Source organism: Schistocerca gregaria, chromosome 7, assembly GCF_023897955.1.
Source record: "Schistocerca gregaria isolate iqSchGreg1 chromosome 7, iqSchGreg1.2, whole genome shotgun sequence".
Lineage (NCBI taxonomy): Eukaryota > Metazoa > Arthropoda > Insecta > Orthoptera > Acrididae > Schistocerca > Schistocerca gregaria.
In genome coordinates, this window is record NC_064926.1 from 514,330,916 (window position 1) to 514,475,094 (window position 144,179).

General features: G+C 42.5%; 2 protein-coding genes and 1 pseudogene across 2 annotated transcripts in view; 1 reads left to right on the forward strand and 2 right to left on the reverse strand.

Moving 5' to 3' along the window:
• The first annotated feature begins 5,478 nt into the window (after window positions 1-5,478).
• LOC126282635 (5S ribosomal RNA) lies at window positions 5,479-5,596 on the forward strand (annotated as a pseudogene).
• A 28,214-nt stretch (window positions 5,597-33,810) lies between these two features.
• On the reverse strand, window positions 33,811-77,974 carry LOC126281914 (uncharacterized). The gene is made up of 6 exons (XM_049981241.1): window positions 77,952-77,974; window positions 63,642-63,752; window positions 51,547-51,683; window positions 46,116-46,180; window positions 43,846-43,929; window positions 33,811-33,995 (listed from the first exon to the last, which is right to left on the reverse strand). Exons 2-6 carry the CDS (start codon window positions 63,750-63,752, stop codon window positions 33,874-33,876), a joined length of 519 nt encoding a protein of 172 aa, XP_049837198.1. The 5' UTR covers window positions 77,952-77,974; the 3' UTR covers window positions 33,811-33,873.
• Window positions 77,975-135,554: 57,580 nt separating this feature from the next.
• Window positions 135,555-144,179, reverse strand: part of LOC126281915 (uncharacterized) — a 23,022-nt gene continuing 14,397 nt past the window's right edge. The window contains exons 5-6 of the mRNA XM_049981242.1: window positions 143,585-143,668; window positions 135,555-135,740 (exon numbers count right to left, since the gene is read on the reverse strand). Coding sequence (XP_049837199.1) covers window positions 135,619-135,740; window positions 143,585-143,668 — 206 coding nt within the window. The 3' untranslated portion in view covers window positions 135,555-135,618. The remainder of the gene's footprint in view (window positions 135,741-143,584; window positions 143,669-144,179) is intronic.

Sequence of the window (144,179 nt, forward strand, 5' to 3'; positions counted from 1 at the left end):
GTTCTAGAGGACTGATGACCTCGGAAGTTAAGTCCCACAGTTCTCAGAGCCATTTGAACCATTTTTGAACATGAGGTTGTGACACTGACACATGCGTGAATAAAACGGCAAAGAGTCATTTCAAGCCCTCCTTCCCTCACCCCCTCCTCCCAGTTCAGGAAAACACTCAGTTTCATGTGCCCACGATTACTGAGATTTAAAAAAATGAACTTCTAAAGAGACAACCTATATATTTTCCTTTAATTTACGTCTATGCTCACAAACTTTTTGTTAATAGATTACCGGTTTCGGTCTGTAATGACCATCATCAGATCTGTTTAATAAAAGAGCATTAAATAGATTCAGAAGGATGTAGGTAGCAATAGGTACTGGGAGATGAAGAAACTTGCACAGGGTAGAGTAGGGTGGAGAGCTGCATCAAACAAGTCTCAGGACTGAAGACCACAACAACAACAACAACAACAACATGCACGAGTCATGTTGTCAGTAGCACTGTAGCACTGACTTACTGACAACATGACTCGTGCATAGCACTGTAGCACTGACTGCTACTGACAACATGACTAGTGCAGATGATGTTATTTATATACATTTGACGATGCTGATGCTGATTCTGTATTTAACAATTGACTATCCCATTATGGCTGCAGTACATTAGGACTTTGGTTTTATAAAACAGATCCGATAATGGTCATTATAGACCGACACCGGTTATCCGTTAACAAGAAGTTTGTGACCATAGACGTAAAATAAACTTATTGTGCCGGGTGATCAAAAAGTCAGTATAAATTTGAAAACTGAATAAATCACGGAATAACGTAGATAGAGAGGTACAAACACACATGCTTGGAATGACATGGGGTTTTATTAGAAGCAAAAAAATACAAAGTTCAAAAAATGTCCGACAGATGGCGCCTCATCTGATCAGAATAGCAATAATTAGCATAGCAAAGTAAGACAAAGCAAAGATGATGTTCTTTACAGGAAATGCTCAATATGTCCACCATCATTCCTCAGCAATAGCTGTAGTCGAGGAATAATGTTGTGAACAGCACTGTAGAGCATGTCCGGAGTTATGGTGAGGCATTGGCGTCGGATGTTGTCTTTCAGCATCCCTAGAGATGTCGGTCGATCACGATACACTTGCGACTTCAGGTAACCCCAAAGTCAATAATCGCACGGACTGAGGTCTGGGGACCTGGGAGGCCAAGCATGACGAAAATGGCGGCTGAGCACACGATCATCACCAAACGACGCGCACCAGAGATCTTTCACGCGTCTAGCAATACTTTTTTTTGTTCTAATAAATCCCTATGTCATTCCAACAAGTGTGTCAATTTTTACGTCTCTATCTACATTATTCCGTGGTTTATTAAGTCTTCAAATTTATACTGACTTTTTGATCACCCGGTATACACGGGTTACTGTTTTATTCGCGACAATGTCGTAGCTTGTGAAACCTATCAAGTAGTCCTAGATGCCTGTAGACAGGTAACTGGAATCACAGTCGTGTCAAGGAGCTGCCTGCCTACAAGCGGCTAGGACTACTTCACAGTTGCCTATAAACAAGTTTATTTTTAAAATTTTTAATGATGGTGGGTTGGTGCTACCGACAGTTTTCCCGAACTGGGGCTTTTAAGGGGGCCTTTTTTATTCACGCATGTCACATCGCCCCCCCCCCCCCCCCCCCTGTGATCACACCTCAAGAGGACGTGAAACAAGAGAACTGAGAACGAATATACATCCGGTGCTGCAGTGGATCACCTTCACAATTCGATGAATGATTTTCAGTGGTCCACAGCGGTTCGAACCTGTACATGAGAACAAAAATTGCGGTCACGCTGTGCTCCAAAGGGATGAGATCACATTCAGCAGGGTTGCAGCTCCTCAATATCCGTTGAGAAGAGAAGAATCACTCAGGACGTGTCAGCAGAGTCCAAGGTTGTCAAGAAAAGTCGCTCATCGCTCTATGAAGTGTCTCATCGACCGCCAAATGTGTGTTGGGTTCAAATGGCTCTGAGCACTATGCGACTTAACTTCTGAGGTTATCCGTCGCCTAGAACTTAGAACTTATTAAACCTAACTAACTTACGGACATCACACACATCCATGCCCGAGGCAGGATTCGAATCTGCGACCGTAGAGGTCGCCCGGTTCCAGTCTGTAGCGCCTAGAACCGCACGGCCACTCTGGCCGGCTGTGTGTTGGGATCAGCGTCCCATAGGGAGGGGTGGCTTCATTGACGCCTTTTGTGCCACTCCCTTGGGTTTTCTCGCGTCGATTCTGAGCGGCGGTGTACCTGAAACGTTTTTCTTGGCCACTTATAAGAAAATGTGATTTCAGCGCTGGGCGTTGCGGTCCCGACCTCCGTCGCAGAGGCGTCAGAAAGAAGGCGCTAAAGGTAGCCAAGAGGAGCTGTGACGACCTTCCTATAGTATGACACGTACGCGGTGGCGCTGGTGAAAACTGTGGTGACATTTGGTGTGCAAATATGAAAGCATCAGTCCACCTTACACCTCATGCGAAATTTTGAGCTCTGGCCCACTTTTTCGCATTGGTAGACACCTTGCTGTTTGAAGCGTGGTCAAGCTCGAGGGTGGTGTCGCAGGACGCCATGCTTTTGCACCGTTACAGAGAATGGTTGTAGGCAGCTTTGGGTCAAATTTCATACTTCTGCGTCGCAGTGGGAGATAATTACGGGATTTGAAAGAAGTGATCCTTTTAAATCTATGGTACGTGTTTCACATTGATCGACCAAACCGTTACCGTCGCCTAGTTAACAGCTTCTCCGTTCACCTTACAATCGCTACAGTACCGATATTCCGGGGCATGAATTCGACACGTCGTTGACAGGTTTCCGGAGTAATATGGCATCAGCAGTCTATGAATGCCAGGCAATTAGGGACCGGTAGTTTGTTGGTGCAGAGCTGGCGCCTGATAACGCCCCATACGTATTCTACCGCGTTCATATCAGGCGGATTAGGAGGTCGAGAGGTCAACATGAGGTCACTACCAAGCTCCCCAGACTGCTGTAGCGCAATGCTAATTATGTGACTCTGATAATTATCCTGCTGGAAGATATCACAGTCGTCGGGGAAACATCAAGCATGAAGGGCTGCAGGTGGTCCGAAATAATGTTCATGTCGTCCACAGCCACCTTAGTGCCTTCGATTACTACGCTACTGGCTATTAAAATTGCTACACCAAGAATAAATGCAGAGGATAAACGAGTATTCATTGGACAAATATATTATACTAGAACTGACACGTGATTACATTTTCCCGCAATTTGGGTGCATAGATCCTGAGAAATCAGTACCCAAAACAAACACCTCTGCCCGTAATAACGACCTTGATACACGTGGGCATTGAGTCAAACAGAGCTTGGATGGTGTGTGCAGGTACAGCTGTCCATGCAACTTCAACACGATACCACAGTTCATCAAGAGTAGTGACTGGCGTATTGTGACAAGCCAGTTGCTGAGCCACTATTGACCAGACGTTTTCAGTTGGTGAGAGATTTGGAGAACGTGGTGGCCAGGGCAGCACTCGAACTTTTTCTGTATCCAGAAAGGCCGGTACAGGACCTGCAACATGCGGTCGTGCATTATCCTGCTGAAATGTAAGGTTTCACAGGGATCGAATGAACGGTAGAGCCATGAGTCGTAACACATCTGAAATGTTACGTCTACTGTTCACAGTGCCGTCAATGTGAACAAGAGGTGACCGAGACGTGTAACCAATGGCACCCCATACCATCACGCCGGGTGATTCGCAAGTATGGCAATGACGAATACACGCTCCCAATGTGCGTTCACCGCGATGTTGCCAAACACGGATGCGAACATCGTGATACTGTAGACAGAACCTGGATTCATCCGAAAAAATGGCGTTTTGCCATTCGTGCACCCAGGTTCGTCGTTGAGTACACCATCTCAGGCGCTCCTGTCTGTGATGCAGCGTCAAGGGTAACCGCAGTCATGGTCTCCGAGCTGATAGTCCATGCTGCTGCAAACGTTGTCGAACTGTTTGTGCAGATGGTTGTTGTCTTGCAAATGTCCCAATCTGTTGTCTCAGGGATCTAGACGTGGCTGCACGATCCGTTACAGCCATGCGGATAAGATACCTGTCATCTCAACTGCTAGTGATACGAGGCCATTGGGATCTAGCACGACGTTCCGTATTACCCTCCTTAACCCACCGATTCCATGTTCTGCTAACAGTCATTGGATCTCGACCAATGCGAGCAGCAATGTCGCGATATGATAAACCGCAATCGAGAAAGGCTACAATACGACGTTTATCAAAGTCGGAAACGTGATGGTACGCATTTCTCCTCTCTACACGAGGCATCACAAAAACGTTTCACCAGGCAACGCCGGTCAACTGCTGTTTCTGTATGCGACACCGGTTGGAAGGTATCGCCACCGGCGCTAACCTTGTGTGAATGCTCTGAAAAGCTAATTAGCCTGCGTGACGGCATATCAGGAGGTGACCATCGAAGTCGCTTATCAAGAAACGATTCTATTAATCCCCGGTCCACTCTCAATGTTCTCACGCTGACTTCGATCGTAATTTACGAAGTTATTTCCTAACATGGTAACACGTAGGGGTCACCTGTTGCAGAAATCCTGTTCAGCAACGCGCGCTGTACGGCGAGCTCCGAGAGCTTGTGCCTGCACCAGCATTGTTCCTATTGTCAGATATGCCAGGAATCGACGCTACATTACGGAGCGGGTAATCCTGCGACCTCTGTGTTCTACGGTCGTCAAATACTCAGTCGGTTCACTCATGATTTTGCCGTCTTTCAGTCCCAGGCTCTAGGCCACAGCAGTAATATGCCCTTTGGCAAACTCGCTTATGCCAGTGGATTTCCCCATTTGTGGCCCCTATCGTCTCTAGAATAATTTCCTATTGTTCTACGCTCCGCTAATCTTTTTTTTACGTTGCCACATGACCTTAGTGCCACAAAGCTCCATTCAGTGGTGCTGTGGGTAGTAATCAGAAATCTCTGGCTCGACAGTGTATAAAGACCATTTAACAGAGAGTTCTAAGGCACTCTCATCTGTTCCCACTGTAAGGAAACCCACTTCCAAAAGTAATACGCAGGTCTCAACAACTTCCCTCGGCCTTCCACAACACGTAATACATGTAATCAGTACCACCCTGACTTTTGCCACAAATGTGAATCAAAAATGCCCCCAGTAAAGGAATAAACCACTGTTCCCAGCCAACTAGTTCATATTCCTCTGCCTAAAAACTATCTTATCTCCTACACCTATGGCTGAAGACAAATCCCGATTCAAAACAACCATCCTCCAGAACATACATCCCTATAGATTATCATAAATAATCTCCAAATGATGTACATGTGTAGTCGCAAATATGGATACTGCTCCACGAGTTACATTTTGGGCATTCGTTCTATTTTCCAGTAAGATATAAGCTGCTTATTTTCACTGTAGTAAAGAACGCATGGGCAACGGCCTTGCCGCAGTGGATACACCGGTTCCTGTCAGATCACCAAAGTTAAGCGCTGTCGGACGTGGCCAGAACTTTGATGGGTGACCGTCCGGGACGCCATGCACTGTTGCCATATTTCGGGGTGCACTCAGCCTCGCGATGCCAACTGAGGAGCTACTTCACCGAACAGTAGCGGCTTCGGTCAAAGAAAACCATCATAAGGACCGGAAGAGCGGTGTGCTGACCACAAGCGCTTCCTATATGCATCCTCAACTGAGGATGACATGGCGGTCGGATGGCCCCGATTAGCCACTTGTGGCCAGACAACGGAGTGCGAAGAACTCATAACATAGATAGTGATGTGTCTAATTCCTACTTCACATCAATTGGATTCGCGACAAAATTATAATTGTCTCCATCAGGATTTATATCCATGGTAGACGAACGCCATTGCGACGGGGAACAGGTGCAAACATTTTATTTGCACTGGCAAAGTTACTTCCGTGAAGTTATAGTACTGCAGCATTTACCGAGTGAAAGCAGAGCGGCCTTACTGACATTTCGGTGCTAGCACTTGAAAGCTGTTGTTGCCGATGTAGTATTAAGCAGTACGAAATTCTGTGACATTTTAAGCTGTTGGAGAGCAGCCACATTTCCGCTTTCCACAGTACGACTTGCGACAAGTTTAGTACTAAGGAAAGAATTCTCAGATACAGTGACACATAAGGACCAGGAGAGCACTGGAGTGGTTTTTTAACCGTCACGATAATTTTTCGCCCAGAAATGGTTGATAAATAGAATATGATTGATGCTGAAGCAATCCTGATGCCAGAATTCTATGTTCACATAAGAACTTACATCTGCCCAAATGTGGTTATTGTGATAATTGGTGTTTACAGTACCACTGAGGTGGCATGTAACAAATGTCAAATTGGCAAAAAGTGTACTACGTACTTGGATATGTAAATGATTAGATTTCAGGGCAAGCGCTCAAACTAGGCATGGATAACATATACATCTAAACCTACATAGTTGCTCCGCAAGCGTGGCGGAGCGTATCCTGTACCACTACTCGTAATTTCCTTTCCTGTTACACATGCAAATAGAGCAATCGGAAAACGATTATCTATATGTCTCCGTATGAGCCTTAATTTCTTGTACCTTATCTTCGTGGTCGTTATGCCCAATACATATTGGCGGTAGTAGAATCGTTTGGCAGTCAGCTTCAGATACCTGTTCTCTAAATTTTCTCAATACCGCTCCTCGGCAAGAACGTAACTTTCCATCCAACGATTCGCATTTGAGTTCTCGTAGCATCTCCGTAACATTTACGCGTTGTTCGAACCTGCTGGTAACGAATCTGTCAACCCGCCTCTGAATTGTTTCGATTTCTTCTGTCAATCCGACCTGGTACGGCTCCAAAACACTCGAGCAGTCCTGAAGGATACGTCGCACTAACTCCCTATATACGGTCTCCTTTACAGGTGATCCACTCTTTCCTAAAATTCTCCCAATAAACCGAAGTCGACCATTCGCCTCCCGCACCACAGTTCTCAAAAGTTCGTTCCATTTCATATAGCTTTGCAACGCTACACCCAGACCTTTAAACGACTTAACTGTGTCAAGCAGGGCACTAGTAATACTGTATCCGAACGTTATAGGATTGTCCTTCCTACTCATCTGCATTAACGTACATTTTTCTACATTTAGAGCCAGCCGCCATTCATAACACCAACTGGAAATTTTGTGTAAGTAATCTTATATCTTCCTACAGTCACTCAACTTCGACACCTTCCCATTCACCAAAGCATAATCATCAAACAACCGCAGATTGCCACCCAACCTGTCCGCCAAATCATTAATGTGTGTGTAGAACAACAGCGGTCCTATCACACTTCCCTTGGAGACTACTGACGATGTTCTTGTCTCTGATGACCACTCGCCTTTGCGGACAAGACACTGGATTCCATTACTTAAGAAGTCTCCGAATTTCTCACTTATCTTTGAACTTATTCAATAAGCTCCTACCTTAGTTAACAGCCTGCAGTGGGGGACTATGTCAAATGCTTTACAGATGTCTATATATGTGGAATATGCCTGCTGCCCTTCATCCACAGCTCGCAGTATATCATCTGAGAACGGGGCAGCCTCTGCTTCGGAAGGGTGATTCTTTATAAAACCATAAGCGTCTCAGTCTCAAGGAATTTTATTATATTCGAACTGAGAATATGTTCAAGGATTCTGCAGCAGATCCAAGTTTGGGATATTGGTCTGTGACGCCCTACTTGCTGTACTAGTATATAAGGAAAATTAGTCAGTAAGTTTGTCATTCAGTAGTCGCGTTTGAATGTTGGTTGTTTATAGAAAAACATTGTAGGCCTCACGTAAGAAGGAGAAATGTCTATCAAGTAGTTGCAGGAATGTGGAAGTAGCAATTGCTGTCGGTCGAGACTAGTTTCTTGCTCCGTGGTACTGCTGCCGGCTTTTGTTGAAATATCATGACTCTCATCCGACCATGGAATCGATGAGTTCAGGAGGAACATACACAATGCAATGCAGGATCTCAATGGTGCCGTGCGACTGGCGCCTGAGAGGACACACACTTTGTTGGCTTGGCCGTTCACGCTCGCAGGCCCACATCGCATACCTTGAGTCAGGAGATGGGATAGTTTGCAGCAGGGAAGCTATCCACACTAACAGTACAACTGTCTGGTTCAAAAAGTGGTTCAATTGGCTCTGAGCACTATGGAACTTAACTTCTGAGGTCATCAGTCCTCTAGAACTTAGAACTACTTAAATCTAACTAACCTAAGGACATCACACACATCCATGCCCGAGACAGGATTCGAACCTGCGACCGTAGCGGTCGCGCGGTTCCAGACTGTAGCGCCTAGAACCGCTCAGCCACCCCGGCCGGCTTCACCGGTCTGGAGCCCCACGGATTGTCAACATGGCGACCACTGTTGCAGTCCCCTCTTGAGTGCTGTGGAGACAGTGGTGCGTCTAACGACAGCAATGAACACACGAGCGGCGCCACGTCGTCATCTCGAACAAGTCTGCTTCAACGTACAGCATGAGGGGGTTGGGTTGGGTTGGGTTGGGTAGCATGGGGAAGGAGACCAGACAGCGAGGTCATCGGTCTCATCGGATTAGGGAAGGAAAGGGTAGGATGTCGGCCGTACCCTTTCAAAGGAACCATCCCGGCATTTGCCTGGAGCGATTTAGGGAAAGCACGGGCAACCTAAATAAGGATAGCCGGACACGGGATTGAACCGTCGTCCTCCAGAATGCGAGTCCAGTGTCTAACCACTGCGCCACCTCGCTCGGTGTACATCATGAGGATGGAAGTATCAGTGTGTGGAGGCTCAGAGGAGAAAGGAATGTTGTCAGACTGAATTCGACATCATCAGAGGGACAGAGAACGTGTCGTGGTGATGAGGGGCTTCATTGGGCAAATAGCACCATCACTTCTGTTCACATAGTCGATAATTTACATAGCAGTCGTTACATATCTTGCATTATCTTTCGGTGCCCAACTGGATTAGAGGCAATGTTGCTGCAGAAGTGTCGGTTGTATGTATTACATTTCAAACCAGCAAATTACCTACAAATTTAATCACGAATTGTTCCTACCATACTACAGGGTGTCCAGCTCGAAAGAGGCTTCACAAAACTAACATTTGCTTAGATTACTCTAAAAGGTTTTGCATAAAAATCAGGAAATGAAATTAAATGAACCTGTCATATCTTGTTCATGGGGAAATAAAGGTAAATCACGAAAGGTACTGAAAGCGACCGATCTTGCCTTGTAAACAGGCTGCAGATTCTCGAATGTTGCTGCCAGAACATCTGGTGTCACTGCCTCGATTTCACGGATGATGTTTTCTCGTAAATTTTCCTAGTAGTATGGTTTGTTCCTGTAGACCTTGTCTTTTAGGGCACCCCAGCGAAAAAAGCTGTAACACCATGATAGGATGGCAAATAATTTCTTCTGATTCATTATATTTGACAGGGAGTGTGATCTCTGTAATATGTTCTCTGTGGTATGCTGTAATATGTTTTGTCTTTCTTACACAAACTCATTGGTTGCATTTAGAAATGAATAGTTTTGGTTAAATTCCCTACTGGCCATAAAAATTGATACATCACGAAGATTACGTGCTACAGACGCGAAATTTAACCGACAGGAAGAAGATGCTGTGATATGCAAATGATTAGGTTTTCAGAGCATTCACACAAGGTTTGCGCCGGTGGTGACACCTACAACGTGCTGACGTGAGGAAAGTTTCCAACCAATTTCTCATACACAAACAGCAGTTGACCGGCGTTGCCTGGTGAAACGTTGTTGTGATGCATCGTGTAAGGAGGAGGAATGAGTACCATCACGTTTCCAAGATTGTTAAAGGTTGGATTTTAGCCTATTGCGACTGCGGTTTATCGTATCGCGACATTGCTGCTCACGTTGGTCGAAATCCAATGACTGTTAGTAGAATATAGAATCGGTGTGTTCAGCAGGGTAATACGGAACGCCGTGCTGGATCCCAACGGCCTCGTATCACTAGCAGTCGAGATGTCAGGCACCTTACTCGCATGGCTATAACGGAATCTTTGCGGCACGTCTCGATCCCTGAGCCAACAGTTGGGGACGTTTGCAAGACAACAACCATCTGCACGAACAGTTCGCGACGTTTGGAGCAGCATGGACTATCAGCTCGGAGACCATGGCTGCGGTTACCCTTGACGTTGCATCATAGGCAGGAGCGCCTGCGATGGTGTACTGAACGACGAACCTGGTTGCACGAGTGGCAACACGTCATTTTTTCGGATGATTCCATGTTCTGTCTACAGCGTCATGATGGTCGCATCCGTGTTTGGCGACGTCACGGTGAACGCGCATTGGAAGCGTGTATTCGTCGTCGCCATACTGGGGTATCGGGGTATCACCCGGCGTGATGGTACGGGGTCCCATTGGTTATACGTCTCGGTCACCTCTTGTTCGCATTAACGGCACTTTGAACAGTGGACGTTACATTTCAAATGTGTTACGACCCGTGGCTCTACTCTTCATTCGATCCCTGCGAAACCCTACATTTCAGCAGGATAATGCACGACCGCATGTTGCAGGTCCTCTACGGGCCTTTCTGGATACAGAAAATGTTCGACTGCTGCCCTTGCCAGTACATACTCCAGATCTCTCACCAATTGAAAACGTCTGGTGAATGGTGGGCGAGCAACTGGCTCGTCACAGTACGTCAGTCACTACTCTTGATGAACTGCGCTATCGTGTTGAAGCTGCATGGGCAGCTGTACCTGTACACGCCATCTAAGCTTTGTTTGACTCAATGCCCAGGCGTATCAAGGCTACTATTACAGCCAGAGGTGATTGTTCTGGGTACTGATTTCTCAGGATCTATGCACCCAAATTGCGTGAAAATGTAATCACATGTCAGTTCTAGTATAATATATTTGTCCAATGAATACCCGTTTATCATCTGCATTTCGTCCTGGTGTAGTAATTGTAATGGCCAGTTATGTAATTTTGCGTTGAACTGTTGTGATGAGCAAAATATATGTTTTCTTTATTTGCTTGTTTGCTACTCTGTAATTTCTGATCCTCACTCAGGGTTCTTGGTTATTTGTGTATGAAATGGTGTTGTGGTTCCCCTCCGGAACGGAAACTAAGTACCTCGCGCAAAATGTGGTTGGTGCAGGTGGAAAGGTGGACTAGGTAGTAAGTCGGGGAATAGCTACCGAACAGTTGGCAGCTAATGAGAAGTGCATTGTGCCGGCTCCGAGGGAGGCTTTCAGTGCTTGTCTTCGCTGTGCCAAGGCGTCGAGTGGATTCATGGATTAATTATTATGCTCTGTTACTGCAAATTGTCTTAAAAATCTGAGGAAAGTCACTATGAAGAATATGACAGAGCATACTACTTCCAACAGCAAGTCCAGGTACCATGACGTACTTGTCACCACATTGAGCAATCACTGCAACGGATTGGAGAAATTATAGATTTGTAAAGTGTGGGATCAGCATCTTGTAATGTGTTATAAATACAAGGTAACTCGCAACAAAATTTATAAAAGTGCCTTGATTTGCTCCCAATCATAAAACCTTTTAGGGTCCTCTCCGTTTGAACTATGATTTCTGAGTGACCAGGTTGTGAAAAATGAAAGTCATAAAGTTATTAATTTAATTTTATTTGAAATTTAATGAAAAGGAGTATTTAAATTTGCTGTGGAATTTGGTAAGGTTGAGGGAGGTAGTAAGTGTAGCTTTGTGAAAGCCTCCCGGTATTTGAGGTTTATCAATTTAAAGTTTTTGTAGACTTTTAAAATCATTTGCTTGATTGACTTTAAAGTAAAAGACTGTGATGATAACGGAAAGGCAACATACCATTTTGAGGTTAGGTTCGAATAAAATGTGTTTAAAGATTGGCTTGAAATGTTTTTCCTGGTAAATAAAATTGTTGTGCAGCTTGTTGAAATAGAACCAAAGGTGAGTCAATGTTCATGAAAATGTACCAATTTGCCTTATAACTGTTGCAAAGATTAATGGTCCCACTGTTGGAAGTTGCTCAAAATATACAAAGTTTCTATATAAAAGAAAATGTTAACTAGTGTTGAAATTTATGCTGAATTTTATGCTCATTGTATGTGAGAAGAGATTTAATATCAGTTTTGTTCCTACTGAAGGTAAAGTTACAAGAAATAAGATTATCTATGAAATCAGCTACTTCATTCCTCTTAAAGAATAATGTTATTATCTATACAAGTGAATTTTATTTAAATAAGTATATGATCATACTAGCTCGCGGTTCTAGGCGCGCTGTCCGGAACCGTGCGACTTCTACGGTCGCAGGTTCGAATCCTGCCTCGGGCATGGATGTGTGTGATGTCCTTAGGTTAGTTAGGTTTAAGTAGTTCTAAGTTCTAGGGGACTGATGACCACAGCAGTTGAGTCCCATAGTGCTCAGAGCCATTTGAACCATCCCGGACACTCATTTTCTGCCGCCCTACTCATACACACGGTGAGTCATTGGTAGCTAGTATTTTTCGCGTCATAATTGTTAACACAACACTTTCAAAAGGGTGAACTTGTCATTTCGCACTCAAAGGGTTCCTTGTTAGTAAAAACGAAAATAATTCATATTGAAGTTTGATAAATATTGTGTGCTCATGAAAGCGCCAAGAACTGTGTTTTCTGTCAGTTTCTGATACTGTTGAGCGAAGATAAAACGTTTTCTTTCTTTTTTTTCTCCCGAAAATTATTTTAAAGGTAGAAACACAGTTGAGTTTGACCGTGCATTTTTTGGTACATGACCATGACCATTGTTTATTTTGAGGGAAGTATCTGGAATCTGATAAGAAAGTATACAACAAACTAATAATGAGTTAGGTTTCCTGATGAGATTTCTTGTGTTCTGTGTTTACTGGACGCCAAGGATTTTTCAAATGTCCAATTTATTTCTGACCTGTAAAGGAATCAGAAAAGAACAGGCTGTCACAAATCCTCCACCTATCGTATGTTACGTTTGAAGATTTTACTGTGTCACTTCAGTGGTTGTATGAAGATGAATATTTGCTTCAGATGGCGCAACAAGGGTAAAATGAAGTAATTCCCGAAATTATGTATAATCATTAATTTGAAGAATATGAAGTCTGACATCGAGGTCAGAAAAGTTAAATGTATCTGGGATGATACAAAAGAAAGGCACCTCATAGGAACGTAAAACTACAGGCACTGTAAGGCAAATTACACAGCCCCCTGTCCACTAAGAGATATTCATAAATTATGAGCGATTCAATAAGAGAAACGTAAATATTTAATGTATTTCCGTTTTAAACATATATTTTTCATTGTCTTTTTTAAATTTTTATTCAAGCACTTGAAAATAAAACATTATAAATTTTATAGCGGTATCAAACCGACCTCCAAGCTCTGAAGCTTGCCGACAGCTTAAATCTGCTTGCTGGTCCGAGAGTAGAACTGAGAGTAGTTGAGTAGTGTGTTAAGGTAAGCTTCTACGGAACTTGGGAAGCAGTAGAGAAGTTCTAACAGATGTAAGATTACAGCAGGGTGACGCAGTTTGTAAAAAAATTTCCGCGAAACGCAAGGATCGAAATCGGGTTCTAATCCGAGGCAAACTTTTAATATTTAAGAAAGTTTGCTAACAGAATGCACGAAGCCGCAGAGTAAAAGAACAATTCAGCAAATAAGAAAGCTCTTCTTTGTCCGCGCCTTTCAGCTTTAATAAGCGAGGTGACGTATTCATTCCTAAGGCAGGAGACCCCGACGTCTGCCACGGTGATATGTGTGTCCTACAGCCTTATTGAGTTCCGGATCGAAGATCTGAAGCAGCAGTAAATATGTATCACCACCTCAAGGTCGTTTGATGGAGCATGTTCCGTGCCTTAGAACCACTTAGAACGACTTAGATTCAGTAGGAGGGCGAGGCACTAATTCCGATGTGATGCGCTTCCTGCCATCTGCCGAGTAAACAGCAGCCTCCGGGCCGCTGACCCATCACTTATACGACGCCGCAGCACTTGCCGCGCTTCCAGTACACAACTAGCATGCGCCCGGCTCTCGCTACATGGCTTACTCCCACCTCTGTCGTCCAGACCACCAGTGCCCAAGGCTCGCCAGGCGAGCGCTTAAATCCGCCATTCACGTCTGGCATCTCTGACCACAGAACAATTTTTATTTGCCGCACTGATGTCAGAAATCGATGCGGTCGCATTTACGCATCACAGAAATACAAACCGAAAATCATACGACCGTATCAATTTCTTTACGTTATTACTAGGCGTGGGCCAGAGTTGATATAGCATCTGCCATCACCACGATCAATACTTATTATGTAAAAGGATTGAGTGTACGTGTTGAGAATCTGATGTTTCGATTTTCTAGCTCGAATCGAAATCCGTCAGGGATACTTTTATCATAGTCCTATTTCAGCATTTCAGAACCTTGATCTCCGTAAGTGTCATCCTTGGTTCGTATTGCAATGGCTTCCTGTCTCTTCCCTGATGACATGAACTCTGCATCACAAGGGAAGCTCTCCACCGCAACCCCTTCAAATTTAGTGGCGAGAGGACCCAGTTGATAGTCTGTCAAAAACTGAACACACATAAAGCACGGAAACAGGAAGGAGGTGTACTGAACTGTGAGAAAAAAGAAGCAAAATAGAAACAGTGAACGGTCTAATCACAACAAGTGCAACATAGAGCAATGTGCTAAAGCCAAGGCTTCGTGGTTAAGTGGTGACAGTATTCGACTTTGAATCGAGCGAGACGTGTACCAAGCTCCTTCGTCTCACCATTTTTCCCCGCTTTTCGCTTTATTCAAATTGGTGTCTGTGTCGTGGTATAACCGGTCTTGCTGCAGTGGTAACACCGGTTCCCGTCCGTTCACCGAAGTTAAGCGCTGTCGGGCTGGGCTAGCATATGGATGGGTGACCATCCGGTCTCTCGAGCACTGCTGGAAAGCGGGGTGCACTCAGCTCTTGTGAGGTAAACTGAGGAGCTACGTGATTGAGAGTAGCTGCTCTGGTCTCGTAAACTGATATACGGCCGGGAGAGCGGTGTGCTGACCACATATCCCTTCATATCCGCATCCACTGACGCCTGTGGGCTGAGGATGACACGGCGGCCGGTCGGTAACGTTGGGCCTTCCAAGACCTGTTCGGTCGGAGTTAAGTTTTAGTCCTGGTATAACGTCCGTTTGCAAAAGCTTGGTGTAAGGAAGGAATTGACAATGAAAGCTGATTCTGCACATCTACTCTGTTAGGAGCCGAAAGGAAGTGGCTTTTGAATGAGAACCGCTGCCGTTTGATGACAAGGCGACAAGTTGTAATATTCGTCCTTATTTTGTGTGTGTTATTTACTGTCCTGATATGTGGAACCAAATGTAATACCTGCGTGAATTTTGTATTCTCTGAACTGGTTTACAAAACATACTGTCATGCAAAGCCAGCTGTAATATTCTTATACTATGCTGTTAATAATAGCCGGCCGGACTGGCCGAGCGGTTCTAGGAACTCCAGTCTGCTACCGCGCGACCGCTACGATCGCAGGCTCGAACCCTGCCCCGGCATGGATGTGTGTGATGTCCTTAGGTTAGTTAGGTTTAAGTAGTTCTGAGTTCTAGGGGACTGATGACCACAGAAGTTAAGTCCCATAGTGCTCAGAGCCATTTGAACCATTTGTTAATAATAAGTTATGTAACAAACAGAAATACAGTTACCTATCCGGACAGTAAAACCACAAAAACAAGTGTAATAACTGTGTGTGTTAACGTAAGGAATAAGCATCAGACTTTAACTCGTTTCTTCAGACAAGTCATTAGTTCAGAGGTGTGGCAAATAACAGTAGTTAGACTACTATTCTGCATCGATAACAATATATGTGGTTGGTGGTACACTATTATTCACCAGTCTAATTAGGCACACGTAGTGAAGCTGAGTAGGACAGCAGAAAAGATTGCAACTTCCTACTTACCTAACAGACTTCAATTTAGATTTAGATAAAAGATGGTTCAGCAGTACAAGAAAAGTTTAGCCTCTCGAAACACATCTACAGTACCCAACTGCTTAATCAAGCAGATTTATTTCATAAAAATAAAAGTAAATTTGGACGGGGGGGGGGGTTTCTACATCAACATATTTGCTACTCAACATTTCATTGATTCACTATAAACTATTTAACGTTACTATTTGTCACTATTAACCATCAACTTAGTATTTCCTTTCATTAACACGTAATGTGAAAGCAGCAAACAATTTATCTAATGTGGTCTCTGAATCTGGCATAACCTTACGTAATCACTTTAACACAGAAAATAATAGCAATGTTAATTATGAAATTCTCAGTTATTCTTTCCATCAATTATTTCACCGATTAATCACTGATTTGCCAACAATATATTCAAGTTTTCACAGTCTTGGCTGAATACAGGTGACACGGAATTTTCATGTACCAGGTTAGGATCCTGCTTGGTTTATGAGCGGGATAAATTACTAGGTGGACACAATTGTTAATTTGGATGATGGTTATTATTCTTAAAGCACATTTCAACTTCCTGGCACACACTATAATACATAGCTAAAATGTCGTACCCTGTAAGCTGTGATCAGCAACGGTGGCGTTGGTGGCAACAACTGCATTAATATCAGAACGGCCAAGAGCAATTATCCATGTCGGCCATATTTCCTCTTCATAGCGATGATCCATCTTATAATCAACAGCCCGTTTTTCTCCCCATACCAGGCCGTGATAAACTGCAGTTTACAACCGAGGCAAGATGCAACAATACGGCGCACTCCACACTAGCTGGCGCTGTACGTGCGGCCTCTATGATCACTGGCCACCGACTGAGATTTTTTCGCGCCCGCCAAAGCGCGCCAAACGTTTCCGCTCCCACCTTTTCCTACGCTTACACAGCTTTCCGTTCCTGACGAAAGTACTCCATCTTTTATACTACACATATCTCATACAGCCCTAAGTGAGTGCCAGTGACTATCACAAACATAATTACATTATAGCACCTTTTTACATTTAATAATTGTAACAAATAGATTTATTTACAATATTTAAAAGTAAATATTACACCCCTTTTCTTAATATGTACAAACATTTTAATCTTATCAAAGAGCTTCAGTATCGATTTCGCTTCAAACAAGATGTCTCGAGTTCTTCTTTAACAGATTCAATAACACATTTACAAAAATCTTAAAAAAATATATGAACAATAATGTCACAAAGTCAGCCGATTCCTCCACCGGCAAACGCGTGTGGGGCGTCATACACGGCATTAGTGACAGTACGTGTGTCATATAATAGGAATCTCTTATCGTCGCAACTAACTTGAACGCCTGCTGAGTGAGTGAGATATGCCTCCTTGCCCGAGTTAGGTGCTCGTATGAATGTGAATAAGGTCACTCCCAAGGAAATGATGAAAACATAACAGTTTATAACATAAGCTGCAACAAATGAACGCAACAGTTTTAGAGTGACGCAGCTTTCCCTGTGCTCAGCCAAAACATATGTTTTTAACGTTTTTGTAGTTGCGTTCCGTTTTGGACGTTTTGACTCTTGAAATCCTTTGTTGTAGCATAGTTCACAACCGTGTATTTGTTAATTTCATTTCTGTGAAACGTCTATGTGGTATCTCACCTGCTCTTACTATTCGTCCCGTAATGTAACTTAGTAAATGACTCTGTTCTACAACCAATATATAGTCTGCCAAGACTGCAGAAAGAGAACAAACCTTTCAATGAGCGGCCGGACAGTTCATAATGCTGAAAAAAATTAATTTAAATAAAAATAAAGTGCACGCAAAACTTTTGAACGCGGGTCGTTCACGTAATAGCTTAACACCGTGGTTACTAAACAACGACGAGAATACTCTATCACCGTACTCGATGTTACACTTGTTGACCTTGGAACGTTCACTGTTCCTACGAGGGTCGTTCAATAAGTAATGTCCCACATTTTTTGCTCAGAACATATTTATTGTTAACAGTCAGAATTTGGTGACAATATACATCGACATGTCTCGTCCATGTCCTGTTTTTCTACGTAGTCTCCATCACGTTCTATGACCGTACGTGAACGTTGTGAAAGAGCATGTACGAGGGCTATTCGGAAAGTAAGCAACGATAGGTCGCGAAATGGAAACCACAGAGAAAATAAAAATTGGTTTGTTTGCTACAGTTATCTACAACTTTCAGCTACTTACCTCCATACTCGCCGATCCGACTTAGACGTTTGTCGTAGCGTTGTACCAACTTTCCAATACCCTCGTTATAGAAGGCAGCCGCCAGTGCTTTCTGCCAATTCTCTACGCTGCCCTACAGTTCGTTCTCTGTGCCAGAATGTTGTCTCCATATCCAGCGGTTCATGTGAGCAGAGATGAAACTCAGAGAGAGAAAATTATGGACTGTATTATGGGCAATCAAACAATTCCAATTGAAAACGATGCAGGAGCATCTTCATTGCCCCTGCAGAATGCGGCTGGAAATTGTCTTGAAGAAACCACACAACAGTTATGTAATGCTGGCTGCATAGCTTCAAGCGAAATTTCTCTCCAGGCCCTTGTACTTGGTGGGAGACACTATTTTTCTAGGTATCTTCATATGCTCCCAATGTGCTCAGAACCAAAAAGAACTACGTAAAGCGATCGACTGGCATACTAAACTTGTGCAAAACTTCATCGGATTTTCACTGTGGTTTCCATTTCACGACCCATCGTTCCTTACTTTCCGAATAACCCTCGTATTCCCTGCTGGTAAAAGCCTGCAGGCATGTTTTATCTGCATGGCTGACACTCTCGTCATCTTCAGAGTGTGTTCCCCTCAGAGAATCTTTAAGCGGCCCAAAGAGATGGAAGTCCGAGGGTGCCAAGACTTTACTGTAGGGTGGATGAAGCAATGATGTCCAACCCAATTTGGCGATGTGTTCCTGGGTTCTCAGACTTGTGTGTAGGCGTGCATTATCGTTTTGGAGCAGGATTTCTGCTGTATTTTTGTCCATTGTCCAATCGAACACGTCGGAAACGGGTCTTGACTCTATTTAGAACCCTCACATATACCTGTGTATTGATGGCTGCGACACGACATCCCGAGCGTGGCTGATCATGGAGCTCTGTTTCTGCATTTCCTGAGACTCTAACTTTATTTACCCATCGCCCAACTGTACTCATATCAACTGCAGCATCGCCATACCCTGGACACAACGTTTTCTTTTTCTGCACACAAGTATTAAATAACAGCACGCTGTATGTAACGTGAGTCGTATGTAGACGCCACTTTGACGCTGTACTACAGCTCTGCCATCTGCCAGAACGGTAAGAAACTTCAACGGCGAACAGAACAAACATTAAGTGTGAAGCACCAATAAGGACTTTTCTCTATGTATATTAATGGCTTTAAAAAATATGTGGGACATTACTTATTGAATGACCCTCGTATTTTGCTTTTCTTTCACAGTTCAGTACACCTTCTTCCTGTTTTCATGCTCTGTCTGAATTTTTGACGGCTTACCGACTGGGCCACCTCACCACTGAATCTGAAGGGGGAGCGATGTAGAGTTTCCCCAGTGAGAACTGCGCCTGAGGCCGGCCTGAGCGATGCTCCGTCCCGGCAGAAGGGAGTGGATACAGCGTCGGCCGTTCCACCGGTTTCTTGCCGCTGCTCCGTGTCGCCGTTCTTGTGTACGGTGCAGACAACTGTTTGCGCTTAACTCTCCGAGCCAGTTTATGCGACAGAGGCGCAGGTCTTACTGGTTCTTGTCGGGCGCAGTTAAGCGTCGGAGAGACGGAAGCGCCGTCTCCAAAAGCTTTTATCAGTTTGTGGATTTCAAGCTTTGGTGTTTTACGTGTGATTTCGTACTTCCCCGGCTGTAACACGCTGCCTGACGCCACAAGGAACTTAAAAATGCTATTCGGTGTGTCACAAAACGATCTTTTCTACCTTAAGTTAGTGTGCTCAGACGTCCCGTATCTTATGGGATCGTCCCTTGTTTAGCTGAAGTGTCCCGTTCTCGTGACAAAATATTTACAGGCCGTATATTGTACCGTTTCCAATTAGGCGTCTCGTATATTTTGAAATATCATGTTTCAAGCAAAGTATGCCATAACCAAATATAGGAGCGTTATGATCACACCTAAGAAATGAAGAAATACACACTCCGATTAAATTAAAATGAACGAGGCACGATTTCGAGGTTCCTTGACTGCGTTCATATCATATATGCTCTTCTTTAGAAGTGGGCTCAGCGAAGTCAAAACTTCGGCGGAGTTCGATGAAAATATTCTAAGGAAAATATGTGAAGATGATCTTTTTGAGGAAGTGAACCATGTAAAAAATGCCGAGTGAAGTGAATATATTAGTGAAAAACGGTCTATCATTTTTAACTTCTTTGCATCACAAGATACCTGCTGCAAAAATTTTCGCCTCGTTACTGCGTTTGTACCGGCTCTACGTGGTACTAACATTGCTTCAGGAAGAATGTTCTCTATCAGAAAAGCTTTATGCACTATTCCAAAGAACAAGATTAGTGCGAAAACTTTTAAATAAGTAATTATAACCAAGGCCCACTTTCATAATTATTGTGTTGAATACAATTCTATATGAAACTATCAAACTCTCTCTCTCTCTCTCTCTCTCTGTGTGTGTGTGTGTGTGTGTGTGTGTGTGTGTGTGTGTGTGTGTGCGTGTGCGCGAGTGTGTATAGTATTAACGAAAGTTTCCACAAAATGTCAATACATTTCAACAGCTTATTTTGGTCCTACATTTGGACTTTGGAAGTCTGGTCACCTTATCTTAAAAGTAACTGAATTTGCTGGCATTTGCTGCTCACATAACGAAGACTATGATCGTGAAAATATTACGCGAAAATGGCATGAAGTCATCACAATATTATACGAAAATTACTAATAGTGGTTTATCTGAAATTAACTACTTAATTAGAAACCAAAAACCTCCTTGATAAAGAAAGGACAAGGGCTCTGATAACTTCATGTCTGAGTGCCCATGAACCACGAAGGCACACAAGCTAGAAAGTAGAAAGTATGAGAAATACTCAAAAAACGGAGATGTTTGATATAATTTTAAAAGTAGAATTTACAGTATATGCATCTTGTGATCTAAACACGTTTTCTTTAAAATATTGGTTAAAATTAATATAATAAATGAAAATAATTTACTGCCCAACTCAGGTACTTGTCCTGTATTCTCGCTGATACAGCCAAAACATTTTGGCAACCATGAAAAGACAGAAGCAAAACATTATGAAATTTTTATTTAGTGACATTTAATTTAGTTGGCGATAGATGTTTAGCACAAATACTAATCGACAATACAGTTCATAAGTGTAATATTTTATTGCAACGAAACACTGATTTTATGAACATACATAACGCGCTTAAAATGTAAAAAAAAAAAACACCATAAGACGTTCACTACTCGTCAACTTTGAGTACTGCAGCTGCTCCAGCTCACAGCCAATGGTATCAAGCCACTCGTGCTGCCTAATGGCAGATAGAATATTTGCTCACTTGAAATGTAGAAACAGCCTAACAGTTTGTAACCTGCACTGAATATTGCATATGTGTGTGTGTGATTGTGTGTGTACATTCTTATAAGAATTTTCTAGCAAATTTCCAAAAACAAAAACAAAAAATGAACTAGAGACAATATTTGGTAATCTTTTGTTGATGTCATGCATAATTATAGTCTCGTTGACGACAGTGATCGTAATTGTGTCAGAGTGTTAACGGTTTTTATTTTTATTTATTTACTTAAGGATTTTGAAATTGATTACAAGTATTTAACTATTTGTACTATTGGTAGAATTACATTTACACAGTCACTAAATCAACGTTGATCAATTCCAGATTACAAAAGAATGTACTTTTAAAGAAAAATTGATGGAGTAAAATACTGCCTTGTATGATTCAATGCTGTTGGAACTGTAATCAACATGCTTGATTCTCCTTTTTTTTTTTTTTTTTTTGTAAGTCATGTGGAGTGTAACAGCGAGAAACAGCCAGAAGCCGTGGTCGAAAGCAACTTGTAGAGCCTACGCAGGATATGCTGGCCGATCTAAAGTGATCAGTTTTCGTCCAAAGCGCTGGGCGAGTTCATTCGTTTGTTGGGAAGGGGAGGCCGAAAGTGTGCGCCACCTTTCAACAGGTTGGCAATGACAGAATCGATCCGCACGCCCTGCTATTTTTCTTAAACGGTTTTATAGAAACTCTTGGGTAAAAAATTTCATTTTTTCCTTACTTGAAACATTATAAGTCAGGTTTTTGATTATGTGCCCATCATTTCGTTAATGGACATGCTTTTTGTGATATTTACATGGATGTAAGACACTGTGCTAATTTCGTAAAAGTTCGCTATGATCTTACGCTTGGTGCATATTACATAATATCTTGCTGCGTAAGAAATGTAGCTTACATATTGAATTTTTCTTCAGACTTGGGTGGGGGTGTCTATGTGTCACCAACTCAAGGAAATTGATCTGACGTAGAACACTCATTTGCGATCGCGCCGCGCCAGCGATAAAGCCAGGGTGAAATATCCACAACATTCCTCACACATCATAAACTGTTTCAGATAGCGAAATGAGATTTTGGCAAATGATAGCACAAAGAGAGGAGAGTATTTTGCCATATGGTTATAACTGAAGATTCATTAACTACCGTGTTATTCTACTAACTATAGGCGTCTTCGATGATAGAATCGTATTTTTAAGGGCCATCGATAACTGATGAAACGAGAAATTTTGTGGGTTTTGGAACAACATAAATGAGGACATTACACGCTTATTTTGTACTGAGGACGTGCTTTATCATAAGATAGTGACCTTACTTTATCCGCAGTTCCTCACTTAAATAACTTCATAAACCACTATTTCAGAGTTCTCTTGCAATTAAGTCTGCACAACATGCCAGTGAGGTGACACCGCCGTGCTTTGGCAAAAGAAGCAAATTTTAATATGGCAACAAGAGAATTCTGCCGGTTTCACTCAAAATTCGCCACTAATGACGCTGCTGTGAAACTAAAAGATGGTTAACAGGTAAGGTGAAAATAAATCGCCACATTTCCAGCGGAGATACTAACCAAAGCGGAGGTGATAGATCTTTTTGAATTGTCACCATGCAAGTGTGGTCGTAAAGGTGATCCACTTAAAATGTACATAAAATGTTGCCGTAGGCTTCAGTTTAGAATGGCAGTCACCCTCCAGCACTCGGCATTTCCCTTACAGCGCCTGCCGGTAATCCTCCCCCCCCCCCCCCCCCCCCCCCGCGCCGCCATCACCAATGCCGCTCTCCCACGGATACCTTACCGTCTACACATCTACCTGCACCGATATTCTACGTACGCAAAGCTCAACGTCAGCTACTTTGCAAGTGAGTCGAGATGAAATTCTCTGTGAGAGGTAGAATGGCCATCAGAGTTCATTAATGTTATTCCTGTTTAGTGTTCTCACCAGATGTGACAAGATGCTTGTATATAAGGAGCGTGAACAGTGTCACGAGTTGAGTCGTCACTGTGAAGGATGCACAGATGCCGCACGCTCGTCAACTTTATCAGCGCCTGTAAGAGTTTGGAAGTGGCATAGTTGTGGATCCCCATTTGACCAGCTGGACGAATCGTGTAATATACAGATTTGTAGAAGGCTGCTATTATCGTTACAATGCAAAAAGCTGCATTTGGAATGTTACCATGATTAGAAAACATGGAATGCTGATGAACGGCGTCACATTGTCTTCAGCCACGAATCGCACGTCTGCACCACCTCGGATAACCATCGTCGTCGAGTAAGGTGGCAACCTGGGAAGAGGTAGCATTCTTCCATTGTTTTGATGATGCACAGAAGTGTTACTCCTGGCATCATGGTATGGGGAGTTATCAGGTGTGACTTCATTTTTATGGCAGGTGGTGACTGAGGGAACTCTGTAAGTACAACGTTGTGTCACGGCCATCGTGCGTCCTCATGTGCTAATTAAGATATGACAGTATCATGGCGTCATTTTTCAACAGGGCAACGCTCGTCCAAAGATAACATATGTCTCTGTGAACTGTCTTCACTCCCATAGAAAGCAAGGTCACTAGATCTGTCTGTTGTAACACATCAACGCTACAGGCTCTGTATTTATGTTTACCCCAGTGATGTCCATGTCGTCAAGGGCCAGTTACAATAGTTGTTAGCCGGCGTGCCTAAGTAGAGTATACGATGCCTTCATGGCACTCCTTCAAACCGAATCAGTGCACACATCCAGGCTGGGCAAGGTGCTACATCATACTAAAGTTCCTTGCACTGGAACTTGTTGGGTTTTTTGTTGTAAATTAAATTGGTTTCCTATTCTTTAATTTTTGAGTATGTCTGTATTGAATGTGAACATGAACAACGCAAGTTGTGTGATCACATAAACGCTGTCTGATGAAATGAGTAGCCTAATCCAACTGAAACTATACAATTGTAACTAACTTTTACCAGAAATAATTATAAAACATAAAACTATACTAAATAAGCTATCATATGAAATTCTGTGTTGTGCAATGCAGTGAACAAGCTCTACAATGCGTAACGTCACAGTATGTGACTTGCAGTTCCAAGACACAGAAGTAACTAAATAAAAATGCTCCATGGAATCACAGAAGGAATTTTGAAGGAATAACTGTCCAAAATACTTATCTTCAAATGTCATGTAAATTTACGTTTGCAAATTGACTAAATAAAATTTCAAGCATAAAATTCTGGATACGCGATTGTAACATTGCGCTGTAGGAATGAGACTGTCTGACAAAGAAATGGAATCTGAACTGAATATTACCTAAACTGAATCCGATAATAATTCTGAAGTACAATCCTCAACTGTGAATGATTTAACTGTGCCCTGACGGTGATGTTTAACTGGCCGTAAGAAATTTTCATTGATTGCCTGTGCCACCGGAAACGCAGCAGTGCTCGAAAGTGGTGAAAAATAAAAATGCAGCGCAGCAGCACAATAGCAATCCCAGTGCAATACAATAATTAGAAAATAATATTTCGTGAGGAGACCGTGGAAAATGATGCATTTACTGAAAGATGCAGAAGAGACTAGCATTCAAAAACTATATCGCGAAATTCATTTCTTAACAATTAAAATCTCTTTATAAATATTGTTTATTATGAAAATATTACCCTGCCACGAAATTAGTTAACAGAGTGGTGCATTTATAACTCTGAGTGCAAGTCATGTGAACAGATACTTTTAATTGATCACGTCTGGCCAGTGAACCTAAACGCCTCGAACCATAAAACAGATAAAAAAAGCACTTATCTTCAGGCTACGAGTGGCCTACCGGGACCATCTGACCGCCGTGTCATCCTCAGTGGAGGATGCGGATAGGAGGGTCGTGGGGTCAGCACACCGCTCTCCCGTTCGTTATGATGGTATTCGTGACCGACGCCGCTACTATTCGGTCGAGTAGCTCCTCAATTGGCATCACGAGGCTGAGTGCACCCCGATAAATGGCAACAGCGCATGGCGGCTGGATGGTTACCCATCCAAGTGCCGGCCACGCCCAACAGCCCTTAACTTCGGTGATCTCACGGGAACCGATGTATCCACTGTGGTAAGGCCGTTGCCCATTACGGAGATAATCACCGACATTTTGCCTTCCACAAAATTGTCATAAATTACGCCGGCCAAACAATGAAACGACAACACTGACTGTAAATCTTCGCACTTCTCAAAAATCTCTTTACAGAATCATATTTCCAAAATTCAATGTCCTCTGCATTAGTATCCCTGTGCTCTATTAGCTACTTCCAGACCGCACAGTAATATAAGCAATACCTGAGTCAATCACTTTCTTCCTACTGAATGCTACTGGCAACGGCAGTACTAGAGACAATGAAATATCACATTTCCTGTACTAAGAACTTCTGTTCCAACTAACAGTGGGAGTTGATAGGGGAGGAAGAAAAAAATTTTTAAATACGAGGCCGACAATCTTCGGATACACCACTTTTGATTTCTTATTAAAGAAATATCTACCATTTCTGAATAGAGAGCAATTAATCCTAATTTGTACGTAAATTTGTACTAACAATCCGCCACAGAGGTCTTTAGGTTGCCTCCGCTTTAGCTCATTGCTGTATCCCAAAATTCCAGAAGACATCTACCCCATTCGGCGATCTTGTATTTGACGCCACAGATGTTTTAACGTTACCTCCGTTTTACCTCATGACTGTATCTCAAAGTTCCTGAAGATAACTACCTCACTCGGCTATATTGTACGTGAGGATTGCAGCTGCAGTCTTCCTCAGCTCCTCACTCGGCCATCTTGTACTTGAGGGTTGCAGCTGCAGTATTCCTCCGCTTCTTCCAGATAGTGTTTTGCCTATTGATCATCGCAACCTTGATTGTGCCTCTTGCCTGAATCTCAAGTTCTTGATATAATCCAACTCATTTAGCCACCCTGTAATTCATACTGGGGCAAGATAATCACAGACATTAATATCTATTTGCCTTACATGTATGACTCCGATCTATTAGTATTAATACCATTTCCATGATGTTTCAACTGCGAGAATATGATCGCTGTGTAAAGTACTCGTTAAACCGCCTTTTCCAGTTAGTTGAAAGTTGCAACTCAGTGTATTTACTTTCCTCCTGTCATCCTTAATAATCAAGTTCTCTCGCTACTTTCAACCGTTTTTGCAATCATAAGATATCAGAACCATTAGCCACAATCGATAGTTCATTGTCGACTAATGTACAAGCTCTCATGGCAAATATTACCAACTCGTGCATCGTAAATCTTTGATCTAACTCCTACATTTGCTCTTACCAAGAGACAATGGTACTAGCAACTAATCATTTTAAAATTTAAGAAAAATGTGTGAAGAGTGTGTATGTAGGTTCCGCACTACATGCCTACGAAATCTTTGTTTGGTGTAATCAGTGATGATGGCAGTGAGAGTAAATGTTCCGAAATTAATTAATTGTACTGTAATATTAATTCTTTATGAAATGAATGAGTGTAAATACGCAAATAAGCTTGCTTTCTGATAGTTCCATAGTGGAATTCCAGTAAAGGTACTGGACTTTGTTGTTTAATGTAGTCTGTAATACGTCGCTTCCAGTTCCAATTCCAGACTGTCAAACCGAAGAACATTTCAACATTTAGTCTGATTTGATCCACTATAAAGGATTTTTGATAGCCTGCGACTGCGAAAACAATGGGTTTGTTTATAAATAATTCTTCTGCTACCAGTCACGGTTTTATTTATTTACTTTTCTCACGAAGCATTTCGGGAAATGATTCCTATTTTCAAGTTCGTTTTTTGTGTGTATAATGCCATTTCTATGTGATGTTGTCGATGCGTGAGAGTCTGCTTCATTTCGGTGACTTTGTTGCAATGTAACACGCGATGTTTAGTTGGTTACGGATCTTTTTTGTGAAGTTAGCCATCGAATATATCTTAGATAAACAGAACAGTTACAAAGATGTTCCAAACTACTGAGGTCATCGGTCCCTAGACTTACATACTACTGAAACTAATTTATGCTAAGAGCAAAACGTACACACACACACACACACAAACACACACACACACACACACACACACACACACATGCCCGAGGGAGGACTCGAACCTCCGGGGCGGGGGGTGGGGGGACTGCGCAGTCCGAGACATTGCACCTCAAACCGCGCGGTCACTAGGTCTTCCACAGAGTATGATACGCTTTTCTAGAGAGGTTATTTATATTATCAATTTGGATCTGAATTTACTTATATCAGTTTTACAATTGTGCTTATTTCTATGTGTTACTATTTTTATTTAAGTATACTATCGAAACATCTGAAGAGATTCACTGATCCACTTTCAGGTTTTTCGTTTAATATTTTATATTCATATTTTCTTTAATGTGAATATATTTCCAGTTCTTCTAACAAATCCATTTTTGTCCTTTAACATATTGCTCTAATTTTTTCAAATGGGTGTGCGGTATTATATATGTGTGTTGCTATGGCTGATGTGGTGTTTCTGTTGTGTGTGTCGGCTTTAATGTGCTCTGAGAACCTGATGTTGAAATTTCGACCTGTTTGTCACCGGTAGAACATGGGGCACTGAGTTGTAGACAGGCACTACGAAAAGAATCTTGCACATTTACCTTTCGACCAAAGCCTTGAGAAAAAGTAAACACACACACACACACACATTCATTAACAAGGACGTAGCCGAGAGGGAAAGGGTCCGAGAGGTGCAGCATCCCCCGCCCCCTCTCCCCCCATCTACCCCACTCCCAGCCATCACCTCAACGAAAAGAATGTTACAAAATTATTTCGAACAAAGCCTTCTGCAGAAAAAAAGATATACACCCACGTTTGTTCACAAGGACGTAGACGATAGGGTAGGGGCGTCCGGGAGGTACGGAATCCCCCTATCACCTAAATGAAATTGCACACCACCCACCTACCCTGCAGGGAAATTAAAAGACACAGGGAAAGGTAAAGAAGTATCCGTTTGAGAGTGTCACTAGAGAGATTATGCAACGCAGTGCGACTCCAGTGTCAGTATACAATCACTTACAAGTGGGCAAGGGATTAAAGTGGTATTCGTGTCCTCCCTACGTGGATACGGAAACACAGACCATGGCGACATCGTTACCAAACGCATCAAAACAGGACCAACGTGCTGTTATTCTTGTCTTGGCCGCCGAAGAAAAAACACTGGTAATTACCCATCGGAAAATGAAGAATACGTATGGAGCAACAGGTCTGTCGAAAAGTACCATAGTGGAACGGTGAGTCAAAGAGTGCGGCTCCTTCATGATAGCGCGCGTCACCACACTGCAAAATGTCCTAAAGCAGAATATTCGCCAAATCACGCCTGAGACACACTAGCACTCGCCCTATAGTCCTGGTCTCTCCCCATGCCATTATCTCGTCTTGGGTTTCTACATCTACATCTACATCTACATCCATACTCCGCAAGCCACCTGACGGTGTGTGGCGGAGGGTACCTTGAGTACCTCTATCGGTTTTCCCTTCTATCCCAGTCGCGTATTGCTCGTGGAAAGAAGGGTTGTCGGTATGCCTCTGTGTGGGCTCTAATCTCTCCATGGTCTCTCTTCGCGGGATATACGTAGGAGGGAGCAATATACTGCTTGACTATTCGGTAAAGGTATGTTCTCGAAAATTCAACAAAAGCCCGTATCGAGCTACTGAGCGTCTCTCCTGCAGAGTCTTCCACTGGAGTTTATGTATCATCTCCGTAACACTTTCGCGATTACTAAATGATACCTGTAACGAAGAGCGCTGCTCTCTGTTGGATCTTCCATCTCTTCTATTAACCCTATCTGATACGGATCCCACACTGCTGAGCAGTATTCAAGCAGTGGGCGATGCCCTGAAGGGTCGACGATTCCTGTAGGATGAGGATGTGCAGCAGGCAGTCTTCACTCAGCAGGTCAAAGTGTTTTACCAAACAGGTGTATTCAGCCTGGTGCATCGCTGGGGTGATGTATTCCCACGTTGATTTGAGACGCATACCAGTTCTGGACTGTACTGCCTTGGAACAGAAACTTTTTGATAGCTCATTATATTTTGATTTTCAGTCATACGTCGAAAAAGGGATAGGCGCTATCGATAGTCAGTAAGGTCATCGATATAAATTATTCAAATACGTATATCGCAACCACCATAGACTATCGCCTATCCCTACTGTAGCCAAGGCCAGTTACTGTAGGTCTACATTATTGACCTTATTTAAGCTCAGTTGCTGTTTTGTTAAGCAGTTCAATTCGTACTTACAGTTAAATTTACAAAAAAATCGTACAGCGGGACCAAGAGATGAGTACAGTGAGCAGATTCAGATGGTTCAAATGAGCACTATGGGACTTAACTTCTGAGGTCATCAGTCCCCTAGAACTACTTAAACCTAACTAAGCTAAGGACATCACACACATCCATGCCCGAGGCAGGATTCGAACCTGCGACCGTAGCGGTCGCGTGCTTCCAGACTGTAGCGCCTAGAACCGCTAAGCAGATTCAGAAGGATGTAGATTGTAGTAGTTACTCAGAGATGAAGAGGCTTGCACAGGATAGAGTAGCAGTAGAGCTTCATCAAACTAGTCGTTGGGTTGAAAATCACAATAACAACAAAAACATTGCAACTGGAACGAAGAGGAAAACCGAATCTATCTACTAACTTATAACTTAAAGATATGTATGCGCTGCTGTAATAACCTAATTAAATATCTACAGCAGTCTACAGCAGGAGTCATTATTTGGAAACGAATAGAACTTTGTAGTAGCAATATTTCAGTGTTTCACAGTCAGCGGAGTGGTGAATATCGTTACAGATAACATTAAATTAAAAGCAGTACATAAAAATAGAACTGGATATCCTGTGTCGCCCAAAAATCGCTACGATAAACAAAAATGTCGCCTAAGCTACGATAGTAGCATTTTTCCTAAAACTTACGCAAAATTCTATATGATTAGCCCAAATGGCCAAATATCGCCCTATGTGGTCTCCAGGGTTTAACTCAGTTACGAAAACCGGTTCCGATACGGAACGATGGGGAGGGATTTGCGGACAGTGGAAGGAGTGTATGCTGACAGCACATTCTACAATTCGTTCGTTACTAATTTTTTTTTCCTTTTTTGTGGGCAGGTAGAATTCGCGAGAGCTAACTGCGTTCTGCATACTCGACCCCCTTCTCCTCCCCCCCTTTCAGTCCAAAATATATTTACGCTTCTGTAATACTATAATAACTGAAGCCACGAATTCCCTGCAGAATTAAATCTTGAAATATGCATCCATTCGTCAGATGACGAAACGTGTACAATGAAACACACAGTATCAGAATTCCATCTTTTGTTGCAATGCATTTTATTTTATTTGTAAACAATGTACAACAACCAGTTTTTGCAAATTATCGACCGAGCAAGGTCTTGAGGAGCTAGCGAACCCTGGGTTCGGGAGGTGAGGTGATTCAAATCCACCCGCTAGCAACCATGAAAATCGTTTTACGGTGTTTCCCATTTCCACCTTAGACAAATGCCGGAGCTGGTCCCTTACTATAGCCTACAGTCACTTCCTTCTGAATTCGTTTCTTTCCTGACAGATTTTAGTTCCCTTAAAAGGGCAGCCTCTCTGCTTCAATGAAAAGAGCTGCATCGATGGCTATCCGAACATCTCTTCTGCGACTCCCAGCACTAAACTCCATATGTGCAATGAAAGGTTGCTAGTGATCGTCATTTTGTACTACGAACCTGTGAATTAAGATGGCTCCCTTGTGAAAAAGCGATGTATCACGTCTTCAAGTTTTACTATATGGTCGATGTTCTACTGTGAAATGTTTTACACGTAATATCCTTAGCATAGTGAGTTCAACCGTCACAAATCTGACGTATCTGCAGTAAAACGACCTCGTACGTTGCAAGTCGTAGAGGAGTTTATTGGCATCAAAGTCTGTATTATCATGGCTAAATACAAAATCATTTATGAGGTCCCATACGATAGAAGTATAGTTGAAATTAATTCGTGAATCAACATTAAGATCCCAAAACAGTAGCTCATATCTGTGTATTCTGTTTCGTTTTATAAATAAATATGCTTGTTATTCTTTCAAGTTGACTATTGAAATAATAATTTTTAAAGAAGGTTTCATTACTTAAGAAAACCGAAGTATTTTTATAAAATGAAAAGTATTTTAATAAAATTTGATACTGAGTTAAGGAACTTGGGATGCTTTGATGTGCTACAGAAATTATAACTTCGTTTCAGATAAGACGTAAATTTAAATGCAATATTGTTTCAGGAGAAAGATAGCTATTGTTAAAAGGGATTTGGATACGTTTAATTTTATGTTGACCCTCAGTCTAAAGTTAAGATGATTCTGCTCTCATATATATAGGGTGGTCCATTGTTCGTGACCAGGCCAAATATCTCACAAAATAAGCATGAAACGAAAAAACTACAAAGAACGAAACTTGTCTAGCTTGAAGGGGGAAGCCAGATGGCGCTATGGTTGGCCCGCTAGATGGCTCTGCCATAAGTCAAACGGATATCAACTGCATTTTTAAAAATAGGAACACCTATTTTTTATTACATATTCGTGTAGTACGTAAAGAAATATGAATGTTTAAGTTGAACGACTTTTTTACTTTGTGATAGATAGCGCTGTAATAGTCACAAACGTTTAAGTACGTGATATATATGTGTGTGTGCGCCCACTGTTGAGAATATAATTTATACTTTTTTAAGAAGAGCTTTTCTTGACGGTTAAAGTTACTTTATCGAAATAATAACGTCGTTACCAACCGTTGCCTTTGAAAAATAACTGATACTAGTAACGGCGTACAAGTAACGCGTTATTCCGAACTCTGCTTATTTTGATATCTGTCTTCAAGGATTTATTTTATTGGTCCATCACTGGTAGACAGCACTGTCACTGATGTGTCAGTGTAAGGTAGAAAAGAACTGGAGCACATCCCCTATATAGTACATTAGCAGTGAACCAGTAAACATCCGATTCTTCAAAGAATAGAACTCCCACTCACAACAAAACCCCTGATTATGAATGAATTATTGTGTTCAATATTTGACATTAAGCATATAAACGAGGAAAAGTTTAGAAATTATTGAAATTATGCCTAAAGTTTGTTGGAAGTCGCCAAATACCTCCAATCCCAAATACTGGATGTATTAGGTCTACGTATTTGCGCGGCGTCAGCTGCACTGCCTCAAGACAAACAAACAGCTTCTAACTGTACAACGTGTCATGTTGTGCTAAATTTGCAATACGCTATTATAAGCCTTAGTGGGTATATTATCGCAGTACTTAAAGTTTTCAATTTCTGTCGATAATCACGCGAAATATTGAACATCAAAGTTTTGTTGCCCCTGGCAAATGTTAGACAGGTAAACTACAAAGTGATGAATCTCCCCCCCCCCCCCCTCAATCTTCTCTATTTTAGTTAAATACGCAGAAACCGAAATGAGCTTTTCTCTGGGCAGCGGCATGTATACTCTACCGAAACTTCCCGACACGTTATTAAGTTTACACTGTTACAAGAGAGCTACTGCGTTATTTTAACTTCGGGGTAGGGCGTCAGGCGTACCTGGACTGCGGAGTCAGTCAGAGCATTCGCCACAAAACGCCAATGTACGATTCCAGTTCTCGATCCCTCAGACTGGTTTAATCTTTCAGAAACCTATTGAGTTGTTCCCGCCAAGACACAAAATTTCAATTCTGTAGAAGATCGAATGCTAAGAATTCAGTATATTACACTACAGAAAATGCCTGCTGGTTATATATTATTGGTTGTGCGATAGGTTATCAACATGTTCAGTAAGAAAGTCCGTCTGGAATCGAAAGTGCAACCGAACGCTGAAAAAAATTGTTTGGCCTTCGGCGTTTTTTAATCATTATTTAAGAAGAGTTGACAAAGTAATAGCCGAAACTAAAAGCCCTAAGCCTTTACAATGAGCTGGAACAGCAACGACGTTTATTCGAATTCCCAATATGAGTGGCGTGGTGAAATATTGTTCCTATTTGAAGTGTTCAGTCAATCATTTGACGGACATCAGGCGTCCTACTTTCCGTACTTCTTTCTAATTGTTTAGGAATATGAACACGAAAATGAAACGGACATGCTGAGTGAATATGTTTAGGAATCCTCGGAGTAAAGACAATTTTTCTTCTTCTGGAATGCTATTCGACGAAACAAGGAAATATACATTGCTGATAGACCAGTAAACGGTCGTAGTGCATTTTATATAGCAGCTGTTAGAACGGCAAAGAAGAGTAAGGTGTGTGAACATTAAAGGTATGCCGAAATTAGTATTTATTTGTCATAAAAAAGTACATTCGTAGATTTCACTCGTAGGTCGTCAGCAGGTTACCTTCACGTATCTTGACTTGCTCACCTCAGGATGATTCTCGACGATTTCCCAAATCTTGGCTTCCAATTCGTCGCTGAGAGTCTCTTCGGTCGTCAGAATAAACGAAGTCTCTGTAAGGAATATTTGTTGTTAACCGAACTTTTATTTACTTCCATAGGCTTTGAACTGACATGAAACTTAAAAACTGTTTTGTGAGGAAACCGCACTTCATGACAGCAATGGTCTAGTGCTATTTGTGCAGATTGATTGAACTGTTTGCTCAACACGACATTAGTTGAGGCATATAAAAGAAAATATTACAGGATGATTCCATTATGATTTTACAAACTTTGAGCGGTGATGGAGAAGACTAAATGTACCGGCTGTGGTAACGGACCCTAGCTTGGAAACGACCAAGTCGAAGTTTATTAGGGAAAATCGCTCAGATACCTCTGACAGCGTAATACGTGCTTCAGCGTACAGAGTGTTTAACAAAAACATTCTTCCCAAGTTCCTGAAATATATCACACTTGTTATTCGTCAACGGACGTAGTTCCAACATGATGGAGTCCCACCTCATTTTGGACTGATGCACCTGGATCAGATATTCCCTGAAAAGTGAAAAGGCAGAGGAGGTCCTGTTTCGTGGCGAATGTGTTCACCTGATCTCAGCCGACTTGACTTCTTGTTTTCGGGTCATGTGGAAGTTTGTGTACGAAACGTCTGTCGAGTCTGAAGAGAATCTCCCGGTAAGAATTCCTGCTGCCTGTGACACTGTTCAAACGACGCCGGGGTATTAGAGCTGGTACGATAGAACTTTGTGCGACGGTCCAATGCGTGCATTGACGCCACATTGAACAAAAGTTGCAAATGTTGCAGGTTGTGAAACTTCTGCAGGTAAATGAAATTCATTACTGCTGTACCGTAGACTTAGTATTTTCGGTCTCGCTTAGGTATAACTTGAGTAGATTTTCGCTTCCACTTTACGGTTCGGTCGTTTCCGTACTGGGAACTCTCACCTCAAACAGATACATTTACCCTTCTCCGACGTCCCTGAAAGTTTGTAGCATCATCGCGGAATCATCCTCTACACATTACCATATTGACTGTATTCATATGCAAATGCTGAATCATGTTAATGGTGTTAGAAAGCTGCAGTAAGTACGATATTAATATACACCAATTTGTGCCCGCCATGACACCCCGTTTTTGGTACGAATTTTAGTAGAAGTTTCCACTTGTCTCACATGTCTAAGGAACGGTGTACACTGTACGGTTTCGCTTTTTACTTCCTTTAGTACGATACATGGTTCCTTACATATATTAAAGAAAATTGTACAGTGAAAAAACTGCCCTTATCAAGCAAACAATAGCACTTGCGCAATTTCAGAGTGATTTGTCTGCTTCTTTTTCAAATTATTCTGAAGAGCAGAATTGAATCTCTGCTCCACAGGAACACTGTAGTGAGTTATGGGAAGAAAGATACTGGAGGTATCATTCCGAGAAAATTACACTGTATGAGGCAAGTGCTTGGTGCAGTAATGAAGTTTGGTGACAAACATGAGATCACTGATTTTGTAAATTGCCGTCGTAATGCAGCAATTTGGAAAATTACTGCTACTGCTGATAAGGATATTTTAGAAACATAATGCATGAAGTGTAAAGCCAAGGTCACAGTTTTAGATGCTGTAAGCAGTGGTGCAACACAATAATTTTTGTCAGCAGAAAGAAGGACCTTCTTCCCAGGATTAGCAACAAGAATTACATTCACATTCTGTAGTACGGGAAACAAAATTAGTGATGAAGTTTATATAAGGAGGGGACATCAGAGACCAGAGAGGTAAACAGGGAAAAAATCAGGCATATAAAGTAAACTGGAAAGTATTAGACTTGACTAGTACTCATTTACTCATAATATAGTAACCATTTCGTCCAGTTTGGCCGATGCAGATATTATTGCAGATGTTGCATGTGATTTTATGTGGACCTGGGTCAGCATATTCTGAGGATTTAGTATAGCCAGAAGGTAATTTTATTTTGAGGTGGCAGTTAGTAGGAAAGTCTAGCTGTATATTTGTAATTTTGAACAGTGCATTTATTTTGTGTGATATTCGACCTAGTTATATACAATGTACACAACGACTGATCACCTAGGTCAAATAGTACTTTCATGTACTACGAAACACTCAGAATATCCAGGTACATATTAAATGACGTGAAACAACTGCAATAACTTTTACATCGACAAAACGAGACGAAATATAGTCAACACATATTCAACGCATAACAAATATTACAGTTAGATAGTTTTACTAAAAACTAACCACTGTCAGTTACGAGACAGTTTAGTATCATGTAATATGGAGGTGTAGTTCACCTAGACGTAAGTACCAATATGTAATCAACCAAAAATACAACGGGTATGAAGTACGGAAATGATCTTACCTAGGCTCCTGGAAATTGAAAAAAGAACACATTGACACCGGTGTGTCAGACCCACTATACTTGCTCCGGACACTGCGAGAGGGCTATACAAGCAATGATCACACGCACGGCACAGCGGACACACCAGGAACCGCGGTGTTGGCCGTCGAATGGCGCTAGCTGCGCAGCATTTGTGCACCGCCGCCGTCAGTGTCAGCCAGTTTGCCGTGGCATACGGAGCTCCATCGCAGTCTTTAACACTGGTAGCATGCCGCGACAGCGTGGACGTGAGCCGTATGTGCAGTTGACGGACTTTGAGCGAGGGCGTATAGTGGGCATGCGGGAGGCCGGGTGGACGTACCGCCTAATTGCTCAACACGTGGGGCGTGAGGTCTCCACAGTACATCGATGTTGTGGCCAGTGGTCGGCGGAAGGTGCACGTGCCCGTCGACCTGGGACCGGACCGCAGCGACGCACGGATGCACGCCAAGACCGTAGGATCCTACGCAGTGCCGTAGGGGACCGCACCGCCACTTCCCAGCAAATTAGGGACACTGTTGCTCCTGGGGTATCGGCGAGGACCAATCGCAACCGTCTCCATGAAGCTGGGCTATGGTCCCGCACACCGTTAGGCCGTCTTCCGCTCACGCCCCAACATCGTGCAGCCCACCTCCAGTGGTGTCGCGACAGGCGTGAATGGGGGGACGAATGGAGACGTGTCGTCTTCAGCGATGAGAGTCGCTTCTGCCTTGGTGCTAATGATGGTCGTATGCGTGTTTGGCGCCGTGTAGGTGAGCGCCACAATCAGGACTGCATACGACCGAGGCACACAGGTCCAACACCCGGCATCATGGTGTGGGGAGCGATCTCCTACACTGGCCGTACACCTCTGGTGATCGTCGAGGGGACACTGAATAGTGCACGGTACATCCAAACCGTCATCGAACCCATCGTTCTACCATTCCTAGACCGGCAAGGGAATTTGCTGTTCCAACAGGACAATGCACGTCGCATGTATCCCGTGCCACCCAACGTGCTCCAGGAGGTGTAAGTCAACTACCCTGGCCAGCAAGATCTCCGGATCTGTCCCCCATTGAGCATTTTTGGGACTGGATGAAGCGTCGTCTCACGCGGTCTGCACGTCCAGCACGAACGCTGGTCCAACTGAGGCGCCAGGTGGAAATGGCATGGCAAGCCGTTCCACAGGACTACATCCAGCATCTCTACGATCGTCTCCATGGGAGAATAGCAGCCTGCATTGCTGCGAAACGTGGATATACACTGTACTAGTGCCGACATTGTGCATGCTCTGTTGCCTGTGTCTATGTGCCTGTGGTTCTGTCAGTGTGATCATGTGATGTATCTGACCCCAGGAATGTGTCAAAAAGTTTCCCCTTCCTGGGACAATGAATTCACGGTGTTCTTATTTCAATTTCCAGGAGTGTACATTGTATTCTGAGGTTACTTGAAAATTACAATGAAAACCGAACAGATCTGTAATGAAATAAAGACTGTTAACTATTTTGCAGCTATTCTGCACTTTCTTTATAATAATGTCGTTATCTGACGGAAACTTTTCTGCAGGCCCGAATCAACAAAAACTTCCTTCTTCTTTTTGCTCTTCGACCATACACTACGTTCAACAGACTGTTCATTCAGTTTAAAAGGCGCAGTAATTCTTCGTGACTTTCACAAACGATAGGAATGTCATCAGCGTGTATTATCACTGATGTACCTTGAACCTGTAATCTCACGTTCGATCTTTTCTTTACCCTCTTTGCTTGTTCTGTATAGAAGTTATACAGTGTTTCTGAAAGACTGTATGTATCCTGTTTTACGTCTTAACTAATGCGCGAACTTTCTCGTTCTTCCGAAATTATTCTTGCCTTTTCATATTAATTCTGAGAATGTTTAGAGTATTACATCACTGAACATTATCTAACATCTTTCTTGGCGATATGAAAGTAATTACTGGGAGTTATAACATTGTGAATCTGTCAGTTTAATATGTCATGGTTGCAAAGTACTGGCAGGAATTATTTACAGAGAAGAACGGAGTAGCTGGTAGAGCGACCTCTGAGAATACCATTTTAAGTTCCAGAGAAATGTACGGACAGGATACGACTGATCCGAAGTTAGATTAAAGAAGGGAAAACCTATGTTTATAGTATTTGTACACTTGGGTAAAACTTTTGAGGATGTTGACTCAAATACACTGCTTGAAATTCTGAAAGTAGCAGTAAAGGAAATGAAAGTAAAATTTGAGGAAATTTAAGTTTAGGGAGAACAAAGAAAAACTTATAGGTTTGTCGATGACATTGTAGTTCTGTGAGATGCAAAGGACTAGGAAGTGCGTTGCTGACGGAATACCAGTACGATTCTGTATGGAGTATGTGAAAGAACTTGCGCCTCGTCTAGCAGCACGGTATCGTAGGTCTCTGGGAGAGAGAAGTGTTCCAGATGATTGTAAATATGCACAGGTCATTCCTATTTTCAAGAACTGTCGTCGAACAGACGCAAAAACCTTAGGCCCACGTCGGTGACGTTGGTCAGTCTCAGTATTAGGAAAATGTGTTCGCATGTTATGAAATTTCTGAAGATTGAAAACCTCTGTAGGAATCATCATGGGTTCCGAAAACAAGGATCGTGTGAAACCAGTGAGACTCATAAAGTCAGAAGGCAGCGCATAAGGGCGCCCACGTAGATGCCGTGAACTTTGACTTCCGGAAGGCATTCGACACAGTCCCACACTGCCGCCTAACGAACAAAATACAGGATAATAGACCAACTGTGTGACTGGACGGAGGCTTTTAGAGCAAATAAAACACACCATGTCATTCTCAATTTTAAGAAGTCTTCAGATGTACAAGTGACTTCGGGCTTACCCCGGAAGAGTTTTATAGGTCCATTACTTCTGCGCAGTGTATATAAATGACATAGTAGACAACATACAAAGTTCCACGAGGGTTTTCTCTCTGTTGCATACAGAGAAGTCGCCAAAGCTAGAAAGTTGTAGCGAAGTGCAGGCAGATGCGCAGAGGATCAACTATTGGTGCAGGGAGTGGCAATTCAGCAGCAACACAAACAAATGTGACGTATTACGTTTGTCTGCGTACGCATCTTCCGCAGCAGCTGTTAAAATCTATTACTGTAAGTCAGCCATCTTGAGCTGACTGCAATTTAATTAAAAAGAATTACACCAGACTCTTTTCGCTTTTATTTATAAAGCATCTTCCGTGGTTATTCTCCAAATTGGATGCATGCATTCGTACACTTTTTGCTGGGTTGGAGTAAAAACTGCGTGTTGTTTATAAAGTTGGTGTGCAAGTGACTCACTGTGTTTCTTTGCATATTCTGCTCCTTCCCTCCTTGTCAGCAGCGGTTGGCCTCGAAAGGCTTCGTTTCAAGTCAGCACTTGGCAGTTTTTGCCTTTTTGCAGTATTTCTTGCACTGTGTTTCTTACACTTCACTTACATTAACTGTTTCCCACTCCGCACTGCAACAGTGTTTATATTTGTTCCTTTGCTTTCGTTCACTTTGTGAGTATTGCCAACTTGCGAAACTACTTCTTTGTTTCTTTTGTGTGTGTGTCTGTGTGTGTGAGACAGCTAGTGAAATATGCTAAATTACCTGTTATGTAGATAGAGACGCGAGAGGTTAACTTTTGTTATTTATTTATTTTTTTGGGAAGGGGGGGGGGAGATAGTGGGGATGGGCTAGGACGGTGATTATAGGACAGAATCTGGGAGGAGATGGTGATGGTAAATGGAGCCTGTTGTTCTATGTGTACATTTAGTGTTATATTAATTGGTCAGTCAGTCAAAGAGTGTGTGATTTGCCAAGTTGGTCCGTGCATTTGTCAGTTGTTTCACAAGCTGCGACATTGTCACGAAAAAAACAGTGACACGTATATACAATAAGTTTCTTTTAATTTACGTCTATGGTCACAAACTTTTTGTTAACAGATTACCGGTTTCAGTCTTTAATGACCATCATGAGATCTGTTTCATAAAAACAAAGTCCTAATGTTCTGCAGCCATTGTGGCATCGTAAAATGTTAAATGCGGAATCATCACCAGCATCGTCAAATACATATAAATATCATCATATACGCGAGTCATGCTACTGACAACATATGCACGAGTCATGCTACTGACAACATGACTCGTGCATATGATGTTATTTATATGTATTTAACGGTGCTGGTGCTGATTCCGCATTTTACATTTTACGATGCCACTATGGCTGCAGAACAGTAGGACTTTGTTTTTATGAAACAGAGCTGATGATGGTCATTAAAGACCGAAACCGGTAATCTGTTAATAAAAAGTTTGTGATCATAGACGTAAATTAAAGGAAACTTATTTATGAGCTGTTTCTTTTCTGTTGTCGTTTTTGGTTGTGGTAGTTTTCTTGTACGGTGAGGAGGTGTTTTTTGTTGTTGTTTATCCTTGTATTTCCATGTCTGTGTCTCTGGTTGTAATTTTATGTCGGTGTTGCTGTACACGTTCTGCAAAAGTTGAATTTGTTCTATACTTCCATGCTCTTACATATTTTTGTACCTGGCGTCAAATGTCCTCTCGGTTTGACCTATGTATCTTCCATCACATGTACTGCATTTCAGTTGGTATATTTCTGTTTTCTGATATAGATCATTTTTTCCTATCACTTTTGGGAAGTATTTCTGAATTGAATTGATTGGTTGGTTTAGAGGGGAAGGGAGAGGGGGACAAAAGTCATGGGTTATTGGTCCCTTTCTGAATTGAGTTGTTGGTTTGGCGGGCTATTTTTATACCTCGGTTGTATGTCATTGTGTACCCTCTTTTACTTTCTGTTTATTTCACACTTTGTGTTGTTTCTGTTCTTGTATTTTGTGTATTTGTTTGTGTGTAATTTTGTCCTTGTGTTGGTTCAGCCGGGTATTTGTTATTTTCTGTTTCCTGATTTTCTTGTTCAGGTTTGTTACTAAGTTCTCTTTGTATCCATTGTTTGTGGCTGTTTGTATTATGGTGTTCATTTCTTTTTTGCAAATTACCTGTATCTGTAATTGTCTGACAATTAAAAAAATATTTCATTAACTCTCTCTCCCTCTCTTTCTCTCTCTCTCTCTCTCTCTCTCTCTCTCTCTCTCTCTCTCTCACACACACACACACACACACAAATTAGTTTAACAGGTTAGCAACAATAACAACATGCATGAAAGGAAACAGACATAGACACTGAGGCAGTGCGGAATGAGAAACAGTTAAGAAAGTGAAATGTAAATAGCGCGGCACAAGCAACACTGCAGAATGCCAAAAACTGCTGAGTGCAAATGTGAAACGAAGTCTTTCGACGCCAACCCGTTGCTAACAAGGAGAGAAACATAGTAAGTCACTTGCACATCATCTTTATAAACAAAACGCTGTTTTTAACCAGAAACAGCCAAGAATGTACAAAAGTACGTATCCAATTTACAGAATAACAACGGAAGATGCTTTAGAAATAAAAGCGAAACGCATCTGATTCAAATGCCTCTGAGCACTAAGGGGCTTAACATCTGAAGTCATCAGGGACCTAGAACTTAGAACTACTTAAACCTAACTAACCTAAGGACATCGCACAGATTCATGCCCGAGGCAGGATTCGAACCTGCGACCGTAGAGGTCTCGCGGTTCCCGACTGAAGTGCCTAGAACCGCTTGGCCACAGCGGCCTGCTGAAACGCGTCTGGTGTAATTATTTTTAATTAAACTATAGTAAGCTCAAGACGGGTAACCTATAGTAACAAACGTAACTATTGCATATACATAAAGACCTATTAGATTTTGCTTACAAAATTGTAGAACAACCACTGGAAGAAGTTACTTCCACAAAATATGTAGGGCTATGTGTACGGAGCTATTTAAATTGCAACCATCACGTAAAACTAATGGCAGGAATTGGAGATGACAGACTGAGATTCACTGGACGAATCCCGAGGAAATTTAGTCCATCAACAAAGGAGGTAGCTAGCAAACCCGTCGTTGAATACTACTCGTCAGTGTGGTATCCATACTAGATAGAATTGATAGAGGAAGTAGAGAAGATACAAAGAACAGCAGCGCGTTTTTTACACCTTCATGCAGTGAGCACAAAAGCGTTACGGAGATAGACAACCAATTCCATTGGTAGCCGCTGCATAACGGCTTGACTTACGGTTCAAGTTCGGAGAGAGTACGTTCCAAGAAGAATCAACAAATACATTGCTTCCTCATTTGCACTCGTATACCTCACAAAAAGACCAGACAGATAAAATCAGTGAGCTTCAAGCCCACGTGGAGATGTAGCGGCCGCCGTTCTTCCCACGAACCATTCGCGACTGGAACAGGAAAGGGACGGATGTGACCGTGGTACACGAAGTACCCTCCGCCGCACACCGCATACTGGCTTTCGGAGTAGAGATGTAGAGATGTGGGTGCAGAACGGTGTGTATAGTGTCTTGAAAAGAGGTTATGAGATAACAGCAACAAAAATAAAACGAGGGTAATTGAACGTAGTCGAATTGGCCCAGACAACGTTGAAAGAATAAGATTAAGAAACGAGCTACTAAAGGAAGCAGGCACTGATGATTTATTAATATGTAGTATAAAGTCCTTTGCGAAGGTAAATGTCTGGAGTGCAACCTTCTAGAGAAGTGAAACTTGGTCGATAAACAATCATGACAAGATGAAAATATAAGCTTTTGGTATGTGATGCTAAAGAGAAATACCGAAGATTGGATGGATAGATTGCGTGAATAATGACGAATTATCGAACCGTATTGGGGTGAATACTCAATTATCGTACAAGTTGACACATTCTGAGCAATCAAAGTATCATCGAGGAAAGTGTAAGAGGATACAAATTGTAGCCTGAACACAATAATGAGGTGCAAATGGATGGAAGCTGAAGTAGTTATTTTGAGGAGAAGAGACCTGCACAGGGAAGAATAACATTAGAGCTGCCTCAAACTAGTCTTTGGAATGAAGATCACAACAACAGCAACATGACAGTGTCCTGATTTTCCTTAAGTCTTGCTTAGATTAAGAGATGTAAAATCGGAATTGCCTCTGAACATACGTATTAGTTAACGCTTGTATTAGTCAGCCTGCATCTAGGTACCCTTGTACACGTAGCCTGTGATTTCAGGAAGCACACTGAGTCAGGATGTGCAGTGACTTCTGACAGTGTTGACCTGAGGATCGATAGACGCACCACGCACTACACAGCGTCTATTGTCTCTTTCATCTTCACGATTTTCACCTTTTCACCAGTGAGTCGGTTTAGACATCTGTAGTCTGTCCATTGTCCGTGGTGTGAAGTCGAGAGCTCTTAACTGAAGTGAAACAACTGTTATTAGTATGTCTACAGTATCAAGTCCTGCCTTCACTGAGGAGTCATGGTCAGAAGCCGCAGTAGTCACGTGGCAATTAAACTGACAATCTTCAAATCGTGAGATGCACTCCCCCCGTCTACCCCCGCCCCCAACCCCTCTCTCCCTCACTCGCAAATTTTCAAGGCGCTCGTGGTCCAACTTCTGCTGGCAACTGAAACTTACCGATTCCTGCCACGCAGAAGTGTTCTATGAAGATCTCGGCGTCGGTGTAGACGATGTTATGCGGGCCGCTCAGTGGAAGGTCCCCTGCAGCACAAACCAATTAGAGAGTACATGTTGACAAAAATTATCTCACATTGTACAAAGAAAACATCGTCATTAATTGTAAAACGGTGAAGTAATTTCAGCTACAAAGTGTGTGATGTATGAAATTCTGGACAAGCAAACACGAAGCTGCACCCCCAGTATTTATTCTTTGATCGGTGTTTGATTGCTAGACCATCATCATGAAACTTACAATGGCATTAATCACATCCAGGTACGCAATGTGTATTCTCCTTAGTAATTGTCAACATTAATTTGGTAATAATACCATGTAAATAAATACTAACTACAGGGTGGCGCACGAAATGTGTTACCAATTGTTTCTTTCACAATTTGCGACGCACATTAGATATCCCGCTGGGATCTCTACAGCAGTACCAGCACAGCTTGGAAAAACGAATGAGTTACGAAATAACGTGTAATTCACTATACTGCCGCTAGGAGACTAGTAAGCAGCAACGGCTGACGATGGAAGACTGACGACGGAGCAACGATTGGCCTTGTGACTCAGAGACATTTTCGACAACAGTTTAACACACGATGGGTCCCTTGCAAGAAGATCATCCACAGGTTGTACGATAAAATTGTACAGGAAGGAGCAGTGTTGGACCTCCATATGTACCCATACAAGATGATCTGTGCACAGAAGCTCACTGAAGAACACAAGCACCAGAGACTATTGTTTGCTCAGTGGGCGGAGGATAGGGAAGAAACTCTCAACAATGTTTGGTTTTCAGACGAGGCGAATTTTCATTTAGACGGTGTGGTTAAAAAAACAAAATGTACGCTTTTGGGTCACTGAAAATCAACAAGTGCTTCATGATCGACAACATTATGCTCCGAGGATTACAGCGTGGGCAACAATTTCCTGTCACGGACTTATTGGACCTTTTTTCTTTGAAGAAACTGTGAACAGCGAGCGTTGTTTGAGCATGCTTCACAATAGCTTCATTCCACAGCTTCTTGCTACTGCCTTGCCCTTCAACACGCAGTGGTTCATGCAGGATGGAGCAAGGCCACATACTGCAAACACTGTGTTGGAGTTTTCACACGAGAATTTAGACATGCGGATCATTTCACTCAGGTTTCCAGGTCGCTTCAATGACGGACAAAGTTTCACCCCTCCTCCCCCCCCCCCCCCCCAATAGCCCAGACCTCAATCCATGTGACTTTTTTCTTTGAGGGTACCTAAAGGAAAAAAGTTTCTCGGAACGTCCACGTGATTTAATGGAGCTCAGAAGACTTATTCTTCAAGTTACCGTAGGGTAATCACTAACTTCAGTGTTCGTTTGAAGGAAGTTAGGAAACAAAATGGTGGACATATTGAGCACGTGCTGAGTTAGAACAAATCTCCATGGACGGCTGTCCATTGTAGTATATGTTCCTTTCAGATTGTATTGACAATAAAGTTTATATTCAAAATGGTAACACATTTCGTGCGCCACCCTGTAGTTAGCAACACGAGGTGGAAGCAAAAGTACATGTCACCTTTTCCGCGGTTAACATTGACACAGTGAAAGCGATCAGCTAATAAACACGAGCGTCTGCCGTTCCTTCTGATGAAAGTAACGTTAGGTGCCATTGAGCAGTGTATATTTTAAGTCTGTATACTTTCGTGGGCTTTGTCATTAATGGTAAAATATTCTCAATCGTTAGTTATCCTTGTCTTCACCTTTAAATTTCTTCAATGTTCAACTTTTCCATCTCTCTGCTGCGATCTTCTTTAGGGTTACAATTGTTCCAACAGACGGCTCAACTCTTGTAATAAATAGGTATTTTTCCAGCGCTTTTACAGCCGGCGAACTGGTGTTACTGGACACAAATTTTCGCACTGCCATGAGGCTGTCGTCATTGGTAAAATGCTGAGAGCCGATATTGAAAGAGAAGGAAAATCCAAAATATTGTTGTTGTGTTGCACTGAAGGAATTTTTAAGAAGAAAATGACGCTGCTAAAGGACTCTGACGATTTTACCATCACTGTACATATTGCCTAAGTAGATGTTATTAAATGCTGGACATCGGTCGAGGAATAAGTATTCTGTACAGAGATGGAAGAACTTTTCTTATCAAAAATGGCATTCGTAATGAATATGAAGCGTGAAAAGAACCGTAGACCCGATATGTTCGCATAAATTGTTTCTTTCGCTGTACAAAGAAGTCTCACTTACATATGCCATCCACTTTGCTGTCCATGCGGTTGCCGTTGAATTTGCCGACAGCATGCCAAGGAAGACTGGAAAATAAATTTTTTACAAAAATTAATGCACTTGGTCATCTTACAATTATAGTTACATATTATACAGGTCTCGATATTGCACTTTAACAGATCTTTAAAAGATGAGATCTGCCGGGTTTCCTCGGGATTAATGATTCATAGTGTTCATTTTTATGCACAGTACGAGTATTTCAACGGCCAAATCAGTCAGTTTCTTCAGGTTTTGAGAATTTAGCTGTTTTGCGTGCTCTCTGCCTGGTCACCGAACAGAAGACGAATGAGTCGGTTGTCGGAATACTGATCATGAAATGGAATCAACACCCGAAAGGAGACTACGATAGCTCTCATAAAGAAAATGAACTTTGACAGGTAAGATAAAAATACAAACAATCAGTTAACACAGCGGGTGCCTCTTAATTTTTAGGGATGGAAGCGCCCTTCGGATGGGCCATTAGGATGGGCCACTTGATGAATGGATACCTGTTAATCTCAATATCAAGGTTCGAGTACCGACCTACAACTTCGGACTTTTATTTTTCAAGTGGTATACGACGTTACTGTTCATTATGTGTTCTCCTCTTCGCCTGCATATCAGAGAAATTGCAGCCAAGTACTGAAAATGAAGAAATTTGGACAAAGTAGAGTAAATAAAATTCTTGGGACCCAAAAAAACGAATCTCTGTGAGGGGGCGTTCTATGTATTTATGGGAGGAGAATTGGAAGTCCTCTGCCATTGGTTCTAAGGGAGAAAAGCTAAATTATTCAACCGCTATCTTGTTCAGGGTTTGACGGGAAACACTGCGTACCATGAATATTTGCATAGAAAAATACAGAGCAACCTATTTGTGATTGTGAAATCTCGACCATATGGTACCGAAATATACAACGAACCCTTCACGGAAGAAGGGAGACAGCAACAACGGAGCACCCCCGTCTATAAGGCACTGTGCAATGATGCAAAATTTACTTTACTGGACGCAATAGCTGCCACTTTCCCAGAGAAAGACAAAATGGATCGTGCCGATTAACTAATGCATGCCCAGGACAGAATGATATTACATACCAAAGAGAAATGTAAGTAAACGGCTCCGTGCCAGAATAAGGATTAATAAATACAATGAAGGGGACAAGGTCGAGCAAACCTGTAACTTGTACTAAAATCCGAAGTCGAGTCTGAAAGGAAGACTGGGTTTCGAGTACCTAACCTACCACACACACGGCGAAGCAGCACGCTGTGTACTTGACGTATGACCCACAAAGTTGCTGTGGCAGGTGTGAAATAGAAAGGAGAGTGGCCTGATCTCTGATATCAGAATACTTAAAAATTGTCTGCTCTTTCACATAATTCAGTAACAGTAAAAAAAATATCATTTTTAAAAATTTTATTCATTTTGTATTCTCTTTTCCATTGCCTTGTTCTGTTAAAATTTCTATAATTATTTTTTTTTAGATTATTAGGTATTGTTTCGTTTGCAGTACTAGGTGGTGGGAAGTTTTAGTCCTCAAATATTAACAAGAAATATCATCTTCGTGTAGAAATAATATACGTCCAATCAGTTGAAAAAATGGAACGTTTATTTAGACCTCGTGAACATGGATTCAACGTTTATAATAAGTTTTCTTCAAAAGGAAAGTAATGGCAGCCTAAATAGTCCGACAGCCAATACCACAGTAACAATAATAATTCGTTTCGAATACAAAAATTATTCAAAGTTACTGATTTACATGTTGTAGTGAAGGTACGTTGAAATATGGTCAGAAGGGGTCAGTAAAATATAAAATTTCATTCCGTAACATTAAAAGCATGCACAACATGCTGGTCGTCATTGACTAGTAATTGACCAACAGTCACACGAAGTACACTACCACGACGCAGCAGACTGCGTAGTTCAAAGAGAAAGAAGGGGTGCCCAGCACAAAGTTCATCCTAGGGTGCCCATGGGAGCTACAACACCAAGAAGAATCGCTGCTCTGCTTTTTTTAAGATCGATTGGAAGAGGTGTCTGATAATACAAGTCAAATCTCCAACAAAATTTACATTCTCATATGCACTGACTCTTACTCCATACATACACAACTTCATCCTCGTCAACCTTACACCAACGACGTGTCCTAACAACGAAAGACATCGTAGACTAAAAGTAAGACGAACCAATATCCTTTTTGAAAACTTCATCAATATTAAGTAATGACGTCACGACTATTAAAGCTTTGAAGACCACCAAAATTCTCAATAACTCCATTGGGCTAAGGGAAGCTACTTGCGACAGAGGGCACGAATAGTATATGCGAAGGGTTGCTAAACTTGCTTGAAACGCTAAAATTTAAATTATGACATTACAAACCATATCATAAGTTAAGAACAAGTTATTATGGTAAAGTGAGATTAAGTAAACTGTGAGGTAATATAAATAAAAAACAATTCAATACACCAGGAGCGGAGGGGGAGGCTGGGTTTGGAGACAGGAATAGTGAAAAATGGGGAGGGGGGAGTGGAAGGAACCAGGAGGAGATCAGGTGGACGAATAGGGGGCGTGGAGAGAACGGAAAGATGACAAAAACATAAACAACTATTATCAGGGGCTAAATTATAAACGTCAACACCTCACTAAATTTATGTGGTTACACATCACATAAACACCGCGGCCGCCCACCGGATCACAAGAAGAGCTAGTCTGGCGCTTGTAAGAGAAAGGATCCGGTACACCGTCTGCGGCTAGACTCGACATCTAAAGAATTACTCGCGCACTACTTAGAGATGGCTTGTTTGCTCTCGCCCGATTCTTGAGAGTGGGTCGACACTTCCGAGTCTTGGGCTCATGCGGACCTGTCTCGACACAGCGCCACTTCTAAACAAGTCTCCAAGGTCCAACGTCTGGCAGCCAGAGAACAACAGGCGCAAGAAGTGCAACGACGAACCGTAATCAACTTCACCGGGAAGGGGACTGACGACGCAGCAAAATCAGTTCTGGAAAAGGGACTAAATTTCGCACCAACACCGATTACTATACCCATCGCAGACTACATCAGTGGTATAGAACAAGTAATTTCAACCCTTCCCAGAGAAAAAGCAGAAGAGATACGTCGGGAAACGTGCCGTACAATTACCAAAGCCGCTCTACCGAGGCCGAACATCACGAAAGCAGAAAGAGCTGCCATTCGAGAACTACGGAATGATCCTAAAATAGTTATTTTACCCGCGGATAAAGGAAATGCAACTGTACTGCTTCCATTATCAGAGTACAGTCACAAAATGTACCACCTACTCGAGGATCCAGCATACAGAAAACTGAAGGGAGACCCGACCAACAGGGTGAAAAAGAAGACTATTGAGCTTCTACGCCAGTGACTGCCGAAGGAAATCGTCAAGAAGCTCCGACCTCGAGCTGCTGCACCCCGAAGGCTATAAGGGTTACCAAAGGTGCACAAAAAGGAGGTTCCTTTGCGCCCTATCGTCAGCAACATGGGCGCTCCAACGTACCAGCTAGCCAAATATTTAACGGCGGAATTAAGCCCTCACGTCGGGAAATGTCAGCATCACGTCAGAAATTCTGTACATTTCATTCAACGGCTGCAGGAGCTGCGTTCCCGTAGCTAGCACCTCATGGTGAGCTTCGATGAGGTCTCGCTTTTCACCAGAGTGCTGCTTGATGACTCTCTTAAGTTGATTAGGGAGAAATTCAACCCGACAATGAATAATCTTTTCGAATTTGTCCTCACATCAACATTATTTCTCTTCCATGGAAACTATTACGAACAAACGGACGGTGTTGCCTTGGGGTGTCCCCTGTCACCAGTGGTAGCAAACTTGTTTATGGAGGACTTCGAAGAGAAAGCACTGGAAACTGCAGAAGTATGTGCTTTTACAGATATGTTGATGACACATTTGTGATATGGCCACATGGAACAGAAAAACTTCAAGAGTTTTTCCAACGTCTGAATTCTCTGCATCCTAAGATCAAATTCACCATCGAGGTGGAAGAGAATGGTGAACTCCCGTTGCTGGACGTCCTAGTCAAGCGCAAGGAGGATGACACCTTGGAACACAGTGCTTACAGGAAAGAAACCCACACTGATCTGTATTTGCACGCTACCAGCTGCCATCATCCTTCACAGCGTGAGGGTGTACTGCGAAGACTGGTACACAGGGCCCGCGAAATATCGGATGAGGAAAGCCTACAAGGAGAACTTAACCACCTTAAGGACGTTTTCAAGAAGAAAGGATATAACGAGAGTCAAATTCGACGTGCTTTCAGGCAGAATACACAAGCCCAGCAGAGAGAGAAGGAAGAGGACGAGAAGGCAATGGCGTACGTGCCTTATTCCGGCAAGTATCCAACAAAATCGGCAGAATTCTGGCTCGGCGTAACATCAAACGTGTGTTCCGTCACCTCCGAAATCGCGTGCCCTGCTAGGTACAGTAAAAGATGACCTGGGGCTCCGCAAACCGGGTGTTTACCGTATTCCGTGTAAATGCGGTAAGGCATACATCGGGCAAACTGTACGGAGAGTCGAAGAAAGATGCCAGGGACACAGAAGGCACACTGAACTGAAGCAACCTACAAAATCTGCGGTTGCGAAACATTACACGCATACTGCAAATACTATGGAGTACGCGAAAACGGAAGTTTTACGGCAGGCCTCGACTTTTAGGGACTGTGTTGTGAAGGAGGCGACTGAAATACGTGTAGCTGAATGACTGATCAACACAGACGCCGGGTTCAACCTCAGCAAAGCCAGGGACCCAGCACTCAGCCAATTAAAAGCACAGCGCCGACCCAAAGCGACTTCGGAGGCCACAGGACATCTGATGGTCTACAGTTCGCATCCAACAGCCAGCAGGTCGCCCTCCCCCCCCCCCCCACCCCCACCCCCCACCCCCATCACCACTCCACGCAGCGCCGCGTACGGCAGGACGCGGGGGAAGGGGTGGGCAGCGATCAGAGCACAAAGGGGAGGACGTTCAGCGGAGACGCTCAGTCTGCAGGTGACGGCAAGGAACGCTGTAGAAATATCGTGGTTTGAAAACGACTGCATCCGGCTGGAGACCCGAGAACAGTACAAACCTCACGAAATACTTTAACATCATAAAATATCGTCGTCTTGCTGCATACGTCAACCTATTCACCATGCGCTTCTCAGTTTACAGAAACGAGAAGAATACTAAAATAAAGAACCATGCAGGAGACAGCGATACGTAGCGGTGTAAACAGTGTGTTGAACAGACAGTGATTGACATTAATGTTTTCCGGGTGTACAACTGTCTGCCTAAGTATGTTACGTTAAAGGGTAAGTGCTCTGAATAGAGCGATGGCAGAAGCAGAAAATTCTGCTATTAGTTGCATGAGACGACTACAGTGGATCACCAGAACGTGGATACTTACAGCGGCAGGCTGCTGAACGTCCCGTTGATGTTCATCTCGTCGCTGCTGTCCCCTGGAGACTGCACCACAGTGAGGCATCCGAGCAGCGACGCGCCGGGGATGTTGTACTGGTACTGCGCGTACCACGTCTTCTCTGCCTGGAAACGAGCGAAAAACGGCCCGGTTGTCACTCGTAAGAAAGCGAATATAATTTAAAGTAACATGTGTCAATATACGACGGTTAATTTATTAAAGGTACTCGTATGTGTAGTAATTTACGGTATGTGGCTCTTCAGCTTGTGGTTGTTGCATGCCGTATATTTTACACCTAAATAACAGTTCTTGAGTCATCATTCTTCTGACTGATTTAATGCGGCACGCCACGAATCCAACTTCTAAACATTCATGGTGGTGTCTGATTGTTCTATATCGTGTCTCCCTACCACTTTCGCGCAACGACGCTCTGAGCGTGTTTTTTAGGGAATTAACTAGTTTGAACCTGGGACCTGTTGCTGGTAAGGAGACGCCAGACCACACATGACATGTAGAATTCAGAAGAGTTCAGTGAGACTAGCGATGATATAACCAAATACTAAATGATCTGAGCGTCAGCTCCACTGCACTCCCTGTAAAAGAATCTTAATACTAACTAAATATAGTGGAAAGGGTTCAAGGCTTTCCTATTTTTAATTAGCTGGTAAAATAACGAAGAAAAAGCAGTTAAGTTTACCATTGATAATTTTATTCTACTCACAAAACATCGTTTATAAATTGCAATATAGATAAAAGGAAATGTTTCAATACAGGATGGTAAAAACCAACTGCGTTCAACAAAAATGTGAACGAATATTCCCTGAGTGGTTTTCCAAGTTCTACAATGGATCGAAGGATGATCTATGCCATATCACATCTATAATCTATGTTTAAATTAAGTTTCACAAAGGAGAAAACTATCAAAATGGTCTATAGTGACCCTCAATTATCTTTAATTACTAATCTAACCTGTCGTAAATTACAGTGGCTGATGTGGCTTCTCAATAACTATAAAATAGAAAAATCATCGCGTTTCAGATCTTTACTTCAAGTGGCAAGTGTGAACACCATGAGTTTTAATTAACGATCGACACTAGTATTACGCAAAAAAGGGGTGTAACAGATGAGTCTTCTGCAGTTCTGAGTGAAGCCTTCTGCGCTCAAAAATGCAGCATCGCGTGCGTTCATTACCTTGTCGGTGTTTAGGCAGCGTCAGGGCGACAGCGGCCGGCGCACCAGCCATCCAGCTCGCCGTTTCGGAACTAACTCTCCTCTAACTTCTCCTTACTACAATTTACCGAAGTTAGTTTAAAAAACTATCTGGCTAAGTTTTCATCTGACCAATCAGGGTCTCAATGTTAACCTTAAGCTCCGCCTACAAAAATTCTGTCTATCCAATGAGAAACGTTATACTTTCCGTGGTGGGGCAATGTTTTTAAAGTTTGCAACGTAACAGAGACGCTAAAAAGTCTCACGCTAAAACCTGCAGCTGGTGTGGTCCTTTTAGCGTTATCGTAAGATCTATACTGTTCTTCTGGAGGGCTCTATCTTTTGACATGGGCTGGGGGGTGGTCCTTGACGTACCTGAGATGCGAAAAAGTCTCACGCTAAAACTTGCTGGTTTTAGTGGCCCTTTTTGTGTTATCGTAAGATCTATACTGTTTTTCTGGAGGGCTCTAGCTTTTAACATGGGCTGGGGGGTGGTCCTTGACGTACCTGAGACGCAAAAAAGTCTCACGCTAAAACGTGCGAGTGGTAGTCGTACAGGTAGGCTGGCGGCGTGGGTGTCCAGACCGTCCCTTATCGTAGGGCCTTCTAGCTTAACACGGTTCTGCTCTCAGCTTCTGTTCTCGTTTCTCCCCTCGGAACTGCGTCTGCCTCACAGTGGGAAGGTACGACATTGTACGACATGCATTTAGGCATTCTTGTGTTAGTCTGTGGCATTCCATTTGCTCACTCGTTACTCGTATTACTTTGGTTAATTTAATGTCACGATTTATTCGGAGCTATGTGACATACTACTATATTTGCTTATTATGTCAGGGTTTTCATGGAAGGTGTTGGATTTGCCTGACACCTTACAAACTTCCGCGCCAATCTTTTCACCTCGCGTAGCAACTGCAGCCTACATTCATTGGATGTATTCCAGTTTCTATCTTCCTCTACAGTTTTGCCCTGTACAGCTCCCTTTAGTATCATGGAAGCTATACTCTGATGTCATAACTGACGTACTGTCATCCTGTCCCTTCTTTCATATGTTTCTTTCCTCTCCGATTCTCTGCAGAACTTCCTCATTTCTTACCTTATCAATCCACCTAATTTTCGACATTCTTCTCTAGCACCACATCTCAAAGTCTTAGCTTCTGTTCCAGATTTCCCACAGCCCATGTCTCTCTGTCACACAGTACTGTGCTCCAAACGTACGTTATCACAAACTTCATCCTCAGTTTAAGACCTATGTGTGATACTTGTAGACCTCTCTTGGACAGGAATACACTTTTTGCCAGTGCTAGTTTCCTTTTTACATCCTCATTGCTCCGGCCATCATGGCCTAGATAGCAGAATCCCCTAACTTCGTCTACTTCGTGATCCCCGAATTTTGATGTTAAGTTTCTCGCTGTTCTCATTTATGTCACTTCTCATTGCTTTCGTCCTCTCCGATTTACTCTCAATCCATATTCTGTGATCAGTAGACTGTTCATTCCCTTAAATTTGAAACAAACTAAATTAATAGACGGTCGAAGGCCTTGCACAGTACATCAGCCTAAAACGAAAATCACAGCCTAAAACCAACAGAACAGTGGTGCTCAGAAGTGTTCCAAGGGTCAGCCTGAGGAGGAATTCAAAAGTAAGATGAGGTGAGACAGACAGCCAAAAATAAGGTTAGATAATCAGATGGCAACCCGACCCAGGGATGGCTGAAAGGCCGACCAACAACCTAATCAATTCCCTTCCACCTGACCAACTGTACGACAACGGAAAATATCAGCTGAAGATACCAGCCACGCTACGTCTTCAAAATTGGTATCTAAAAACAGCCAATGCACAATAACCACTCTTAAGAAAAAAATATGAAGAAACAACTTAAAGGCTATCGAACTACATGCCTTGCCAGACAGCATCAACACGGCGAGGAAAACACACTGCCGGAAAACTACGCTAGCGACCAGGGCAGGTAACTGGAATATTAATGGCTAAAAGACAGAAAATACCGCTGGTGCACTTCACTAATAAGTAACAGCCAATTTAATAGTTAAAGACCATAGAGAAAGACAGCTGCAAAGTTTTGCTGACTCCAGCACACTATATGTTGCTGCTAGCCAGAACAGCCCAGGAAGCAACAACTGGCAATGAACGAAGAGATGTCACAGCAGTTTAAGTTTCATAACAGATAACTGATCACTCCACTTAAGTGTCCAGTTACGGTGGGCATGAACTTTATAGCTCTCACAGCTAGCGCCTCACAATGCGACTACGCGTGCATACCGCCAGCGGTCCCAGCCTGATTTCACGCTGCAGAGACTTCCAAGCTGCTCTGTCCCAACTGACCGGCTGCCTCAATGCAGCACGAAGACACCATTCAAATAACTGCTCAGTCAAAACCACACAAGCTACACACGATTCCCTGAAACACTTCCACAAACAACTCGAACAACACTAAAACCAGTCACCGTGGAGGAATCACGAGTTCACACACACAGAGAACCTGAAAGCGGCCGGCGACCAAATAAACGTCGTCCGATGAGACGACCGACCGAACGACCAACCAAGGTCGTCTCCACTGACGTCATGTGTGCCGGCAACGGTTGGGCAAGTCATGGTTGTCCAGACGTCACTGCTGCTCCGTCCCCACCGAACTCCCGACACATGGCGACCTCGAAATACTAGCGGTCGCTCCAAAGATAGTACAACAGTGCTCTTATCGATAACTTAGTGATGCCAGTAAATCGAATAAGTACCGGGACAGCAGCACCGCAAAGACAAGATGTCAAGTAATAAGTGGCTGCACACAGATCAATCCCGTAATTCTTCTTCACTTTCACTAAGTACAGCAATGTCAACAGCGAATCTTATCATTGATTCCTTTCACTCTGTAGTTTAATCCCACTCTCGCTTCCCTCATTATCTCTTCTATGTACAGATTGAACAGTAGTGGGGTAAGACTGCACACCTTCCCGTGCTGTACAACCTTTTCAATCAGAGCACCTCATTCTTGGTCTTCCAGTCTTGTTGTTCACTATTGTTTCTTGTACAAATTATCTTTCCCTACAGCTTACCCCTATGTTTGTTAGAATTTTAAACATCTTGCAGCATTTTATCATTGTCGAACGCTTTTTCCTGGTCGATAGTTCCATTGAACTAGTCTTGATTTTTCTTCTGTCTTACATCAAAAAAAGCATTGCGTCACTTCAGTTTCGAGAGTTCTGGAACCTCTACAGAAAATTGGAATAGAGATCAATATAAACCTCATTTCTGCACTTTTTATTGCTAATGCAAACCACACATGGTATGTTGTACCGCCATACAGCGAGACCTTCAGAGGTGGTGGTCCAGATTGCTGTACACACCGGTACCTCTAATACCCAGTAGCACGTCATCTTCCATTGATGCATGCCTGTATTCGTCGTGGCGTACTATCCACAATTCCATCAAGGCACTGTTGGCCCAGGTTGTCCCACTCCTCAACGGCGATTCGGCCTAGATCTCTGAGTGGTTGGTGGGTCACGTCCATAAACAGCCCTTTTCAATCTATCCCAGGCATGTTCGATAGGGTTCATGTCTGGAGAACATGCTGGCCACTCTAGTCCAGCGATGTCGTTATTCTGAAGGAAGTCACGATTGGGGCGCGAATTGTCCTCCATGAGCACGAATGCCTCGCAAATATGCTGCCGATATGGTTGCACTATCGGTCGGAGAAAGGCATTCACGTATCGTACAGCCGTTACGCCGGCGGCTGTGGCCGAATTGTTCTAGGCGCTTCAGTCCGGAACCGCGATACTTCTACGGTCGCAGGTTTGAATCCTGCCTCGGGCTTGGATGTGTGTGATGTCCCTAGGTTAGTTAGGTTTAAGTAGTTCTATGTCTAGGGTACCAATGACCTCAGATGTTAAGTCCCATAGTGCTTAGAGCCATTTGAACCATATGAACAGCTGTTACGGCGTCTTCTATGACTACCAGTGGCGTACGTCGGCCCCACATAATGCCACCCCATAACGGCAGGGAACCTCCAGCTTGCTGCACTCGCTGGACAGTGTGTCGAAGGCGTTCAGCCTGACCGGGTTGCCTCCAAATACGTCTCCGACTATTGTCTGGTTGATGGCATATGCGAGACTCATCGGTGAAGAGAACATGTTGCCAGTCCTGATCGGTCCATTCGCCATGTTGTTGGGCCCATCTGTACCGCGCTGCATAGTGTCGTGGTCACGAAGACGAACCTCGCCAAGCCGGCCTAAGTGGCCGAGCGGTTCTAGGCGCTACAGTCTGGAACCGCGCGACCGCTACGGTCGCAGGTTCGAATCCTGCCTCGGGCATGGATGTGTGTGATGTCTTTAGGTTAGTTAGGTTTAAATAGTTCTAAGTTCTAGAGGACTTAATGACCTCAGAAGTTAAGTCCCATAGTGCTCAGAGCCATTTTTGAACCTCGCCACGGACAACGGGAGTGAAGTAGCGTAAAAGTATTATTCAACGTAGTGACTTTGCTGTCAGGGTTCCTCCGAGCCATAATCCTTAGGTAGCGGTCATCCAGTGCACTAGAAGCCCTTGGGCGGCCTGGGCGAGGCAAGCCATTGACAGCTCCTGTCTCTATGTATCTCCTCCATGTCCGAACAACATTTCTTTGGTTTTTCTCCGAGACGCCTGGACACTTCCATTGTTGAGAGCCGTTCCTGCCACAAAGTAAAAATGCGGACGTGATCGAACGGCGGCATTGACCGCCTAAGCACTGTTGAGCTACAGACAACATGAGCTGTGTACCTCCTTCCTGGTGGAATGACTGGAACTGATAGGCTATCGGACCCCCTCCGCTTACTAGTGCTGCTCCTGCATTGTCCTTTGCATCTTTGTGCGGGTTTAGTGACATCTCTGAACAGTCAAAGGGAATGTGTTTGTGATACAATATCCGTAGTCAATATCTATCTTCAGGAGTTCTGGGAACCGGGGTGATGCAAAACTTTTCTTGATGTGTGTACTTCCATTTTAAAATACTATGTCAGAACTGTCTCTCTGGTGCCTTTCCCCTTTCATAAAGCCAAACTGATCTACATCTAATAGATACCCAGTTTTCTTTTCCAGTCTCCTGTATTATATTCTTGTCAGCAACTTGGATGCATGAGCTGTTAAACTGTACGATGATTCTCGCACTTGTCGGCGCTTGCTATCTTGAGAATTGTGTGGGTGACTTTATGCTGAAAGTCTGATGGTATATCGAAGGTGTCATACATTCTACACCCAAGCGTGAATAGTCGTTTTATTGCAATTTTCCCCAAGGATTTTAGAAATTGCTATGAAATATTATCTATTCCTTCTGCCTTATGTGATCGACCAAACCTCTTTTAAATTCCGTTTCTAATACTGTATCCGCTATCTCTTCCCTGTTGATAACTGTTTTCTCTTTTGTCGCGTCATCAGACAATTCTTCGCCATCTTAGAGGTCTTCAATATATTCTTTCTACTTCTCTGCTCTCTCCTTTGCATCTAACAGTGGAACTCCCATTACACTCTTACTGTTGCCGCTGTTGCTATTAATTTCACCAAAGGTGTTTTTTACTTTTCTATATGTTGAATGAGTCTGTCCTTCCAACAATCGTTTCTTTTTTGATTTCTTCACATTTTCATGTATTCATATAGCCTTAGCTTCACTGCAGTTCTATTTATTTCGTTCCTAATTGAATGTAGTTCTGTATTCTTGAATTTCGCTGAACATTTTTTTATTTCCTTCTGAAGTATTAATTCTGTTGTCCATGGTTTCTTCGCAGTTACCTTCCTTGTACGTTCGGTTTTCTTTCTAACTTACGTAATTGCCCTTTTCAGAGACGACCAGTCCTCTTCAACTTAACTGTCTACCGAGCTATTCATTAGCATGAACAGCCTCAGAGAAGTTCAAGTGATTCTTCCTGGCTATCTCTTAGGGTTGCGGGCACCAAACTAGTGTAAATTACTTTTGTAGTAACTCTTATTTATTTAGTCTGGACTACTTTAGTAAATTACTTCTGTAGTAATATACTCTTTTAGTAGCTGTTGGAGAGCTCACTTTCTATTTACTTCTTTAGTTGGAACTAAAGTAGTAACGCCTTTTTACTAAAGAAGCCAGCCATTTCTCGACACTGCTGGTACGTGCATCACGTTCCCTATCGGGAAATATTGATTGTCGACAGACATCATTGCATCACCTTTTACATAATTTATGTTCATCGCTGTAACTTTAGAAGCTAGAAAGGATTATTAAATTGAAATATTAAAATTGAACAGTGTAAATGCTATTGTGCTAATTAATGATAATATCTGTGTGTTATGAAAGGGAAATGTGCTGTTAATGAATAAATATATTATTAACCCCGCCATCTACAGCTGCCAACGTCCATTGTTGTTTGGTGAACGTATTAATTAAAGTGCCACTTTGAGATACGAGCTAGCAGCAACATGGAGGTAGCCAAGGAACATCCAAAAAACATACAGGAAAATAAAAGAGAGCTGTTTGTTGAAATAATGAAAAAGTACATAACTAGTGTTGAATCTAAAAAGCACGATATCAAGACACCGAGAAGGAAAAAGGATGCTTGGGAAAAAATACACGTTGAATACAACGCAGAAGCACTTAAGCAAAGATCGCAAGAACAGCTTAAAGTAATTTGGAAGAACATGAAAACGAAAACAAAGAAAATGAAAGCTAAATATAATCGAGGACAATTTCAAACTGACGGTGGAGTAAGTCAGACGAAGATCGACGATATAAGCCAAATGATTGTTGATATGATGCCACAAGTTTTCGAGGGGATAGCTGCAGTTAACGTCAGTTAAATGTGTGATACTTTCTAGCAACTTCGATGATTATAACTGCTCTGAAGGCAGCAGTGAAACTGCTGTAGGTCGAACTTTATCCCATAGTCATGGACAGATGTCGGCGGGCATTCTCTGGTGGGAGATTATCAGAAGATGCGCCCAGCAAAAGAGGGAGAGAACACGCGGTTGAAGTGAAGAACCGAGAGTTGTTGAAAACAGCGGACGATACTAGAGGAATACAATGTAGGAACGTCATTAATAGAAAGACAAAGAGAAATCATGGAAGAAGAGCATAATCTTAAAATGGAAATTATGAATAAGCTCAAGAAACTTCAGGTCCCAGTTCTTCAGACAATGAGCTCGAGAAATATAGGTTTCTGTGAATGTATAAGAAAATACTCATATGTATGAAACATCTTTTACTTCCTTGATATTTTTTTCAAATGGTTAATGTTTTCTTGTTTCTTGTAAGGTCTAATATTTGTGTTTATCATTTCAGCAGCGGTACTAATTTTTGTTAATACCAAATTGTAATATTTGTCTGAATTTGCAATGTTATAAAGTAAGTAAGTTTTTTAGAAATAATCGAAACATTGTATGACTTTATATACTCAATCAAGAAATAAAATGAGAATTTTAATCCCATAGCAAAAGAAAGAAAGAAAGAAAAAAAGAACATAACTATAAAAATACACACAAACAAAATGAGTCGTTTTTCACTCCATTAGTGACAATAACGTGGCTTATTTATTCATTTCAGAAGGGAAAGTCTTTACACTAACTTCTAATTTTACTAGCAAACTAGGTTCAATTTTAATTACAGTAATTAAGTATCATAGACCTTTTGACAGCATCTGCTTCTGGCTGAAATGCATATTGTTCGATGCCATTCACGCCCACAACATCAAGGTGAAACACATCTCTAATTTCTATTCCAAAGTCGTGTAGAACTGCAGCAGCCACAATAACAATCCCACGTTTCTTTGGTGGAAATCACATTGTTTTAGTGAGAATTTGGAAACGTTTCTTCCATACACCGAACGCTCGCTCTGTTACACATCTGATAGCAATATGGGCTCTATTGTAGCGCTGTTCGGCTCCTGTGTGGGCTCGGAACACAGGTGTCATAAGATGTTTGGAGAGAGCATATCCACTATTTCCAACAAGCAGCCCATAATATTGTCCACTTTCAAATTTTGCAGCAACTCTCCTGTTGTCTCAAATTCGTGCATCATTCGTGGAACCCGGACAATGGCCTAGCCCGTTCAAAATCCTCATATTGGCACAACAGATGATCTGTGTATTAATATAAAAGAAATTCTTGCAACTTCTGTCTAGTTCTGCTTGTGCTTCTGAAGGACAAAGTATGGGTATAAGTATACAATCTGACATCTGACATCTGGGAATCCACCAGTTCGATAGAATTCCCTTTTGTTCTTCGATATATTTTCTTGGCTCTGTGACATGGACACATGCAGTGGCTTTAAGGAAATTAAACTGTTTATCGCACTATTAAGACCTCTTCCAGCATAGTACGATGGATATGAATGAGATCCCCTGCTACGGTTTGATAAATACCTGTGCAAAAGATTCGCGGTTCACAAAGAAGTTGAGGCCTAAGAGACAAATCACGGTTCGTGTGAGAGTTATGCTGCAGTAACGGCTCCAACATAGCAAATAGCAACTCAAAAGTTTCCTTACGAAACCCAAACATCTCTTTGAAAACACTGTCCCAGTACATCAGAAATGAGTCTCTTCTCTCCATTACAACTCTCATTCTGGGGATGTTTCACCTCTTCCTTCAGCTCCATATATTCATCGTTGTCCAGGTACTACATTCGACATTTAAAACACAGAACTTAAAGATCGCACCTAACTCTCTTACTTTACTCCTGTTACTGACTAGGAGTAAATTTTGGCCTTTTTTTCCTCCTCATGTTACTAACGCAGCAGTGTACTGTTAAATGGTGCTCTTCACCGGCAATTGAGTAAATAAATTACTTCCGAAGCAAATGAAAATTTACTCCTGGAGTAATTTACTCCTTTAGTTCAGTACAGTCGACTGGAAGTCGCTGATTTCCTCCTCTCCTAGTAACTTACTACTTTAGTTTCACTTGCTCCTGGTTGGTGCTCGCCATCCTCGAACTTCAGCCTACTTTTAATACGGAGTTAGATGGCGCAGTCGTTAGCACTCTGAACTCACATTCGGGAGGACGACGATTCAAACCCGTGTCCAGCCAACCGGGTTTAGGTTTTCCGTGATTTCCCTAAATCGCTTTAGGCAAATGCCGGGACGGTTCCTCTGAAAGGGCACGGCCGACTTCCTTCCCCATTCTTCCCTAATTCAATGGGACTGATCAACCAAATAACCAACCTACTCTTCATCATTATTAAATTTCTATTGGGGTCTATATCTGCTGCTTGTTAAGCCTTACAATCCAGTATCTGATTTCGGAATCTCTGCCGCACCATCATGTAATCTTACTAGAATGTTCCCCTATCTCCCAGCCTTTTCCAAGTGTGCGTCTTCCTCTTATGATTCTTAAACAGAGTATTCGCTATTACTAACTGGTATCTATTGCGTAACACAATTAGTCTTTCTCCTCTATCGTCCCTCCTGCCAAGCCCATATTCTTCTTTTTTCTTCTCCCTTCCATACAACTGCGTTGCATTCCGCCATGACTACTGGATTTTCGTCTTTCTTTGCATAATGAAATGCCCGTTCACTACTCTCATATCCTTTCTCTGTCGGTTCATCCACTGCTTACGACGTTGGTACGTACACCTGAACTGTTGCTGTCGCTGTTCGTTTCCCGTTGATTCTGATGAGTACAACACGACCACTGAATTGTTCACAGTAACCCACTTTCTGCCAACCCTTCCTATTCATAACGAATCTTACTCTCGTTATATCATTTTCTGCTGCTGTTGGTATTGTCCTGTGTTCATATTTCCAGAAATCTTTGTCTTCTTTCGATATCGCTTCAATGACCCCCCCCCCCCCCTCCCCCTGTATCTAGGTAAAGCTTTTGCAGTTCCGTTTTCAGATCTTCTAACTTCCCTACTTCTCTATCACTTTCATACTTCTGACATTCCATGCCACGGTTCGTAGAACATTACCCTGTCGTTAGTTACTCAGTCTTTTACTCATGGTCACCTTCCCTACTGCAGCCCCTCCAGGAGTTCCGAATATGGGTCTAGTCCAGCATCTTTTGCCTATGGAGAGATCATCATGACACATTTTTTTTCCAATTAACGGTCATGTGACATGTGGATACACATTATGTGTATTTAATGCAGTGGTTTCCATTGCAATCTGCATCTTCATGCCGTTGATCATTGCTGATTCTTCTGCCTTTGAGGACTGTTTCCCACACCAGTAGCAAGAGAGTGCTGTGAACCTCTGTCGGCTCCTCCGTCCTCTTTGACGAGGCCGTTGGCAGAACAAGGGTGACTTCGTATTCTGGAAGACATCGGCTGCTGTTGCTGGTGATTTTTATCCGAAATTTATGAAGAGTGGCGATGTTCAAACCGGGCACTGAGGCAGTTCTAACCACTAGTCAGAGACGCTACCCTTACCGTAGACCACATGTGGAACGACCAGCTAAACAATGACTCTTTCAGTCTACAAACGCCAGTTCTAGCATAACGATGTTGACTAATTCCGAAATCCATTACGTGTATCTCACAATAATACACCCACGACTTACAATGTTTCATTATTTTCTATAAGCCCCTAAGTTCGAGGTATATTTTTGTATTCCATACACAGTGCTGCTTAGATCAGTCTTATGGATCAAAGCACCATCATGTGAGATAATATTAAATTACAAGTAACAAATACCAAAACCTTTTGCCAATAAACAATTTTGTTCAAAGATATGCACCCAGCACATAAGAACCAGGCGTCTGGAATTTCCTTTAGCTCTATTTGCGTTCCTGTCTGAGGCTGAATCTGTTGGTTTCCTTTGGTAGTTCGTTCGACACGTTTATGACTCAAACCACTGCCTATAGGTCGGAAGACAGAATCAAAACTGTTCACTTTACTGAGACTATTCCTCGGTTACACTTTCTCCAGAGCTTACCGTGGTGATGTTGAGGCTCTCAGTGGAGGCATCAGGCAGGTTGCAGAAGAGGTCGTTGAGGAACGAACCCTCAGCCAACAGTGGCAGCAGCAGCAGCACACCCAGGAACATCTGCAGCCAAGTTCAGAATTTTTGTTACACAAATGCAGTCGTGCAGCAAGTGCACAGCGACTTTAATATCACATCATTCTTTGCTTACACGACCACTAAAATCATTAGTTTTAAGGAAGACTTTAAGCTCCATACGAAGCTTTATTGCAGTTATACTCCCGGGTAGTTGCCATGCCTTCACTAGTAACTACTGAAACGACTCTCACTTTCTTTCGATTTCAAGTTCCGTTGCTGAAACATCTACAGTGGTATGGAGTAACAGTGAATTCCTTCAACATGTACTCGAAAAATGTACGTACTTCAAGAGTGGAAAGCAGCACCGGTTTCACCGGTACTCAGGAAAGGAGGTAGCAGTAATCCGCTGATCCATATCACTGACGTCGGTTTTCTGTAGGGTTTTTGGACATATATCTTATTCGGATAGTATCTAGAAGAAAATGATTTATTGACACATTTATTAAAGATAACTAGCTGAGTACCTGGCGTTATTTCAATCATTTATCAGTTCATTTCCTCTTTACCCCTCTCTATCTCCTCCTTCACCTTCATCTTCAGCATTGCCTCTCAGTGTCCATCTCCTCCCCCCCCCCTCTCCGCTCTGTCCATTTCTACTCCTTCTCCCTCTGTCACTAGCCTCCTACCCTCTCTAATTCCATCTCCTTATCACCCTCTCTTTGTCAATCTTCTCCTCCCCTCTTTCTCTCCATCTCCTTCCGCTCTCCATCTACGCACTTTTTCTTTCTATATCTGCCTTCTTCTCTCCCCTCTCCATGTCCATTTCCTCTCCTTTCTCTGTCCATTTGTTCCTCCTCCTCGGTCTGTTAATCTCATCCTCTCCCTCTCTCTGCCTATCTCTTCCTCACCCTTTCTATTTCCTCCTCTTTTCTTCCTCTATCCAGCTTCTCCTCTCCCCTCTCTTTGTCTATTTCTCCCTTCCCTATCTCTATCCATCTCCTCCTCGTCCTAATCATACCTATCTCCTCCTACCCCCTGTCTGTCCATCTCCTCGTCCTCCCTTCTCTCACCCTAACAGGAGACTGGTAGTTTCTCCCCCATAAAGTATTTCTTTCCAGATCCTAACTACTATGTGTACCAAATTCGACTGAAATCGTTCAAGGTGTTTCACATTAGATTTTTACCCATGGTTTTGCCCTCACACTCTCAGGCCAAATATGTCAAATATATTTCACATATTTAATATATATCATACGTATTTGTACACTTATTTCATCTGTAGGTCTAGCGAATTTCGCTCTACAGTTTGATTTCCACACTGTTCAATGTTTATGGCGTCGTATATTTTGAACTATGTGCTGTACGATGATATAATTATCCAGTTACATGTATGAAACGTCCCCTTAGAAAAATTATACAAGATTGTGCTTAAACTGACACACAATATTTTTAGCGCAACGCAATCTGACTTTCAAAAATCTCTACAAAAAAATGGCCCTGACTAACTTTAACCTATACGTTTCACAAATCGCTTACCTCACAAAAATCTTGTCTACTCGAACTACTGCAATATAGCGAGCACCACTACTGCCAGCTAAATAAAAGATTCAAACTACTGAAGGCACTAACTACTGACAGACATAGTTAGCAAATAAAAGATTTTGATAGAGAACAAACAATGTATTTACCTTAATAGTCATAGTATATATAGCAGTTCATGACATCCAGTCTTACAAATTACAAAGCTCCGCCATCTCTCTCCCCACGTTCACCACTGCTGGCGGCTCACCTCCAACTGCGCAACGCTACGCGCTGTTAAAATCCAGCTGCCCAACACTACAATGGCGAGTATTACAACAATGCAAACCAGCCACTGACTGCACACAGCACAGCCACTGATTTTTCATACAGAGCGCTATCTGGCGTTACCAATAAAAAAACCTAAACAGCCTACCCTCCCCCCATGAACCATGGACCTTGCCGTTGGTGGGGAGGCTTGCGTGCCTCAGCGATACAGATGGCCGTACCGTAGGTGCAACCACAACGGAGGGGTATCTGTTGAGAGGCCAGACAAACATGTGGTTCCTGAAGAGGGGCAGCAGCCTTTTCAGTAGTTGCAGGGGCAACAGTCTGGATGATTGACTGATCTGGCCTTGCAATATTAACCAAAACGGCCTTGCTGTGCTGGTACTGCGAACGGCTGAAAGCAAGGGGAAACTACAGCCGTAATTTTTCCCGAGGACATGCAGCTTTACTGTATGATTAAATGATGATGGCATCCTCTTGGGTAAAATATTCCGGAGGTAAAATAGTCCCCCATTCGGATCTCCGGGCGGGGACTACTCAGGAGGATGTCGTTATCAGGAGAAAGAAAACTGGCGTTCTACGGATCGGAGCGTGGAATGTCAGATCCCTTAATCTGGCAGGTAGGTTAGAAAATTTAAAAAGGGAAATGGATAGGTTAAAGTTAGATATAGTGGGAATTAGTGAAGTTCGGTGGCAGGAGGAACAAGACTTCTGGTCAGGTGACTACAGGGTTATAAACACAAAATCAAATAGGGGTAATGCAGGAGTAGGTTTAATAATGAATAGGAAAACAGGAATGCGGGTAAGCTACTACAAACAGCATAGTGAACGCATTATTGTGGCCAAGATAGATACGAAGCCCACACCTACTACAGTAGTACAAGTTTATATGCCAACTAGCTCTGCAGATGATGAAGAAATTGAAGAAATGTACGATGAAATAAAAGAAATTATTCAGATAGTGAAGGGAGACGAAAATTTAATAGTAATGGGTGACTGGAATTCGAGTGTAGGAAAAGGGAGAGAAGGAAACATAGTTGGTGAATATGGATTGGGGCTAAGAAATGAAAGAGGAAGCCGCCTAGTAGAATTTTGCACAGAGCACAACTTAATCATAGCTAACACTTGGTTTAAGAATCATAAAAGAAGGTTGTATACGTGGAAGAACCCTGGAGATACTAAAAGGTATCAGATAGATTATATAATGGTAAGACAGAGATTTAGGAACCAGGTTTTAAGTTGTAAGACATTTCCAGGGGCAGATGTGGACTCTGACCACAATCTATTGGTTATGACCTGTAGATTAAAACTGAAGAAACTGCAAAAATGTGGGAAATTAAGGAGATGGGATCTGGATAAACTGAAAGAACCAGAGGTTGTACAGAGTTTCAGAGAGAGCATAAGGGAACAATTGACAGGAATAGGGGAAAGAAATACAGTAGAAGAAGAATGGGTAGCTCTGAGGGATGTAGTAGTGAAGGCAGCAGAGGATAAAGTAGGTACAAAGACGAGGGCTGCTAGAAATCCTTGGGTAACAGAAGAAATATTGAATTTAATTGATGAAAGGAGAAAATATAAAAATGCAGTAAATGAAGCAGGCAAAAAGGAATACAAACGTCTCAAAAATGAGATCGACAGGAAGTGCAAAATGGCTAAACAGGGATGGCTAGAGGACAAATGTAAGGATGTAGAAGCTTATCTCACTAGGGGAAAGATAGATACTGCCTACAGGAAAATTAAAGAGACCTTTGGAGAGAAGAGAACCACGTGTATGAATATCAAGAGCTCAGATGGCAGCCCAGTTCTGAGCAAAGAAGGGAAGGCAGAAAGGTGGAAGGAGTATATAGAAGGTTTATACAAGGGCGATGTACTTGAGGACAATATTATGGAAATAGAAGAGGATGTAGATGAAGACGAAATGGGAGATACGATACTGCGTGAAGAGTTTGACAGAGCACTGAAAGACCTGAGTCGAAACAAGGCCCCCGGAGTAGACAACATTCCATTAGAACTACTGACGGCCTTGGGAGAGCCAGTCATGACAAAACTCTACCAGCTGGTGAGCAAGATGTATGAGACAGGCGAAATGCCCTCAGACTTCAAGAAGAATGTAATAATTCCAATCCCAAAGAAAGCAGGTGCTGACAGATGTGAAAATTACCGAACTATCAGTTTAATAAGCCACGGCTGCAAAATACTAACGCGAATTCTTTACAGACGAATGGAAAAACTGGTAGATGCAGACCTCGGGGAGGATCAGTTTGGATTCCGTAGAAATGTTGGAACACGTGAGGCAATACTGACCTTACGACTTATCTTAGAAGAAAGATTAAGAAAAGGCAAACCTACGTTTCTAGCATTTGTAGACTTAGAGAAAGCTTTTGACAATGTTGACTGGAATACTCTTTTTCAAATTCTAAAGGTGGCAGGGGTAAAATACAGGGAGCGAAAGGCTATTTATAATTTGTACAGAAACCAGATGGCAGTAATAAGAGTCGAGGGGCATGAAAGGGAAGCAGTTGTTGGGAAAGGAGTGAGACAGGGTTGTAGCCTCTCCCCGATGTTATTCAATCTGTATATTGAGCAAGCAGTAAAGGAAATAAAAGAAAAATTTGGAGTAGGTATTAAAATTCTCGGAGACGAAGTAAAAACTTTGAGGTTCGCCGATGACATTGTAATTCTGTCAGAGACGGCAAAGGACTTGGAAGAGCAGTTGAACGGAATGGACAGTGTCTTGAAAGAAGGATATAAGATGAACATTAACAAAAGCAAAACGAGGTTAATGGAATGTAGTCAAATTAAATCGGGTGATGCTGAGGGAATTAGATTAGGAAATGAGACACTTAAAGTAGTAAAGGAGTTTTGCTATTTAGGAAGTAAAATAACTGATGATGGTCGAAGTAGAGAGGATATAAAATGTAGACTGGCAATGGCAAGGAAAGCGTTTCTGAAGAAGAGAAATTTGTTAACATCGAATATAGATTTATGTATCAGGAAGTCGTTTCTGAAAGTATTTGTTTGGAGTGTAGCCATGTATGGAAGTGAAACATGGACGATAACTAGTTTGGACAAGAAGAGAATAGAAGCTTTCGAAATGTGGTGCTACAGAAGAATACTGAAGATAAGGTGGATAGATCACGTAACTAATGAGGAGGTATTGAATAGGATTGGGGAGAAGAGAAGTTTGTGGCACAACTTGACTAGAAGAAGGGATCGGTTGGTAGGACATGTTTTGAGGCATCAAGGGATCACAAATTTAACATTGGAGGGCAGCGTGGAGGGTAAAAATCGTAGAGGGAGACCGAGAGATGAGTACACTAAGCAGATTCAGAAGGATGTAGGTTGCAGTAGGTACTGGGAGATGAAGCAGCTTGCACAGGATAGAGTAGCATGGAGAGCTGCATCAAACCAGTCTCAGGACTGAAGACAACAACAACAACAACAACAAACAGCCTACTTACACATGCAGTGGCATATGTGCCTACTATCTGCGTAGTGCATTGTGAATAGGATTAGTAGTAAAAAAAGATAATAGATTAAAACGTCATACGTGATGCCGGAGTTTTTCACGCATCTCTGTATTTGCCGTTGCATCTCCTGAATTATATCTCGGACAATGATGTATTTTTGTGGTAAATGCAGCAGCAGATGTGCGTATTGTTTGCGAAAAGTGTTGCGAGTAGAACTGGTAGCAACGTAGTAGTAAATGTAAACGTCTTGCATGTTGCTGTAGTTCCTTACTCATCTCATTGTTTACGACATCATATCTCCTGAACTAAGTGTCGTGCAATGATAAAATTTTCCTGGTACATTCAATGGTACATATGAATGCTGTGTGCAAAATGTGCCACGAATATAGTTAGTAGTAAAGAAGCAATTAATTGTCATGCTACATGTAGCAGTGCTACTGCAAGAGCAGCGAAAATGGGATAAGCTATAAACTTCATTCCTTTCATCATTTTGTGGGGCGAGATAAAGTTTCGCAAAGGTTTTAAGTTGTGTGATACTAGATGACTAAAATAAGGGTGTTCATGCGTTGTGGCCTACACTGATTTTTCACCGCCACCTCTTTGGTAGACGTGTGATTCTTACCCCCACAGTGATTCTTACCAGACAGTACGTGATATGTGTAACAAGTTTGGTTGAAATCGGTCCAGTGATCTGGCAGGAGACGTGGACTACACATATGCACGTACATTCATTTTTATAATATATATAGATATCGTTCTTGTGAAACACAAATAGCTCTTAATTCACACGAAGTACACTACTGGCCATTAAAATTGCTACACCACGAAGATGAAGTGCTACACACGAGAAATTTAACCGACAGGAAGAAGATGTTGTGATATGGAAATGATTAGCTTTTAAGAGCATTCACACAAGGTTGGCGCCGTTGGCGACACCTACAACGTGCTGACGTGAGGAAAGTTCCCAACCGATTTCTCATGCACAAACATGTTGTTGTGATGCCTCGTGTAAGTAGAAGAAATGCGTACCATCACGTTTCCGACTTTCTTTGATAAAAGTCGGATTGCAGCCTATCGCGATTGCGGTTTATCGTATCGCGACATTGCTGCTCGCGTTGGTCAAGATCCAATGACTGTCAGCAGAATATGGAATCAGTGGATTCAGGAGGGTAATACGGAACGCCGTGCTGGATCCCAACGGCCTCGTATCACTAGCAGTCGAGATGACGGCATCTTATTCACATGGCTGTAACGGATCGTGCAGCCACGTCTCGAGCCATGACTCAACAGATGGGGACGTTTGCACGACAACAACCATCTGCATGAATAGTTCGACGAAGTTTGCTGCAGCATGGACTATCAGCTCGGAGATCATGGGTGCGGTTACCCTTGACGCTTCATCACAGACAGGAGCGCCTGATATGGGTGCACGAATGACAAAACGTCATTTTTTCGGATGAGTCCAGGTTCTGTATACAGCATCGTGATGGTCGCATCCTTGTTTGGCGACATCGCGGTGAACGCACATTGGAAGCGTGTATTCGCCATCGCCATACTGGCGTGTCACCCGGCGTGATGGGGCGGGATGCCATTGGTTACACGTCTCGGTCACCTCTTGTTCGCATTGACGGCACTTTGAACAGTGGACGTTACATTTCAGATGTGTTACGACCCGTGGCTCTACCCTTCATTCGATCCCTGCGAAACCCTACATTTCAGCAGGATAATGCACGACCGCATGTTGCAGGTCCTGTACGGGCCTTTCTGGATACGGAAAATGTTCGACTGCTGCTCTGGCCAGCACATTCTCCGGATCTCTCACCAACTGAAAACGTCTGGTCAATGGTGGCCGAGCAACTGGCTCGTCACAATACGCCAGTTACTACTATTGATGAACTGTGGTATCTTGTTGAAGTTGCATGGGCAGCTGTACCTGTACACGCCTTCCAAGCTCTGGTTGACTCAATGCCCAGGCGTATCAAGGCCGTTATTACGGCCAGAGGTGGTTGCTCTGGGTACTGATTTCTCAGGATCTATGCATCCAAATTGCGTGAAAATGTAATCACATGTCAGTTGTACTATAATATATTTGTCCAATATTTCTTCTTGGTGTAGCAATTTTAATGGACAGTAATGTATATAGATATCGTTCTTGTGAAACACAAATAGCTATTTATTCACACGAAGTAATTAGTGCTATCCATAGGGGATTTCAAATTGATTTCAGGTTTCTAGATTTCCAGAAGGCTATTGACAGCGTTTCTCAGAAACCACTTCTAATTAAACTGCGTGCCTATGGAATATCATCTCAGTTGTGCGAATGGATTCGTGTTTACCTGTCAGATGGGTCTCAGTTCGTAGTAATAGACGTAACGTCATCGAATAGAGCGGAAGGACTGTCTGACATTCCCCAAGGAACTGTTATACATAGAACCTATGCCGCTCATATTACGTATAAACGGTTTATGAGACAATTTGAGAAGTCTTCTTAGATTGTTTTAGACGATACTGTCATTTACCATACAGTAAAGTCATCAGAAGATGGAAACAAATTGAAAAATGATTTAGACAAGATATTTGTATGGTGCGAAAAGTGGCAATTGACTCTAAATAGTGAAAAATATGAGGCCAACTACATGAGTAGGCCTACTAAAAGGAATTCACCAAAATTCCGCTTATGCGATAAATTACACAAATCTAAAGGCTCTATCTTCAATCTCAGCATTAAAATTACAAACAACTCAAATTAGAACTATCACATAGCTAAAGTTGTGGGAAAGGACTAACTTAAGACTGCGCTTTATTGGTAGAACATTTAAAAGTTACAACAGGTCTAGTAAAGGTACTGCTTACACTACACTTGTGCCTCCTCTTCTGAAGTACTTCTGCGTGCTTTGGGATCTTTACAAGATAGGACTGACTGCGGACACAGAAATAGTTCGAAGAAAGGACAGCTCGTTTTGTATTGTGAAATAGGAGAGACAGTGTCACGGGGATGGGGTGACAACAACTAAAACAACGCCGTTTTCCTTTGCGGCGATACTTTTTCACGAAATTTCGAACACCATCTTTCTCCTTCGAATCCGAAAACGTTTTGTTGAGCCCCACCTACGCAGGGAGAAATTATAGTCGTAATAAAATAAAAAAAAATCAGAGCACGCATGGAAAGATTTAAGTGCTCTTTTATCCCGCGCACTGTTCAAGTGCCTGAAGGTGCCTGAAGTGCCTGAAGGTGGTTCGATGAACCCACTGCCAGGTACTTAAGTGTGAACTGCAGAGTAGGCATGTGGACATATTGAAAAAAATGAGGATTCAGAAACTGAAACTTCCTGAGAGATTAAAATTCGATACCAGTCTGCACGTTGCTCTTCACCTTACCAGCTGAGCTGTTCATTCGCAACTCACTAATTCCTCTCACAGCTTCAATTCTGCCACTCTATTCCTGCTACGGTCCAAGCTAGTGCAACCGCACACTCCTCTCCAGAATAACGAATTCATTATGGAAACTTCCAGGAGGACGCAGCTAAAGTATTCATCTGTGACATTCTTCCGTCTCAGACTACTAGACCAGAACGTATGAAAGTATGATTTTTGAAGTCTGGAAAGGAAAAGGTTGACTTGTAGCTTGGGGCTGGATCACAAGTCATGCCTGAATGATTCAGTAAGAGCATCGCAAGCGTCAGGTAAGGTTCCGGGTTTGATTCATTGCCCGGCAGACAACTTTAATTTGCCAGCAGATGTCGAAACAACACTTCACTGGAGAGTGAAAAATTCATTCTTGAAGTCCACATTATTAAGAATATTTTGTGTGCTAGTTCATGGTTGTTCAAATTAGCGCACAATACATTCGAAGTTATGCAGGGAAGAATCAACACAGGTGCGAAAGAAGGCTCAATGCTGCGACGAGCTTGTAATATCCACTGAAATTTCCACTCTATGATACTGTCAAATAGACTATAAGAAAATTCTGTGTTTGAGATAGAACTAAACCGCGCGTTGCTACGACACTGGGACAAGAAGGCCATGCTGCTCTTGATTCAGCTTGTTTTCCTAAGTAACTTATCGGAATGGTGAGATGTTACCATGAAAATGGCAGTGGCTGATTTCCTTCCGTACTCTCACCTGAAAGACGAGGTACTGCTCTGCTTCCGTGACCTCTTTGTTGTGGGGATCTTAAATCTGAAACTTCATTTTGCTTCATTAGTAATTGACAGTATGAAGAAGAACGCTCCAACAATATAGTTCTTAAGTAACAACAGCGTAAGAATCAAGATAGAGAAACAACGTTCTACCGAAGGGAGAACGAATAGAAGAGGAGGTTATTCTGAACATGAGAATGAATCGAGCCGAATGGCTTTAAGCTCAAATATCCTTCACAAGATTAAACAGCGACCACTTGCTGAGCGGTTTCATTTCCGTATGTTTTCATAGCAGTGGAAGCTTTTTACAAATGCGTTTGTGTGTTCTTGCCGTACAGGCACAAGGTGTCAACAGTTTGGTAGGAATAATCACAGGCCTTGCAAGCGGTGTTGTCGCATTTACTTGGCTCGGAAACCATACAGTTAGGTCACGAAAATGGAAGCGTGTAGAATTACATTGTTAGCTCGGTTAAAACAAACATTTCCTTTCCTGACCGTATGCTAGTCATGTTGTTCTCTCTGTGGTACATATAAATAAAAACTTTAACGTACGAGAACATGTAATTAGATAAAAATGGATGATCCATTTCCACTCAGGAAAGCCATGATCCTCACCAAATCACTGTCATTGCTGACAGAGAAAGCACTTTTGTTCATATAACATCAAATATTACAAAAATTATTTCTAGTGATTTCATGTGAACCTCTCACAACCTTTCGGAAAAAGGTAAAGTGAAAAACAAATAAATACATAAAATAAATTCGACCTACTGGGACGCGAACCATCATCATCCGAACGCTCTCTGCCTCTCTCACACTCTCTCTCTCTCTCTCTTTTTTTTAGTGCGCCCTATTGCAAGACGTCTCTAAACATTTCCCTTTACCTTTAATTTTGTTCCCGGAGTGTTATTGAGAATTGTATAATAAATCGTAATAAGGACGACACGTTTTCAATAAACTAAAATGCGTCATTGTCTTAAAAGAGTTTATTTCTCATTACGCAAGAATTATAATGCGAGAATAAGTAAATGCAAAAATTATTTAACTACCAGTATGACATTTTCCGTAATTTTATTACAATAAATTGTATCAACAACGCCGGTCGGAGTGGCCGTGCGGTACTAGGCGCTACAGTCTGGCGCCGCGTGACCGCTACGGCCTCAGGTTCTAATCCTGCCTCGGGCATGGATGCATGTGATGTCCTTAGGTTAGTTAGGTTTAAGTAATTCTATGTCTAGGAGACTGATGACCTCAGATACTAAGTCCCATAGTGCTTAGAGCCATTTGAACAGTATGGCGTCTTGCTTTGTGCTCGTGGCGTAGAGAACGTTCTTGCTTCCTGTTGGTTTTACTTTACATGGGACGCTGCCGAAATATCACGAAACTCGTTTAGTGTTTCATGTGACGAAGTGGCATCTCAATCAGAAATAGCAGGAAGTGACGTCACGAAACAAGTAGAGCTCCACGTCAACGTTAGCTAACTTTTCCGTGTGTCGACGGCTTTTAGGGATAGGTTCAACCCTCTAATTATAGAGGATTTTCTTCTTAAACGCACAGTGAAGGCTCTGCTTAAGTGGGTGAGAGTGGCGTTTGACGTTTGCTTTGTATGATTATGAGAGAAGGAAGTGAATGAACTTCGGTGCCAGCACACAGCCAAGGCCTCTCGAACAGCACCAAGGGAAACACCCGGCTTGAAGTCTTCACTGCTACGTTTATCCACAGCACAGTTTGTGGACGACTTAAACCGAACGCCGGAAACCAATATTTTCTGACGAGATTACGTGTTAAACCCTGAATCGCTTTTACCAGCAGAGTCAAATGTCAGTTTCCAATAGCTGTTTCGCACGAATGGCCTCTGAAAATCAGCTCTTTCGGTTTAAAAATTACTCAGAACGATGAGTGTTTATTTTCAGTTAAATGTAAGAGGTGAATAATTTCTTGCTCAGAGCAATATTTCGTCTTTCCCTTCGATGGAGGCGAGGTCGCTGCGTTTAATCAAAAACCATACGCGTTTACACGGGAGCGGATTTTAATTGTGGGAGAGATAATGCTGCGGCAAAAACTGCATTTGCGACTTCTGTACTGGAGTGTTTATATGACCACCCAGAAGCGGTACTGGACTCTGATTTACGAAAAAAGTGTTTGCGAACAGCGTCTGAACATGTAAAACAACAGCGCCAACAGTCCGTAATGTGGTGCTGAGAGATTTGGAATTTAATCGACAGCACTGACGCTAAGGCTTGGGAGCGGGGACTAAACGTCACCGCCTATGCTCTCCATGCTGGCCAAATGATGGTGGGGAAAATTTTCATACAGAACTAAGATTCAAATCAGGTAGATGCGGCGTTCGTTAGCGACCTCTGCTACGGAGGCAGCGGAAAAATGCTCCTATCGGAGCACAAAAAAAGGTGAACCTGCTCCTGTTCATTTAAAAGATTGTGACTGAAAAGTGGGGTACCAGCTGCCTCTTTCTATCATCCTCTGCGTCTTAAAAAGTTTTCCTAAAAAGTTTGGCATGTTAACTTGTACCCGCTCTTTTTAACATGTGACTCTACTCTCTCTGCCACAAGGTTCCCTAGCTGTAACTTGCTCATTCTCACTAGTCCAGCACTGTGAGTCTCTCATACCCACCCACTACCACTTTCCCAGTCTCACTCACTCATTCAGCTCAACTCGTTATCTCTTTGTGTCACTGCCCCCTGCATCACAGTCGTAGTCTCCTTCGTTGTTTCTACTGCTACAGTTTCCTCTCACTGTAGCTCTCTTCCTCTTGTCCTCTATTCCTACTAAAATCTCATTCATTCCTTGCTTCCCGCATCTGCTGTCTCTTCTCATTGTCATTATCTCCCTCTTTCTCGTTGTCACTGTTGTAGACTCTGTCTCTCACGATCACTGGCTCTCACCAACTTTCACTTTATCCTTTTCGTTATTCCTCTCCCATTGGCACAGTCTCCTTCACTTTTTTCCTAGCACTATTCTGTCACTGTCAAATGCGTCCTACTGCCACTGCATTCCTCGGTTTCTTTCACACTACGATTGCCCCCTTCGTTCTTTATATACCATAACCACTGTCTATTATCATCCAGTATGCTATGTCCGCGGACCTAACCGAACCACCCGCGCCCTGCTTTCGCTCAGCCCGGCCACACATGTGCGGTGGTCGGCCTTAGCTTCACGTCGCGGCCGCCGGAGGTTCATGGCCTTATCTCCGGCTGAAGACGCCTTGCCTGCAGCTCCCCCTATGCTCATAAGATATAACGGGAGCACTGACCTGACGACGGCCACTCGCTCTTGCTCGCTAGCTGTGTTAATATCAAAGTGTTATTGTATAGATCTTATATGACAACCTTGGGCTTAGAACTTAGTTACGATTTGGATAGCACTGTGGATTTGTGAATTGTATTGTGAACTTAACTACGTAGCTACGTTCTTTGAGAGCAATATACGGTGCCTGCTTCAGTATGGAGAATAAAGGTAAGTAATCTTCCTGATCGCTGGCGCCTTACTTTGAGACTAATCTTTTCTCGGCCATCAGATCTTGCGTCACACCCCGGTCACGTCCTGCTACCAATTCCAACTTATGTTTGCCACTCCAGGCAGACATAAAACAGTTCACATTACTTTCCCGTCTCTTTTTCCACTGCCTGCTCCTCCCTCAGCACAAAAAGAGCTCGAATGCTTTCGCATGCCCGAGCTTTCGGAAAATTTTTATAGGAACACAGGAATGTAGAATGAAACAGCTCGTACCCAACTTTCTTGTAATAAACAGAAGCATATTCGCCTTTCCTGTGCTCCGACAGGAACATTTTTCCACTGATTCCCTCTTTTCCCTGCTACAGCACGGCATGTCACTCATATGGAAGAACTCAATGAATCAGTAAAATTTTGATAGCTCACTTATGTGAAATAGAAATAACGCAAAGCTATATAATATTGCAGCTCAGACCGGATTTTATGTGCACAATAATTTTGCATGTACTTCAGTACCACATCCTCATAGGGTTCTCAGAACACTTCTGACGATAACGGAGACCCTGTACAGAATATTCCTTCGTGCTACGTCACTTTATAAACTACGCTCCCCCCCCCCACCGGATTGTACGTGCGCATTTTATGTATCAAGTAGGGTAACTTTGAACCTCTGTATCTCAGAAAAGAAAGAAAGAAAGTTCTAAAAGCTGCTCAAGATAGGGAACTTAGGAATATATCTCAAAACTTTTATCCATTTGCTGCGCATACCTGTCTATGAATCCTCGGCGCGGTTTTGGTACCCAAAAACCATGTTTTTCGGCTTTTCTCGGGAACTGCCTGTGAACTAAACAATGCTTCCATAAGCCCCATAAGATGCACCAGAAACCACATCTAACGCAAAAATTTCAGCCATTTGCTGTGCATAGCCGTCTGTGAATCCTCGGCGCGGTTATGGTACCCGAAAATCGTTTTTCGGGTTTTCTCAGGAACCGCCTATGACCTAAATTAAGCCTTCATAAGCCTCATAAGGCGCGCCGGAGACCACATCTAATGCAAAGAGAATCAATCGATTTGATCCATTCGCCTAAACTGTAGAAGACGATTGTTACACTCAAAATTGAACTGTGTACTGTAGGATACTTACGGTAAGACGAGTATAGAAGTGGACCCGAAACGCTCGATCCTACCTTTCTGTCACCAAGAGAATTCGAGCTATGAGCCGGCGAAAATCTCATTTTTATGCGTGGCGTTTTGGAACATATCAGGAGCAATGCTGTCGCATGGGTACCGATTATTTGTGCACTATTCGTAGTAGCTGGTAGAGTGCATGAGCCAGACAGTAGCAGAAAAATACTTACTTTGGTGATTCGGCGTCGTTCTCTGCTTGACAGGGTGCGACGGTTCTCTTTTATACAGTAGTATTCAAGGTCGGTGTGATGCTCCACATGTGCGGCGCACGTAGACAAACTGTTAAAACAAGGCCAAGCGATTTGCAGCTGTTCCACAGACACCGTTACACACGGGACAAAGCCGCTTCCGTTGTTTGCCTGGCTCACAGTCTTAAGGTTACCATATCTTAATGATCAAATACTGAGGGGATTCAGATAATGTGAGTTATCTGACATATTTTTCATTTCCTTGAATCCGTTTTAGGATTTTTTTACCTATAATTCTGTAGTAGTAGTAAACATACGTTACATTTCTCATGTCGTACACTACAATCAACAACGAGTTTGAAAGAGCTTATTCCGCTCATTCGTCTACTGAACATTCAACCGAGAAAATATTAACTCTACAGCAGTTTTATGTACAGGTATGGCAAAACACTACTGTACCACTTTCAGCAATTCAGTGCAAGCAACACTCATGTATTGGTACCATTTCTCAGCGACACTTTTCTCAGTAAAACTTTTATTGCGGCGTGGCGGTTTAAAAATGAACCGTAAATGTTTGATCACTTTCTCTCGTCGTACTGTGCACTACAAAAGTTACACCTACCTCAGTGCGACGTCCGATCACCAGCCCATTTCTCTGCATACGTAGATACTGTCCAGACGATGTTAAAAGCAGCGTTGAAGAAAAACACCGTCAATACTGACGTTTGCAAAGTTCGCGTAAACTCTGGTAGCAAGGTTCAAATGGTTCAAATGGCTCTGAGCACTATGGGACTCAACATCTGTGGTCATCAGTCCCCTAGAAGTTAGAACTAATTAAACCTAACTAACCTAAGGACATCACACACATCCACGACCGAGGCAGGATTTGAACCTGCGACCGTAGCGATCACGCGATTCCAGACTGTAGCGCCTAGAACCGCATGACCACACGGCCGGCTCTGGTAGCAAGCTATTCTGCAATATATCTTATAACAAATTTCAGGTGGAGTGCGATTTCTTCATCTCTTTAGAAAAATGGCAGAATACTGCAACGCGTTCTTTTATTTCTTTCGGTTCAAAATTAAACACTTGCCATGAGCCCGTATTTAATTAACGAATAATATCACTATCCTCAACTCACAGTTTATACAACCCAGTACATACGCAAGGCAGCCAGGAATGTACTTAAGTCCAACCCGAATTATCTCGTGATTTACAGTCATTACTCTGCTACAATATACGAGTTTCACATTCGGTCCTTTTTCAGTGGATATCTAATAAAGAAATTGCTCGCCAAATATTCCATAGACGAATATGAAACATACCACGCGGAATTTTACAGAGGCCGCTAGTTTATACGCGGTTCTCTTTCCAACAAAACAATCCAAAAACATCCAAATTTCACAAAACTGTCCGTAAATGCTACTGCTATTACGGCCAAACAATCTGTACGTGAGAATCCAATTATTTCTTCATTTTGCACATAATAAACACGGAAGCGTTAAATATGACCTTCACGTTCGATAGCTGACTAGCGACTCAGCCACTGCCGTACCCTCCAGGGCCTATAACTATTTGCAATGCGCAGGAAATGCTTAACTCAGATTGCTTGTTCAAAATGACCAGCCAATCAAAACAATTCTTCGAGTTCTTTTTCGCGCTAAAACTGTCTTATGCCAATCAACATTCACAGATGCAATTGCGTCACTTCATCATGAAAATATTAATAAAATGTTTAACAAAACCAAATGAAAAGAGACCTTATCTTGAAATAACTTTAGAAGACTATTACTCGGTAAATGGCTATTGTGGGTGCCTTCTTACAAAAGCAAGCACCCTTGAACATACGTCATCATCAAGGTGGGGAAATTACATGTTACATTGCAAGTTGCCTGCTTATCACTTTCCCATGATACAGTTACATAATGTTTAACATGCGATAATACTGTATCTTTACGTATGTCCCACATATACACTCTCACTCACCCTCATTTATTCACACGACAAAACAAATAGTTATTAAATAAATATTAATCCTTTCTGAATTTTATGTTATGAAAATGAAAAATAGTGAACGTTATCTATTATAAAAAATCTAAATAAATTGTTCCGCCATTTCAGTAATAATTCCAAATCATACTAAAAGACAAACTGCTACGAATCCTAACTGACTTTAATCTTATAAGTGTCGGTTTGGGGTGTTTTAGGTAATTTTCTACAACTCACAAAGTATGCCAGCTAGGAAACTGAGATTTTTACACATCTACATCTACATCTACATGACTACTCTGCAATTCACATTTAAGTGCTTGGCAGAGGGTTCATCGAACCACAATCATACTATCTCTCTACTATTCCACTCCCGAACAGCGAGCGGGAAAAACGAACACCTAAACCTTTCTGTTCGAGCTCTGATTTCTCTTATTTTATTTTGATGATCATTCCTACCTATGTAGGTTGGGCTCAACAAAATATTTTCGCATTCGGAAGAGAAAGTTGGTGACTGAAATTTCGTAAAAAGCTCTCGCCGCGACGAAAAACGTCTATGCTGTAATGACTTCCATCCCAACTCGTGTATCATATCTGCCACACTCTCTCCTCTATAACGCGATAATACAAAACGAGCTGCCCTTCTTTGCACCCTCTCGATGTCCTCCGTCAATCCCACCTGGTAAGGATCCCACACCGCGCAGCAATATTCTAACAGAGGACGAACGAGTGTAGTGTAAGCTGTCTCTTTAGTGGACTTGTTGCATCTTCTAAGTGTCCTGCCAATGAAACGCAACCTTTGGCTCGCCTTCCCGACAATATTATCTATGTGGTCCTTCCAACTGAAGTTGTTCGTAATTTTAACACCCAGGTACTTAGTTGAATTGACAGCCTTGAGAATTGTACTATTTATCGAGTAATCGAATTCCAACGGAGTTCTTTTGGAACTCATGTGGATCATCTCACACTTTTCGTTATTTAGCGTCAACTGCCACCTGACACACCATACAGCAATCTTTTCTAAATCGCTTTGCAGCTGATACTGGTCTTCGGATGACCTTACTAGACGGTAAATTACAGCATCATCTGCGAACAACCTAAGAGAACTGCTCAGATTGTCACCCAGGTCATTTATATAGATCAGGAACAGTAGAGGTCCCAGGACGCTTCCCTGGGGAACACCTGATATCACTTCAGTTTTACTCGATGATTTGCCTTCTATTACTACGAACTGCGACCTTCCTGACAGGAAATCACGAATCCAGTCGCACAACTGAGACGATACCCCATAGCTCCGCAGCTTGATTAGAAGTCGCTTGTGAGGAACGGTGTCAAAAGCTTTCCGGAAATCTAGAAATACGGAATCAACTTGAGATCCCCTGTCGATAGCGGCCATTACTTCGTGCGAATAAAGAGCTAGCTGCGTTGCACAAGAGCGATGTTTTCTGAAGCCATGCTGATTACGTGTCAATAGATCGTTCTCTTCGAGGTGATTCATAATGTTTGAATACAGTATATGCTCCAAAACCCTACTGCAAACCGACGTCAATGATATAGGTCTGTAGTTAAATGGATTACTTCTACTACCCTTCTTGAACACTGGTGCGACCTGCGCAATTTTCCAATCTGTAGGTACAGATCTATCGGTGAGCGAGCGGTTGTATATGAGTGCTAAGTAGGGAGCTATAGTATCAGCGTAATCTGAAAGGAACCTAATCGGTATACAATCTGGACCTGAAGACTTGCCCGTATCAAGTGATTTGAGTTGCTTCGCAACCCCTAAGGTATCTACTTCTAAGAAACTCATGCTAGCAGATGTTCGTGTTTCAAATTCTGGAATATTCCATTCGTCTTCCCTGGTGAAGGAATTTCGGAAAACTGCGTTCAATAACTCCGCTTTAGCGGCACAGTCGTCGATAACAGTACCATCGGCACTGCGCAGCGTAGGTACTGACTGCGTCTTGCCGCTTGTGTACTTTACATACGACCAGAATTTCTTCGGATTTTCTACCAAATTTCGAGACAATGTTTCGTTGTGGAACCTATTAAAGGCATCTCGCATCGAAGTACGTGCCAAATTTCGCGCGTCTTCTTTTTAATAACAAAGATCAGTATATTAACTTTTAACTAAAGTGAATAATGTTTAATACAGTTTATTTAGATTCTTAGGAGCTTGAATATTCTGTCGCTCGAATTGACGCAGGTACCGCTTCCCACGGTTAGGCTAGCGATATGTGCGAATGAGTCACACTGAAATACACGCGGATGTTTCTATCACCGCCAACGGCTCCAAAGCTACGAGCCGTACTGCAAAGTAGTGCAATAAATGCTATTGAGTATTGACTCGTGGCGTCACAGATGCAGTGTTCAGCAAGTAGTATGTTCTTAGAGCACTTATTTCACCAAGGAGTATAGGGTCATCAATAACAATATTGACAACTCTTAAATAAAACATAGTTTTTTCGACTGCTTGCCACCCTAGCCCATTATCCGGTGTTAACCACTGAAATACGGACTTAGCATTGTATTGAGTCATCCATTTATTAATATAATTGTAACTTAAAGTGTACATTTAACTTTCAAAGACGTTAACCAATTTTTCTACCTCGTGATGACTGGGTGTTGTGTGATGTCCTTATGTTAGTTAGGTTTAAGTAGTTCTAAGTTCTGTGGGACTGATGACCATAGATGTTTAGTCCCATAGTACTCAGAGCCATTTCGTTAACCAAATTTCAGTTGCCGTATTTACTAATACAGGGTGTTTCAAAAATGAACGGTATATTTGAAACGGCAATATAAACTAAACGAGCAGCGATAGAAATACACCGTTTGTTGCAATATGCTTGGGACAACAGTACATTTTCAGGCAGACAAACTTTCGAAATTGCAGTAGTTACAATTGTCAACAACAGATGGCGCTGCGGTCTGGGAAACTCTATAGTAATATATTTTCCACATATCCACCATGCGTAGCAATAATATGGCGTAGTCTCTGAATGAAATTACCCGAAACCTTTGACAACGTGTCTGGCGGAATGGCTTCACATGCAGATGAGATGTACTGCTTCAGCTGTTCAATTGTTTTTGGATTCTGGCGGTACACCTGGTCTTTCAAGTGTCCCCACAGAAAGAAGTCACAGGGGTTCATGTCTGGCGAATAGGGAGGCCAATTCACGCCGCCTCCTGTATGTTTCGGATAGACCAAAGCAATCTCACGATCATCGAAATATTCATTCAGGAAATTAAAGACGTCGGCCGTGCGATGTGGCCGGGCACCATCTTGCATAAACCACGAGGTGTTCGCAGTGTCGCCTAAGACAGTTTGTACCGCCACAAATTCACGAAGAATGTCCAGATAGCGTGATGCAGTAATCGTTTCGGATCTGAAAAATGGGCCAATGATTCCTTTGGAAGAAATGGCGGCCCAGACCAGTACTTTTTGAGGGTGCAGGGACGATGGGACTGCAACATGGGGCTTTTCGGTTCCCCATATGTGCCATTTCTGTTTATTGACGAAGCCGTCCAGGTAAAAATAAGCTTCGTCAGTAAACCAAATGCTGCCCACATGCATATCGCCGTCATCAATCCTGTGCACTATATCGTTAGCGAATGTCTCTCGTGCAGCAATGGTAGCGGCGCTGAGGGGTTGCCGCGTTTGAATTTTGTATGGATAGAGGTGTAAATTCTGGCGCATGAGACGATACGTGGACCGCAGCTGCAACACGGCGAACTGAAACCCGAGGCCGCTGTTGGATCACCTGCTGCACTAGCTGCGCGTTGCCCTCTGTGGTTGCTGTACGCGGTCGCCCTACCTTTCCAGCACATTCATCCGTCACGTTCCCAGTCCGTTGAAATTTTTCAAACAGATCCTTTATTGTATCGCTTTTCGGTCCTTTGGTTACATTAAACCTCCGTTGAAAACTTCGTCTTGTTGCAACAACACTGTGTTCTAGGCTGTGGAATTCCAACATCAGAAAAATCCTCTGTTCTAAGGAATAAACCATGTTGTCCACAGCACACTTGCACGTTGTGAACAGCACACGCTTACAGCAGAAAGACGACGTACAGAATGGCGCAACCACAGACTGCGTTGTCTTCTCTATCTTTGACATCACTTGCAGCGCCATCTGTTGTTGAAAATTGTAACTACTGTAATTTCGAAAGCTTGTCCGCCTGAAAATGTACTGTTGTCACACACATATTGCAAAAAACGGTGTATTTCTATCGCTGCTCGTTTAGTTTTTATTGCCGTTTCAAATATACCGGTCATTTTTGAAACACCCTGTACAATGGCGTGACAAAAGTCATGGGATACCCTCTAACTTGTGTTGGATCTCCTTCTGCTCGTGGTAATGGAGAAACTCGATGTGGTATGGAATCAACATATCGTTGGAAGTCCCCTGTAGAAATACTGAACCATGCTGCCTCTTAATTGGGTCGGGATTTTGTGTACGAACTGTCCTCTCTGTTATGTCCCATAAATATTCGATGAAATTCATGTCGGGCGATATGGGTGGTCAAATCATTCGCTCTAATTGTCCAGAATGTGCGTCAAACCAGTAGAGAACAATTGTGGCCCAGTGACATGACGCACTGTCGCCCACAAAAATTCCATCGTTGTTTGGCAACATGAAGCCCATGGATGGCTTCTAATGGTCTCCAAGTAGCCGAACATAATCATTTTCAGTCAATGAACGGTTCAGTAGGACCAGATGAAGCAATCTGTTTTTTGTAAACAGCGATACCATTATGGAGCTACCACCACCTTGCACAGTGCCTTGTTAACTTGTTAACAACTGGGGTTCATGGCTTCGTGGGCCCTTCGCCGCACTTGAACCCCACAATCAGCTGATACCGACTGAAATTGGGACTCATCTGACCAGGCCACGGTTTTTCAGTCATTTAGGATCCAGTTGATACGGTCTCGAGCCCAGGAGAGGCGCTGCAGCCGATGTCATGCTGCTAGCAAAGGCACTCGCCTCAATCGTTTGATACCATAGCCCATTAACGCCCAATTTCCCCACACTGTCCTAACCGATAAGTTCGTCGTACGTCCCACATTGATTCCCGGGTATTTCTCGCAGTGTTGCTTGTCTGTTAGTACTGACAACGCTGTGCAAACGCTGCTGCTCTCGGACGTTAAGTGAAGGCCATCGGCCACTGTTTCGTCTGTGGTGAGAGGCAATGCTTGAAATTTGGTATTCTCGGTACATTATTGACACTGTGGATCTCGGAATATTGAATTCCCTAACGATTTCGGAAATGCAATGTCCCATGCATATCTAACTGTGAGAGTACTGTCATATCGCTCGCTTGGTTGCGGAGTATCTTTGCGGGCAGCTGCATCTGTAGAGTTGAGTGCAGGACGGGGAACTGTTATGTTGTGTAGTGTGTAGCTCTGAATGTGAGAAGCATTGTTAGTATGGAAATTGAAGTGTTGCTACAAGGGTTATGTCAAGAAGTAATTTAAAAATGAACGGTGCTGCTGATAACGTATCTGTGTAACCTCTCGTTGCGTGTCGTACCGTACTGTATCAATCATTCGCGCCGTGTTCGGTCTCCCAGAATGAACTGATGTGAATCAGTAGAAATTAGCTACCATACAAGAGTGCAGTCAAGTGCCAGTGTCTTGTAGCGAGCGTGAGGACGTGCGTTCGATCATCGCGTTCCGCATCATCAACAATCAGCCGCGCCGCGACGGTTACGCGCACGCTCGTCCAAGTGAGAACTGAGAACTGAAAAATTAACTTTACGGACAGTGTTATATCATTACTAGTGTCACGGAGGACTGGTATCAAAAGAAATCTGTGTATGCGTGGCGAGCGTAAGAACTTTCGTTCGATTACCCGGCTTTCGCATCATCAACAATCATCCGCGCCATGTTCGGTACGCGTACCCTCGTCCATGTGTTATTGTGGACAGATAATCATCAAGATTTCTAATTGGGATAAACATTTATTAATTAGAATGTAAACAGTGCAACTTGCGATTTCCTTTAGCGTCTCAGAATATACACTCCTAGAAATGGGAAAAAGAACACATTGACACCGGTGTGTCAGACCCACCATACTTGTTCCGGACACTGCGAGAGGGCTGTACAAGCAATGATCACACGCACGGCACAGCGGACACACCAGGAACCGCGGTGTTGGCCGTCGAATGGCGCTAGCTGCGCAACATTTGTGCACCGCCGCCGTCAGTGTCAGCCAGTTTGCCGTGGCATACGGAGCTCCATCGCAGTCTTTAACACTGGTAGCATGCCGCGACAGCGTGGACGTGAACCGTATGTGCAGTTGACGGACTTTGAGCGAGGGCGTATAGTGGGCATGCGGGAGGCCGGGTGGACGTACCGCCGAATTGCTCAACACGTGGGGCTTGAGGTCCCCACAGTACATCGATGTTGTCGCCAGTGGTCGGCGGGAGGTGCACGTGCCCGTCGACCTGGGACCGGACCGCAGCAATGTACGGATGCACGCCAAGACCGTAGGATCCTACGCAGTGCCGTAGGGGACCGCACCGCCACTTCCCAGCAAATTAGGGACACTGTTGCTCCTGGGGTATCGGCGAGGAGCATTCGCAACCGTCTCCATGAAGCTGGGCTACGGTCTCGCACACCGTTAGGCCGTCTTCCGCTCACGCCCCAACATCGTGCAGCCCGCCTCCAGTGGTGTCGCGACAGGCGTGAATGGAGGGACGAATGGAGACGTGTCGTCATCAGCGATGAGAGTCGCTTCTGCCTTGGTGCCAATGATGGTCGTATGCGTGTTTGGCGCCGTGCAGGTGAGCGCCACAATCAGGACTGCATACGACCGAGGCACACAGGGCCAACACCCGGCATCATGGTGTGGGGAGCGATCTCCTACACTGGCTGTATACCTCTGGTGATCGTCGAGGGGACACTGAATAGTGCACGGTACATCCAAACCGTCATCGAACCCATCGTTCTACCATTCCTAGACCGGCAAGGGAACTTGCTGTTCCAACAGGACAATGCACATCCGCATGTATTCCGTGCCACCCAACGTACTCTAGAAGGTGTAAGTCAACTACCCTGGCCAGCAAGATCTCCGGATCTGTCCCCCATTGAGCATGTTTGGGACTGGATGAAGCGTCGTCTCACGTGGTCTGCACGTCCAGAACGAACGCTGGTCCAACTGAGGCGCCAGGTGGAAATGGCATGGCAAGCCGTTCCACAGGACTACATCCAGCATCTCTACGATCGTCTCCATGGGAGAATAGTAGCCTGCATTGCTGCGAAAGATGGATATACACTGTACTAGTGCCGACATTGTGCATGCTCTGTTGCCTGTGTCTATGTGCCTGTGGTTCTGTCAGTGTGATCATGTGATGTATCTGACCCCAGGAATGTGTCAATAAAGTTTCCACTTCCTGGGACAATGAATTCACGGTGTTCTTATTTCAATTTCAAGGAGTGTAGTTGTTCATACCAGACGTCGAACAGTGTTGTGTTTTGACGTTGACTGGCTCCCCCAGCCTTGTTTGCGTATTACATACATAATTTCAGGCAAGCCAGCAGCAGTGTGGAGCAGAACAATACGACCACCGCGGGATTATCAGGTACGTGGTGTGGACAGGGCGCACGGCCTAGAAACGGTCCAGTAGTGAAAACCAGTTTAAGGTTCCACCACCCCCCTTTGTACTCCCGGGCGTGTTACATAGCTCCAACTACCATTCCGCATTCAGAGTCTGTTAATTCCCTTCGTGTGATCACAATCTCGTCTTAAACCTTTTCACCTGAGTAAAAATGACAGATTTGCCAATGCAATGCCGTTTTATACCTTGAGTACGTGATACTATGACCATCTGTATAAATGCATTTCGCTATCCCATGACTTTTGTCACCTTATTGTAATTTCCTTTACGTTTCAAGGAAGAAAATGGTTTTCTGTCCATGCGTGCAGAGTAGACGCAGTGCTCTGTCAGAAGAGTAGACTTCTACAACTACTTTGTTCTCGTCTTGAATGTGTAGAATTTGTTTCTGCAGGAAACTCATTATATTGTGTACAATATATAAGTAGCCTAGGATCAATGGTTTTGCTAAAACGCGCCTGATAGTTGCGGGACGTTTTGCTTCGATAAGAAATAACTTTTTAGAGAATCATACATCTGCAGTATCCACCCAGTTGCAGGTGCAAGTGACAAGTATTTTGTTTTACAGTGAGACAAAACTGCCTTATTTTCTGTTCGTACAAACTCACAGAATTCCATTAACTTCTAAACTCCTACAACGTAGATTGAAAAATGTGAAGATACGAACTGTATAAATGCTTCCACATCCAAATTCAGAAATTCACAGGCAGCTTTCCCAGCTTTATGAAAAATATGGCAAGAACATATGACCACTCAATTCATTTTACAGTCTTCTGTACAGTTTACTTGATCTAATCCGATTAAGACCACCAGCGTTTACATTATCATTGTTCCCGCCTCCCCTTCCCCCCAAAAAGCAACTACCTTTCTTAACAGATTGTAATTATTAAGAACTTCCAATGTACTGCGTAACAGTGCCGGATGTTTCATTAGGGAGAGACAGCAAATCAAGAAGTTTAGTCCGCATACCCCTTTCAGATGGGGGCGAAAAACTCCAATAATAGGGGGAAAAGCTTTAGATTTCCATGATTACTGGCATCGGTACTGACACAAATATAATGAACTGATACTAATATCGTTCTTAATTCATTACGACAGTCAGGTGCAATTACTTTGGTCAATATTGCCTCATATTTTGTCCTTTCACATGCGAAATTTGCCTCAATATTTCAGCCGCTGAAATTTCATTTGGTACATTTATTGGTGTAGTCCATGGAATTAAAGCTCCAGTGGCGTTTAATGGTGTGAAAAGAATGAGTAGCTTCTGCTGCTGCAATTTTTAGATCAGTTTCAGTAGATAATTGTGGAGAAACATTTATTGCACTTCGAGTTGCATCCTGTGCAGCTTTACTTTCTTGAGTTTGCTTTTCACATTATTCTTGTTATGGTCTTCAGTCCTGAGATTGGTTTGATGCAGCTCTCCATGCTACTCTATCCTGTGCAACTTTCTTCATCTCCAAGTACCTACTGCAACCTACATCCTTCTGAATCTGCTTAATGTATTCATCTCTTGGTCTCCCTCTACGATTTTTACCCTCCACACTGCCCTCCAGTACTAAATTCGTGATCCCTTGATGCCTCAGAACATGTCCTACCAACCGATCCCTTCTTCTGGTCAAGTTGTGCCACAAACTTCTCTTCTCCCCAATCCTATTCAATACTTCCTCATTAGTTATGTTATCTACCCATCTAATCTTCAGCATTCTTCTGTAGCACCACATTTCGAAAGCTTCTATTCTCTTCTTGTCCAAACTATTTATCGTCCATGTTTCACTTCCATATATGGCTACACTCCATACAAATACTTTAAGAATTGACTTCCTGACACTTAAATCTATACTCGATGTTAACAAATTTCTCTTCTTCAGAAACGCTTGCCTTGCAATTGCCAGTCTACATTTTACATCCTCTCTATTTCGACCATCATCAGTTATTTTGCTCCCCAAATAGCAAAACTCCTTTACTACTTTAAGTGTCTCATTTCCTAATCTAATTCGCTCAGTATCACCCGAATTTACTCGACTACATTCCATTATCCTCGTTTTGCTTTTGTTGATGTTCATCTTATATCCTCCTTTCAAGACACAATCCATTCCGTTCGATTGCTCTTCCAAGTCCTTTGCTGTCTCTGACAGAATTACGATGTAATCGGCGAACCTCAAAGTTTTTATTTCTACTCCATGGATTTTAATACCTACCACGAATTTTTCTTTTGTTTCCTTTACAGCTTGCTCAATATACAGATTGAATAACATCGGGAAGAGGCTACAACCCTGTCTTACTCCCTTCCCAGCAACTGCTTCCCTTTCATGTCCATCTGGTTTCTGTACAAATGGTAAATAGCCTTTCGCTCCCTGTATTTTACCCCTGCCACCTTTAGAATTTGAAAGAGAGTATTCCAGTCAACATTGTCAAAAGCTTTCTCTAAGACTACGAATGCTAGAAACGTAGGTTTGCCTTTCCTTAATCTTTCTTCTAAGATAAATCGTAAGGTCAGTATTGCCTCACGTGTTCCAACATTTCTACGGAATCCAAACTGATCTTCCCCGAGGTCAGCTTCTACTAGTTTTTCCATTCGTCTTTAAAGAATTCGAGTTAGTATTTTGCAGCTGTGGCTTATTAAACTGATTGTTCGGTAATTTTCACATCTGTCAACACCTGCTTTCTTTGGGATTGGAATTATTATATTCTTCTTGAAGTCTGCGGGTATTTCGCCTGTTTCATACATCTTGTTCACCAGATGGTAGAGTTTTGTCAGGACTGGCTCTCCCAAGGCCGTCAGTAGTTCCAATGGAATGTTGTCTACTCCTGGGGCCTTGTTTCGGCTCAGGTCTTTCAGTGCTCTGTCAAACTCTTCACGCAGTATCGTATCTCCCATTTCATCTTCATCCACATCCTTTTCCACTTCCATAATATTGTCCTCAAGTACATAGCCCTTGTATAGACCCTCTATATACTCCTTACACCTTTCTGCTTTCCCTTCTTTGCTTAGAAATGGGTTTCCATATGAGCTCTTGATGTTCATACAAGTGGTTTTCTTATCTGCAAAGGTCTCTTTAATTTTCCTGTAGGCAGTATCTATCTTACCCCTAGTGAGATAAGCCTCTACATCCTTACATTTGTCCTCTAGCCATCCTTGCTTAGCCATTTTGCACTTCCTATCGATCTCATTTTTGAGACGTTTGTATTCCTTTTTGCCTGCTTCATTTACTGCGTTTTTATATTTTCTCCTTTCATCAATTAAATTCAATATTTCTTCTGTTACCGAAAGATTTCTACCAGCCCTCGTCTTTTTACCTACTTGATCCTCTGCTGCCTTCACTACTTCATCCGTCAAAGCTACCCATTCTTCTTCTACTGTATTTCTTTCCCCCATTCCTGTCAATTGTTCCCTTATGCTCTCCCTGAAACTCTGTACAACCTCTGGTTTAGTCAGATTATCCAGGTCCCATCTCCTTAAATTCCCACCTTTTTGCAGTTTCTTCAGTTTTAATCTGCAGTTCATAACCATTAGATTGTGGTCACCGTCCACATCTGCCCCTGGAAATGTCTTACAATTTAAAACCTGGTTCCTAAATCACTGTCTTGGCATTATATAATCTATTTGATACCTTTTAGTATCTCCAGGGTTCTTCCATGTATACAACCTTCTTTCATGATTCTTAAACCAAGTATTAGCTATGATTAAGTTGTGCTCAGTGCAAAATTCTAACAGGCGGGTTCCTCTTTCATTTTTTAGCCCCAATTCATATTCAACTACTACGTTTCTTTCTCTCCCTTTTCCTACTGCCGAATTCCATTCACCCATGACTATTAAATTATCATCACCCTTTACTATCTGAATAATTTCTTTTATTTCATCATACATTTCTTCAATTTCTTCGTCATCTACAGAGCTAGTTGGCATATAAACTTGCACTACTGTAGTAGGCATGGGCTTCGTATCTATCTTGGCCACAATAATGCGTTCACTATGCTGTTGTAGTAGCTTATCCGCATTCCTATTTTCCTATTCGTTATTAAACCTACTCCTGCGTTACCCCTATTTGATTTTGTGTTTATAACCCTGTAATCACCTGACCAGAAGTCTTGTTCCTCCTGCCACCGAACTTCACTAATTCCCACTATACCTAACTTTAACCTATCCATTTCCCTTTTTAAATTTTCTAACCTACCTGCTCGATTAAGGGATCTGACATTCCACGCTCCGATCCGTAGAACGCCAGTTTTCTTTCTGCTGATAACGACATCCTCTTGAGGAGTCCCCGCCCCGAGATCCGAATGGGGGACTATTTTACCTCCGGAATATTTTATCCAAGAGGACGCGATCATTATTTAATCATACTTTTCACATTATGGTTTAAAAATCAGAATGTTCTCCATGCAACATAGTCAAACAGTAGCTGGAACAAGAATAAGTTTTAAAATACTGTCTTAATACAAATGTATTTTCCTTGTTTATTTACTGTGCTCTTTCACTATAAAATTATTTAGCTGCTAGACGTGTTGGCTACGTTGTTTATAATATTTTATGCACAACTCGCCACAGCACTGACAGTTCTAGTTACAAGGTATTGAGGTTTGTCCACTGAAGTGAGAAAAGTTCCATAACTAACAATAAGAAAACTGCTTTAGCGCATAGATACCCGTATATATTATCTTACAATACTAACAACGTACAGTGTATAATGGAATAGACAAATAAGTAACAATACGATACACAGTAAATTATTCACTTGCATAGTGTGCATTCTGCTTCTATGTCTGTTCATACCTGCCACAGAAACGGAAATTTAGTTTTGTAATAAACTTTAAACTTGCACTTATAGTTATCTTTTGCCATTTTGATACCTATAACGATATAATGTATATCTTATAATACAGCAGTCAGTCCAGACCCCAGAATATGTAGGTCCAATGGAAACGTTACCGTGAAACTTCGCTTGTTCATCGCGTCCTCACAAAAGCGAAGAGACAACAAAGACTAAGAGGATACAGTGTTGTGAACTTCAAGCAGAGTTCGCGAAACATCTGCCAGAGAGCAAACAAATCCTGGCAAAATAAATATACAAAACAACTGCTAAAAATGCGATAAATATTCTGTGTTATTGTTGGCAGAACCACGATCCAAAATAAATTGAATAGATAAATAAATAACTTATTTTCATTGTTACTAAAGCGGATGGTTTTGGAAAAAAATTACAAAACTGAATGGGAGATCTGGGAAGGGTTTAAAAAACTTGTGGCCCCCGGTAAAAACGGGTAATATGGTCACTAAAGGCGCTGTCACACGTTCGTACACACTCTGCATGTTTCTGCTAACTGTCTGATAGCACACTGTTTTATGGAAATGTCCTGCAGCTAGGACGACACTAATCCATATAAAGTATTTCAGTGATTTGATATGGTTAGTACTATCAGCCAGAATGTTGTTCCTTAGAACATTCTGAATCTTCATTACATTTATACACAATTATTATTTTAATCAAAGACTGACGTTCTGTTTTGTAGAACATTGTAGGGAAACAAGATGAAAAGTTACCTCGTTGATATAAGTGTTTTTTATTATACCAGTATACGATGCACAATAAAGTAAATAAAATAATGAATACATTAATTATTTGAACAGATACATGAATTTTATCTCTATCCAGAAAGATTCTTGCAGTAGCTGCACTGTCTTGTTTGAAGTCTTTTGTATCTCAAATGATCTAATAATTCTGCTACTGAATAGAGGCAATGATCCAGTAAGACTGCCCTTAGGGTTTTACAAAAGAGTAAGAATGCTGATATGCCTTTTACTTTATACGGAAGACTATTGTAAATTTGTATAATGATATTTAATGTGGAGGTTTCATAGGCTGATGTCCTTATTGACTGGACATGAAACTTCTCCCTTTGTCTTGTATCATGTTCATGGTTATAAAAAATTTCATTTACATCTTTTAAATTCTTACTAATATATTTACTGATTTCTAGTATATACATACAGGGAAGATGGAGAATTGATGACTTTCGAAAGAGGGTTTTGCAACAATCTGTTTGTCGAGTATGTTGCATTGCTTTTACAGTTCTTTTTTTTTTGAGTAAGAAAATGACTGAACTAGGTAGTGTATTACCCCAGAATTTAATTCCGTACAGTAGGATGCTGAGGAATTGGGCAAAGTAGGTATTTTGGTCACTGCTATAACTTGCTTTGACAGAGGGTAAATGCAGACTGTAACATATTTTATTTAGTGTTCCATTAATTTTGTTTGTATGTGTGTGCCATTTGAAGTTATTTTGAAGCCAACAGCCTAAAAACTTTGTTTCTGGAGAAGATGAAATTCTGTTGGAGTTTATTGTCACAATTGTGCAGCATGCATCACCTTTTAAACAGAAGTTTAGGAATGTTGTTTCTTTGTTTGTCACAAGTTTTTTCCCCATATATTTAGCAGTTCTGTAGTCTTGGGGTATTTCCTGTAATTAGGATGCTTGTGTCATCTGCAGAGAAAGTGTTTGTGACTCAGTGTTCAGGTCTAGATCGTTTATATACAGGAGAAAGAGGATTGGCCCAGGAATGGATCCCTGAGCAGCTCGTTTATTTAGAACTTCTGCATCTAAGAAGCATGTCCTGGTGTCTTCCTTTAGTTCATATTTTATTTATATTTTTTGTTTCCTGTTCGTCAAGTACGAAGTGAATCATTTTAGCGCAGTGCCTCTAATGCCATATACTTGGAGCTTATAAAACAGTAGGTTGTGGTCCATTATGTCAAAGTCTTTACTGAAGTCTAAAAAATGCCAGTGGCTCTTTGTTTTTTGTTTATTGCTTGCAGGGCATTTTCTATAAAATCATAGATTGCACTGATTGTTAATTTATTTTCCTTGAATCCATGCTGAGAATCAATGAGAATTTTGTTTTTCTCTAAGAATTTCATTAACCTGGTATACATTACTTTTTCTATGATATTACTAAAGCCTAATAATGACGAAACTGGTCTATAGTTTTCTATATTTGTTTTGCCTCCTTTCTTATGGTTAAGGACCACTTTAGCAATTTTTGATTTGTCTGGAAATGTGCCTCTCAAAAAAGATGAATTTGCCATATATGCAAGAGGAAGTGAAATGTTTGTAAGTCATTGCTTTATGATGTAATCAGGAATGCCATCAATCCCTGATGACACTTTCCTGTGAGCCTGTGCAGCACTGATGATTTCATCTGGGGTTGTTCCATCAGTGTAGATTGAAGAGGCATATGAGTCCACTTTGTTTTTTCGTGTCTTTCTAGTATCTGTTTTGTTACTGACTTTTAAATTTTTTGTGATCTCTGCGAAGTAACATTTTAAAAGATTTGTGATGTGTTGGGGATCAGATATACTTTCGTTATCATGGTTAAGAAATAGTTTCCATTTTCTTGGACACTATTTGCTTCCTTCTTTATGACATTTCATACTGCTTGGATTTTATTTGCTGATTCTGTTATGAACTTATCATTGGTCATATTTTTGTCTGTCGTATCACTCTTCTGTAGAGTTGAATGTATTCCTGTATGTAACTGTTTAGAACAGAAGGTTATGTTATTGTTTTTCCTGTATTTGAGTAATTCTATTTTCCTCGCACTTGATATTTTGATCCCTGTTGTTATCCATAGCTTTCGTTTTTTCGTTGTGCCTCTTATTTCTTGTGTTTTGAGAGGGAATGCAATTACAAAGTAAATAGAGTATTGCTCAGCGACGAATGGAGAGAGTGTAATGATCCAGGCTGCCATTGAGATTAGTGCGAGCGGACGTTACCTAACTCCCTGAAAGCAGTGTGCGTGCTTTAGTTACATTATTATTTCTGTTTCCCCTCCGTGCTGTTGAATACATTTAGGGGGATAGCGCGTCAAAGTCTCTGTTACTTTAGGTGATAATGCTGTTATTAATGTACAGATTAGTTAAGCCAATAAGACGGTACTAAAACCGTTTTTCCTCTCCTTCTTCTATTATGCATACTGCGAAGATGGGCCATCTGGCAAAAAGCAATCGGATTACGTGTACCACTTTTCTGACACACTGGAGCTTCTCCTCCGCAAGGCGTTTATACAGTGCAACTGACAACAAGAAAATGTAGAACAAGAAAGCTTATATACGACTATAATACCTATTGGTTTTTGTTTTAAAGGCGACAGCGTCCTTTGTCTGTAATAACACTATTATATCATGAATGAGATTTTTTATGTAGATCCTCCCTTTGTCTGGTCACATTTATTTCCAGCAAAATGATCAGATTTCGATGCAACTGAGCACATAGTCTTTAAGTATTTACTTCTTACAGTGAAGGACGTTATCCAGATATTACTGACTCAGTTCTTACGAATAACGTTTTGATATGTTTCACGTGTGTGAGTAGAGAGAATTTGAGATCGTTCCAAAAAAAGACTACAGATATATTGCTTTATCCTCTGTATGCCTCGCAAAAATTCATGAAGATAAAATCAGAGAGATCTGGGCCGACGTGGAGGCTTACCAGCAATCGTTCTTTCCCCGAACCGTACGCGACCGGAAAACGGAAAAGAGGGGAAGTGACACTGTTGCACGAAGTACCCTCCGCCACACACCGTAAGGTGACTTGTGGAGTACTTATTTAGATGGAGACATAGCATGTGTGTTTCTATACTGTAAAACAGCAAAGCTATACTTCTCCGAGTGAGTCTGACACGTTTTCAGCTATTGTTCGTAAGTCGTAAGGGTGGGTCGTGACAGAACGTATGCTGCAATTTATTACGGGGGAGAGGATAACAAACAAAAGTAGAAAAAAACTGGAGTCATTACTGTCGGGCGAAAGCGTATCAGAGGGACCAAAGAACTTATAATCTGGATTCCAAAAGTCATGAAAAGGCTGACGACCGCATGGAAAGTTTGTGGATGACATTAGAAGAAATTCAGGAGGAACATAAGTGTGTATAGCAGATGACATTAACTATCTACAAGTCTAGAGTAAATCTTTTTACAGCAGTAGATGTCAGATAGCTGATGGGTATGATAATGAAACTAATGACGATCTACATTTTGATAGTATAAGATTTGTATAATTAATGGTGTACTTCGGAAGTTCAGCCGAGTTGTTTATTTCATTTAATTTATTTCATTTAACTGCACAATATTTTGACGAGTCTACATCTGATCTGCATCTACATATATATTCCGCAAGCCACCATATGGTGTATGGTGGAGGGTATCTACTCTGCAAACCAAATTTAAGTGTCTGGCGGAGGGTTCATCGAGCCATCTTCACGGTTCTCTATTATTCCAATCTCGTATAGCAGGCGGAAAGAACGATCACCTATATCTTTCGTACAACCCCTGATTTCCCTTATTTTACAATGGTGATCGTTTCTCCCTATGTAGGTCGGTGTCAAGAAAGTATTTTCACATTTGGAGGAGAAAGTTGGTGATTGGAATTCCGTGAGAAGATTCCGTCGCAACGAAAAACGCCTGTGTTTGAATGATGTCCACCCCAAATCCTGTATCATTTCAGTGACATTCTCTGCTCTATTTCGCGACAATACAAATCGTGCTGCCCTTCTTTGCACTTTTTCGGTGTATTCGTCAATCCTGTCTGGAAAGTATTTCACACCGCGCAGCATTATTTTAAAAGAGGACGGACAAGCATAGTGTAGGCAGTCTCCTTAGTAGATCTGTTACATTTTCTAAGTGCCCTGCTAATAAAACACAGTCTCTGGTTAGCCTTCCCTACAACATTTTCTATGTGTTTCTTCCGATTTACGTTCTTCGTAATTATAATTCCTGGGTATTTAGTCGAATTTACGGCCTTTAGATTTTACTGATTTATCGTGTAACCGAAGTTTAACGGATTCATTTTAACACTCATGTGGATGACCTCACACTTTTCGTTATTTGGAGTCAGTTGCCAACTTCCGCACCATACAGATGTCTTTTCTGAATCTTTTTGCGATTTGTTTTGTCTTCTGATGACTTTATTAATCTATAAACGACAGCGTCATCTGCAAACAGCCTAAGACGGCTGCTCAGATTCTCTCCCAGATCGTTTATATAGATAAGGAACAGTAAGGGGACTATAACACTACTTTGGCGAACGCCAGAAATCACATCCGTTTTACTCGATGACTGTCAGTCAGTTACTATGAACTGTGACCCGTCTGACAGGAAATCACTAATACAGTCACATAACTGTGACGATATACCATAAGCAAACAATTTCACTACAAGCCGCTTATGTGGTACAGTGTCAAAAACCTTCTGGAAATCTAGAAATACCGAATCAATTTGAAATCCCTTGTCAATACCACTCAACGGTTCACGTAAGTAAAGAGCTACTTGTGTCTGACAAGAACGATGTTTTCTAAATCTGTGTTGATTCAAATGGCTCTGAGCACTATGGGACTTAACATCTATGGTCATCAGTCCCCTAGAACTTAGAACTACTTAAACCTAACTAACCTAACCCAGTGATCACGAGGCAGAGAAAATCCCTGACCCCGCCGGGAGTCGAACCCGGTAACCCCAGCGCCGGAAGCGAGAACGCTACCGCACGACCTAAATCCGTGTTGATTGTGTGTCAATAGACCGTTCTCTTCGAGGTAATGAATAATGTTAGAACACAATATACGTTCCAAAATCCTGCTGCCTATCGACGTTAATGATATGGGCCTGTAATTAAATTTCTTACTCCTACTACCTTTCTTGAATACTGGTGTGACCTGTGCAACTTTTCAGTCTTTTGGTGCGGATCTTTGGTCGAGCGAACTGTTGTATTTGATTGTTAAGTATGGAGCTATTGTAACAGCATATTGTGAGAGGAAACTAACTTCCTTTTGTTAAGTGATTTAAGTTGCCTCTTTACTCCGAGGATATTTAATTCTACATGACTCATATTGGCAGCTGTTCTTGATTAGAATTCTGGAATATTTACTTCGTCTTCTTTTGTGCAGGAATTTCGGAAGGCTGTGTTTAGTAACTCTGCTTTGGCAGCACTGTCTTCGATAGTACCTCCATTGTCATCGCTCACAGAAGGCACTGATTGTGTCTTGCGGCTATCATACTTCATATACGACCAAAATCTCCTTGGATTTTCTACCAGGTTTCGAGAAAACGTTTCGTTGTGGAGGCTATTACAAGCATCTCACACTGAAGCCCACGCTAAATTTTGAGCTTCCCTAAAAGATCTTCAATCTTGGCGATTTTGCGTCTGTTTAAACTTGGCATGTTTGTTTCATTGTTTCTGCAACGGTGGTATGAACCGTTTTGTGCACCAAGCAGGATCAGCTCCGTCGTTTGCTAATTTTTTTTTTATATAAATCTTTCAGTTGCTGCCGATACTATTTGTTTGAATTCAAGCCACATCTGGTCTGCACTTAAATTGTTAATTTGGAAGGTGTGGAGATTGTCTCTTAGGAAGGCGTCAACTGAATTTTAATATGCATTTTTGAATAGGTATATTTCTCGTTTATTTTTGGATTATTTCGGGGTTACAATATTGAATCTCGCTACGAGAACTCTGTGTTCACTAATCCCTGTATCCGTTTTCATGCTCCTTATTAACTTAGGATTTGTTGATAAGAGGTCAAGTGTGTTTTCACAGCCTTTGACTATTTGCGTGGGCTCGTGAACTAACTGCTCGAAACAATTTTCAGAGAACGTTTAACAGAATTTCAGATGATATTTTATGCTTACCTCCCAAATTAAACATGTATTTTCGGCGACATATCGAGGGTAATTTAAAGTGATCACCAACTTTAATCGTATGAGTCGGATATGTGTTTGAATTCAAACTCAAGTTTTCTTTGAACCGTTCAGGAGTTGTATCATCTGAATTGGGAGGACGGTCAAAGGATCCAATTATTATTTTATTCCGGTTGTCAACAATTACCTCTGCCCATATTAACTCACAGGAAGTACCTACTTCAATTTCGGGACAAGATAAACTATTTCTAACAGCAACAAACACGCCACTGCCAACCGCGTTTAGCGTTGTTGTTGTTGTTGTTGTGCGCTTCAGCCCTGAGACAGGTTTGATGCAGCTCTCCATGCTACTCTGTCCTGTGCAAGCTTCTTCATCTCACAGTACTTGCTGCAACCTACATCCTTCTGAATCTGCTTAGTGTATTCATCTCTTGGTCTCCCTCTACGATTTTTACTCTCCACACTGCCCTCCATTGCTAAATCTGTGATCCCTTGATGCCTCAGAACATGTCCTACCAACCGATCCCTTCTTCTTGTCAAGTTGTGCTACAAACTCCTCCTCTCCCCAATCCTATTCAATACCTCCTCATTAGTTATGTGATCTACCCATTTAATCTTCAGCATTCTTCTGTAGTAACACATTTCGAAAGCCTCTATTCGCTTCTTGTCCAAACTATTTATCGTCCATGTTTCACATCCATACATGGCCACACTCCATACAAATACTTTCAGAAACGACTTCCTGACACTTAAATCTATACCCGATGTTAACAAATTTCTCTTCTTCAGAAATGCTTTCCTTACCATTGCCAGTCTACATTTTATATTCTCTCTACTTCAACCATCATCAGTTATTTAGCTCCCAAAATAGCAAAAGTCCTTTACTACTTTAAGTGTCTCATTTCCTAATCTAATTCCCTCAGCATCACCCGACATAATTTGTCAACATTCCATTATCCTAGTTTTGCTTTTGTTAATGTCACATTATATCCTACTTTTAAGACACTGTCCATTCCGTTCAGCTGATCTTCCAGATCGTTTGCTGTCTCTGACAGAATTACAATGTCATGGCCAAACCTCAAAATTTTTATTTCTTTTCCACGGATTTGAATTCCTACTCCAATTTTTCTTTTGTTTCCTTTGCTGCTTACTCAATATACAGATTGAATAACATCGTGGATAGGCTACAACCCTATCTCACTCCCTTCCAAACCACTGCTTCCCTTTCATGCCCCTCGACTCTTATAACCGCCATCTGGTTTCTTTACAAATTGTAAATAGCCTCTCGCTCCCTGCATTTGACCCTTGCGACCTTCAGAATTTGAAAGAGAGTATTCCAGTCAACATTTTCAAAAGCTTTCTCTAAGTCTACAAATGCTAGAAACGTAGGTTTGCCTTTCCTTAACCTATCTTCTAAGGTAAGTCGTAGGGTCACGTGTTCCAACATTTCTACGGAATCCGAGTTGGTCTTCCCCAAGATCGGCTTCTACCAGTTTTTCCATTCATCTGTAACGAATTAGTGCCGGTATTTTGTAGCCATGACTTATTAAGCTGATAGTTTGGTAATTTCACACCTGTCAACAACTGCTTTCTTTGGGATTGAAATAATTATATTCTTCTTGGCGTCTGAGAGTATTTTGCTCGTCTCATATACCTTGCTCACCAGATGGTAGGATTTTGTCAGGGCTGACTCTCCGAAGGCTATCGGTAGTTCTAATGTAAATTTGTCTACTCCTGGGGCTTTGTTTCGAATTAGACTTTCAGTGCTTTGTCAAATTCTTCACACAATATCATATCTCCCATTTCTTCTTCACTTACGTCCTCTCCCATTTCCATAATATAGACGTGTAGTACATCGCCTTTGTATAGACCCACTATAGCCGGCCGAAGTGGCCAAGCGGTTCTAGGCGAAACAGTCTGGAACGGCGCGACCGCTACGGTCGCAGGTTCGAATCCTGCCTCGGGCATGGGTGTGTGTGATGTCCTTAGGTTAGTTAGGTTTAAGTAGTTCTAAGTTCTAGGGGACTGATGACCTCAGAAGTAAGTCCCATAGTACTCAGAGCCAGACCCTCTAAATACTCCTTCCATCTTTCTGCTTTCCCTTCTTATGTTAGAACTGGTTTCCCATCTGAGTTCTTGATATTCATACAAGTGGTTCTCTTATCTCCAACGGTCTCTTTTATTTTCCTGTAGGCAGTATCTATCTTACCCCTAGCGATATATGCTTCTACATCCTCACATTTGCCCTCTAGACATCCCTGCTTAGCCATTTTGCACTTCCTGTCGATAACATTTTTGAGTCGTTTGTATTCTTTATTGCCTGTTTCATGTACTGAATTTTTATATTTTCTCCTTTCATCAATTAAATTCAGCATCTCTTCTATTACCTAAGGAGTATTACTAGCACTCGTCTTTGTATCTACTTGATACTCTGCTGCCTTCACTATTTCATCTTTCAAAGCTACCCATTCTTCTTCTACTGTATTTTTTTCCCTGTTCTTGTCAATCTTTCCCTAATGCTCTCTCTGAAACTCTCTACAACCTCTGGTTCTTTGAATTCACCCAGGTCCCATCTCCTTAAATCCCAAACTTTTTGCAGTTTCTTCAGATTTAATCTACAGTTCATAACCAATAGATTGTGGGCAGAGTCCACATCTGCCTCTGGAAGTGTCTTACAATTTAAAACCTGGTTCGTAAATCTCTGTCTTGCCATTATATAATAAAATGAAACCTTCCAGTGTCTCCAGGCCTCTTCCACGTATACAGACTTCTTTCATGATTCTTGAACGAAGTGTTAGCTATGATTAAATAAAGCTCTGTGTAAAATTCTACCAGGTGGCTTCCTCCTTCATTCCTTACTCACATTCCATGTTCTCCTACTACTTTTCCTTCTCTTCCTCTTCTTACTATTGAATTCTAGTCCTCCTGGGACCTTGTTTCGACTCAGGTCTCTCAGTGCTCTGTCAAACTCTTCATGCAGTATCGTATCTCCCATTTCATCTTCATCTACATCCTCTTCCATTTCCATAATAGTGTCCTCAAGTAAATCGCCCTTGTATAGACACTCTATATACTCCTTCCACCTTTCTGTTTTCCCTTCTTTGCTTTGAACTGGGTTTCCATCTGAGTTCTTGATATTCGTACAATTGGTTCTCTTTTCTCCAAAGGTCTCTTTAATTTTCCTGTAGGCAGTATCTATCTTACCCCTAGTGAGATATGTCTCTACATCCTTACATTTGTCCTCTAGCCATCCTTGCTTAGCCATTTTGCACTTCCTGTCGATCTCATTTTCGAGACATTTGTATTCCTTTTTGCCTGCTTCATTTACTGCGTTTTTATATTTTCTCCTTTCATCAATTAATTTCAATATTTCTTCTGTTACCCAAGGATTTCTAGCAGCCCTCGTCTTTGTACCTACTTTATCCTCTACTGCCTTCACTACTACATCCCTCAGAGCTACCCATTCTTCTTCTACTGTATTTCTTTCCCCTATTCCTGTCAATTGTTCCGTTATGCTCTCCCTGAAACTCTGTACAATCTCTGGTTCTTTCAGTTTATCCAGGTCCCATCTCCTTAATTTCCCACCTTTTTACAGTTTCTTCAGTTTTAATCTACAGTTCATAACCAATAGATTGTGGCCACAGTCTACATCTGCCCCTGGAAATGTCTTACAATTTAAAACCTGGTTTCTAAATCTCTGATACCTTTTAGTACCTCCAGGATTCTTCCATGTATACAACCTTCTTTTATGATTCTTGGACCAAGTGTTAGCTATGATTAAGTTATGCTCTGTGCAAAATTCTACCAGACGGCTTCCTCTTTCATTTCTTACCTCCAATCCATATTCTCCTACTGTGTTTCCTTCTCTCCCTTTTCCTACTCTCAAGTTGCAGTCACCCATGACTATTAAATTTTCGTCTCCCTTCACTACCTGAATAATTTCTTTTATCTCATCATACATTTCATCAATTTCTTCATCATCTGCAAAGCTAGTTGGCATATAAACTTGTAATACTGTAGTATGCATGGGCTTCGTATCTATCTTTTCCACAATAATGCGTTCACTATGCTGTTTGTAGTAGCTTACCCGCATTCCTATTTATTTTTTATTCATTATTAAACCTGCTCCTGCAGTACCCCTATTTGATTTTGTGTTTATAACCCTGTATTCACCTGACCAAAGGTCTTGTTCCTCCTGCCACCAAACTTCACTAATTCGCACTATATCTAACTTTAACCTATCCATTTTCCTTTTTAAGTTTTCTAACGTACTTGCACGATTGAAGGATCTGACATTCCACGCTCCGATCTGTAGAACGCCCGTTTTCTTTCTCCTGATAACGACGTCCTCTTGAGTAGTCCCCGCCTGGAGATCCGAATGGGGGACTATTTTACCTCTGGAATACTTTATCGAAGAGTACGCCATCATCATTTAACGATACAGTAATGGTGCATGCCCTCAGGAAACGTTATGGCTGTAGTTTCCCCATGCTTTCAGCCGTTTGCTGTACCAGCACAGCAAGGCCGTTTTGGTTAGTGTTACAAGGCCAGATCAGTCAATCATCCTGACTGTTGCCCCTGTAACTACTGAAAAAGCTGCTGCCCCTCTTCAGCAACCACACGTTTGTCTGGCCTCTCAACAGATACCCCTCTGTTGTGGTTGCACCTACCGTATGGCCATCTGTATCGCTGAGGCATGCAAGCCTCCCCACCAATGGCAAGGTCCATGGCTCAGGGTTGGAAGGTGTTTAGCGTATCCTTTGGGAACACAGTTAGGCTCTTCGCAAAAATTTTGGCTGAGAATATCTCTGGCTTTAGCCAGCTTTCAGTGCTTATAACGATTTGAGCATCAGTGTTTTCTATTAGCGCCCTGAGCTCTGGTACTTTCCCAACACAGCTACGACAATTCACAGCTGTTAATACAGTGGTTCCTGTATCTACGTTCTTCCTGTGTGACTGAAGCTCTTCTATTGTTTTCCCGAGACCCTCTAACCTAAAAATCAGCTCAGTCCACACCGTACAGCCCCTGCTACCTCTGTAGCGCCTCCGGCGTATAGTGGACACCTGACCCATTCAGCGGAACTCAAAACCCAACCCTCCTTTGGTGCAAGTTGTGGAATCTGCAGCCTACACGGTCGTAGAACCATCTCAGCCTCTAATTCAGACCCTGCACTTGGCTCTGTACCAGATGTCTGCAATCGATCCTGTCGACTATGCTGCAAATTGTCAACTCTGCTTTCATCTCGCAAGTGAGACTGGCACTCTTTACCACTTCTGTTAGCCAAGCCAAACCACAGAGAATCTCTTCTGATCCAAAGTGACGCATGTCATTGGTACCGACGTGAGCCGCCACCTGCAGTTAGCTGCACTCTGCGCTCTTCGTGGCATCTGGGAGGACCTGTTCCACATCTTGAATGACTCCACCGGTATGCACACGGAGTGTGTATTGACTTGCTCCCCTTCTTGGCAACCATGTCCCTAAGGGGCCCATAACGCGCTTAACGTCGGAGCTCTTAACTGTCAGTAATACCACCCTCTGTGACTGTCCGGATTTTGCAGGCTCAGAGGTTTCCTCTGAAAGAGGACAGGGGACAGAATCTGGCTCAGCGACAGTGTCAGCCAGACCTGGAACACGTTTGTCCGACTAACAGGGGAGGCCTTACTTGCAACCGCGTGAAGTCTTTCACTGCCTACTATACCCCACGCCGACCTCGCTCTATACCAAAAGTGAGGGGTCAATCTCAGTGCAAGCAGTAACTGAGCTGGTCACCAGTGAGGACCGATTGGAGGACTGAGACATGCTGGATGTCCATTGGTTCTCCACAGCCGGCCCACAATAGTGGCGCCCATCCACTGCAGTCTCAAGCTGTGTAATCGAAGTCATCACAGCCTGGAGCTGAGAGCGAAGTGTCAATAACTTGGCTCACATCCAAACGCAACAATCATAGTCCCTATCCATAATAAAGACAGTGGAAAACTAAACTACCCAGATAAACTGACTATCGGCACCTATTGGGGAACTCTACTGTAGATACTGACGAAAATGCAGGCACTGTGTCTAATAAATTAGATCAATACGCAGGGATTCAAAAACCTAACTACCCAAGGACTGAGGTGAAAGTAAATAATTCGCCCCTTATTAGGAACTTGTAATATGTCACGGATTTGGTTTACTTTCCGACGCAAACGAAAACGCGAGAACTGTGGCTATTAGATATTAAATTCACACGCAGAAACTCAAGAAACTAAACTATTAAAGCACACAGATAATTTACAAAGTTCGCTTCTGGTTACTTCCCTGTTGCTGCGTCTGTCTCGGCCGGCTGCTGCTGACTCACTGCTTGTACTACTACTAGTCATTCCCTCTCTTCTTCCACTAACAATTGGAACAAGAGGAAAACGACTGTTTGCGTACAAGCCATAATTCCTCTTAACTTGTCTTCGCAGTCCTTTGCATGATGTACCTTGGCAACAGTAGAATCGTTCTGCAGTCGGCTGAAAATACTAGTTCTCTAAATTTTCTTAACTGTGCTTCGCGAAAAGAGTGTCGTCTTTGCTCCGCGGCTTCCCATTTGACTTCACAAATGATCTCTGGAGTACCTGCTCGTTGATCGAACCAACCAGTAGCAAATGTAACAGCGCGCATCTGAACTGCTTTGATGATGCCTTTAGTGTGGCATCCCACACACTTGAGCAATGCTCACGAATGAGTCGCATGAGTGTACGTGGTCTCATTTGTAGATGAGCTACGCTTTCCTACAATTCTCCCAATAAACTGAAGTCGACTATTCGTGTTCCCTGCCATCGACGTTACGTGCTCGTTCCATTTGACATAGCTTTACGGCGTTAAGCCTAGATACTTAATCGACATGATTCTGTCAGGTAGTACACCGTTAATACTGTATTCCAACATTACAGGCTTGGTTTTCCTACTGATCTTCGTTAACGTATGGTTTTTCTACATTAGGAGGAAGCTACCATTCATCGTAGAAAGACTGTCCACGTCGTCCCGTATCTTCCTACAGTCAGTCAACTGTGAGACTTACCCGTGCACTAGGGCATCAGTAGCAAAACGTCACAGACTGATACTCACTCTGTTCGTGATAGATACATGCGAAGGCTATTCGGAAAGTAAGTTCCGATCAGTCGCGCATTGGAAACCACTGCGAAAACTAATGAATTTTGCACAGATATGTTGGGTAGTGTCTCCGGTATGCCCGTCTAACGCGGCATGTGGTCTGTTCGGTTCTGAGCGAACAGTGAGCACGTACAGATGCATAGAAAGTAGCGTCTCCCGTCAAGTATGAGGGCCTGGTGAGAGATTTCGCCCTAGGTTCTGCAGCCCTCATACGTCCTGTCATGCATTTCGTTCTTCATGACAGTTAGCGGCCGCACTCTGCAGGGGCCACAAAGATGCTCCTGCAGCGTTTTCGATGGGAAGTGTTTGATCATACGCAGTACAGACTTTAGTTTGTTCGTCCTGAGCCTCATCTCTGATTACATGAACCGCTGGCTACGGAGACAACCTTTTGACACAGACAACGACCTGTAGACGAGCCTATAGAATTGGCGGAAAGCACAGGCGGCTGCCTTCTATCTACACTTACATCTACATTCGTACTCCGCAAGCCACGCAACGGTGTGTGGCGGAGGGCACTTTATGTGCCTCCCTTTCCTGTCCCAGTCGCGTATGGTTCGCGGGAAGAACGACTACCGGAAAGCCTCCGTGCGCGCTCGAATCTCTCTAATTTTACATTCGTGATCTCCTCGGGAGGTATAAGTAGGGGGAAGCAATATATTCGATACCTCATCCAGAAACGCACTCTCTCGAAACCTGGACAGCAAGCTACACCGCGATGCAGAGCGCCTCTCTTTTAGAGTCTGCCACTTGAGTCTGCTAAACATATCCGTAACGCTATCACGCTTACCAAATAACCCTGTGATGAAACGCGCCGCTCTGGATCTTCTCTACCTCCTCTGTCAACCCGATCTGGCACGGATCCCACACTGATGAGCAATACTCAAGTGTAGGTCGAACGAGTGTTTTGTAAGCCATCTCCTTTGTTGATGGACTACATTTTCTAAGGACTCTTCCAATGAATCTCAACCTGGCACCCGCCCTACCAACAATTAATTTTATATGATCATTCCACTTCAAATCGTTCCGCACGCATACTCCCAGATATTTTACAGAAATAACTGCTACAAGTGTTTGTTCCGCTATCATATAATCATACAATAAAGGATCCTACTTTGTATGTATTCGCGATACATTAAATTTGTCTATGTTAAGGGTCAATTGCCACTCCCTGCACCAAGTGCCTATCCGCTGCAGATCTTCCTGCATTTCGCTGCAATTTTATAATGCAGCAACTTCTCTGTATACTACAGCACCATCCGCGAAAAGCCGCATGAACCTTCCAACACTATCTACAAGGTCATTTATATATATTGTGAAAAGCAATGGTCCCATAACACTCCCCTGTGGCACGACAGAGGTTACTTTAACGTCTGTAGGCTGTCCAGTGAGAACAACATGCTGTGTTCTGTTTGCTAAAAACTCTTCAATCCAGCCACACAGCTAGTCTGATATTCCATAGGCTCTTACTTTGTTTAGCAGGCGACAATGCATAACTGTATCGAACGCCTTCCGGAAGTCAAGGAAAATAGCACCTACCTGGGAGCCTGTATCTAATATTTTCTGGGTCTCACGAAGAAATAAAGCGAGTTCGGTCTCACACCATGGCTGTTTCCGGAATCCATGTTGGTTTCTACAGAGTAGATTCTGGGTTTCCAGAAACGACAGGTTATGCATGCAAAAAAGATGTTTTAAAATTCTACAACAGATCGATGTCAGAGATATAGGCCTATAATTTTGCACATCTGCTCGACGACACTTCTTGAAAACTGGGACCACCTGTGCTCTTTTCCAATCATTTGGAACCTTCCGTTCCTCTAGAGACTTGCGGTACACAGCTGTTAGAAGGGGACAAGTTCTTTCGTGTACTCTGTGTAGAATCGAATTGGTATCCCGTCAGACCCCGTGGACTTTCCTCTGTCGAGTGATTTCAGTTGCTTTTCTATTCCTTGGACACTTATTTTGATGTCAGTCATTTTTTTTCGTTCGTGCGAAGATTTAGAGAAGGAACTGCAGTGCGGTCTTCCTCTGTGAATCAGCTTTGGAAAAAGGTGTTCAGTATTTCAGTTTTCCGCCTGTCATCCTCTGTTTCAATGCCATCATCATCCCAGAGTGTCTGGATATGCTGTTTCGATCCACTTACTGCTTTAACGTAAGACCAGAACTTCCTAGGATTTTCTGTCGAGTCAGTACATAGAATTTTACTATGTCGAGGGTATTGGGAAGTTGGTGCAACGCTATGACAGATGTCTACGTCGGAGCGGCTACTATGTAGAGAAGTAACTATAAAGTGTAGCTAACTGTTGAATACAATTTTTTTAAATTGTGTCAGTGGTTAGAGAGAGAATAAGAGCAATCATATCATACTTCCCTGGGACATTACTGATTATACTCTTACACTTTTGTATCTGGTGAATGCTCACCGACCAGGACAACATACTGGGTTCTATTACTTAAGAATTCAGATGACGCTGACTATATCGGCTACAGAAATGTCCTGAATTTAAAAGGAATCTACTACTCGGCTAAGAACCCAAAAGTACACCATTAATCAGTCACACAGTGAAAACTTAAGAGGGCACGTTAGTATCGTGTGCGTCTAGTTCAGATATATAAACTGGAAAAATCCTTGTGTCATAAGCTTAGTTGCTTTCGCAAGTTTATCACCACCTAAAATTCACCCAAAACTCTTGAAAGTTTATCGAAATTCAGCTTCTACGTTTCCAGCAGTTAAGAAAATCGTGACTGCACCAGCCTTGAAATCTATCCACAATAATGACATCTCAAAATTACAACTTTAGGTGAAAGAGCCCACTTTATAAATTCAGTATCAGCTGTAAGGGGAATATGAAAGATGTGATAGTGTATTCTTATCAGAAGGAAGGGCGCGGTGAATTTCACGCTACGAATTAGGAATGAGGAAGCTTTATGCGGGGCTAGTGACGCGTTTGATGTAGGCCGAGCAAAGTAAATTCGACGTATGTTCCGCAGCAATGAATAAACCATGTTAAGAAAAAAATCAACTTATTCTGTTAGCAGTAGGCCATGGACCTACAAAGTAGGTGGATATGGGAGATCTTTCAAAAAAGAGAAGAACTTGATTTCATATGAATGTTAGCCAATGATCAGTTTTGCCTTGGTAACAAATATGATTATTTTATTGATAACAATGTGAAGGATAAGAGACCTCTACAGTAAGTTATCAGTGAGAGTTTCAGGTGAGATAACGATCTTATCTCAAGGTCAGAGATAAGGCTCCCGGTATCAGGTTACACATTTGAGTGACTTATGCTCAAGGTCATCCTCTCCCCTCCCACTGAGGAATCACCGGCAACTGATAAAGATCAACCAGTGGAAATCCAGCCCCGTCCTCTCCCCGCCCCTTTCCCACCCCCATGGATCACGAGGACGGCTGCACCAATAGGTAACGATATCTCCCCAATCCTCCCCCTTAATAAAGTCTGAGAAGTAAAATGTCCTCTGGATCTTAAGTGAACTGTATTGTTGATTTAGAGCATCAAGTGGTTTGGTATCTGGGTATTGTGCATCGACTACCAGTAATATTAAAAAATTTTGGTGGAAAAGGGTTAGTGTGTCTTCCTCTACTTTAGTTTATGGGTATGGTTAAGTGGCATTAATATTAATATTTAATACATTGTAGTTAAAGCAATGAGATCTCTCAACCACGGAGTGCGCGGGATAATAACTAACTCTATGTTAGACAGCTGATCCAAAATAAGCTGAGACGAGGAAGAGGCTTTGTGAATTACACAGTGTTTGTGACACGTCGCGGTATGTGAATCACTTAACTCTGGAACGGCGGAGTTTTTGACATTCATAAAAAGGCGCAGAGGGGTCATTTTGACCCCACATGAAATATTTTCGTATTTGACTTGAACAAGTACTTTTTTAGTGTTTGTTAATCAATACTTTATTTCTAGTAATCACCGCGATTATTTACAAGTATAAATAATAGTTACTAATTTATCTGAACAACAATGTACTCCTATCATACAAATTTAATGTTGCTACAGCTAACGAGTTTCTTAACTATAGATTTTAATTTATTAACTATTCATACCAACTTTTAGGCCAATTTAGCATATCTGCTCCATTTTATTCTCACGTGGGTTTTACAAACAGCTCTATATTAACTTTCACTGAAGTCATTTGAAGCTGCTAGACGCACTTGCACAGGTTACTTCTGTTTTACGTGTACAGTTTTTGCACACAGCTCTGTGGCACTTTACACAGTTTTCGCTGGTCTTGTTGCCTTTGAAGAGGCTGATTTGGCACTTCCTCCGATTTCTGGGTGATTTCAGTCCCGTATCCTCTTGCTTCGCCTGATACTTTTGCTCTTTCGCTTCCTTGAGTTCATTTGCCAGTTAAAGTATGACTTTCTTCCTTTCCACACTCTTGTTCGTTACTATGTTATAGATGACCTATGCATTTATCGCCGCCAAGTCCAATACGTTGCAGAAGACATGCATTCACAATCTCCTACACGCAATCTTCGTAGTATATTTACGGGTCAATTGATCAACCAAGTCCACCCCGTACTTTGTTGCATTGTAGAACGTTACGTTTTCAGGTTTTTTCTTTCCTTCCTTGCTTATTGCTACTTCAGCATGCAGCGTACTCAGAAGAATGACATTTTTATTATTCTTTCCTTGGTATACAGTCAAGGTGCAGTCTGTGTTGCCCCTACTGTGTAATGTTGTGGTGGAGTGTATTTCAGCAATCGGCTTCCTTACTTCATCGGGGATTTCACGGCGGATCTTGTTCATAGTAGCAACTAATGAAGTTTTCTTTTCTTTGATTTTTAGCAAGTTGAAGAGACGTAAATAAGTTGTCTGTGGTCAATTTTCTGCTTTGATTTACAAATGGTTCCATGAGACGCAGAACGACGTACTCTCTAAGTGGTTGTTTCTCTCTGTGCATGTCCAAGCTTTACATATATACTTTGTCATTACATCAACAGCCAAACAGAACTTGAGACCATATCTGTATGGTTTGCTTTACATGAATTGAGTAAACCCGCATCTTGCTGTGCTTGGTCGTCATTGGTTATATTTTCTCCAGGGCGATAAGTGCGAATACACTTTTCATTGAACTTTCCCCAAATTTCAGATTGGCTGCCAGACGTTCAGTCCGAGTTGATTTTTCATCAAAACGGAGAAATCTGAGAAGCTCCTGAAATCTGTCCCTTGGCATAACGTCCTTGATAGAAGCAGGCCCCAAGTGTGCGACCAGAGGTCATCCACAGACATACATTTTGTGCACAATACACCACTAACATACGTGACGGCTTTCTCAAGTGACACAGTCCAGTCATTGTTTTCTAATACTTTTCGAGCATTTGATTCTGTGTATTTCTTCATGAGACGTAGGACTGCTTCATCAAAATAAGACTGAAGGCACTGATGACAGAGCCGTCTACTCGTTGGCAAGCATAAGCAGTGGGACATCCTATCTCCATCAGAACATTCACAGTTGACTGCCTTCCGGAGGGTGAATAATTTCCCACGCGGTTCCATCCCTTGCAATCGTCTTTGTAGACGCTTCTAACTGTACCTGCTTTGGTGAAAGAGGTGATGAAAGACGCCCATCAGCATCTGAATCCCCTTCCACTAATCGCCCCCTCGTTCACAATGTCTTCATCTTCATTTGTCTCAGGTACATAATCATCATCTTCATCGGTGAAGTCAATTTTCGATTCAACTTCGGAATTCTCTAAGAGATGTAGCACTTCCTCATCAACGTTGACGATACATGTTCGAAAACATGTTTCACGGACAACGACTGCATGAATGAAACAACATAAGCTGTGGCGGACAGTAATGTACACGTGACAAGTTGCAACAGTGAGGAGCAATTGCTCTGCCTTACTGCTCATTATTGTCACTGTATTGTTGGATAATTTACTTATATTCAGAAGAGAAGATCACATTCACTCCTTCCGCCATTATAGGTATACTGAATGAAATGGCAAAGAAAATTAAAACATTTTGTAAGAACTAAAGCATCTTCTGAAAGAGGGGAAAAAATTGGAAAAAGTCATATAATTTCATTAACAAAGTAAATAAATTGGATATGACAACGAACGAAAAACGTATGATAGGGGCCATTTTGACCCCTTCCACCGTTTCGAGTGTTAAAGTGATTATGTATTACCTGTTAGATAGATAATCAAGTGAATTTGTTGTTATTAACGTTTTATTGATTCTGTGTGTGAAAAATATTACTGTAGATAGCTAATGTACGAAGGGATCGCCGCTTGATGTTGCACACGTGTTTTCAGGCCAAGAAGAGGGCTGTACCAGAGAAAAAAGAACCAGAGTGAGCTGGTCATCAGAAACATCAACTCCGCCACAGACAAATAATTAACTAACTCTTTAAAAAAGCAATGATTTTGTTCGCTCGTTCCTTTTAATGGTTCATGATGGTATTGGCATGGTCCTAATGGACAGTACCAGTGTGACTGAATAGCGGGCCAGATGTACAAGTTTGGTTAACTAGTCGAAGTAGCTGTTTGCTCCATGGATAGTTAGATGTAAGATATACGAGATGGTACGTCAACCGTCAGGTTTGACTTTCGGCTCATTTCTTGCTGAAGTTCTAATTAGGGCACGACTCTTTTTTAGAAAGAGTTAGCCGAGTCATAACTAATCCTAAGAAATTTTGGTCCTATGTCAAAGCGGTAGGTGGATCAAAACAAAATGTCCAGACACTCTGTGACCAAAATGGTACTGAAACAGAGGATGACAGACTAAAGGCCGAAATACTAAATGTCTTCTTCCAAAGCTGTTTCACAGAGGAAGACTGCACTGTGCTTCCTTCTCTAGATTGTCGGACAGTTTACAAAATGGTAGATATCGAAATAGACGACAGAGGGATAGAGAAACAATTAAAATCGCTCAACAGAGGAAAGGCCGCTGGTCCTGATGGGATACCAGTTCGATTTTACACAGAGTACGCGAAGGAACTTGCCCCCCTCCTTGCAGCGGTGTACCGTAGGTCTCTAAAAGAGCGAAGCGTTCCAAAGGATTGGAAAAGGGCACAGGTCATCCCCGTTTTCAAGAAGGGACGTCGAACAGATGTGCAGAACTATAGACCTATATCTCTAACATCGATCAGTTGTAGAATTTTGGAACACGTATTATGTTCCAGTATAATGTCTTTTCTGGAGACTAGAAATCTACTCTGTAAGAATCAGCATGGGTTTCGAAAAAGACGGTCGTGTGAAACCCAGCTCGCGCTATTCGTCCACGAGACTCAGAGGGCCTTAGACACGGGTTCACAGGTAGATGCCGTGTTTCTTGACTTCCGCAAGGCGTTTGACGCAGTTGCCCACAGTAGTTTAATGAACAAAGTAAGAGCATACGGACTATCTGATCAATTGTGTGATTGGATTGAGGAGTTCCTAGATAACAGAACGCAGCATGTCATTCTCAATGGAGAGAAGTCTTCCGAAGTAAGAGTGATTTCAGGTGTGCCGCAGGGGAGTGTCATAGGACCGTTGCTATTCACAATATACATAAATGACCTGGTGGATGACATCGGAAGTTCACTGAGGCTTTTTGCAGATGATGCTGTGGTGTATAGAGAGGTTGCAACAATGGAAAATTGTACTGAAATGCAGGAGGATCTGCAGCGAATTGACGCATGGTGCACGGAATGGCAATTGAATCTTAATGTAGACAAGTGTAATGTGATGCGAATACATAGAAAGATAGGTCCCTTATCATTTAGCTACAAAATAGCAGGTCAGCAACTGGAAGCAGTTAATTCCATAAATTATCTGGGAGTAAGCATTAGGAGTGATTTAAAATGGAATGATCATATAAAGTTGATCGTCGGTAAAGCAGATGCCAGACTGAGATTCATTGGAAGAATCCTAAGGAAATGCAATCCGACAACAAAGGAAGTAGGCTACAGGACGCTTGTTCGCCCACTGCCTGAATACTGCTCAGCAGTGTGGGATCCGCACCAGATAGGGTTGATAGAGATGATCCAACGGAGAGCAGCGCGCTTCGTTACAGGATCATTTAGTAATCGCGAAAGCGTTACGGAGATGATAGATAAACTCCAGTGGAAGACTCTGCAGGAGAGACGCTCAGAAGCCCGGTACGGGCTTTTGTTAAAGTTTCGAGAACATACCTTCACCGAAGAGTCAAGCAGTATATTGCTCCCTGCTACGTATATCTCGCGAAGAGACCATGAGGATAAAATCGGAGAGATTAGAGCCCACACAGAAGCATACCGACAATCCTTCTTTCCACGTACAATACGAGACTGGAATAGAAGGGAGAACCGATAGAGGTACTCAGGGTACCCTCCGCCACACACCGTCAGGTGGCTTGCAGAGAATGGATGTAGATGTAGATGTAGATGGTGTACCGTGAAAAACATTCTGTGGTATTGTTGAGAATTATGCATAAAAAGGTAGTTTGTGGCCTGTGGAATTAATCGACAGATGAATGGTTTGATAAGATACAATAGACGTATGGCAGTGTAGCATTAATAATTAATTTAAGACTCGGTTTGGCTCCGATTTTGTTCCATAGTAATGGGATGTTAATACCGTTCTAAACACTCTAAGATACTGACTGGTTTCTGATGTTATTGTTTGACTTAAGTTCTGTTCAAAACATACCATGGTAGTTGAGTGGTTTTGGAGGTTATATTGGAGGATGAAATGGGCCTTGAGTACGTTATGTTTACTGGGAGGCAAGCTTATTGTTCCGCAGTAACCAGCCAATCGTGGTTAAGGAGTACAGTAACAGAAAGATAGTTTTCATTTGCTGCACTAGAGAACGAGATGAAGCCTGACTCACCTCAGACGACGCCAGGTGCTGCGCTAGCAAATTCCTCGCTGGGCGTTGACGCATTACCCTCTGCTCTGCACCTCCGTGCAGTGAGGACACAGCATAGCCACTGTTGGCCGCACTGGGAAGAAGACAGTGTAATTGAAAAGTTTTCAGAAATATATGTCAGTTAATCGAATGCTATCTTAGTAGCACCTTGGCGAACCACACAACGACACTTCCTCATGTTCTCCTCTCACTATTGTACAGCAACGTAAGAGGTCGCATCTGGCAGGTTCATGCAGTAGAACCACCAGTGTATGCAACTGATGACCTAAGACAATTTTGGTTGAAGTGTTGCTATTTGAATATGTTAGTTGGTTGATTTTGGGGAAGCGTCCAAACAGCGAGGTTATCGGTCCCATTGGAGTAGGGAAGGATGAGGAAGGAAGTCGCCCGCTTCCTGTCAAAGGAACCATCCCGGCATTTGCGTGAAGCGATTCAGGGAAGTCATGGAGATCCTAAATCAGGATGGCCGGACTCGGATTTGGACCGTCGTCCTCCCAAATGCGAGTCCAGCGTGCAAACCACTGCGTCACGTCGGTCAGTTTAAATTTGCTAGTGAAAACTTATGTAATCCCAAATGTAACGTAACAAAAAAATTATAATTTATGTTCAGGTCATACACTTGTCCAATATTCTTGCTCATACAGACGAAACATTTAGTCGCACACGAAAACGTAGAAGCAAAACACTGAAATTATTATTTAGTGGCGCTAAATTTAGTTGCCCACAGATTTTCAGTACAAATAATGATAGTAAAATTTCGGCGAACACACAAGTGGATTAGCTTACGACAAATTATTGATTTAAAAGAAAACAGAAATAACCGCTTAAAATGTAAACAAAAATAGAAGAACGCGTACACCAACTGCTAGGTTTGAGTACTGCAGTTGTAGCAACTCACACCCACTGGTATCAAGATACACACTGTTACAAGACCAGTACTCACTCTGTATAAGGGCGAGACAGCAAATTTACTCAGTTCAAGAATTTTGACATTAATTAAAAATATTTAACGATTTGTTAAACACAATCGCTAGGCCAGCGATGATGAATTCCAAATTACAAAATAAATAAATAAATAAGAATGTAATTTTAAGAACGAATGATAAGATATACTATGGCCCTGTATGATTCAGTGCTGTTGGACCTATAACGACCACACCAGATGTGCTGTTCGTTTGAACACTGCGTCTGGAATTGAGAAGCGAAACGCCCAGAAAACATGGTGAGATGTCATTCTACCTTCGCACAGGTACGCAACTTTGGCAGGTCGGTCAGCGAGTCGAGCTGAAATTCTCTGTGACAGGTACAACTGTCACCAGTGTGCTTTAGTGTTGTTCGTGTTAAGTATTGTCAACCGGACTGACAGGGAATATAAGGGGCATGTCAAATAATACTAGATCAGTATGAAGAACACAGAGATGGCACGTAGTCTACGGAGACAGCGGAATCGCCACCTGCTAGAGTTTTAAAGGCGCAACATCGTGGTTCTCCATTTGGCCGGCTGGTCTAATCACGGAATATCCGGATTTACGGGGCATTCGGATGTGACAGTGGCCCAGGTGCTGTACAGCTTGGAAACGTGAGGGTAGGGTAGGGTATACATGGTTCCACGTCTTACAACCATAACGTAGGATCGCCTTATCGCGCACCAAGCACGGGGACCGGCTATCCGACAACACGTGACTGCCTGCCTGCAACAGTCCGTGTCGTCCTGAGACCAGCAGCGGCCGGATAAGAGAATTACCGTCCCATGCGTAGAATGGCGTTAACACCACAACGCAGGTGGCTGCCTTTCAAATGATATCATGACCTGGAAGCACGGAGTGTTGATGCAAGGCGTCGCGTTGTGTCCAGCGATGAATCACCTTTCTGTACTACTTCGGTTGACCATCGTCAGCGAGTATGGCTGCAGACTGGCAAGACATACCATTCTTACAGTGGATTGGATTGGATTGTTTGGGGGGGAAGAGACCAAACAGCGAGGTCATCGGTCTCATCGGATTAGGGAAGGACGGTGAAGGAAGTCGGCCGTGCCCTTTCAAAGGAACCATCCCAGCATTTGCCTGGAGTGATTTAGGGAAATCACGGAAAACCTAAATCAGGATGGCCGGACGCGGGATTGAACCGCCGTCCTCCTGAATGCGAGTCCAGTGTGCTAACCACTGCGCCACCTCGCTCGGTATTCTTACAGTGTTTTTATAATTTTACAACCTAATAACTTTCTTGTTTGGTTTTAATTATCTTTGTTGTTATATTCCACCTCAGGTGATTTATTTCAGAATAGTCCGCTAAAACAAAGTCGATGGCTGTGAAATGGCTGCGGCGTGTGCAACACGCGCTAATTGGTCAGTTTACGATCGGCGTAGTTTGTCGAAACTAAGAGCAGGTACTCGTCACCGAAGGCAGCTTCTGTGTCTTCACATAAACTGCTGATAGGCCATACCAAGACTTGATAACAAAAGTGGAACTCCAGGCTATTCTCAGCTGTTAACTACAATGCGTCAAGTCAGTTTTATACTTCACAGACGGTCTATAGCAGAAACCAGCAGAGATTATATCTACATATTATTCATTTTGTAAAACAAAAGTCAGCAAGCCTGGTCTACCTCTTCTGGCTTTCTCTGCTTCTTGTCCTTCCTTAGTGAGCTGAGGTATCTGTATATGCTCTGTGTAATTTGTAATTATTGCTGAATGTTAAGTATATGTGCAATCATATGTAGTGTGGCGGCCATCCATGGCACACTCTACCCTGCTTCCCGATGATACTAAGCGAGCTTCCCTTCTTTGATCTTTTTCGATGTGCTCCGTCGATCCTGTGTGATGAGGCTCCCACAACGCACAGAAGTGCTCCAGAAGTGGGCTGCCAAGCGTAGGGCAAGCAGTCTGTTTAGTTGACTAGTGGACCGGCCAGAGTGGCCGAGCGGTTCTAGGCGCTACAGTCTGGAACCGCGCGACCGCTACTGTCGCAGGTTCGAATCCTGCCTCGGGCATGGATGTATGTGATGTCCTTAGGTTAGTTAGGCTTAAGTAGTTCTACGTTCTAGGGGACTGATGACCTCAGAAGTTAAGTCCCATAGTGCTCAGAGCCATTTGAACCATTTGTAGTGTCCTTTGGAAACATATATTTTCTACATCTACATCCGCCTGATTACTCTGCTAATCACAATAAAGTGTCTGACAGAGGGTTCAATGAACCACATTCAAGCTGTCTCTCTACCGTTGCACTCTCGAATGGCGCGCGGGAAAAAACGATCACCTAAAATTTTCTGTGCGAACCTTGATTTCTCTTATTTTATCGTGATGATCATTTCTCCCTGTGTAGATCCGAGCCAACAGAACGTTTTCGCAATCGGAGGAGAAAACTGGTGGCTGAAATTTCATGAGAAGGTCCCGTCACAACGAGAAACGCCTTTGTTTTAATGATTTCCACTTCAATTCACGTATCATGTCTGTGGCACTATCACCCCTATATCGTGATAATACAAAACAAGCACCCTTCTTTGAACTTTTTCGATGTAGTCCGTCAGTCTCACCTGACGCGGATCCCACACTGCACAGCACTACTCCAGAATAGGGCAAACAAACGTGGTGTAAGCAGTCTCTTTAGTAGACCTGTTACACCTTCTAAGTCTTCTGCCAATGAATCGCAGTCTTTGGTTTGTCCTATCCATGTCATTATATATGTGATCGTTTCAATTTAGGTTATTTGTAATTGTAATCTCCGACTATTTAGTCTTATTTACAGCCTTCAGATTTGTGTGACTTATCGCGTAATCGAAATTTAGCGGATTTCTTTTAGTACTCTTATCAATTACTTTACACTTTGAAACTTCCTGGCAGATTAAAACTGTGTGGCCGACCGAGACTTGAACTCGGGGCTTTGTCTTTCGCGGGCAAGTGCTCAACCAACTGAGCAACCGAAGCACGACTCACGCCCGGTACTCACAGCTTTACTTCTGCTAGTATCTCGTCTCCAACTTTACACTTTTCTTTACTTATGGTCAGCTGCCGCTTCTCGCACCATACAGATATCTTATCTAAATCATTTTAAATTGGTTTTAGTCATATGATGGCTTTACAATACGGTAAATGATAGCATCATCTGCAAAAAATCTAAGAGGGCTACTCAGATTGCCTTCTTTGGTCGTTAATATTAATCAGTAACAATAGAGAGCCTATAACACATTCTTGGGGAACACCAGATGACCTTCCGTCTATTACTACGAACTGTGACTTTTCTGACAAAGAATCACGAATCTAGTCGCACAACTGAGGCGATATTCCATAGACACGCAGTTTGGTTAGACGACGCTTGTGAGTAACGATGCCGAAAGCCTTCTGGAAATCTAAAAGTTCGGAATCAATTTGACATCCCCTGTCGATAGCACACATTACTGCGTGAGTATAAAGAGCTAGTTGTGTTTCACAATAACGATATTTTTTGAATCCGTGCTGACTATGTGTCAATAAATCGTTTTCTTCGAGGTACTTCGTAATGTTCGAAAACCCTACTGAAAATCGACGTTACTGATATGGGCCTGTAATTCAGCGGATTACTCTTATTTCCCTTTCTGGGTATTGGTGTGACTTGAACAATTTCCCAGTCTTTAGGTACGGATCCTTCTATGAGAGAGCGGTTATGTGTAATTGCTAAATATGGAGCTATTGTATCGACATACTCAGAAAGGAACCTAACTGGTATACAATGCAGACCGGAGGCCTTGCCTTTATTGAGTGATTTAATCTGCTTTGCTACACCGATGATACCTACTTCTATATTTCTCATCTTGGCAGTTGTTCTTGACTGGAATTCAGGAATATTTACTTCGTCTTCTTTGGTGGCACTGTCACCAGTGACTTCACCGTTGTTATAGGTTATAGTGCTGTGAAGGTATTGATTACGTCTTGCCACTGGTGTGCTTTATGTATGACCAGAATCTCTTTGCGTTTTCCGCCAGATTACGAGATATAGTTTCGTTATGGAAATTATTAAAAGCATCTCGCATGGAGCACGCGCTATATTTCGAACTTCTGCAAAACTTTTATAATCTTGGGGATTTTGCGTTCTTTTAAATTTGGCGTGCTTTTTTCGTTGCTTCTTCAACAACGATCTGACCCGTTTTGTGTACCATGGGGGATCACTACCACCACTTATTAACTTACGTGGTATGTATCTCTCAATTTTCGTCGACACTGTCTCTTTGAAATCGTTCCACATCTTTTCTTCGCTTACATGATCAGATCCGAAGGAGTGTAGGCTGTCTCTTAAAAAGGCGTTAAGAGCATTTTTATCACCTTTTTTATATAGATATAGATGTACTTTGCGTTCCTTTTTGATGGTTGTGGGTGTTACCGTATTCAGCCTAGTAGCAACTGCCTTGTGGTCGATAAACACTGTATCCGTCATGATACTCCCTATCTGTCCAGGATCATTTGTCGCTAAGAGGTCAAGTATGCTTTGGAAACCATTTACGCTTCGAGTGCCTCATGAACTAATTGTTCAAAATAATTTTCTGAGAAAGCATTCAGTACAATTTTGGATGACGTTTTATGTCTGCCGCCGGCTTTAAACATATAATTTTTCCAGCATATTGAGGGTAGATTGAAGTCACCACCGACTATAATTGTATGAGTGGGGTTGCTATTTCAAGTGAGACTCAAGATTTCTTTGAACTGTTCAGCAACTCTATCTTCTGAGTCGGGGGATCGGTAAAACGATCCAATTAATAGTTTAATCCGATTGCCAAGTATAACCTCTACCAATACTATTTCGCAGGAACTAAATATTTCAATTTCACTACAGGACAGACTACTTCTGACAGCAATAAATACTCCACTGCCACCTGTATTTAATCTATCCTTTCTGAACACTGTTCGGTCGCTTGAAAAAATTTCGTCTGAACTTTATTTCCAGCCTTAGAAAGCTTTCCGTTGCTGTAACTATTTGAGCTTCAGTGCCCTCTGGAGTCTGGTTCTTTCCCAACGCAGCTATGACAATTTACAACTACGATACTGATTCTTTCTACATCTACGTTACAGTGTTTTACGTGCCCCTAATAGAAGGACGCCCTTTCTGTGGTTTCCTGAGACCCTATAACCTAAAAAACAGCCCAGTCCCTTTCACACAACACCCGCTATCCGTGTAGCCGCTTCCTGTGTGTAGTGGACTCCTAACCTGTTAAGCGGAACTCGGAAACCCACCACCCGAAAGTGCAAGTCAAGAAATCTGCAACCTTCACGGTCACAGAACCGCTTGAGCCTCTGATTCACACCCTCCACTCAGCTCGGCGTCAAAGGATCTACCGACGATGCTCGAAATGGTAAGCTCTGCCTTAATCTATCAAGCAAGACTGGCAGTCTTTACGATTTCCGCTAACCGCCCGAAACCAGAGACAATCTCCTCCGACCCAAAGCAACAGACGTCGTTGGTACCGACATGAGCCACCACCTGCAGTTGGCTGCACCATGTACTCTTTATGACATCTTGAAACACCCTTTCCACATATGGAATGACTCCTCCCGGTATGCACAAGGAGTGAACAATGGCTTCCTTTCCCTCCTTGGAAGCAATGTTTCGAAGGGGCCCCATTACGCGCCTAACACTGGAGCTGCCAATTACTAGTAAATCCACATTCTGTGAATAATGCCCAGACCTTGCGGGCCGAGAAGCTTCCTCTGGAACAGGGTGGGCGACTGCATCCGGCTTAGAGACTTCGCCAACCACTGATAACGCCCGAAAAAAACTTGTTCGTCAAACGATCTGGGGAGGTCCTACTATCAGCCGCTCGGAAGGTCTTTCACTGCCTGCCAGACTGGGGAATGATCTCCCACTTGTCCACGGGTGAGGCGTCAACCTCAGTGCAGGCAGTACCCGGGGCGGACTCAGCAGTGGACCGATAGGGGGGTCAAGCTGGTTTATGAATTTTAACATTTCAGATAATTGTATCATGATTGTGCACAAGTTGTTTGGAAGCAAAATGGTCGGTAACTTCGTTCTCAACTAACATATAATCTCTCATGACAAATATTACCTACGAGTGCATCTAAAATTTGTAACCTTACGTTTGTGATTACCAAGATCAATCATATTAACGATTAATCATTTTAAAAGTAAAAAAAATATGAAAAAGCGTGTAATTATGTTCCGCGTAGTGTATCGTTGCGGTACGTGGGTAGGAAATCTCTGTTTGGTCCAATCAGTGAAGATGGCAGTGAGTGCCGATATTTTGAAATTAATTGTAAAATTCTATTGTAATGTTAATTGTCCGTGATATGAATGAGTGGAAATATACAGATGAAGCTTACTTTCTGATAGTTTCATCGTGGAATCCAGTAATGAGACATAGAGCACAAAATGCCGTTTGTTATTGTTTAATGTGATCTATAATCCTTCCTTTCCTGTTCCAGCTGTTATCGGCAGTCAAGCTCAAAAAAATTCAACATTGAAGTTTACTGTTCACACAGCCCAAGCCGGCAGCGTGTCTAAATGTGTGCGACCGTCAATGGGACTGCGTGAAAAGTACTTGCCGTGTATGTCTCAGTCTTTCTTCTTCCTAACAAATTCAGACGGTCGTTTTTGGATAATTTTGTTTGGTATATTAAAAGCGCATTCTGAAAAGTACGGACGCCAAGATATTACATGAAACGAACGCTATTAACAATCTAGAGCTTTATTCTTCACATCCACATATTTATGTCTCAACGTAGTAACCATAGCGACGAATACATTTTTCCAAACGTGAGATCAGTTTGTTGATACCGTCACTATAGAATGCTTCACTTGGTTCACGGAGCCAGAACCTCACCTCTGCAGGCACCTCTTCGTCACTATCAAAGTGAAGTCCTCGAAAGAGGGATGTAAATCGGATGGGGCCGAGTCTGGACTGCGTGGCGGGTGATCGATGACAGTGAACCCAAGATGTTGGACTATTGGGGAAGTCGCAGCGCTCGTTTGTGGTGTGGCGTTCTGATGCTAAAGGAAGAAGTGCGCCCTGGGTGGACGAACTGTTCAAACTCCAAACTCGATTACAGCACGCTGTTTCTCATGTACAGACGTAGTTGCGTTGCTCACCCCTATGTTACACGCTGCAATTCGGAGCCCTCTAGCGACACAGGGCTGTAGATAAGTAGACATGAGGATTAAAGGTGACAAATGTTAACAATAATTGACCTTGGAAATCACAAATGTATGGATCACAAATTTTCTTCTAAAAAAGCTTTCATAGCTTTAATATAAAAATCCGGAGGAATTACTTGTCAGCATGCCCTCGTATTTACGAAGTTACACTATAATCAAGCCAACATGGCGGCTGCAGTGTAACACGTGTTACGTTCGGCTCGCGAAATATAGTCGAATTCGAAGGTTTTCTCGCAGGTGGTGTTGTCTAGTACAAGTGGAAATCGTGTAAACAACAGTGTTCTGTGCAGTAGTGCTATTTTTTTCTGTGCTCCGCCAATATCTGTGAGAAAATGGTAAACAGAAGAGTCAACAGCAGCGCGTCCAGCAGCGGGGAAGCAGCAGGTGCGGCGGGCCTGCTCCTGGTGGAAGGTGCGGCCGCGGCTTCCGGTATAGCTGAGCTGGTCCGCTCTGAGGTAAACGCTGCGCTTCGCGATAAAAACAATCTCGATCTGATAGCAGGCACCATATCAGATACTGTAACGGCAGCAGTATTGGCCAAAATGCGTGAAACTGTTGAGGCCAATACTGCCGAAATTACAGCACTAAAAAAGTCTGTGTTTGAATACGAGAAAAAGGCACGAGAGTTGGAAGTGAAACTATCTGCCACCACAGACGAGCTAGAACAGTACCAAAGGCGAAATAGTCTACGACTGTTTGGAGTAGCAGAAAATAAAGAAGAAGACACGGACAACCTGCTTATACAGGTTGCTCGTGAAAAATTAGGCGTTGAAGTGACCAAGGCAGACATTGACAGGAGCCACCGGGTGGGACGAAAACAACCAGGTGCTACCAAACCTCGTCCAATAATAATTAAATTTGTGTCGTACCGAAAAAGGGCTGAGATCTTTACCCAGAAGAAGAAGTTAGCAAGGACAGGGCTTACAATAAGGGAAGATCTGACACACGAGCGGCTAAAGATTTTAAACAGTGCCTTATCCCATTTCGGTCTTCAGAATGTGTGGACTCAGGATGGCAGAGTAATCATTAAGTCTGCAGCTGGAAAGAAGACAGTCACAAACATGACAGAACTAAATAGTATTAAGTGAACCTACTCGAGCCAAAAGTCAAACTTAACACCATTTGCAAATTTTAAAAGTCCTATACTCAGATATAGTCTTGTAATTGTATTAACTTTTTAATTATTTGTACCTTCAACTAATTGTTTTTGTAACTGTATTAACTTTTTACTATTTTTTCGTGTCTTTAGCTGTAGCCATTGCTTAGTTTTAGTTACTGCTAATACTTTTTTCATTTTCTCAGTTTATTCTCTTCCATTCTGTAATAGTTCTATTGAAATTATTAGTCTCTCCTTTAGTTCATAGTCAACCGTGTCTTCGGTTTAAATTGTTCATAACAAAAATCACTATCAGTATCACTTTAGCAAATTTAAATCTAATTGTAACTTCCTACGATAATCACTACCAGTATCACTCTAGTAAATTTCAATTTAATTCTAGCTTCCTACGATAATCTATTAAATATTAAGCTTACTTCTCTCTGCTGGCAGCATCGGCCTCTTAAATCATTCCCCTTTCCTTTATTTCCACCCTAAGCTGTTTCAAATACTCTAATTACATCTCTCCTCTTACGACATAGGATACTCAGTGACACACAGCCGTCACCTTTTTGGTCATATTCTCCCTGCACCGAATACCACTAATCCATTTTCTATACTCCCGCAACCTCAGGAAATCTCTTGCAGTCGCCTTTCTTTCGGCACTCGCGGAGTCACAAAAAGGGCGCGCAAAATCTCGGACACCCCTGTATTATGTCACTTCGCGGAAACACCGGCCAGTGCCCCTCGCGGCAGGTAGTGCCTAACAAAGGGACAAACCAGTCTGCCACCCTACTCCAGGGTGCTCAGCGGAACGCGTCCGAGCTTTTAGCAGCTCACTGCAACATTCAGTCTTTACCTGCGCATTACGAAGAACTTAGCCCCCTCTTCAACCAACTAAAATACCACGTAATCCTCTTATCCGAAACGTGGTTGAAACCACACATATCCTCTGCATCTGTTCATCTCCCATGGTACACATTTCTTAGGGCAGACAGACCAAAAAAGCGAGGTGGCGGGGTCGGCGCATATATACGAACAGATCTCAGAGCGAAAGTCTTATGTACATCAAATCCTGCTCAAGAAAAAGAGGCTGAATTCATATTCATTGAAATAAATATACAAAGTCGGAAATTCTTGACTGGCGTCGTGTACAAGCCGCCAAAAATAAGCTCAATGAGTTCCTTCCAGTCGGAATTACATTCACTTCAGTGGCAATACGAACATGTCATCGTAATGGGTGACTTGAACATAGACCTGCTAAGAGACACTCCCTCCGCAATAAACCTATGAAGACTGTTTAGTTGCAATAGTATGAACATTCTTCCATTACAACCTACACACCATACGGCGCACAGTCATACTCTTATAGACGTGATCGCAACGAAACAGACTGACAAAGTAAGAGATGTTGGTCAATCATCGGCCCCTGGCCTCTCAGCACATGATGTAATATTCCTGGCCTACTCTGTGCAGCCCCCAAGGATCAAATCGCGTTACATAACTTGTAGGAACATGAAACGTATTGACCTTGACACTCTAACAGCCGATTGCTCAGAAATCTCATGGCATCAAATAATCAGAGAACCTACAATCGACGGCAAAATTAATGAACTTGGTGATAAACTCACTGCCCTCTATGACAAACATGCACCTGTGCGCACAGTCCGTGTAAGAAAATCTCCTGCTCCATGGCTGACAGCTGAATTACGTCAAATGATGACTAATAGGGATGCTGCCCACAGGCGTTTCAAGGCAAATCCGAAACCCGAGTGTTTCGAAGAATATAGAAAGCTACGGAACAGAGTGAAACAATGCATTCGCAATGCCAAAATCAGGCACGCTCGCTCCCTTGTATGCAGCGATCTGACACCCACGACTCAATGGAAGAATCTCCGTAGCTTGGGGGTCGGAAAGGCAAAATCGGAAACTACTTTTCATGTGTCAGCTAACGAATTAAATGTATTCTTCTCTGCACCTCTGAATACCAGCACAGCTGATAATTACCGTCAACAAGAATACCCAAACACGATAACTCACAACGATACCTTCCATCTAAAACTTGTAACAACAAATACGCAAGAAAAGCAAAAATGAGAATCTCTTCTGATGCAATGGGCAACTTCAGTAAAACTGAAGTGATATCAGGTGTTCCCCAGGGAAGCGTCCTGGGACCTCTACTGTTCCTGATCTATATAAATGACCTGGGTGACAATCTGAGCAGTTCTCTTAGACTGTTCGCAGATGATGCTGTAATTTACCGTCTAGTAAGGTCATCCGAAGACCAGTATCAGCTGCAAAGCGATTTAGAAAAGATTGCTGTATGGTGTGTCAGGTGTCAGTTGACGCTAAATAACGAAAAGTGTGAGATGATCCACATGAGTTCCAAAAGAAATCCGTTGGAATTCGATTACTCGATAAATAGTACAATTCTCAAGGCTGTCAATTCAACTAAGTACCTGGGTATTAAAATTACGAACAACTTCAGTTGGAAGGACCACATAGATAATATTGTCGGGAAGGCGAGCCAAAGGTTGCGTTTCATTGGCGGGACACTTAGAAGATGCAACAAGTCCACTAAAGAGGCAGCTTACACTACACTCGTTCGTCCTCTGTTAGAATATTGCTGCGCGGTGTGGGATCCTTACTAGGTGGGATTGACGGAGGACATCGAAAGGGTGCAAAAAAGGGCAGCTCGTTTTGTATTATCGCGTTATAGGGGAGAGAGTGTGGCAGATATGATACACGAGTTGGGATGGAAGTCATTACAGCATAGACGTTTTTCGTCGCGGCGAGACCTTTTTACGAAATTTCAGTCACCAACTTTCTCTTCCGAATGCGAAAATATTTTGTTGAGCTCAACCTACATAGGTAGGAATGATCATCAAAATAAAATAAGAGAAATCAGAGCTCGAACAGAAAGGTTTAGGTGTTCGTTTCTCCCGCTCGCTGTTCGGGAGTGGAATAGTAGAGAGATAGTATGATTGTGGTTCGATGAACCCTCTGCCAAGCACTTAAATGTGAATTGCAGAGTAGTCATGTAGATGTAGACAGTATTGGTATAACCATGATTAAGAATGTTGCCGATATCTTAGTACCTGTCTTAACTGACATATTTAATTTTTCCCTCGTGAACGGAATATACCCCACTGCATGGAAAAGAAGCATAATTCGACCCATCCCTAAGATCGAAAACCCGCAACTGCCTAGTGATTACCAACCAATTAGCATACTGCCTGCTTTTTCCAAAGCACTTGAATATATTGTTAATGACCAAATCACTGAACACTTGCATGAATTCAGTCTATATTACAAATTTCAATCCGGTTTCCGTAAACATCACAGCACAAACACTGCTCTAATTAAAGTAACTGATGACCTGAAATACGCCATCGACAATCGAAAGGCAACAATATTGACGCTACTGGACTTCAGCAAAGCTTTTGACACTGTTAACTTTGACATATTACTCAGAAAAATGCAACAGCTTAATTTCTCTGATAGTGCAATGAGATGGTTTGAAAGCTACTTAAAAGTCAGGCAGCAATGTGTTGTCTGCGCAAATGAAAAATCTTCCTGGAAACATGTTTCTTCGGGAGTGCCACAAAGATCAGTCTTAGGACCACTTTTGTTTTCTTTATATGTCAACGATATTTCGTCGGTTTTGTCCTCCTGTAAACATCATTTCTATGCCGACGACCTGCATCTCTACCTAAGCGTCAGACCTGAAGACATAAACACTGCAATCGCTCTGATGAATGATGATCTGTCTTCAGCAGTGACATGGGCGAAAAACCTGGGGCTTAAATTAAATGCAAAAAAGACGCAAGTAATCTTAATAGCCCATCAGAAATTAATAAGTTCAGATTTCCGCGAACGGCTACCTCCTATTCTGCTCGAAGGTACTCCAATACCATATCAGAAAACAGTGAAGAACTTGGGTGTAACTATGGGCGAGCATCTCAACTGGGCGGAGAATACAGTCGCAGTGTGCCGAAAGACGTCTGCTTGTCTCTATGCTCTCAAAAAGTTTCGGAACATATTCCCACAGGACTTGAAACGCCAGCTCGTGCAAGCACTCGTTCTACCGAACCTCCACTATTGTGATGTGATTCAACAAGGTGTGAGTAGTGAAAACAAAAGACGGCTAGAGCTAACCATGAATGCCTGTGTGCGTTACACCTGCAACATTCGCCGATATGATCATGTTAGTGCTTCATACTCCGAGCTAGGGTGGCTGCGGCCGGACAAACTGCGTGACTACCACACTCTATGTCTACTTCACCGACTCCTCGTCGCGCAAGCACCCCAGTACCTAGCTTCAGAGATTAAAAACCTGCCATGCCATCATAATCGAAACACGAGGTCACTCTTATCTGGTATCCTAACTGTGCCCACTCACAAAACAAAAACTTTTGCAAACTCCTTCTCAGTTGCTGCTGTCCGCCTCTGGAGCAAACTGCCCCTTACCATGAGGAAAATTCAATCTCCTGTTGCTTTTAAGAAGAAGTTGAACATTTCCTACTATCATCCGCATAAAATTCTCCACAAAATTAATGTGCAAGGCCAATCCTCTCATCTGTCAAATAGCAAAGCTAGCGTCTCCTATCTTGCTCCTGCGATGTCTTCCTCTTCATCTATCTCTATTAGCCACGCAGTCTTCTTTCCCTTTATATTTTCCATAATTATGTTTCATCATGTCTCTCTATTCTTCTCCTCCATTTACCACGAGTCTCCCTCATACTCCCTGCTGCCAGCACTCCTATCTAAAATCTTTCTCTTCAATAATGTATTTTTCGAGGTGTACCTTTCTAATTGTTTATCTCACTTTTTGTATTAGATGTAGTTTAACATGCCTACTAAAACATATGACTGTAAAATAAGTAGAATGCCTGGTTAGATGTAAGAGAGGGCCTGATGGCCCTAATCTTGCCAGGTTAAATAAATAAATAAATAAAATAAAAAATAATGAAGCTGCAATATACCACTCAGTAATTCCCTTCAAAATTTCACTCATCATTCCTTGTTCATTTATTTGGTATGTCTCTTACGGACTTTGCGTTGATGTTCCATAATTAGTACCACCCCTGCTCTTTCAGTGTAAGGTAGGAGAGAACTGGAAAATGCTCAATAGCGCGCTGTGTGGTAAAATAGTAGTGCATCAATAAATACGTGAGTGTTTAAAGAGACTAACTCTAACGTATAAAACTACTTCTGAAGTGTGAATACTTCAAAAAAGAGTTAATGTGTTAAATCAAATGGATCAAATGGCTCTGAACACTATGAGACTTAACATCTGAGGTCATCAGTCCCCTAGAACTTAGAACTACTTAAACCTAACTAACCTGAGGACATCACACACATCCATGCCCGAGGCAGGACTCGAACCTGCGACGGTAGCTGTCGCGCGGTTTCAGATTGAAGCCACACCGGCGGGCAATGTGTTAAATACTTTACTAGAAGAAGTTTAGAGAAGATTTGAAAATATATTTAAACTTTTCTGGAAGTCAGTAAGTGCTCTCGTTTAGAACAATGGACGAAAGTAGTTTGGTTAATTTGCACTCTATTTAAGCAAAAGCAAGTCTTTCACACAACTTAATGTCTATGACGTTACATCTCCTGCACTATGTGTCGTAAAATGATATAATTTTACTGGTACATTCAATGGTATGTGCAGATACTATCTGAAAAAAAAAACAATGTACTCGTAGCAATTGTAAGTAAGTAATAAATTAAAACGCTATTTCTGATAGTACAGTTTACTGCATGAACAGCGAAAATTTATTAAGAGATAAACGTTTTTCCTTTCATCGTTTTGTGGGACATGTCAGGAAGAAAAATTTCGTAAAGGTTTGAGATTATGAGCACAGTTCTTTGGAAGTCGCCAAGCTCTCTGGTTCGCAAATACTGGATGAATACAGTCCGAATATTTTGCGCGGCATCAGTTGCACTGCCATGAGACAAACGCACAGTTTCTAACTGTAGCATTTGACTATTCTGTTAAGCCTTTACGATAATATTAAACCTTAAGTGAGCAGATGATGGCAGCATTTTGAATTTTTAATTAAATCGATTACTCAAAATGATGAAAATCAAATTTTCGTTGCTCCTGGAAGACGTCAAATAAGCAAATTGCAGTTGGTATGAGGTTCCGGATTCCGCCTCAGATTTAATCGTAAGTTGGCCCCGTCTAAAACTTAACACAGATCAAGCACGAGAACAGGAAGTAGGGGTACTGAACAGTGAAAAAGGAGAAAATACAAACAGTGAACGGTCCAAGCACAAAATGTATGTAATCGAGTGAGCCTATTTGAATAGCCAAGGCGTCGCCTTTGTGTGGTCATAGTGTTCACCTGCGAGAGAGCAGATCCATATTAAAATCTCACTTGTGCCCCCCCTTTTTTTCGCTAAATTATGAACTGTCCAGCCGGACATCGACGTGTCTGTTCGTTGTATTCAAACTTGTGTGTGTGTCGTGCCGTAACGTCCGTCTGCAACAGCGAGGTGTAAGGAAGTGAAATTTGTTCTTCACGAGTACCACGTGCTGAGGCTCTTGCTCTCCGTTCTGCAATTTTTGACTCTTGAATTCCTTTGTAGTTGACACCAGTTTATTTGTTATTTCCATTTCTGTGACAGTTGTATGTGGCTTTGTAAAACCGGAAATGCATATTCTCCTATTTCCATCTATTGTGCTATAAATTTTTTCCTTATTTTGTTACCTGAAGAAATGAAATTTCTGCATTTATGTTGATGTATAATTGGTTTGTTTTGTAAATATTATTTGTATTTTTACGGTGGGTCTTACCTAGAGAAAACTATGCTATCGAACTATTACATCGATAGGTCGTGTTGAAAACCAAAGTGTTTAGGATCTTTGGTAGTGTTAACTCTGCCGCGTGGAGCGCGGACAGAGCGGAGTCTGGTTGGAGTAGGGCGGTGGAGCAGGTGTGTTGTGTGACGCTCCCGCGAGTTGCCGCGCTTTTGAGGTTTTAAAGCATGTAATTGCGCTCGACTCGCTATGATAGTTTCTGGCACGGTGTCGCGGCCGGGCAACATTAGCTGGCACATATCAAGAGCCCGTCTCGCCTGTTGACCGTGTCGAGAAGAAGACGTGCCAACATCCAGCTTCTGCAACAGCGACGGCCGACAATAAGTGATTGTCACCACCTCCTCGATCGACGACTTCAAACCTTCAATCAACCAACAGGGAGGACTGAAAGCACGTAAAGTTTTAGAACTGTAAAACAGACCTCAGTCTTTCAAACTGTTCCATTTGCATCACTAAAATACAGCAACTTAGTATGAACCTTTGTTGCTCATTGTCCCAATTGCATTACCAAGCAGGGTCCCTTCCTTTTCCGAAATGAACCCGAGCGTCATTGAAATTCAAACGTCAGCATTAAAGTAATATCATTAAATTTCACTGCTTTAATTGCAAAGTTCATTTAAACTAAGAGTGCGAGTTTTGTTACGATATTTTAGTTTACCGGTGACTGCAGCTCAGCTTGGTATGTATCGAATTTTACTATTGTTAATTGTTCAAAATCATTTGATTCAAGTTCAAAGCGAAATCTCTAATTTCTAAATTGCATAGATTCAAGTTGCTTTTGAGATGATTGTTGAGGCAGCCAAAGACTAACCTTATTTCATTTAATTTCGTAGTGCTTCAGAAATAAATTTCACTATTAATTTCAGTCACTAAAATAACTTTCAATTATCCGGTTTTATTAATTCTTTTGCTACATTAAGTCAGAGTGTAGCGAAATTTATTACTTCTGACAAACATTCAGTTTTCACACAACACATGTCAAACTTCAGTTGCCATGCTTTTAGTGCTAATTATATGTACATTAACCTCTCTTTTTCAGTTATTATAGTAGTTGTCCATAGGACTGGCGACCATAATTTTCCCCATATCTCAAATATCTAATTAACGCCAGTTAATTGTTAACGTAACGACCGCACATTCACTTTCTTTATTAACTTTACCATTTTTCAAAATTAATAAGTATCAATTTCATTTGCATTTTTCCTTTCATTTAGATGTAACTCTTCCTCCCTCTTTACCGACAGATCAACTTCGGTGACGATTGCTTGTTCCAAATTTCCATTAGGTACACACGGTTTAATTTTTCACTGTCATTAAGATCGATAAGTGATGGGGAGGTTACAGCTTCTCGCTTGCTCTCACTAGTTATCACGTTCGTACCACATGACTCGTATTCTGTAAGCAATGTATAGTATGACAGTTACCGCGACCGCCCAGTTAGCCGTGCGGTCTAACGCAGTGCTCTCCGAGCGGGAAGCTGAGCCGGTGTCCGGCACGAATCCGCCCGGCGGACTGGTGTCGAGACCCGGTGTGCGGGCCAGTCTGTGGATGGTTTTTAAGGCGGTTTTCCATCTGCCTTGGCGAATGCAGGCCGGTTCCCATTATTCGATCTGAGTTACACTACGTCGGCGATTGCTGCGCAAACACTGTCTCCACGTACGCATATACCATAATTACTCTACCACGCAAACATTTGGGGTTACACTAGTATGGTGTGAGACGTTCCCGTGGTGGGGGGTGGGGGGGTTTCACAGGGGACCAAACTGCACAATAATCCTGGGTTCGGCGGTGGGGTGAGTGGACTAAAATAGCCTGTTGTGGGGCCATGGCGGGACCTAAGGCTCTCTATCGTTTCTAGGGCTCCAGTTCAATGCAATACAATGACAGTTACCAAGACTACAGAACGAGATCAGACACGTCTCTGACCTGACACAAAATTCAGGAATATTTGAACACGGATCTCACGCTTCTCGGTCGAACATCCTAACCACACCACAACGACGGCGACGTTCTCGTAATTTGCTCGATGCTGCACATCTTGATCTTGGGCCGTTCACTATTTTGATTATTTTTTTCACAGTTCGGCACACCTTCTTCCTGTTGTCGTTCTTGATCTGTATTCGGTTTCTGACGTGCTACACGCAGGATCATTTTACCACTAAATCTGTGGGGGAGCGATGGGGAGTCTCCCTTGTTAGTGATATAGGTCGTACTCACTTGTAAAATAATTCCTGAAAGAAAGTGATGAAGCCATCACCCTGTCCGTTTTAGTTAAATGCGCGGAAACCGGAATGAACTTATCTCTCTGCTGAAACTTCTCGACACGTCATTAAGTTTACAGTGTGAGAAGAGAGCTACAGCGATATTCTGACTTTGAGGAAGGTCGTTAGTTGTATTTGTATTCCAGAATCAGTAAGAGTATTTGCCACAGAAGTCGAAGGTGCCATTTCAATTCTCGGGCCTTCAGACTGATTCAGTCTTTCAGAAAGTTTATTAACTGCTCCTTTCAAGGCATAAAATTTCAGGACTCTGAAAACGGGGTCTGTAGAATTAAATACATTACGTCGTATAAAATGTCTTGTGGTTAAGTTTCATTGGGCGTATTCAGCAAAAGTCCTTCTGGCAGCCAAATTTCAATCGAATTTTGAAAAAAATTCGTTGGTCTTCCGTGTTTTTATTCTTTATTTACGAAGAGATCACAAATTAGTAACTGAAATTAAATGACCTGTGCCGTTACAATGAGCTGGGACAGCAATAAAGTTTATTCGAATTCCGAATTTGAGTGGCTTGATGAGATAATGCTCCTGTTTACAGTTTACAATCAGTTATTTGATGGGCATCAGACTTTCTAAAGATCCATCCATTTTTGAAATTATTGAGCAACGCAAGTACGAAAAAAATAACAGAGATGCTCAGTGAGATAGCAATCACCGGAATAAGGTCTTCTTCTTCTGAAGTGCTTGTGGACAAAGGAAACTACTATTGTACGCTGAAGAGCCAAAGAAACTTGTGCACCTGCCTAATATGGTGTGGCGCCCCAGGAAGCACTCAGAAGTACCACAAAGCGACGTGCCATGGAGTCGAATAATGTCTCAAGCAGTGCTGGAGGGAATTTACGCCGTGAATCCTGCAGGGCTGTCCATAAACCCGTAAGAGTATGAGGGGTGAAGGTCTCTTCTGGACAGCACGTTGCAAGACATCCCAGATATGCTCAATAATGTTCATATCTGGGGAGTTTTGTGTCCAGCGGAAGTGTTTACACTCAGAAGAGCGTAACTGGAGCCCTTCTGTAACAATTGTTGATCTGTGGAGTAACGTATTGTCCTGTTGGAATTGCCCAATGCACAATGGACATGAATGGGTGCAAGGGGATTAGAAATGATGCTTACGTATGTGTCACCTGTCAGAGTCATATCTAGACGCATCACAGGTCCCATATCACTCCAACTGCACACGACCTACACTGTTACAAAGCTTCTACCAGCTTGAACAGTCACCTGCTGACGTGCAAGGTCCATGGATTCTTGAGGTTGTCTCCATACCCGTACACGTTCATCCGCTCAATTCAATTTGAAACCCGACTCGTTCGACCAGGCAACATATTTCCAGTCATCAACAATCCAATGTCGGTGTTGACGGGCCTAGGCGAGGCCTGAAGTTTAGTGTCGTGCAGTCATCAAGGGTGCAGAAGCGGGCCTTGGGCTCAGAAAGCACATATCGATAATGTTTAGTAGAATAGTTCACAAGCTGACATTTGTTGATGGCCCAGCACTGAAATAATTTGCAGCAATTTGCGGAAGGGTTGCAGTTGTGTCATTTTGGACGATTCTCTTCAGTCGTCGTTGGTCCCGTTTTCCGGCCGCAAAGATGTCGGAGATTTGATGTTTTACCAGATCCCTGATAGTCACGGTACACTCGTGAAATGGTGGTACTGAAAAATCCCCACTTCATTGCTACCTCGGAGATGCTGTGTCCCATTTTTCGTGCGCCGACTATGACACCACGTTCAAACTCAAATCTGCCATTGTAGCAGCAGTAACCGATCTAACACTCGTTGTCTTATATAGGCGTTTATTCTGCCTGTTTACATATCTCTGTATCTGAATACGAATGCCTATACCACTTTCTTTGGCGCTTCATTGTTCGAGTGTCTAAATCGTAGATTTTGTATAGTGACAGTGAGGAAGGTAAGGGAGGCTAAGATATGTAAATATGAAAGACAAGCTTAAGCCGAAATCAGTATTTATTTGTCACAAATAGTATATTCGTAGGTTTGACTCGTAGGGACATCAGCAGACGGTCTTCACGTACTTCGACTTGCTGACCTCGGGATGATTCTCGACGATTTCCCAGATCCTAGCCTCCAGTTCCTCACTGAGAGTCTCTTCGGTCGTCAGAATAAAGGAATTCTCTGTAAGAAAGATTTGTTTTTAGCAGAACATTTCTTTACATCTATAGGCTCCGAAAGTCATAGGTAGATATTATAATCTTTCTTGACAATTTCAATCATTACTAGAATTGTAAACTCTTAATTGAGAAAACCACACTTCACAACAGTGGTCTTGTGCGCTTTGTCCACAGATTGGTTGAACTTTTAGCTCGACGCGGCATTATTTTCGATATGTTAACCAAACTATTACACACTACCGTGCTTGTTGTGAGCAGGTGCGAGTGGTGAGGCGTGTCACCAGTGTTACATTGTTGTGTTATGTAGATGTTACCACACACCAGTTTGTGCGAGATACGGCGTCTCTCTTTCGATACAACGAGCTGTTTTAATAGAAGTGTGTAGTTGTCTCCACACCTAGCGAAGAGTGCACACTGTATAGTTCGCCTTCTTTGTGCTTCAGTACGATGCGTAGTCCTTACATAGGTTCAAAATAATTTTACAGTGAAAAAAAGAAGGTTACGACTGTATTTATTAAGTACGCAATAGGGTTACCTATTTTACAAATTATTCTGAAGAGCAGAATAGAATTTCTGCTCCGCCGGAACAGTTGCGGGGCTGCAAAAAGGAAGGTGCTGGATGTATCATTCTAAGAAAATTAAACTGTAGAAGGTAAAAAGTGCGGTGAATTAATGAACTCTGGTGATGGACATGGGGTCAATGATTTTGTATATCACCATTATAGTGCAGCAATTTGGAAATTTGCTAGAACTGCTGATAAGGATATTTTAGAGATTTAACTCCGTCATTAAGTACTAGAAACATCAAAGTTGTAAAGATGAAATACAAAGCCGAAGCCACAGTTTTAGCTGGTGTAAGCCGTGGTGTAGCAAAATTACTTTTGTCAGCAGAAAGAAGGACTTATGTCCAGTAGCGATTGTTATTTCTATCGTCACCACCCACTGCCGAGGACTAGCAAAACGAACGAGGGTGGCCATCAGACTCCGTAGTACAGGAAAGAAAATTATTGAGAAAGAATGTAGAAGAAGGGAACACACGTAGGTGAATAGCAGAGATAGACAGGTTAACAGCAAAAATTCAGACATGTAGTAAATTGAAAATTATTAGATTTGATTAATACTGATTTGCTCATAACATAGCGACCAAGAAGATACTGAGCACATTCAGTTCGCCTTGGAATTCTAAGGTGCAGGTCATTTAATCCCTTAGATTACCGCAGTGATGACGTGGTTTACCTCTTTTCTGAAGTTTCTACTTCATACTAGCATCCCACTTCTGAAAAATCCCCGTGACAGAATTCCTGAATCCGCGGGCTGCTTCTATCAAATCATGCTGGAAATCAATTGTCTTCAATCAGTTCTTCTGACATAAAAAATTTGTCTTTTTTAGTCACAAGTCTTCTGATTGGTTTGATGTTGCCCGCCAATTACATTCAACTACCTCAAATTATTTTATTTTATTACAATAAATGTCTTGTCTTACAATTTTTTCTATCTTTCTGGTACCATAAACGTAGTTCACTGGTCTCCTTAACACATATCCTGTCATCCATTCCCTTCATCTAGTTAGTGTTCTGCAACTTCTCTTGACTCGCCAACTAATTCCACGTCTCTATTTTTATTTTCAGCGTCGTCCTGTAATATCATTACTTAAATGATTCATTTCTCTTGTTGTCCGGTTTTGCCAAAGTCTATAGAGGACTTCCATACTACGCTGTGCTCCAGACGTACGTTCTCAGAAATTTCCTTAAACTGAGGCCTGTTATAATAGCAGCCTCACTTTACCAAGGAATGATTTCTCTAAGTAATGCGGTGCTCGGCAGACTGTTCATAGAACTCAAAAAGTCCTGTGATTTTTCGCCTCTTTTGAAAAGGATAGGAATGTCAGCAGCGAATGTCATTATTGACTTAGGTTAACCCAGAATTTCAGTCCCACTTCCCCATCTGTCTTTTCTTTCTCTCTTTGCATGTTGAAGAGGTTGAATAGCGGCTTAGAAAGATTGCATCTTGTGTTACACCCAATTAATTTGCGAACTTTCTTGGCCTTAAGGAATTATTGTTGTCTCTTCAATTTATATGTTAACCACGAACTTTTTGCGAGAGTGTCAAGAGGAACTACTGAAACAATGAAAACAAATAAGTCGCCAGGTCCGGATGGTACCTCATTTCGGTTTTACAAAGAGAATTACACGGCACTGGTCCCTTACGTAGTTTGTATTTATCGCGAATCTCTCTCCTAGCGTGAAGTCACAAGCGACTGGAAAAAAGCGCTGGTGACTACTGTTTATAAGAAGGGTGAATGAACGGAACCACAAAGTTACAGACCAATTTCCTTAACATCGGTTTACTGTAGTGTTCTTGAACATATTCTCAGTTCGAATATACTAAATTTCCTAGAGACGATTTTAGATGGCATCGCTAGTGTGAAACTCAGCTAGCTCTTTCCTCACCGTCATATACTTCGAAATCCGGATGAAGGAGAACGGGAAGATTCCATATTTATAGATTTCTGAAAAGCATTCGACGCGGTGCCGCACTGCGGACTGTTAACGAAGATACAACCATATGGAACAGGTGTGTGAGTGGCTCGAAGACTTGTTAAACAACAGAACCCATTGTGTTATCCGCGAACGCGAGCATTCACCAGAGACAAGCGTACTGTCAGGCGTGCGCCAGGGAAGTGTGAGAGGACCGCTATCATTTTCTTTATACATGAATGATCTGGTGAACAGGGTCTGCAACAGTCTGCAGTTGTTTGCTGCTGATACTGTGGTGTGTTTGAAGGTATTGAAGTTTAAATAAGTGGGAGTAAGGTTGTAAAGCGCCCGCCCGGTTGGCCGTGCGGTCCAACGCAGTGCTTTCCGGAGTGAGAAGGAGCTCATGGTCCCGGCACGTGTCGAGATCCGGCGAACCAGCAAGTCTCTGGATGGCTTATAGGTGGTTTTCCATCTGCCTCGGCGAATGCGGGCTGTTTCCCCTTATTCCGCCTCAGTTACACTATGGCGGCGATTACTGTGCAAACAAGTTCTCCACTTACACGTACACCACCATTACTCTACCACGCAAACGTAGCGGTTACACTCGTCTGGTGTGATACGTTCCCTGGGGGATCCATCAGGGCCCGAACCGCACAATAGCCCTGTGTTCGGTGTGGGGCCGCGGAGAGGGGAAGTGGACTGCGGTAGTCGTCGTGGGGTTGTGGACCACTGCGGCTGCGGCGGGGACGGAGCCTCTCCGTCGTTTCTAGGTCCCCGGTTCACGTACAATACAATACAATACAAGGTTGTAAAGCGATATGAAATGGAACGAGCATGTGAGGATTTTCGTAGTGAAAGAGAATGATCAACTTCAGTTTATTGGGAGAATTTTATGAATGTGCGGTTGATCTGCAAACAAGCCCGCATATATGACTCTGATGCGACCTGTTCGTGGGTACTGATCGAGTGTTTGGGATGGGAAACAGGTCGGGTTAAATGAAGACATCATCTCAGTTTGAAGGAAGGCTGCTAGATCTACACTCCTGTAAACTGAAATAAGAACACAGTGAATTCATTGTCCCAGGAAGGCGAAACTTTATTGACACATTCCTGGGGTCAGATACATCACATGATCACACTGACAGAACCACAGGCACATAGACACAGGCAACAGAGCATGCACAATGTCGGCACCAGTACAGTGTAGATCCACCTTTCGCAACAATGCAGGCTGCTATTCTCCCATGGAGACGATCGTAGAGATGCTGGATGTAGTCCTGTGAAACGGCTTGCCATGCCATTTCCACCTGGCGCCTCAGTTGGACCAGCGTTCGTGCTGGACGTGCAGACCGCGTGAGACGACGCTTCATCCAGTCCCAAACATGCTCAATGGGGGACAGATCCGGAGATCTTGCTGGCCAGGGTAGTTGACTTACACCTTCTAGAGCACGTTGGGTGGCACGGGATAGATGCGGACGTGCATTGTCCTGTTGGAACAGCAAGTTCCCTTGCCGGTCTAGGAATGGTAGAACGATGGGTTCGATGACGGTTTGGATGTACCGTGCACTATTCAGTGTCCCCTCGACGATCACCAGAGGTGTACGGCCAGTGTAGGAGATCGCTCCCCACACCATGATGCCGGGTGTTGGCCCTGTGTGCCTCGGTCGTATGCAGTCCTGATTGTGGCGCTCACCTGCACGGCGCCAAACACGCATACGACCATCATTGGCACCAAGGCAGAAGCGACTCTCATCGCTGAAGACGACACGTCTCCATTCGTCCCTCCAGTCACGCCTGTCACGACACCACTGGAGGCGGGCTGCACGATGTTGGGGCGTGAGCGGAAAACGGCCTAACGGTGTGCGGGACTGTAGCCCAGCTTCATGAAGACGGTTGCGAATGGTCCTCGCCGATACCCCAGGAGCAACAGTGTCCCTAATTTGCTGGGAAGTGGCGGTGCGGTCCCCTACGGCACTGCGTAGGATCCTACGGTCTTGGCGTGCATCCGTGCGTCGCTGCGGTCCGGTCCCAGGTCGACGGGCACGTGCACCTTCCGCCGACCACTGGCGACAACATCGATGTACTGTGGAGACCTCACGCCCCACGTGTTGAGCAATTCGGCGGTATGTCCACCCGGCCTCCCGCATGCCTACTATACGCCCTCGCTCAAAGTCCGTCAACTGCACATACGGTTCACGTCCACGCTGTCGCGGCATGCTACCAGTGTTAAAGACTGCGATGGAGCTCCGTATGCCACGGCAAACTGGCTGACACTGACGGCGGCGGTGCACAAATGCTGCGCAGCTAGCGCCATTCGACGGCCAACACCGCAGTTCCTGGTGTGTCCGCTGTGCCGTGCGTGTGATCATTGCTTGTACAGCCCTCTCGCAGTGTCCGGAGCAAGTATGGTGGGTCTGACACACCGGTGTCAATGTGTTCTTTTTTCCATTTCCAGGAGTGTATTATCGGTAGGTTCGAACATCACGCAAGTATTACAGAGATGCATCGTGAGTTCAAATGGAAATCCGTAGAGGGTATGTGACGTTCTTTTCGAGGAACACTTTTGCCATCTGAAGCTGCCTGCAGAATGATTCTACTGCTGCCAACATGCCTTCTGCGTAAGAATCACGAAGGTAAAAGTTCGAGAAATTAAGGCTCTTACGGAGTCATATGGAGAGTCGGTTTTCCCTCGGTCTTCTTGCGAGTGGCATAGGAAATAGTATGCCTAGTAGAGTTACAGGGTACCCTTCGCCACGCAGTTGTGGAGTATGTGTGTAGATTTATACGCAAATGTAGATATTGTAGCAATAAACATTATCGAAAGGTGTTCTAGATGCTATGAAATTAGTTCTATGAAACTAGTTGCTAACAGGTGTGAATATTACCAGATTATCAATTTAATAAGTCATAGTTGCAAAATGTTTTCACGAATTATGTACATAATAGTAGAAAAATTGGTGCTCTTCCAAACTGGAAGAGCGTTTTATCGGCACCACCAACATTAAATTTGTTCCAGACTGAAATGTGCAGGCAAGTAAGTTTATGTTGGTATTAGATGTTCTGTTATTCTACATGCAAAGTTGTTAGTGAATACAATTTGAAAAAAATCCTGTATTTTATTATGAGTAGCCCAGGATCCAATACCTACACGGAAAGTGTGGTTTCAGTTCTGAAATAAATGGACTGATCTGAGAAGCAGGAATTCTGTTAATCTCGTTAAAGGTGATCTGCAAATTGTAATAAATTTCAATTAAACCTGTAAGAAATTTTTCAAATACGAAATGATGTTACGTTTCATTCCGAACGAAATAAGGTTGCAAATATATATGTAATTATGTTTGTGCATTCAAGCGTTTTATGTATTTTAAGTGTGGACTCATCAGAGCTAAAAATTGAAATATTACAGAAAACGTTGATAGTGTAGTGTTAACGTCCTATGTCGTATAACATGTCAGCAAATTTCAGGATCTCCCTTATTTTCGATTAGAGAACCTGACAACCTTACGTCCAGTACCAGTTTTGGTTCTGGAGAAATTAATGAAAATTTGGAGCAATCCTGACTCTACGACTGACCTTAGAGATGCGTTAAGCAAAGGCGAACCTATGTTTATAACATTTGTAAACTTAGAGAAAGCTTTTGAAAATGTTTACTGACATACACTCTGGATTCTGAAAGTAGCAGGAGTGAAATACATGGAGCGAAAGGTTATTTGCAACTTCTACAGTAACATGACTGCAGTGATTGGAGTCAAAAGATGTGGAAGGTAAGGCACAGTTGAGAAAGGAGTGAGTCACGGTTGTAGCATGTCCCCGATGTTACTCAATCTGTGCACTGTACAAGCAGTAAAGTTAACTAAAGAAAATAAAGTGGAGGGGATATTAGAATTCAGAGAGAAGAAATGAGAAGTTAAGGTTTCCTGATGACACTGTAATTCTGTCAGAGACGGCAAAGGACTTGCAAGGGACGTTTAACGGAATTAAAAGTGTCTTGGAAAGAGGCTATAAATAAAGTAAGAGCAATGGAATATAGTCGGATTAAATCAGACGATGCCCAGAGAATTATTAGTAGACAAGGTTTGCTATTAAGATAGCAAAATAATTCACGATTGCCAAAGTAGAGTGGATCTAAAATGCATACTGGCTACAGCCAGGAGATCATTTCATAAAAAAATGTATTTGTTAACATCTAATATAAATTTAACTGTTAGAAAATCTTTTCTGAAGGTATTTGTCTATAGTATAGCCTTGTACACAAGCGGAACGTTGACGTCAATCAGCTCGGCAAGCTGTATCAAACCAGTCTTACGACTCTAACCACTACAGCAATAACATGAAACTGTCCTGAATTTTCTTAATCCCTTTTTGAATTACGAGAAGTAACTGGAGAAGTACCCTTAGGTTGCCGACACAAGTATTAGCCTGCATAGATTATACTGCATCTTGCGTCCGCTTTATCGTCGCGTTTTTCACCTTGTCACCAATGAAATACAAGAATATTGTACCAATAGCTGTTATTTTGATATTGTTTCGACTTTCCCATCACGTCATCTTCAGGCTGTAGCATTAATGACACCAAATGCCAATGGTGCATATACAGGCTCAAAAGGCTCTGAGCACTATGGAACTCAACATCTGAGGTCATCAGTCCCCTAGACTTAGAACTACTTAAACCTAACTAAACTAAGGACATCACACACATCCACGCCCGAGGCAGGATTCTAACCTACAACCGTAGCAGCAGCGCGGTTCCGGACTGAAGCGCCTAGAACCGCTCGTCCACAACGGCCGGCCATATACAGGCCTAGACACCAATATAGGTATCTGACTCCGTAGATACCCGAACTTCATGAGCATTTGTGCCCTTCACACATGTGAAGACGATATGACTGGAAAGCCGAAACTGGTTGCCTAATAAAACAATATCAAAGTAACGGCTGTTGGTATAGTGTTATTAGATTCCATCCACCAGCTGCTGTCCCATGCCCCTGAACTTAAGATAGAGCAACATTTATTTTCACTAGTGATTCACTTTAGGGCTCCGGACTCTGTTCAGTGCCCATGTTGTGAATTCGGGAGCGCTTGTCGGAGAAGAAACTATTGTAGCTGGCACGTCCGCAGAGCTCTGCAGTATCAAAGTGCCCGTGTTCGCTAAGGAGTCGAGGTCAGAAGCCGCGGTGGTCACGTAGCAGTTAAACTGTCATTATTGAAAGAACTCATCACCAATTCTGCACCTCGTGGAAGGCACTTCTGACTCAGGGAACGGTACACAGGTAGAGAGCACTAACATCCACAGAACCCAGCCATTCCCTCTCCCCCCAAAACCATTGTCACGGTGCTAAGTGTGAGACTTCAGCCGGCAACTCAAACTTACCGATTCCCGACACGCAGAGATGTTCAATGAAGATCTCGTCGTCGGTGTAGACGACGTTATGCGGGCCGCTCAACGGGAGGTCCCCTGCAACATAAAAGAATCATAGAGTACAGGCTCACTGGAATTACCTCTCATAAGGAGACATCACCAACATGGCCTCATAGCTGAAGGAGAAGACAACACACTTACTAGGTAGTGGCAGTTGCTACCTTCTGAAAATACAGCTGTCGAACTTTTCGGATGCACTGGTTGTTTGTCACTCGCTCCTACTCAATGTAGCCGCCAAATGCCCTAGCACAAGAACTACACAATGGAGTGAGTAAGACGTTTGTGAATTACAGTTTTGATATTGGTAATACGCTCTGCTGATGGCGTCAAAGTGGGCGGTTTCTGACCTGTAACTTGTGTAGGAATTCCTTTGTTCTGAAAATTCCTACGTTGCGATTTTCAATTACAGAGTAAATGATTGAAACGAATTAGTTTGTCATTAAAGGAGTAGCGTAGAGATATTTAACTATCAGCATCGCTGTACTGCTTATGCTTTTTTTTTTTAAAGCTGACGCTGTTAAAAGCGATTTTCTCGTATATATTGACA

Coding starts and splice junctions, on each gene's coding strand:
- LOC126281914 (XM_049981241.1), bottom strand. CDS start 63,752: ATGTTCCTGGGTGTGCTGCTGCTGCTGCCACTGTTGGCTGAGGGTTCG. Junction 51,684..63,641: donor AGAGCCTCAACATCACCACG/GTAAGCTCTGGA, acceptor GCTCGTTTCCAG/GCAGAGAAGACGTGGTACGC. Junction 43,930..46,115: donor CAGCAAAGTGGATGGCATAT/GTAAGTGAGACT, acceptor TTTGTGCTGCAG/GGGACCTTCCACTGAGCGGC.